This window comes from Taudactylus pleione, unplaced genomic scaffold (assembly GCF_031769625.1).
Source record: "Taudactylus pleione unplaced genomic scaffold, aTauple2 ptg000026l, whole genome shotgun sequence".
Taxonomy (NCBI): domain Eukaryota; kingdom Metazoa; phylum Chordata; class Amphibia; order Anura; family Myobatrachidae; genus Taudactylus; species Taudactylus pleione.
Genome location: NW_028284428.1, coordinates 1,507,152 through 1,651,330, shown reverse-complemented (window position 1 = coordinate 1,651,330; position 144,179 = coordinate 1,507,152).

Sequence of the window (144,179 nt, the reverse complement as noted above, 5' to 3'; positions counted from 1 at the left end):
ACCTGCTGAGAACCCCTAAGAGGCGGCCGAAGCGCCGACAAAAACTGAAACAGCAGAGGGTGACCTGCTGAGAACCCCTAAGAGGCGGCCGAAGTGCCGACAAAAACTGAAACAGCAGAGGGGGACCTGTTGAGAACCCCTAAGAGGCATTCGAAGCGCCGACAAAAACTGAAACAGCAGAGGGGGACCTCCTGAGAACCCCTAAGAGGCGGCCGAAGCGCCGACAAAAACCGAAACAGCAGAGGAGGACCTGCTGAGAACCCCTAAGAGGCGGCCGAAGCGCCGACAAAAACTGAAACAGCAGAGGGGGACCTGCTGAGAACCCCTAAGAGGCGGCCGAATTGCCAACAAAAACTGAAACAGCAGAGGGGGACCTGCTGAGAACCCCTAAGAGGCATTCGAAGCGCCGACAAAAACTGAAACAGCAGAGGGGGACCTGCTGAGAACCCCTAAGAGGCGGCCGAATTGCCGACAAAAACTGAAACAGCAGAGGGGGACCTGCTGAGAACCTCTAAGAGGCATTCGAAGCGCCGACAAAATCTGAAACAGCAGAGGGGGACCTACTGAGAACCCCTAAGAGGCGGCCGAAGCGCCGACAAAAACCGAAACAGCAGAGGGGGACCTGCTGAGAACCCCTAAGAGGCGGCCGAAGCGCTGACAAAAACTGAAACAGCAGAGGGGGACCTGCTGAGAACCCCTAAGATGCGGCCGGCGGGGGGACCTGCTGAGAACCCCTAAGAGGCGGCCGAAGCGCCAACAAAAACTGAAACAGCAGAGGGGGACCTGCTGAGAACCCCTAAGAGGCGGCCGAAGCGCCGACAAAAACTGAAACAGCAGAGGGGGACCTGCTGAGAACCCCTAAGAGGCGGCCAAAGCGCCGACAAAAACTGAAACAGCAGAGGGGGACCTGCTGAGAACCCCTAAGAGGCGGCCGAAGTGCCGACAAAAACTGAAACAGCAGAGGGGGACCTGCTGAGAACCCCTAAGAGGCGGCCGAAGTGCCGACAAAAACTGAAACAGCAGAGGGGGACCTGCTGAGAACCCCTAAGAGGCGGCCGAAGCGCCGACAAAAACTGAAACAGCAGAGGGGGACCTGCTGAGAACCCCTAAGAGGCGGCCGAAGTGCCGACAAAAACTGAAACAGCAGAGGGGGACCTGCTGAGAACCCCTAAGAGGCATTCGAAGCGCTGACAAAAACTGAAACAGCAGAGGGGGACCTGCTGAGAACCCCTAAGAGGCGGCCGAAGCGCCGACAAAAACTGAACCAGCAGAGGGGGACCTGCTGAGAACCCCTAAGAGGCTGCAGAAGCGCCGACAAAAACTGAAACAGCAGAGTGGGACCTGCTGAGAACCCCTAAGAGGCGGCTGAAGCACCGACAAAAACTGAACCAGCAGAGGGGGACCTGCTGAGAACCCCTAAGAGGCGGCCGAAGCGCCGACAAAAACTGAACCAGCAGAGGGGGACCTGCTGAGAACCCCTAAGTGGCGGCCGAAGCGCCGACAAAAACTGAAACAGCAGAGGGGGACCTGCTGAGAACCCCTAAGAGGCGGCCGAAGCGCCGACAAAAACTGAAACAGCAGAGGGGGACCTGCTGAGAACCCCTAATTGGCGACCGAAGCGCCGACAAAAACTGAAAAAGCAGAGGGGGTCCTGCTGAGAGCCCCTAAGAGGCGGCAGAAGCGCCGACAAAAACTGAACCAGCAGAGGGGGACCTGCTGAGAACTCCTAAGAGGCGGCCGAAGCGCCTATAAAAACTGAACCAGCAGAGGGGGACCTGCTGAGAACCCCTAAGAGGCGGCCGAAGCGCCGACAAAAACTGAAACTGCAGAGGGGGACCTGCTGAGAACCCCTAAGAGGCGGCCAAAGCGCCGACAAAAAGTGAACCAGCAGAGGGGGACCTGCTGAGAACCCCTAAGAGGCGGTCAAAAGCGCCGACAAAAACTGAAACAGCAGAGGGGGACCTGCTGAGAACCCCTAAGAGGCGGTCAAAAGCGCCGACAAAAACTGAAACAGCAGAGGGGGACCTGCTGAGAACCACTAAGAGGCGGCCGAAGCGCCGACAAAACCCGAAACAGCAGAGGGGGACCTGCTGAGAACCCCTAAGAGGCGGCCGAAGCGCCGACAAAACCCGAAACAGCAGAGGGGGACCTGCTGAGAACCCCTAAGAGGCGGCCGAAGCGCCGACAAAAACTGAAACAGCAGAGGGGGACCTGCTGAGAACCCCTAAGAGGCGGCCGAAGCGCCGACAAAAACTGAAACAGCAGAGGGTGACCTGCTGAGAACCCCTAAGAGGCGGCCGAAGCGCCGACAAAAACTGAAACAGCAGAGGGGGACCTGCTGAGAACCCCTAAGAGGCGGCCGAAGCGCCGACAAAAACTGAAACAGCAGAGGGGGACCTGCTGAGAACCCCTAAGAGGCGGCCGAAGTGCCGACAAAAACTGAAACAGCAGAGGGGGACCTGCTGAGAACCCCTAAGAGGCGGCCGAATTGCCGACAAAAACTGAAACAGCAGAGGGGGACCTGATGAGAACCCCTAAGAGGCGGCCGAAGCGCCGACAAAAACTGAAACAGCAGAGGGGGACCTGCTGAGAACCCCTAAGAGGCGGCCGAAGTGCCGACAAAAACTGAAACAGCAGAGGGGGACCTGCTGAGAACCCCTAAGAGGCGGCCGAAGCGCCGACAAAACCCGAAACAGCAGAGGAGGACCTGCTGAGAACCCCTAAGAGGCGGCCGAAGCGCCGACAAAAACCGAAACAGCAGAGGAGGACCTGCTGAGAACCCCTAAGAGGCGGCCGAAGCGCCGACAAAAACTGAAACAGCAGAGGGGGACCTGCTGAGAACCCCTAAGAGGCGGCCGAATTGCCAACAAAAACTGAAACAGCAGAGGGGGACCTGCTGAGAACCCCTAAGAGGCATTCGAAGCGCCGACAAAAACTGAAACAGCAGAGGGGGACCTGCTGAGAACCCCTAAGAGGCGGCCGAATTGCCAACAAAAACTGAAACAGCAGAGGGGGACCTGCTGAGAACCTCTAAGAGGCATTCGAAGCGCCGACAAAATCTGAAACAGCAGAGGGGGACCTGCTGAGAACCCCTAAGAGGCGGCCGAAGCGCCGACAAAAACCGAAACAGCAGAGGGGGACCTGCTGAGAACCCCTAAGAGGCGGCCGAAGCACCGACAAAAACTGAAACAGCAGAGGGGGACCTGCTGAGAACCCCTAAGATGCGGCCGGCGGGGGGACCTGCTGAGAACCCCTAAGAGGTGGCCGAAGCGCCAACAAAAACTGAAACAGCAGAGGGGGACCTGCTGAGAACCCCTAAGAGGCGGCCGAAGCGCCGACAAAAACTGAAACAGCAGAGGGGGACCTGCTGAGAACCCCTAAGAGGCGGCCGAAGCGCCGACAAAAACTGAAACAGCAGAGGGGGACCTGCTGAGAACCCCTAAGAGGCGGCCGAAGTGCCGACAAAAACTGAAACAGCAGAGGGGGACCTGCTGAGAACCCCTAAGAGGCGGCCGAAGTGCCGACAAAAACTGAAACAGCAGAGGGGGACCTGCTGAGAACCCCTAAGAGGCGGCCGAAGCGCCGACAAAAACTGAAACAGCAGAGGGGGACCTGCTGAGAACCCCTAAGAGGCGGCCGAAGTGCCGACAAAAACTGAAACAGCAGAGGGGGACCTGCTGAGAACCCCTAAGAGGCATTCGAAGCGCCGACAAAAACTGAAACAGCAGAGGGGGACCTGCTGAGAACCCCTAAGAGGCGGCCGAAGCGCCGACAAAAACCGAAACAGCAGAGGAGGACCTGCTGAGAACCCCTAAGAGGCGGCCGAAGCGCCGACAAAAACTGAAACAGCAGAGGGGGACCTGCTGAGAACCCCTAAGAGGCGGCCGACGCGCCGACAAAAACTGAAACAGCAGAGGGGGACCTGCGGAGAACCCCTAAGAGGCGGCCGAAGCGCCGACAAAAACTGAAACAGCAGAGGGGGACCTGCTGAGCACCGACAAAAACTGAAACAGCAGAGGGGGACCTGCTGAGAACCCCTAAGAGGCGGCCGAAGTGCCGATAAAAACTGAAACAGCAGAGGGGGACCTGCTGAGAACCCCTAAGAGGCGGCCGAAGTACGGACAAAAACTGAAACAGCAGAGGGGGACCTGCTGAGAACCCCTAAGTGGCGGCCGAAGCACCGCCAAAAACTGAAACAGCAGAGCGGGGCCTGCTGAGAACCCCTAAGTGGCGGCCGAAGCGCCGACAAAAACTGAATCAGCAGAGGGGGGCCTGCTGAGAACCCCTAAGAGGCGGCCGAAGCGCTGACAAAAACAGAAACAGCAGAGGGGGACCTGTTGAGAACCACTAAGAGGCGACCGAAGCGCCGACAAAAACTGAAACAGCAGAGGGGGCCCTGCTGAGAACCCCTAAGAGGCGGCCGAAGCGCAGACAAAAAATGAATCAGCAGAGGGGGACCTGCTGAGAACCCCTAAGAGGCGGCCGAAGCGCCGACAAAAACTGAAACAGCAGAGGGGGACCTGCAGAGAACCCCTAAGAGGCGGCCGAAGCGCCGACAAAAACTGAAACAGCAGAGGGGGACCTGCTGAGAACCCCTAAGTGGCGGCCAAAGCGCCAACAAAAACTGAACCAGCAGAGGGGGACCTACTGAGAACCCCTAAGTGGCGGCCGAAGCGCCGACAAAAACTGAAACAGCAGAGGGGGACCTGCTGAGAACCCCTAAGAGGCGGCCGAAGCGCCGACAAAAACTGAAACAGCAGAGGGGGACCTGCTGAGAACCCCTAAGTGGCGGCCGAAGTGCCGACAAAAACTGAAACAGCAGAGGGGGACCGGCTGAGAGCCCCTAGGAGGCGGCAGAAGTGCCGACAAAAACTGAACCAGCAGAGGGGAACATGCTGAGAACCCCTAAGAGGCGGCCGAAGCGCCGACAAAAACTGAACCAGCAGAGGGGGATCTGTTGAGAACCCATAAGAGGCGGCCGAAGCGCCGACAAAAACTGAACCAGCAGAGGGGGACCTGCTGAGAACCCCTAAGAGGCGGCCGAAGCGCCGACAAAAACTGAAACAGTAGAGGGGGACCTGCTGAGAACCCCTAAGAGGCGGCCGAAGCGCCGACAAAAACTGAACCAGCAGAGGGGGACCTGCTGAGAACCCCTAAGAGGCGGCCGAAGCGCCGACAAAAACTGAACCAGCAGAGGGGGACCTGCTGAGAACCCCTAAGAGGCGGCCGAAGCGCCGACAAAAACTGAACCAGCAGAGGGGGACCTGCTGAGAACCCCTAAGTGGCGGCCGAAGCGCCGACAAAAACTGAAACAGCAGAGGGGGACCTGCTGAGAACCCCTAAGAGGCGGCCGAAGCGCCGACAAAAACTGAAACAGCAGAGGGGGACCTGCTGAGAACCCCTAAGTGGCGACCGAAGCGCCGACAAAAACTGAAAAAGCAGAGGGGGACCTGCTGAGAGCCCCTAAGAGGCGGCAGAAGCGCCAACAAAAACTGAACCAGCAGAGGGTGACCTGCTGAGAACTCCTAAGAGGCGGCCGAAGCGCCGATAAAAACTGAACCAGCAGAGGGGGACCTGCTGAGAACCCCTAAGAGGCGGACGAAGCGCCGACAAAAACTGAACCAGCAGAGGGGGATCTGCTGAGAACCCTTAAGAGGCGGCCGAAGCGCCGACAAAAACTGAACCAGCAGAGGGGGACCTGCTGAGAACCCCTAAGAGGCTGCCGAAGCGCCGACAAAAACTGAACCAGCAGAGGGGGACCTGCTGAGAACCCCTAATAGGCAGCCGAAGCGCCGACAAAAACTGAAACTGCAGAGGGGGACCTGCTGAGAACCCCTAAGAGGCGGCCGAAGCGCCGACAAAAACTGAACCAGCAGAGGGGGACCTGCTGAGAACCCCTAAGAGGCGGCCGAAGCGCCGACAAAAACTGAAACAGCAGAGGGGGACCTGCTGAGAACCCCTAAGAGGCGGCCAAAGCGCCGACAAAAACTGAACCAGCAGAGGGGGACCTGCTGAGAACCCCTAAGAGGCGGTCAAAAGCGCCGACACAAACTGAAACAGCAGAGGGGGACCTGCTGAGAACCCCTAAGAGGCGGCCGAAGCGCCGACAAAAACTGAAACAGCAGAGGGGGACCTGCTGAGAACCCCTAAGAGGCGGCCGAAGCGCCGACAAAAACTGAAACAGCAGAGGGGGACCTGCTGAGAACCCCTAAGTGGCGGCCGAAGTGCCGACAAAAACTGAAACAGCAGAGGGGGACCGGCTGAGAGCCCCTAAGAGGAGGCAGAAGCGCCGACAAAAACTAAACCAGCAGAGGGGGACATGCTGAGAACCCCTAAGAGGCGGCCGAAGCGCCGACAAAAACTGAACCAGCAGAGGGGGATCTGTTGAGAACCCATAAGAGGCGGCCGAAGCGCCGACAAAAACTGAACCAGCAGAGGGGGACCTGCTGAGAACCCCTAAGAGGCGGCCGAAGCGCTGACAAAAACTGAAACAGCAGAGGGGGACCTGCTGAGAACCCCTAAGAGGCGGCCGAAGCGCCGACAAAAACTGAACCAGCAGAGGGGGACCTGCTGAGAACCCCTAAGAGGCGGCAGAAGCGCCGACAAAAACTGAAACAGCAGAGGGGGACCTGCTGAGAACCCCTAAGAGGCGGCCGAAGCACCGACAAAAACTGAACCAGCAGAGGGGGACCTGCTGAGAACCCCTAAGAGGCGGCCGAAGCGCCGACAAAAACTGAACCAGCAGAGGGGGACCTGCTGAGAACCCCTAAGTGGCGGCCGAAGCGCAGACAAAAACTGAAACAGCAGAGGGGGACCTGCTGAGAACCCCTAAGAGGCGGCCGAAGCGCCGACAAAAACTGAAACAGCAGAGGGGGACCTGCTGAGAACCCCTAAGTGGTGACCGAAGCGCCGACAAAAACTGAAAAAGCAGAGGGGGTCCTGCTGAGAGCCCCTAAGAGGCGGCAGAAGCGCCGACAAAAACTGAACCAACAGAGGGGGACCTGCTGAGAACTCCTAAGAGGCGGCCGAAGCGCCTATAAAAACTGAACCAGCAGAGGGGGACCTGCTGAGAACCCCTAAGAGGCGGCCGAAGCGCCGACAAAAACTGAAACTGCAGAGGGGGACCTGCTGAGAACCCCTAAGAGGCGGCCAAAGCGCCGACAAAAACTGAACCAGCAGAGGGGGACCTGCTGAGAACCCCTAAGAGGCGGTCAAAAGCGCCGACAAAAACTGAAACAGCAGAGGGGGACCTGCTGAGAACCCCTAAGAGGCGGCCGAAGCGCCGACAAAAACTGAAACAGCAGAGGGGGACCTGCTGAGAACCCCTAAGAGGCGGCCGAAGCGCCGACAAAACCCGAAACAGCAGAGGGGGACCTGCTGAGAACCCCTAAGAGGCGGCCGAAGCACCGGCAAAAACTGAAACAGCAGAGGGGGACCTGCTGAGAACCCCTAAGAGGCGGCCGAAGCGCCGACAAAAACTGAAACAGCAGAGGGTGACCTGCTGAGAACCCCTAAGAGGCGGCCGAAGCGCCGACAAAAACTGAAACAGCAGAGGGGGACCTGCTGAGAACCCCTAAGAGGCGGCCGAAGCGCCGACAAAAACTGAAACAGCAGAGGGGGACCTGCTGAGAACCCCTAAGAGGCGGCCGAAGTGCCGACAAAAACTGAAACAGCAGAGGGGGACCTGCTGAGAACGACTAAGAGGCGGCCGAATTGCCGACAAAAACTGAAACAGCAGAGGGGGACCTGATGAGAACCCCTAAGAGGCGGCCGAAGCGCCGACAAAAACTGAAACAGCAGAGGGGGACCTGCTGAGAACCCCTAAGAGGCGGCCGAAGTGCCGACAAAAACTGAAACAGCAGAGGGGGACCTGTTGAGAACCCCTAAGAGGCATTCGAAGCGCCGACAAAAACTGAAACAGCAGAGGGGGACCTGCTGAGAACCCCTAAGAGGCGGCCGAAGCGCCGACAAAAACCGAAACAGCAGAGGAGGACCTGCTGAGAACCCCTAAGAGGCGGCCGAAGCGCCGACAAAAACTGAAACAGCAGAGGGGGACCTGCTGAGAACCCCTAAGAGGCGGCCGAATTGCCAACAAAAACTGAAACAGCAGAGGGGGACCTGCTGAGAACCCCTAAGAGGCATTCGAAGCGCCGACAAAAACTGAAACAGCAGAGGGGGACCTGCTGAGAACCCCTAAGAGGCGGCCGAATTGCCGACAAAAACTGAAACAGCAGAGGGGGACCTGCTGAGAACCTCTAAGAGGCATTCGAAGCGCCGACAAAATCTGAAACAGCAGAGGGGGACCTGCTGAGAACCCCTAAGAGGCGGCCGAAGCGCCGACAAAAACCGAAACAGCAGAGGGGGACCTGCTGAGAACCCCTAAGAGGCGGCCGAAGCGCCGACAAAAACTGAAACAGCAGAGGGGGACCTGCTGAGAACCCCTAAGATGCGGCCGGCGGGGGGACCTGCTGAGAACCCCTAAGAGGCGGCCGAAGCGCCAACAAAAACTGAAACAGCAGAGGGGGACCTGCTGAGAACCCATAAGAGGCGGCCGAAGCGCCGACAAAAACTGAAACAGCAGAGGGGGACCTGCTGAGAACCCCTAAGAGGCGGCCGAAGCGCCAACAAAAACTGAAACAGCAGAGGGGGACCTGCTGAGAACCCCTAAGAGGCGGCCGAAGTGCCGACAAAAACTGAAACAGCAGAGGGGGACCTGCTGAGAACCCCTAAGAGGCGGCCGAAGTGCCGACAAAAACTGAAACAGCAGAGGGGGACCTGCTGAGAACCCCTAAGAGGAGGCCGAAGCGCCGACAAAAACTGAAACAGCAGAGGGGGACCTGCTGAGAACCCCTAAGAGGCGGCCGAAGTGCCGACAAAAACTGAAACAGCAGAGGGGGACCTGCTGAGAACCCCTAAGAGGCATTCGAAGCGCCGACAAAAACTGAAACAGCAGAGGGGGACCTGCTGAGAACCCCTAAGAGGCGGCCGAAGCGCCGACAAAAACTGAACCAGCAGAGGGGGACCTGCTGAGAACCCCTAAGAGGCGGCAGAAGCGCCGACAAAAACTGAAACAGCAGAGGGGGACCTGCTGAGAACCCCTAAGAGGCGGCCGAAGCGCCGACAAAAACTGAACCAGCAGAGGGGGACCTGCTGAGAACCCCTAAGAGGCGGCCGAAGCGCCGACAAAAACTGAACCAGCAGAGGGGGACCTCCTGAGAACCCCTAAGTGGCGGCCGAAGCGCCGACAAAAACTGAAACAGCAGAGGGGGACCTGCTGAGAACCCCTAAGAGGTGGCCGAAGCGCCGACAAAAACTGAAACAGCAGAGGGGGACCTGCTGAGAACCCCTAATTGGCGACCGAAGCGCCGACAAAAACTGAAAAAGCAGAGGGGGTCCTGCTGAGAGCCCCTAAGAGGCGGCAGAAGCGCCGACAAAAACTGAACCAGCAGAGGGGGACCTGCTGAGAACTCCTAAGAGGCGGCCGAAGCGCCTATAAAAACTGAACCAGCAGAGGGGGACCTGCTGAGAACCCCTAAGTGGCGTCCGAAGCGCCGACAAAAACTGAAACAGCAGAGGGGGAGCTGCTGAGAACCCCTAAGTGGCGGCCGAAGCGCTGACAAAAACTGAAACAGCAGAGGGGGACCTGCTGAGCACCGACAAAAACTGAAACAGCAGAGGGGGGCCTGCTAAAAACCCCTAAGTGGCGGCTGAAGCGCCGTCAAAAACTGAATCAGCAGAGGGGGACCTGCTGAGAACCCCTAATTGGCGACCGAAGCGCCGACAAAAACTGAAAAAGCAGAGGGGGACCGGCTGAGAGCCCCTTAGAGGCGGCAGAAGCGCCGACAAAAACTGAACCAGCAGAGGGGGACATGCTGAGAACCCCTAAGAGGCGGCCGAAGCGCCGACAAAAACTGAACCAGCAGAGGGGGATCTGTTGAGAACCCATAAGAGGCGGCCGAAGCGCCGACAAAAACTGAACCAGCAGAGGGGGACCTGCTGAGAACCCCTAAGAGGCGGCCGAAGCGCGGACAAAAACTGAAACAGCAGAGGGGTACCTGCTGAGAACCCCTAAGAGGCGGCCGAAGAGCCGACAAAAACTGAAACAGCAGAGGGGGACCTGCTGAGAACCCCTAAGTGGCGGCTGAAGTGCCGACAAAAACTGAAACAGCAGAGGGGGACCTGCTGAGAACCCCTAAGAGGCGGCCGAAGCGCCGACAAAAACTGAAACAGCAGAGGGGGACCTGCTGAGAACCCCTAAGAGGCGGCCGAAGCGCCGACAAAAACTGAACCAGCAGAGGGGGACCTGCTGAGAACCCCTGAGAGGCGGCCGAAGCGCAGACAAAAACTGAAACAGCAGAGGGGGACCTGCTGAGAACCCCGGAGAGGCGGCCGAAGCGCCGACAAAAACTGAAACAGCAGAGGGGGACCTGCTGAGAACCCCTAAGAGGCGGCCGAAGCGCTGACAAAAACTGAAACAGCAGAGGGGGACCTGCTGAGAACCCCTAAGAGGCGGCCGAAGCGCCGACAAAAACTGAAACAGCAGAGGGGGACCTGCTGAGAACCCCTGAGAGGCGGCCGAAGCGCCGACAAAAACTGAAACAGCAGAGGGGGACTTGCTGAGAACCCCTAAGTGGCGGCCGAAGCGCCGACAAAAACTGAAACAGCAGAGGGGGACTTGCTGAGAACCCCTAAGAGGCGGCCGAAGCGCCGACAAAAACTGAAACAGCAGAGGGGGACCTGCTGAGAACCACTATGAGGCGGCCGAAGCGCCGACAAAAACTGAAACAGCAGAGGGGGACCTGCTGAGAACCCCTCAGAGGCGGTCGAAGCGCCGACTAAAACTGAAACAGCAGAGGGGGACCTGCTGAGAACCCCTGAGAGGCGGCCGAAGCGCCGACAAAAACTGAAACAGCAGAGGGGGACTTGGTGAGAACCCCTAAGAGGCGGCCGAAGCGCCGACAAAAACTGAAACAGCAGAGGGGGACCTGCTGAGAACCCCTATGAGGCAGCCGAAGCGCCGACAAAAACTGAAACAGCAGAGGGGGACCTGCTGAGAACCCCTAAGAGGTGGCCGAAGCGCCGACAAAAACTGAAACAGCAGAGGGGGACCTGCTGAGAACCCCTGAGAGGCGGCCGAAGCGCCGACAAAAACTGAAACAGCAGAGGGGGACCTGCTGAGAACCCCTAAGAGGCGGCCGGAGCACCGACAAAAACTGAACTAGCAGAGGGGGACCTGCTGAGAACCCCTAAGAGGCGGCCGGAGCGCTGACAAAAACTGAAACAGCAGAGGGGGACCTGCTGAGAACCCCTAAGAGGCGGCCGAAGCGCCGACAAAAACTGAAACAGCAGAGGGGGACCTGCTGAGAACCCCTAAGAGGCGGCCGAAGTGCCGACAAAAACTGAAACAGCAGAGGGGGACCTGCTGAGAACCCCTGAGAGGCGGCCGAAGCTTTGACAAAAACTGAAACAGCAGAGGGGGACCTGCTGAGAACCCCTAAGTGGCGGCCGAAGCGCCGACAAAAACTGAAACAGCAGAGGGGGACCTCCTGAGAACCCCTAAGTGGCGGCCGAAGCGCCGACAAAAACTGAAACAGCAGAGGGGGACCTGCTGAGAACCCCTAAGAGGCGGCCGAAGCGCCGACAAAAACTGAAACAGCAGAGGGGGACCTGCTGAGAACCCCTAAGAGGCGGCCGAAGCGCCGACAAAAACTGAAACAGCAGAGGGGGACCTGCTGAGAACCCCTAAGAGGCGGCCGAAGCGCCGACAAAAACTGAAACAGCAGAGGGGGACCTGCTGAGAACCCCTAAGAGGCGGCCGAAGCACCGACAAAAACTGAAACAGCAGAGGGGGACCTGCTGAGAACCCCTAAGTGGCGGCCGAAGCGCCGACAAAAACTGAAACAGCAGAGGGGGACCTCCTGAGAACCCCTAAGTGGTGGCCGAAGCGCTGACAAAAACTGAAACAGCAGAGGGGGACCTGCTGAGAACCCCTAAGAGGCGGCCGAAGCACCGACAAAAACTGAAACAGCAGAGGGGGACCTGCTGAGAACCCCTAAGAGGCGGCCGAAGCGCCGAAAAAAACTGAAACAGCAGAGGGGAACCTGCTGAGAACCCCTAAGAGGCGGCCGAAGCACCGACAAAAACTGAAACAGCAGAGGGGGACCTGCTGAGAACCCCTAAGAGGCGGCCGAAGCGCCGACAAAAACTGAACCAGCAGAAGGGGACCTGCTGAGAACCCCTGAGAGGCGGCCGAAGCGCCGACAAAAACTGAACCAGCAGAGGGGGACCTGCTGAGAACCCCGGAGAGGCGGCCGAAGCGCCGACAAAAACTGAAACAGCAGAGGGGGACCTGCTGAGAACCCCTAAGAGGCGGCCGAAGCGCCGACAAAAACTGAAACAGCAGAGGGGGACCTGCTGAGAACCCCTAAGAGGCAGCCGAAGCGCCGACAAAAACTGAAACAGCAGAGGGGGACCTGCTGAGAACCCCTGAGAGGCGGCCGAAGCGCTGACAAAAACTGAAACAGCAGAGGGGGACTTGCTGAGAACCCCTAAGTGGCGGCCGAAGCGCCGACAAAAACTGAACCAGCAGAGGGGGACCTGCTGAGAACCCCTAAGAGGCTGCCAAAGCGCCGACAAAAACTGAACCAGCAGAGGGGGACCTGCTGAGAACCCCTAATAGGCAGCCGAAGTGCCGACAAAAACTGAAACTGCAGAGGGGGACCTGCTGAGAACCCCTAAGAGGCGGCCGAAGCGCCGACAAAAACTGAACCAGCAGAGGGGGACCTGCTGAGAACCCCTAAGAGGCGGCCGAAGCGCCGACAAAAACTGAAACAGCAGAGGGGGACCTGCTGAGAACCCCTAAGAGGCGGCCGAAGCGCCGACAAAAACTGAACCAGCAGAGGGGGACCTGCTGAGAACCCCTAAGAGGCGGTCAAAAGCGCCGACACAAACTGAAACAGCAGAGGGGGACCTGCTGAGAACCCCTAAGAGGCGGCCGAAGCGCCGACAAAAACTGAAACAGCAGAGGGGGACCTGCTGAGAACCCCTAAGAGGCGGCCGAAGCGCCGACAAAAACTGAAACAGCAGAGGGGGACCTGCTGAGAACCCCTAAGTGGCGGCCGAAGTGCCGACAAAAACTGAAACAGCAGAGGGGGACCGGCTGAGAGCCCCTAAGAGGAGGCAGAAGCGCCGACAAAAACTAAACCAGCAGAGGGGGACATGCTGAGAACCCCTAAGAGGCGGCCGAAGCGCCGACAAAAACTGAACCAGCAGAGGGGGATCTGTTGAGAACCCATAAGAGGCGGCCGAAGCGCCGACAAAAACTGAACCAGCAGAGGGGGACCTGCTGAGAACCCCTAAGAGGCGGCCGAAGCGCTGACAAAAACTGAAACAGCAGAGGGGGACCTGCTGAGAACCCCTAAGAGGCGGCCGAAGCGCCGACAAAAACTGAACCAGCAGAGGGGGACCTGCTGAGAACCCCTAAGAGGCGGCCGAAGCGCTGACAAAAACTGAAACAGCAGAGGGGGACCTGCTGAGAACCCCTAAGAGGCGGCCGAAGCGCCGACAAAAACTGAACCAGCAGAGGGGGACCTGCTGAGAACCCCTAAGAGGCGGCAGAAGCGCCGACAAAAACTGAAACAGCAGAGGGGGACCTGCTGAGAACCCCTAAGAGGCGGCCGAAGCACCGACAAAAACTGAACCAGCAGAGGGGGACCTGCTGAGAACCCCTAAGAGGCGGCCGAAGCGCCGACAAAAACTGAACCAGCAGAGGGGGACCTGCTGAGAACCCCTAAGTGGCGGCCGAAGCGCAGACAAAAACTGAAACAGCAGAGGGGGACCTGCTGAGAACCCCTAAGAGGCGGCCGAAGCGCCGACAAAAACTGAAACAGCAGAGGGGGACCTGCTGAGAACCCCTAAGTGGCGACCGAAGCGCCGACAAAAACTGAAAAAGCAGAGGGGGTCCTGCTGAGAGCCCCTAAGAGGCGGCAGAAGCGCCGACAAAAACTGAACCAGCAGAGGGGGACCTGCTGAGAACTCCTAAGAGGCGGCCGAAGCGCCTATAAAAACTGAACCAGCAGAGGGGGACCTGCTGAGAACCCCTAAGAGGCGGCCGAAGCGCCGACAAAAACTGAAACTGCAGAGGGGGACCTGCTGAGAACCCCTAAGAGGCGGCCAAAGCGCCGACAAAAACTGAACCAGCAGAGGGGGACCTGCTGAGAACCCCTAAGAGGCGGTCAAAAGCGCCGACAAAAACTGAAACAGCAGAGGGGGACCTGCTGAGAACCCCTAAGAGGCGGCCGAAGCGCTGACAAAAACTGAAACAGCAGAGGGGGACCTGCTGAGAACCCCTAAGAGGCGGCCGAAGCGCCGACAAAAACTGAACCAGCAGAGGGGGACCTGCTGAGAACCCCTAAGAGGCGGCAGAAGCGCCGACAAAAACTGAAACAGCAGAGGGGGACCTGCTGAGAACCCCTAAGAGGCGGCCGAAGCACCGACAAAAACTGAACCAGCAGAGGGGGACCTGCTGAGAACCCCTAAGAGGCGGCCGAAGCGCCGACAAAAACTGAACCAGCAGAGGGGGACCTGCTGAGAACCCCTAAGTGGCGGCCGAAGCGCAGACAAAAACTGAAACAGCAGAGGGGGACCTGCTGAGAACCCCTAAGAGGCGGCCGAAGCGCCGACAAAAACTGAAACAGCAGAGGGGGACCTGCTGAGAACCCCTAAGTGGCGACCGAAGCGCCGACAAAAACTGAAAAAGCAGAGGGGGTCCTGCTGAGAGCCCCTAAGAGGCGGCAGAAGCGCCGACAAAAACTGAACCAGCAGAGGGGGACCTGCTGAGAACTCCTAAGAGGCGGCCGAAGCGCCTATAAAAACTGAACCAGCAGAGGGGGACCTGCTGAGAACCCCTAAGAGGCGGCCGAAGCGCCGACAAAAACTGAAACTGCAGAGGGGGACCTGCTGAGAACCCCTAAGAGGCGGCCAAAGCGCCGACAAAAACTGAACCAGCAGAGGGGGACCTGCTGAGAACCCCTAAGAGGCGGTCAAAAGCGCCGACAAAAACTGAAACAGCAGAGGGGGACCTGCTGAGAACCCCTAAGAGGCGGCCGAAGCGCCGACAAAAACTGAAACAGCAGAGGGGGACCTGCTGAGAACCCCTAAGAGGCGGCCGAAGCGCCGACAAAACCCGAAACAGCAGAGGGGGACCTGCTGAGAACCCCTAAGAGGCGGCCGAAGCACCGGCAAAAACTGAAACAGCAGAGGGGGACCTGCTGAGAACCCCTAAGAGGCGGCCGAAGCGCCGACAAAAACTGAAACAGCAGAGGGTGACCTGCTGAGAACCCCTAAGAGGCGGCCGAAGCGCCGACAAAAACTGAAACAGCAGAGGGGGACCTGCTGAGAACCCCTAAGAGGCGGCCGAAGCGCCGACAAAAACTGAAACAGCAGAGGGGGACCTGCTGAGAACCCCTAAGAGGCGGCCGAAGTGCCGACAAAAACTGAAACAGCAGAGGGGGACCTGCTGAGAACCCCTAAGAGTCGGCCGAATTGCCGACAAAAACTGAAACAGCAGAGGGGGACCTGATGAGAACCCCTAAGAGGCGGCCGAAGCGCCGACAAAAACTGAAACAGCAGAGGGGGACCTGCTGAGAACCCCTAAGAGGCGGCCGAAGTGCCGACAAAAACTGAAACAGCAGAGGGGGACCTGTTGAGAACCCCTAAGAGGCATTCGAAGCGCCGACAAAAACTGAAACAGCAGAGGGGGACCTGCTGAGAACCCCTAAGAGGCGGCCGAAGCGCCGACAAAAACCGAAACAGCAGAGGAGGACCTGCTGAGAACCCCTAAGAGGCGGCCGAAGCGCCGACAAAAACTGAAACAGCAGAGGGGGACCTGCTGAGAACCCCTAAGAGGCGGCCGAATTGCCAACAAAAACTGAAACAGCAGAGGGGGACCTGCTGAGAACCCCTAAGAGGCATTCGAAGCGCCGACAATAACTGAAACAGCAGAGGGGGACCTGCTGAGAACCCCTAAGAGGCGGCCGAATTGCCGACAAAAACTGAAACAGCAGAGGGGGACCTGCTGAGAACCTCTAAGAGGCATTCGAAGCGCCGACAAAATCTGAAACAGCAGAGGGGGACCTGCTGAGAACCCCTAAGAGGCGGCCGAAGCGCCGACAAAAACCGAAACAGCAGAGGGGGACCTGCTGAGAACCCCTAAGAGGCGGCCGAAGCGCCGACAAAAACTGAAACAGCAGAGGGGGACCTGCTGAGAACCCCTAAGATGCGGCCGGCGGGGGGACCTGCTGAGAACCCCTAAGAGGCGGCCGAAGCGCCAACAAAAACTGAAACAGCAGAGGGGGACCTGCTGAGAACCCCTAAGAGGCGGCCGAAGCGCCGACAAAAACTGAAACAGCAGAGGGGGACCTGCTGAGAACCCCTAAGAGGCGGCCGAAGCGCCAACAAAAACTGAAACAGCAGAGGGGGACCTGCTGAGAACCCCTAAGAGGCGGCCGAAGTGCCGACAAAAACTGAAACAGCAGAGGGGGACCTGCTGAGAACCCCTAAGAGGCGGCCGAAGTGCCGACAAAAACTGAAACAGCAGAGGGGGACCTGCTGAGAACCCCTAAGAGGAGGCCGAAGCGCCGACAAAAACTGAAACAGCAGAGGGGGACCTGCTGAGAACCCCTAAGAGGCGGCCGAAGTGCCGACAAAAACTGAAACAGCAGAGGGGGACCTGCTGAGAACCCCTAAGAGGCATTCGAAGCGCCGACAAAAACTGAAACAGCAGAGGGGGACCTGCTGAGAACCCCTAAGAGGCGGCCGAAGCGCCGACAAAAACTGAACCAGCAGAGGGGGACCTGCTGAGAACCCCTAAGAGGCGGCAGAAGCGCCGACAAAAACTGAAACAGCAGAGGGGGACCTGCTGAGAACCCCTAAGAGGCGGCCGAAGCGCCGACAAAAACTGAACCAGCAGAGGGGGACCTGCTGAGAACCCCTAAGAGGCGGCCGAAGCGCCGACAAAAACTGAACCAGCAGAGGGGGACCTGCTGAGAACCCCTAAGTGGCGGCCGAAGCGCCGACAAAAACTGAAACAGCAGAGGGGGACCTGCTGAGAACCCCTAAGAGGCGGCCGAAGCGCCGACAAAAACTGAAACAGCAGAGGGGGACCTGCTGAGAACCCCTAATTGGCGACCGAAGCGCCGACAAAAACTGAAAAAGCAGAGGGGGTCCTGCTGAGAGCCCCTAAGAGGCGGCAGAAGCACCGACAAAAACTGAACCAGCAGAGGGGGACCTGCTGAGAACTCCTAAGAGGCGGCCGAAGCGCCTATAAAAACTGAACCAGCAGAGGGGGACCTGCTGAGAACCCCTAAGTGGCGTCCGAAGCGCCGACAAAAACTGAAACAGCAGAGGGGGAGCTGCTGAGAACCCCTAAGTGGCGGCCGAAGCGCTGACAAAAACTGAAACAGCAGAGGGGGACCTGCTGAGCACCGACAAAAACTGAAACAGCAGAGGGGGGCCTGCTAAAAACCCCTAAGTGGCGGCTGAAGCGCCGTCAAAAACTGAATCAGCAGAGGGGGACCTGCTGAGAACCCCTAATTGGCGACCGAAGCGCCGACAAAAACTGAAAAAGCAGAGGGGGACCGGCTGAGAGCCCCTAAGAGGCGGCAGAAGCGCCGACAAAAACTGAACCAGCAGAGGGGGACATGCTGAGAACCCCTAAGAGGCGGCCGAAGCACCGACAAAAACTGAACCAGCAGAGGGGGATCTGTTGAGAACCCATAAGAGGCGGCCGAAGCGCCGACAAAAACTGAACCAGCAGAGGGGTACCTGCTGAGAACCCCTAAGAGGCGGCCGAAGAGCCGACAAAAACTGAAACAGCAGAGGGGGACCTGCTGAGAACCCCTAAGTGGCGGCTGAAGTGCCGACAAAAACTGAAACAGCAGAGGGGGACCTGCTGAGAACCCCTAAGAGGCGGCCGAAGCGCCGACAAAAACTGAAACAGCAGAGGGGGACCTGCTGAGAACCCCTAAGAGGCGGCCGAAGCGCCGACAAAAACTGAACCAGCAGAGGGGGACCTGCTGAGAACCCCTGAGAGGCGGCCGAAGCGCAGACAAAAACTGAAACAGCAGAGGGGGACCTGCTGAGAACCCCAGAGAGGCGGCCGAAGCGCCGACAAAAACTGAAACAGCAGAGGGGGACCTGCTGAGAACCCCTAAGAGGCGGCCGAAGCGCTGACAAAAACTGAAACAGCAGAGGGGGACCTGCTGAGAACCCCTAAGAGGCGGCCGAAGCGCCGACAAAAACTGAAACAGCAGAGGGGGACCTGCTGAGAACCCCTGAGAGGCGGCCGAAGCGCCGACAAAAACTGAAACAGCAGAGGGGGACTTGCTGAGAACCCCTAAGTGGCGGCCGAAGCGCCGACAAAAACTGAAACAGCAGAGGGGGACTTGCTGAGAACCCCTAAGAGGCGGCCGAAGCGCCGACAAAAACTGAAACAGCAGAGGGGGACCTGCTGAGAACCACTATGAGGCGGCCGAAGCGCCGACAAAAACTGAAACAGCAGAGGGGGACCTGCTGAGAACCCCTCAGAGGCGGTCGAAGCGCCGACTAAAACTGAAACAGCAGAGGGGGACCTGCTGAGAACCCCTGAGAGGCGGCCGAAGCGCCGACAAAAACTGAAACAGCAGAGGGGGACTTGGTGAGAACCCCTAAGAGGCGGCCGAAGCGCCGACAAAAACTGAAACAGCAGAGGGGGACCTGCTGAGAACCCCTATGAGGCAGCCGAAGCGCCGACAAAAACTGAAACAGCAGAGGGGGACCTGCTGAGAACCCCTAAGAGGTGGCCGAAGCGCCGACAAAAACTGAAACAGCAGAGGGGGACCTGCTGAGAACCCCTGAGAGGCGGCCGAAGCGCCGACAAAAACTGAAACAGCAGAGGGGGACCTGCTGAGAACCCCTAAGAGGCGGCCGGAGCACCGACAAAAACTGAACTAGCAGAGGGGGACCTGCTGAGAACCCCTAAGAGGCGGCCGGAGCGCTGACAAAAACTGAAACAGCAGAGGGGGACCTGCTGAGAACCCCTAAGAGGCGGCCGAAGCGCCGACAAAAACTGAAACAGCAGAGGGGGACCTGCTGAGAACCCCTAAGAGGCGGCCGAAGTGCCGACAAAAACTGAAACAGCAGAGGGGGACCTGCTGAGAACCCCTGAGAGGCGGCCGAAGCTTTGACAAAAACTGAAACAGCAGAAGGGGACCTGCTGAGAACCCCTAAGTGGCGGCCGAAGCGCCGACAAAAACTGAAACAGCAGAGGGGGACCTCCTGAGAACCCCTAAGTGGCGGCCGAAGCGCCGACAAAAACTGAAACAGCAGAGGGGGACCTGCTGAGAACCCCTAAGAGGCGGCCGAAGCGCCGACAAAAACTGAAACAGCAGAGGGGGACCTGCTGAGAACCCCTAAGAGGCGGCCGAAGCGCCGACAAAAACTGAAACAGCAGAGGGGGACCTGCTGAGAACCCCTAAGAGGCGGCCGAAGCGCCGACAAAAACTGAAACAGTAGAGGGGGACCTGCTGAGAACCCCTAAGAGGCGGCCGAAGCACCGACAAAAACTGAAACAGCAGAGGGGGACCTGCTGAGAACCCCTAAGTGGCGGCCGAAGCGCCGACAAAAACTGAAACAGCAGAGGGGGACCTCCTGAGAACCCCTAAGTGGCGGCCGAAGCGCCGACAAAAACTGAAACAGCAGAGGGGGACCTGCTGAGAACCCCTAAGAGGCGGCCGAAGCGCCGACAAAAACTGAAACAGCAGAGGGGGACCTGCTGAGAACCCCTAAGAGGCGGCCGAAGCGCCGAAAAAAACTGAAACAGCAGAGGGGGACCTGCTGAGAACCCCTAAGAGGCGGCCGAAGCACCGACAAAAACTGAAACAGCAGAGGGGGACCTGCTGAGAACCCCTAAGAGGCGGCCGAAGCGCCGACAAAAACTGAACCAGCAGAGGGGGACCTGCTGAGAACCCCTGAGAGGCGGCCGAAGCGCCGACAAAAACTGAACCAGCAGAGGGGGACCTGCTGAGAACCCCGGAGAGGCGGCCGAAGCGCCGACAAAAACTGAAACAGCAGAGGGGGACCTGCTGAGAACCCCTAAGAGGCGGCCGAAGCGCCGACAAAAACTGAAACAGCAGAGGGGGACCTGCTGAGAACCCCTAAGAGGCAGCCGAAGCGCCGACAAAAACTGAAACAGCAGAGGGGGACCTGCTGAGAACCCCTGAGAGGCGGCCGAAGCGCCGACAAAAACTGAAACAGCAGAGGGGGACCTGCTGAGAACCCCTAAGTGGCGGCCGAAGCGCCGACAAAAACTGAAACAGCAGAGGGGGACCTGCTGAGAATCCCTAAGTGGCGGCCGAAGCGCCGACAAAAACTGAAACAGCAGAGGGGGACCTGCTGAGAACCCCTAAGTGGCGGCCGAAGTGCCGACAAAAAATGAAACAGCAGAGGGGGACCTGCTGAGAACCCCTAAGAGGCGGCTGAAGCGCCGACAAAAAATGAAACAGCAGAGGGGGACCTGCTGAGAACCCCTAAGAGGCGGCCGAAGCACTGACAAAAACTGAAACAGCAGAGGGGGACCTGCTGAGAACCCCTAAGTGGCGGCCGAAGCGTCGACAAAAACTGAAACAGCAGAGGGGGACCTGCTGAGAACCCCTAAGAGGCGGCCGAAGCGCCGACAAAAACTGAAACAGCAGAGGTGGACCGGCTGAGAACCCCTAAGAGGCGGCCGAAGCGCCGACAAAAACTGAAACAGCAGAGGGGGACCTGCTGAGAACCCCTAAGAGGCGGCCGAAGCGCCAACAAAAACTGAAACAGCAGAGGGGGACCTGCTGAGAACCCCTAAGAGGCGGCCGAAGCGCCGACAAAAACTGAAACAGCAGAGGGGGACCTGCTGAGAACCCCTAAGAGGCGGCCGAAGCGCCGACAAAAACTGAAACAGCAGAGGGGGACCTGCTGAGAACCCCTAAGAGGCGGCTGAAGCGCCGACAAAAACTGAAACAGCACAGGGGGACCTGCTTAGAACCCCTAAGAGGCGGCCGAAGCGCCGACAAAAACTGAAACAGCAGAGGGGGACCTGCTGAGAACCCCTAAGAGGTGGCCGAAGCGCCGACAAAAACTGAAACAGCAGAGGGGGACCTGCTGAGAACCCCTAAGAGGCGGCCGAGGCGCCGACAAAAACTGAAACAGCAGAGGGGGACCTGCTGAGAACCCCTAAGAGGCGGCCGAAGCGCGGACAAAAACTGAAACAGCAGAGGGGTACCTGCTGAGAACCCCTAAGAGGCGGCCGAAGCGCGGACAAAAACTGAAACAGCAGAGGGGGACCTGCTGAGAACCCCTAAGAGGCGGCCGAAGCGCGGACAAAAACTGAAACAGCAGAGGGGGACCTGCTGAGAACCCCTAAGAGGCGGCCGAAGCGCAGACAAAAACTGAAACAGCAGAGGGGGATCTGCTGAGAACCCCTAAGAGGCGGCCTAAGCGCCGACAAAAACTGAAACAGCAGAGGGGGACCTGCTGAGAACCCCTAAGAGGCATTCGAAGCGCCGTCAAAAACTGAAACAGCAGAGGGGGACCTGCTGAGAACCCCTAAGAGGCGGCCGATGCACCGACAAAACTGAAACAGCAGAGGGGGACCTGCTGAGCACCGACAAAAACTGAAACAGCAGAGGGGGACCTGCTGAGAACCCCTAAGAGGCGGCCGAAGCGCCGACAAAAACTGAAACAGCAGTGGGGGACCTGCTGAGAACCCCTAAGTGGCGGCCGAAGCGCCGACAAAAACTGAAACAGCAGAGGGGGACCTGCTGAGAACCCCTGAGAGGCGGCCGAAGCGCCGACAAAAACTGAAACAGCAGAGGGGGACTTGCTGAGAACCCCTAAGTGGCGGCCGAAGCGCCGACAAAAACTGAAACAGCAGAGGGGGACTTGCTGAGAACCCCTAAGAGGCGGCCGAAGCGCCGACAAAAACTGAAACAGCAGAGGGGGACCTGCTGAGAACCACTATGAGGCGGCCGAAGCGCCGACAAAAACTGAAACAGCAGAGGGGGACCTGCTGAGAACCCCTCAGAGGCGGTCGAAGCGCCGACTAAAACTGAAACAGCAGAGGGGGACCTGCTGAGAACCCCTGAGAGGCGGCCGAAGCGCCGACAAAAACTGAAACAGCAGAGGGGGACTTGGTGAGAACCCCTAAGAGGCGGCCGAAGCGCCGACAAAAACTGAAACAGCAGAGGGGGACCTGCTGAGAACCCCTATGAGGCAGCCGAAGCGCCGACAAAAACTGAAACAGCAGAGGGGGACCTGCTGAGAACCCCTAAGAGGTGGCCGAAGCGCCGACAAAAACTGAAACAGCAGAGGGGGACCTGCTGAGAACCCCTGAGAGGCGGCCGAAGCGCCGACAAAAACTGAAACAGCAGAGGGGGACCTGCTGAGAACCCCTAAGAGGCGGCCGGAGCACCGACAAAAACTGAACTAGCAGAGGGGGACCTGCTGAGAACCCCTAAGAGGCGGCCGGAGCGCTGACAAAAACTGAAACAGCAGAGGGGGACCTGCTGAGAACCCCTAAGAGGCGGCCGAAGCGCCGACAAAAACTGAAACAGCAGAGGGGGACCTGCTGAGAACCCCTAAGAGGCGGCCGAAGTGCCGACAAAAACTGAAACAGCAGAGGGGGACCTGCTGAGAACCCCTGAGAGGCGGCCGAAGCTTTGACAAAAACTGAAACAGCAGAAGGGGACCTGCTGAGAACCCCTAAGTGGCGGCCGAAGCGCCGACAAAAACTGAAACAGCAGAGGGGGACCTCCTGAGAACCCCTAAGTGGCGGCCGAAGCGCCGACAAAAACTGAAACAGCAGAGGGGGACCTGCTGAGAACCCCTAAGAGGCGGCCGAAGCGCCGACAAAAACTGAAACAGCAGAGGGGGACCTGCTGAGAACCCCTAAGAGGCGGACGAAGCGCCGACAAAAACTGAAACAGCAGAGGGGGACCTGCTGAGAACCCCTAAGAGGCGGCCGAAGCGCCGACAAAAACTGAAACAGTAGAGGGGGACCTGCTGAGAACCCCTAAGAGGCGGCCGAAGCACCGACAAAAACTGAAACAGCAGAGGGGGACCTGCTGAGAACCCCTAAGTGGCGGCCGAAGCGCCGACAAAAACTGAAACAGCAGAGGGGGACCTCCTGAGAACCCCTAAGTGGCGGCCGAAGCGCCGACAAAAACTGAAACAGCAGAGGGGGACCTGCTGAGAACCCCTAAGAGGCGGCCGAAGCGCCGACAAAAACTGAAACAGCAGAGGGGGACCTGCTGAGAACCCCTAAGAGGCGGCCGAAGCGCCGAAAAAAACTGAAACAGCAGAGGGGGACCTGCTGAGAACCCCTAAGAGGCGGCCGAAGCACCGACAAAAACTGAAACAGCAGAGGGGGACCTGCTGAGAACCCCTAAGAGGCGGCCGAAGCGCCGACAAAAACTGAACCAGCAGAGGGGGACCTGCTGAGAACCCCTGAGAGGCGGCCGAAGCGCCGACAAAAACTGAACCAGCAGAGGGGGACCTGCTGAGAACCCCGGAGAGGCGGCCGAAGCGCCGACAAAAACTGAAACAGCAGAGGGGGACCTGCTGAGAACCCCTAAGAAGCGGCCGAAGCGCCGACAAAAACTGAAACAGCAGAGGGGGACCTGCTGAGAACCCCTAAGAGGCAGCCGAAGCGCCGACAAAAACTGAAACAGCAGAGGGGGACCTGCTGAGAACCCCTGAGAGGCGGCCGAAGCGCCGACAAAAACTGAAACAGCAGAGGGGGACCTGCTGAGAACCCCTAAGTGGCGGCCGAAGCGCCGACAAAAACTGAAACAGCAGAGGGGGACCTGCTGAGAATCCCTAAGTGGCGGCCGAAGCGCCGACAAAAACTGAAACAGCAGAGGGGGACCTGCTGAGAACCCCTAAGTGGCGGCCGAAGTGCCGACAAAAAATGAAACAGCAGAGGGGGACCTGCTGAGAACCCCTAAGAGGCGGCTGAAGCGCCGACAAAAAATGAAACAGCAGAGGGGGACCTGCTGAGAACCCCTAAGAGGCGGCCGAAGCACTGACAAAAACTGAAACAGCAGAGGGGGACCTGCTGAGAACCCCTAAGTGGCGGCCGAAGCGTCGACAAAAACTGAAACAGCAGAGGGGGACCTGCTGAGAACCCCTAAGAGGCGGCCGAAGCGCCGACAAAAACTGAAACAGCAGAGGTGGACCGGCTGAGAACCCCTAAGAGGCGGCCGAAGCGCCGACAAAAACTGAAACAGCAGAGGGGGACCTGCTGAGAACCCCTAAGAGGCGGCCGAAGCGCCAACAAAAACTGAAACAGCAGAGGGGGACCTGCTGAGAACCCCTAAGAGGCGGCCGAAGCGCCGACAAAAACTGAAACAGCAGAGGGGGACCTGCTGAGAACCCCTAAGAGGCGGCCGAAGCGCCGACAAAAACTGAAACAGCAGAGGGGGACCTGCTGAGAACCCCTAAGAGGCGGCTGAAGCGCCGACAAAAACTGAAACAGCACAGGGGGACCTGCTTAGAACCCCTAAGAGGCGGCCGAAGCGCCGACAAAAACTGAAACAGCAGAGGGGGACCTGCTGAGAACCCCTAAGAGGCGGCCGAAGCGCCGACAAAAACTGAAACAGCAGAGGGGGACCTGCTGAGAACCCCTAAGAGGCGGCCGAGGCGCCGACAAAAACTGAAACAGCAGAGGGGGACCTGCTGAGAACCCCTAAGAGGCGGCCGAAGCGCGGACAAAAACTGAAACAGCAGAGGGGTACCTGCTGAGAACCCCTAAGAGGCGGCCGAAGCACGGACAAAAACTGAAACAGCAGAGGGGGACCTGCTGAGAACCCCTAAGAGGCGGCCGAAGCGCGGACAAAAACTGAAACAGCAGAGGGGGACCTGCTGAGAACCCCTAAGAGGCGGCCGAAGCGCAGACAAAAACTGAAACAGCAGAGGGGGATCTGCTGAGAACCCCTAAGAGGCGGCCTAAGCGCCGACAAAAACTGAAACAGCAGAGGGGGACCTGCTGAGAACCCCTAAGAGGCATTCGAAGCGCCGTCAAAAACTGAAACAGCAGAGGGGGACCTGCTGAGAACCCCTAAGAGGCGGCCGATGCACCGACAAAACTGAAACAGCAGAGGGGGACCTGCTGAGCACCGACAAAAACTGAAACAGCAGAGGGGGACCTGCTGAGAACCCCTAAGAGGCGGCCGAAGCGCCGACAAAAACTGAAACAGCAGTGGGGGACCTGCTGAGAACCCCTAAGTGGCGGCCGAAGCGCCGACAAAAACTGAAACAGCAGAGGGGGACCTGCTGAGAACCCCTAAGAGGCGGCCGAAGCGCCGACAAAAACGGAAACAGCAGAGGGGGACCTGCTGAGAACCCCTAAGAGGCGGCCAAAGCGCCGACAAAAACTGAAACAGCAGAGGGGGACCTGCTGAGAACCCCTAAGAGGCGGCCGAAGCGCCGACAAAAACTGAAACAGCAGAGGGGGACCTGCTGAGAACCCCTAAGTGGCGGCCGAAGCGCAGACAAAAAGTGAACCAGCAGAGGGGGACCTGCTGAGAACCCCTAAGAGGCGGCCGGAGCGCCGACAAAAACTGAAACAGCAGAGGGGGACCTGCTGAGAACCCCTAAGAGGCGGCCGAAGCGCAGACAAAAACTGAAACAGCAGAGGGGGATCTGCTGAGAACCCCTAAGAGGCGGCCTAAGCGCCGACAAAAACTGAAACAGCAGAGGGGGACCTGCTGAGAACCCCTAAGAGGCATTCGAAGCGCCGTCAAAAACTGAAACAGCAGAGGGGGACCTGCTGAGAACCCCTAAGAGGCGGCCGATGCACCGACAAAACTGAAACAGCAGAGGGGGACCTGCTGAGCACCGACAAAAACTGAAACAGCAGAGGGGGACCTGCTGAGAACCCCTAAGAGGCGGCCGAAGCGCCGACAAAAACTGAAACAGCAGTGGGGGACCTGCTGAGAACCCCTAAGTGGCGGCCGAAGCGCCGACAAAAACTGAAACAGCAGAGGGGGACCTGCTGAGAACCCCTAAGAGGCGGCCGAAGCGCCGACAAAAACGGAAACAGCAGAGGGGGACCTGCTGAGAACCCCTAAGAGGCGGCCAAAGCGCCGACAAAAACTGAAACAGCAGAGGGGGACCTGCTGAGAACCCCTAAGAGGCGGCCGAAGCGCCGACAAAAACTGAAACAGCAGTGGGGGACCTGCTGAGAACCCCTAAGTGGCGGCCGAAGCGCCGACAAAAACTGAAACAGCAGAGGGGGACCTGCTGAGAACCCCTAAGAGGCGGCCGAAGCGCCGACAAAAACTGAAACAGCAGAGGGGGACCTGCTGAGAACCCCTAAGAGGCGGCCAAAGGGCCGACAAAAACTGAAACAGCAGAGGGGGACCTGCTGAGAACCCCTAAGAGGCGGCCGAAGCGCCGACAAAAACTGAAACAGCAGAGGGGGACCTGCTGAGAACCCCTAAGTGGCGGCCGAAGCGCAGACAAAAAGTGAACCAGCAGAGGGGGACCTGCTGAGAACCCCTAAGAGGCGGCCGGAGCGCCGACAAAAACTGAAACAGCAGAGGGGGACCTGCTGAGAACCCCTAAGAGGCTGGCGGAGCGCCGAAAAAAACTGAAACAGAAGAGGGGGACCTGCTGAGAACCCCTAAGAGGCGGCCGAAGCGCCGACAAAAACTGAAACAGCAGAGAGGGACCTGCTGAGAACCCCTAAGAGGCGGCCGAAGCGCCGACAAAAACTGAAACAGCAGAGGGGGACCTGCTGAGAACCCCTGAGAGGCGGCCGAAGCGCCGACAAAAACTGAAACAGCAGTGGGGGACCTGCTGAGAACCCCTGAGAGGCGGCCGAAGCGCCGACAAAAACTGAAACAGCAGAGGGGGACCTGCTGAGAACCCCTGAGAGGCGGCCGAAGCGCCGACAAAAACTGAAACAGCAGAGGGGGACCTGCTGAGAACCCCTAAGTGGCGGCCGAAGGCCGACAAAAACTGAAACAGCAGAGGGGGACCTGCTGAGAACCCCTAAGAGGCGGCCGAAGCGCCGACAAAAACTGAAACAGCAGAGGGGGACATGCTTAGAACCCCTAAGAGGCGGCCGAAGCGCCGACAAAAACTGAAACAGCAGAGGGGGACCTGCTGAGAACCCCTAAGAGGCGGCCGAAGCGCTGACAAAAACTGAAACAGCAGAGGGGGACCTGCTGAGAACCCCTAAGAGGCGGCCGAGGCGCCGACAAAAACTGAAACAGCAGAGGGGGACCTGCTGAGAACCCCTAAGAGGCGGCCGAAGCGCGGACAAAAACTGAAACAGCAGAGGGGTACCTGCTGAGAACCCCTAAGAGGCGGCCGAAGCGCGGACAAAAACTGAAACAGCAGAGGGGGACCTGCTGAGAACCCCTAAGAGGCGGACGAAGCGCTGACAAAATCTGAAACAGCAGAGGGGGACCTGCTGAGAACCCCTAAGAGGCGGCCGAAGCGCCGACAAAAACTGAAACAGCAGAGGGGGAACTGCTGAGAACCCCTAAGAAGCGGCCTAAGCGCCGACAAAAACTGAAACAGCAGAGGGGGACCTGCTGAGAACCCCTAAGAGGCATTCGAAGCGCCATCAAAAACTGAAACAGCAGAGGGGGACCTGCTGAGAACCCCTAAGAGGCGGCCGATGCACCGACAAATCTGAAACAGCAGAGGGGGACCTGCTGAGCACCGACAAATACTGAAACAGCAGAGGGGGACCTGCTGAGAACCCCTAAGAGGCGGCCGAAGCGCCGACAAAAACTGAAACAGCAGAGGGGGACCTGCTGAGAACCCCTAAGAGGCGGCCGAAGCGCCGACAAAAACTGAAACAGCAGAGGGGGACCTGCTGAGAACCCCTGAGAGGCGGCCAAAGCGCAGACAAAAACTGAAACAGCAGAGGGGGACCTGCTGAGAACCCCTGAGAGGCGGCCGAAGCGCCGACAAAAACTGAAACAGCAGAGGGGGACCTGCTGAGAACCCCTGAGAGGCGGCCGAAGCGCAGACAAAAACTGAAACAGTAGAGGGGGACTTGCTGAGAACCCCTAAGAGGCGGCCGAAGCGCCGACAAAAACTGAAACAGCAGAGGGGGACCTGCTGAGAACCCCTATGAGGCAGCTGAAGCGCCGACAAAAACTGAAACAGCAGAGGGGGACCTGCTGAGAACCCCTAAGAGGCGGCCGAAGCGCTGACAAAAACTGAAACAGCAGAGGGGGACCTGCTGAGAACCCCTGAGAGGCGGCCGAAGCTCCGACAAAAACTGAAACAGCAGAGGGGGACCTTCTGAGAACCCCTGAGAGGCGGCCGAAGCGCCGACAAAAACTGAAACAGCAGAGGGGGACCTGCTGAGAACCCCTAAGAGGCGGCCGAAGCGCCGACAAAAACTGAAACAGCAGAGGGGGACCTGCTGAGAACCCCTGAGAGGCGGCCGAAGCGCCAACAAAAACTGAAACAGCAGAGGGGGACCTGCTGAGAACCCCTAAGAGGCGGCCGAAGCGCCGACAAAAACTGAAACAGCAGAGGGGGACCTGCTGAGAACCCCTAAGAGGCGGCCGAAGCGCCGACAAAAACTGAAACAGCAGAGGGGGACCTGCTGAGAACCCCTAAGAGGCGGCCGAAGCACCAACAAAAACTGAAACAGCAGAGGGGGACCTGCTGAGAACCCCTAGGTGGCGGCCGAAGCGCCGACAAAAACTGAAACAGCAGAGGGGGACCTGCTGAGAACCCCTAAGAGGCGGCCGAAGCGCCGACAAAAACTGAAACAGCAGAGGGGGACCTGCTGAGAACCCCTAAGAGGCGGCCGATGCACCGACAAATCTGAAACAGCAGAGGGGGACCTGCTGAGCACCGACAAATACTGAAACAGCAGAGGGGGACCTGCTGAGAACCCCTAAGAGGCGGCCGAAGCGCCGACAAAAACTGAAACAGCAGAGGGGGACCTGCTGAGAACCCATAAGAGGCGGCCGAAGCGCCGACAAAAACTGAAACAGCAGAGGGGGACCTGCTGAGAACCCCTAAGTGGCGGCCGAAGCGCAGACAAAAACTGAACCAGCAGAGGGGGACCTGCTGAGAACCCATAAGAGGCTGCCGGAGCGCCGACAAAAACTGAAACAGAAGAGGGGGACCTGCTGAGAACCCCTAAGAGGCGGCCGAAGCGCCGACAAAAACTGAAACAGCAGAGGGGGACCTGCTGAGAACCCCTAAGAGGCGGCCGAAGCGCCGACAAAAACTGAAACAGCAGAGGGGGACCTGCTGAGAACCCCTGAGAGGCGGCCAAAGCGCAGACAAAAACTGAAACAGCAGAGGGGGACCTGCTGAGAACCCCTGAGAGGCGGCCGAAGCGCCGACAAAAACTGAAACAGCAGAGGGGGACCTGCTGAGAACCCCTGAGAGGCGGCCGAAGCGCAGACAAAAACTGAAACAGTAGAGGGGGACTTGCTGAGAACCCCTAAGAGGCGGCCGAAGCGCCGACAAAAACTGAAACAGCAGAGGGGGACCTGCTGAGAACCCCTATGAGGCAGCTGAAGCGCCGACAAAAACTGAAACAGCAGAGGGGGACCTGCTGAGAACCCCTAAGAGGCGGCCGAAGCGCTGACAAAAACTGAAACAGCAGAGGGGGACCTGCTGAGAACCCCTGAGAGGCGGCCGAAGCTCCGACAAAAACTGAAACAGCAGAGGGGGACCTTCTGAGAACCCCTGAGAGGCGGCCGAAGCGCCGACAAAAACTGAAACAGCAGAGGGGGACCTGCTGAGAACCCCTAAGAGGCGGCCGAAGCGCCGACAAAAACTGAAACAGCAGAGGGGGACCTGCTGAGAACCCCTGAGAGGCGGCCGAAGCGCCAACAAAAACTGAAACAGCAGAGGGGGACCTGCTGAGAACCCCTAAGAGGCGGCCGAAGCGCCGACAAAAACTGAAACAGCAGAGGGGGACCTGCTGAGAACCCCTAAGAGGCGGCCGAAGCGCCGACAAAAACTGAAACAGCAGAGGGGGACCTGCTGAGAACCCCTGAGAGGCGGCCGAAGCACCAACAAAAACTGAAACAGCAGAGGGGGACCTGCTGAGAACCCCTAGGTGGCGGCCGAAGCGCCGACAAAAACTGAAACAGCAGAGGGGGACCTGCTGAGAACCCCTAAGAGGCGGCCGAAGCGCCGACAAAAACTGAAACAGCAGAGGGGGACCTGCTGAGAACCCCTAAGGTGCGGCCGAAGCGCCGACAAAAACTGAAACAGCAGAGGGGGACCTGCTGAGCACCGACAAAAACTGAAACAGCAGAGGGGGACCTGCTGAGAACCCCTAAGAGGCGGCCGAAGCGCCGACAAAAACTGAAACAGCAGAGGGGGACCTGCTGAGAACCCCTAAGTGGCGGCCGAAGCGCCGACAAAAACTGAAACAGCAGAGGGGGACCTGCTGAGAACCCCTGAGAGGCGGCCGAAGCGCCGACAAAAACTGAAACAGCAGAGGGGGACCTGCTGAGAACCCCTAAGTGGCGGCCGAAGGCCGACAAAAACTGAAACAGCAGAGGGGGACCTGCTGAGAACCCCTAAGAGGCGGCCGAAGCGCCGACAAAAACTGAAACAGCAGAGGGGGACATGCTTAGAACCCCTAAGAGGCGGCCGAAGCGCCGACAAAAACTGAAACAGCAGAGGGGGACCTGCTGAGAACCCCTAAGAGGCGGCCGAAGCGCTGACAAAAACTGAAACAGCAGAGGGGGACCTGCTGAGAACCCCTAAGAGGCGGCCGAGGCGCTGACAAAAACTGAAACAGCAGAGGGGGACCTGCTGAGAACCCCTAAGAGGCGGCCGAAGCGCGGACAAAAACTGAAACAGCAGAGGGGTACCTGCTGAGAACCCCTAAGAGGCGGCCGAAGCGCGGACAAAAACTGAAACAGCAGAGGGGGACCTGCTGAGAACCCCTAAGAGGCGGACGAAGCGCCGACAAAATCTGAAACAGCAGAGGGGGACCTGCTGAGAACCCCTAAGAGGTGGCCGAAGCGCCGACAAAAACTGAAACAGCAGAGGGGGAACTGCTGAGAACCCCTAAGAAGCGGCCTAAGCGCCGACAAAAACTGAAACAGCAGAGGGGGACCTGCTGAGAACCCCTAAGAGGCATTCGAAGCGCCATCAAAAACTGAAACAGCAGAGGGGGACCTGCTGAGAACCCCTAAGAGGCGGCCGATGCACCGACAAATCTGAAACAGCAGAGGGGGACCTGCTGAGCACCGACAAATACTGAAACAGCAGAGGGGGACCTGCTGAGAACCCCTAAGAGGCGGCCGAAGCGCCGACAAAAACTGAAACAGCAGAGGGGGACCTGCTGAGAACCCATAAGAGGCGGCCGAAGCGCCGACAAAAACTGAAACAGCAGAGGGGGACCTGCTGAGAACCCCTAAGTGGCGGCCGAAGCGCAGACAAAAACTGAACCAGCAGAGGGGGACCTGCTGAGAACCCATAAGAGGCTGCCGGAGCGCCGACAAAAACTGAAACAGAAGAGGGGGACCTGCTGAGAACCCCTAAGAGGCGGCCGAAGCGCCGACAAAAACTGAAACAGCAGAGGGGGACCTGCTGAGAACCCCTAAGAGGCGGCCGAAGCGCCGACAAAAACTGAAACAGCAGAGGGGGACCTGCTGAGAACCCCTGAGAGGCGGCCAAAGCGCAGACAAAAACTGAAACAGCAGAGGGGGACCTGCTGAGAACCCCTGAGAGGCGGCCGAAGCGCCGACAAAAACTGAAACAGCAGAGGGGGACCTGCTGAGAACCCCTGAGAGGCGGCCGAAGCGCTGACAAAAACTGAAACAGTAGAGGGGGACTTGCTGAGAACCCCTAAGAGGCGGCCGAAGCGCCGACAAAAACTGAAACAGCAGAGGGGGACCTGCTGAGAACCCCTATGAGGCAGCTGAAGCGCCGACAAAAACTGAAACAGCAGAGGGGGACCTGCTGAGAACCCCTAAGAGGCGGCCGAAGCGCTGACAAAAACTGAAACAGCAGAGGGGGACCTGCTGAGAACCCCTGAGAGGCGGCCGAAGCTCCGACAAAAACTGAAACAGCAGAGGGGGACCTTCTGAGAACCCCTGAGAGGCGGCCGAAGCGCCGACAAAAACTGAAACAGCAGAGGGGGACCTGCTGAGAACCCCTAAGAGGCGGCCGAAGCGCCGACAAAAACTGAAACAGCAGAGGGGGACCTGCTGAGAACCCCTGAGAGGCGGCCGAAGCGCCAACAAAAACTGAAACAGCAGAGGGGGACCTGCTGAGAACCCCTAAGAGGCGGCCGAAGCGCCGACAAAAACTGAAACAGCAGAGGGGGACCTGCTGAGAACCCCTAAGAGGCGGCCGAAGCGCCGACAAAAACTGAAACAGCAGAGGGGGACCTGCTGAGAACCCCTAAGAGGCGGCCGAAGCACCAACAAAAACTGAAACAGCAGAGGGGGACCTGCTGAGAACCCCTAGGTGGCGGCCGAAGCGCCGACAAAAACTGAAACAGCAGAGGGGGACCTGCTGAGAACCCCTAAGAGGCGGCCGAAGCGCCGACAAAAACTGAAACAGCAGAGGGGGACCTGCTGAGAACCCCTAAGGGGCGGCCGAAGCGCCGACAAAAACTGAAACAGCAGAGGGGGACCTGCTGAGCACCGACAAAAACTGAAACAGCAGAGGGGGACCTGCTGAGAACCCCTAAGAGGCGGCCGAAGCGCCGACAAAAACTGAAACAGCAGAGGGGGACCTGCTGAGAACCCCTAAGTGGCGGCCGAAGCGCCGACAAAAACTGAAACAGCAGAGGGGGACCTGCTGAGAACCACTAAGTGGCGGCCGAAGCGCCGACAAAAACTGAAACAGCAGAGGGGGACCTGCTGAGAACCCCTAAGAGGCGGCCGAAGCGCCGACAAAAACTGAAACAGCAGAGGGGGACCTGCTGAGAACCCCTAAGAGGCGGCCGAAGCGCCGACAAAAAGTGAAACAGCAGAGGGGGACCTGCTGAGAACCCCTAAGAGGCGGCCGAAGCGCCGACAAAAAGTGAAACAGCAGAAGGGGACCTGCTGAGAACCCCTAAGAGGCGGCCGAAGCGCCGACAAAAACTGAAACAGCAGAGGGGGACCTGCTGAGAACCCCTAAGAGGCGGCCAAAGCGCCGACAAAAACTGAAACAGCAGAGGGGGACCTGCTGAGAACCCCTAAGAGGCGGCCGAAGCGCCGACAAAAACTGAAACAGCAGAGGGGGACCTGCTGAGAACCCCTAAGTGGCGGCCGAAGCGCCGACAAAAACTGAAACAGCAGAGGGGGACCTGCTGAGAACTCCTAAGAGGCGGCCGAAGCGCCGACAAAAACTGAAACAGCAGAGGGGGAACTGCTGAGAACCCCTAAGAGGCGGCCGAAGCGCCGACAAAAAGTGAAACAGCAGAGGGGGACCTGCTGAGAACCCCTAAGAGGCGGCCGAAGCGCCGACAAAAACTGAAACAGCAGAGGGGGACCTGCTGAGAACCCCTAAGAGGCGGCCGAAGTGCCGACAAAAACTGAAACAGCAGAGGGGGACCTGTTGAGAACCCCTAAGAGGCGGCCGAAGCGCGTACAAAAACTGAAACAGCAGAGGGGGACCTGCTGAGAACCCCTGAGAGGCGGCCGAAGCGCCGACAAAAACTGAAACAGCAGAGGGGGACCTGCTGAGAACCCCTAAGAGGCGGTCGAAGCGCCGACAAAAACTGAAACAGCAGAGGGGGACCTGCTGAGAACCCCTAAGAGGCGGCCGAAGCGCCGACAAAAACTGAAACAGCAGAGGGGGACCTGCTGAGAACCCCTAAGAGGCGGCCGAAGCGCCGACAAAAACTGAAACAGCAGAGGGGGACCTGCAGAGAACCCCTGAGAGGCGGCCGAAGCACCGACAAAAACTAAAACAGCAGAGGGGGACTTGCTGAGAACCCCTAAGTGGCGGCCGAAGCGCCGACAAAAACTAAAACAGCAGAGGGGGACCTGCTAAGAACCCCTAAGAGGCGGCCACAGCGCCGACAAAAACTGAAACAGCAGAGGGGGACCTGCTGAGAACCCCTAAGAGGCGGCCGAAGCGCCAACAAAAACTGAAACAGCAGAGGGGGACCTGCTGAGAACCCCTAAGAGGCGGCCGAAGCGCCAACAAAAACTGAAACAGCAGAGGGGGACCTGCTGAGAACCCTTAAGAGGCGGCCAAAGCACCGACAAAAACTGAAACAGCAGAGGGGGACCTGCTGAGAACCCCTGAGAGGCGGCCGAAGCGCCGACAAAAACTGAAACAGCAGAGGGGGACCTGCTGAGAACCCCTAAGAGGCGGCCGAAGTGCCGTCAAAAACTGAAACAGCAGAGGGGGACCTGCTGAGAACCCCTAAGAGGCGGCCAAAGCGCCGACAAAAACTGAAACAGCAGAGGGGGACCTGCTGAGAACCCCTAAGAGGCGGCCGAAGCGCCATCAAAAACTGAAACAGCAGAGGGGGACCTGCTGAGAACCCCTAAGAGATGGCCAAAGCGCTGACAAAAACTGAAACAGCAGAGGGGGACCTGCTGAGCACTGACAAAAACTGAAACAGCAGAGGGGGACCTGCTGAGAACCCCTAAGAGGCGGCCGAAGCGCCGACAAAAACTGAAACAGCAGAGGGGGACCTGCTGAGAACCCCTGAGAGGCGGCCGAAGCGCCGACAAAAACTGAAACAGCAGAGGGGGACCTGCTGAGAACCCCTGAGAGGTGGACGAAGCGCCGACAAAAACTGAAACAGCAGAGGGGGACCTGCTGAGAACCCCTGAGAGGCGGCCGAAACGCCGAGAAAAACTGAAACAGCAGAGGGGGACCTGCTGAGAACCCCTAAGAGGCGGCCGAAGCGCCGACAAAAACTGAAACAGCAGAGGGGGACCTGCTGAGAACCCCTAAGAGGCGGCCGAAGCGCCGACAAAAACTGAAACAGCAGAGGGGGACCTGCAGAGAACCCCTGAGAGGCGGCCGAAGCGCCGACAAAAACTGAAACAGCAGAGGGGGACTTGCTGAGAACCCCTAAGTGGCGGCCGAAGCACCGACAAAAACTGAAACAGCAGAGGGGGACCTGCTGAGATCCCCTAAGAGGCGGCCGAAGCGCCGACAAAAACTGAACCAGCAGAGGGGGACCTGCTGAGAACCCCTAAGAGGCGGCCGAAGCGCCGACAAAAACTGAAACAGCAGAGGGGGACCTGCAGAGAACCCCTGAGAGGCGGCCGAAGCGCCGACAAAAACTGAAACAGCAGAGGGGGATCTGCTGAGAACCCCTAAGAGGCTGCCGAAGCGCCGACAAAACCTGAAATAGCAGAGGGGGACCTGCTGATAACCCCTAAGAGGCGGCCGAAGCGCCAACAAAAACTGAAACAGCAGAAGGGGACCTGCTGAGAACCCCTAAGAGGCTGCCGAAGCACCGACAAAAACTGAAACAGCAGAGGGGGACCTGCTGAGAACCCCTAAGAGGCGGCCGAAGCGCCGACAAAAACTGAAACAGCAGAGGGGGACCTGCTGAGCACTGACAAAAACTGAAACAGCAGAGGGGGACCTGCTGAGAACCCCTAAGAGGCGGCCGAAGTGCCGACAAAAACTGAAACAGCAGAGGGGGACCTGCTGAGAACCCCTAAGAAGCGGCCGAAGCACGGACAAAAACTGAAACAGCAGAGGGGGACCTGCTGAGAACCCCTAAGAGGCGGCCGAAGTGCCGACAAAAACTGAAACAGCAGAGGGGGACCTGTTGAGAACCCCTAAGAGGCGGCCGAAGCGCGTACAAAAACTGAAACAGCAGAGGGGGACCTGCTGAGAACCCCTGAGAGGCGGCCGAAGCGCCGACAAAAACTGAAACAGCAGAGGGGGACCTGCTGAGAACCCCTAAGAGGCGGTCGAAGCGCCGACAAAAACTGAAACAGCAGAGGGGGACCTGCTGAGAACCCCTAAGAGGCGGCCGAAGCGCCGACAAAAACTGAAACAGCAGAGGGGGACCTGCTGAGAACCCCTAAGAGGCGGCCGAAGCGCCGACAAAAACTGAAACAGCAGAGGGGGACCTGCAGAGAACCCCTGAGAGGCGGCCGAAGCACCGACAAAAACTAAAACAGCAGAGGGGGACTTGCTGAGAACCCCTAAGTGGCGGCCGAAGCGCCGACAAAAACTAAAACAGCAGAGGGGGACCTGCTAAGAACCCCTAAGAGGCGGCCACAGCGCCGACAAAAACTGAAACAGCAGAGGGGGACCTGCTGAGAACCCCTAAGAGGCGGCCGAAACGCCAACAAAAACTGAAACAGCAGAGGGGGACCTGCTGAGAACCCCTAAGAGGCGGCCGAAGCGCCAACAAAAACTGAAACAGCAGAGGGGGACCTGCTGAGAACCCTTAAGAGGCGGCCGAAGCACCGACAAAAACTGAAACAGCAGAGGGGGACCTGCTGAGAACCCCTGAGAGGCAGCCGAAGCGCCGACAAAAACTGAAACAGCAGAGGGGGACCTGCTGAGAACCCCTAAGAGGCGGCCGAAGTGCCGTCAAAAACTGAAACAGCAGAGGGGGACTTGCTGAGAACCCCTAAGAGGCGGCCAAAGCGCCGACAAAAACTGAAACAGCAGAGGGGGACCTGCTGAGAACCCCTAAGAGGCGGCCGAAGCGCCATCAAAAACTGAAACAGCAGAGGGGGACCTGCTGAGAACCCCTAAGAGACGGCCAAAGCGCTGACAAAAACTTAAACAGCAGAGGGGGACCTGCTGAGCACTGACAAAAACTGAAACAGCAGAGGGGGACCTGCTGAGAACCCCTAAGAGGCGGCCGAAGCGCCGACAAAAACTGAAACAGCAGAGGGGGACCTGCTGAGAACCCCTGAGAGGCGGCCGAAGCGCCGACAAAAACTGAAACAGCAGAGGGGGACCTGCTGAGAACCCCTGAGAGGTGGACGAAGCGCCGACAAAAACTGAAACAGCAGAGGGGGACCTGCTGAGAACCCCTGAGAGGCGGCCGAAACGCCGAGAAAAACTGAAACAGCAGAGGGGGACCTGCTGAGAACCCCTAAGAGGCGGCCGAAGCGCCGACAAAAACTGAAACAGCAGAGGGGGACCTGCTGAGAACCCCTAAGAGGCGGCCGAAGCGCCGACAAAAACTGAAACAGCAGAGGGGGACCTGCAGAGAACCCCTGAGAGGCGGCCGAAGCGCCGACAAAAACTGAAACAGCAGAGGGGGACTTGCTGAGAACCCCTAAGTGGCGGCCGAAGCACCGACAAAAACTGAAACAGCAGAGGGGGACCTGCTGAGATCCCCTAAGAGGCGGCCGAAGCGCCGACAAAAACTGAACCAGCAGAGGGGGACCTGCTGAGAACCCCTAAGAGGCGGCCGAAGCGCCGACAAAAACTGAAACAGCAGAGGGGGACCTGCAGAGAACCCCTGAGAGGCGGCCGAAGCGCCGACAAAAACTGAAACAGCAGAGGGGGATCTGCTGAGAACCCCTAAGAGGCTGCCGAAGCGCCGACAAAACCTGAAATAGCAGAGGGGGACCTGCTGAGAACCCCTAAGAGGCGGCCGAAGCGCCAACAAAAACTGAAACAGCAGAAGGGGACCTGCTGAGAACCCCTAAGAGGCTGCCGAAGCGCCGACAAAAACTGAAACAGCAGAGGGGGACCTGCTGAGAACCCCTAAGAGGCGGCCGAAGCGCCGACAAAAACTGAAACAGCAGAGGGGGACCTGCTGAGCACCGACAAAAACTGAAACAGCAGAGGGGGACCTGCTGAGAACCCCTAAGAGGCGGCCGAAGTGCCGACAAAAACTGAAACAGCAGAGGGGGACCTGCTGAGAACCCCTAAGAAGCGGCCGAAGCACGGACAAAAACTGAAACAGCAGAGGGGGACCAGCTGAGAACCCCAAAGAGGCGGCCGAAGCGCCGACAAAAACTGAAACAGCAGAGGGGGACCTGCTGAGAACTCTTAAGAGGCGGCCGAAGCACCGACAAAAACTGAAACAGCAGAGGGGGACCTGCTGAGAACCCCTGAAAGGCGGCCGAAGCGCCGACAAAAACTGAAACAGCAGAGGGGGACCTGCTGAGAACCCCTAAGAGGCGGCCGAAGTGCCGTCAAAAACTGAAACAGCAGAGGGGGACCTGCTGAGAACCCCTAAGAGGCGGCCGAAGCGCCGACAAAAACTGAAACAGCAGAGGGGGACCTGCTGAGAACCCCTGAGAGGCGGCCGAAGCGCCAACAAAAACTGAAACAGCAGAGGGGGACCTGCTGAGAACCCCTAAGAGGCGGCCGAAGCGCCGACAAAAACTGAAACAGCAGAGGGGGACCTGCTGAGAACCCCTAAGAGGCGGCCGAAGCGCCGACAAAAACTGAAACAGCAGAGGGGGACCTGCTGAGAACCCCTAAGAGGCGGCCGAAGCACCAACAAAAACTGAAACAGCAGAGGGGGACCTGCTGAGAACCCCTAGGTGGCGGCCGAAGCGCCGACAAAAACTGAAACAGCAGAGGGGGACCTGCTGAGAACCCCTAAGAGGCGGCCGAAGCGCCGACAAAAACTGAAACAGCAGAGGGGGACCTGCTGAGAACCCCTAAGGGGCGGCCGAAGCGCCGACAAAAACTGAAACAGCAGAGGGGGACCTGCTGAGCACCGACAAAAACTGAAACAGCAGAGGGGGACCTGCTGAGAACCCCTAAGAGGCGGCCGAAGCGCCGACAAAAACTGAAACAGCAGAGGGGGACCTGCTGAGAACCCCTAAGTGGCGGCCGAAGCGCCGACAAAAACTGAAACAGCAGAGGGGGACCTGCTGAGAACCACTAAGTGGCGGCCGAAGCGCCGACAAAAACTGAAACAGCAGAGGGGGACCTGCTGAGAACCCCTAAGAGGCGGCCGAAGCGCCGACAAAAACTGAAACAGCAGAGGGGGACCTGCTGAGAACCCCTAAGAGGCGGCCGAAGCGCCGACAAAAAGTGAAACAGCAGAGGGGGACCTGCTGAGAACCCCTAAGAGGCGGCCGAAGCGCCGACAAAAAGTGAAACAGCAGAAGGGGACCTGCTGAGAACCCCTAAGAGGCGGCCGAAGCGCCGACAAAAACTGAAACAGCAGAGGGGGACCTGCTGAGAACCCCTAAGAGGCGGCCAAAGCGCCGACAAAAACTGAAACAGCAGAGGGGGACCTGCTGAGAACCCCTAAGAGGCGGCCGAAGCGCCGACAAAAACTGAAACAGCAGAGGGGGACCTGCTGAGAACCCCTAAGTGGCGGCCGAAGCGCCGACAAAAACTGAAACAGCAGAGGGGGACCTGCTGAGAACTCCTAAGAGGCGGCCGAAGCGCCGACAAAAACTGAAACAGCAGAGGGGGAACTGCTGAGAACCCCTAAGAGGCGGCCGAAGCGCCGACAAAAAGTGAAACAGCAGAGGGGGACCTGCTGAGAACCCCTAAGAGGCGGCCGAAGCGCCGACAAAAACTGAAACAGCAGAGGGGGACCTGCTGAGAACCCCTAAGAGGCGGCCGAAGTGCCGACAAAAACTGAAACAGCAGAGGGGGACCTGTTGAGAACCCCTAAGAGGCGGCCGAAGCGCGTACAAAAACTGAAACAGCAGAGGGGGACCTGCTGAGAACCCCTGAGAGGCGGCCGAAGCGCCGACAAAAACTGAAACAGCAGAGGGGGACCTGCTGAGAACCCCTAAGAGGCGGTCGAAGCGCCGACAAAAACTGAAACAGCAGAGGGGGACCTGCTGAGAACCCCTAAGAGGCGGCCGAAGCGCCGACAAAAACTGAAACAGCAGAGGGGGACCTGCTGAGAACCCCTAAGAGGCGGCCGAAGCGCCGACAAAAACTGAAACAGCAGAGGGGGACCTGCAGAGAACCCCTGAGAGGCGGCCGAAGCACCGACAAAAACTAAAACAGCAGAGGGGGACTTGCTGAGAACCCCTAAGTGGCGGCCGAAGCGCCGACAAAAACTAAAACAGCAGAGGGGGACCTGCTAAGAACCCCTAAGAGGCGGCCACAGCGCCGACAAAAACTGAAACAGCAGAGGGGGACCTGCTGAGAACCCCTAAGAGGCGGCCGAAGCGCCAACAAAAACTGAAACAGCAGAGGGGGACCTGCTGAGAACCCCTAAGAGGCGGCCGAAGCGCCAACAAAAACTGAAACAGCAGAGGGGGACCTGCTGAGAACCCTTAAGAGGCGGCCAAAGCACCGACAAAAACTGAAACAGCAGAGGGGGACCTGCTGAGAACCCCTGAGAGGCGGCCGAAGCGCCGACAAAAACTGAAACAGCAGAGGGGGACCTGCTGAGAACCCCTAAGAGGCGGCCGAAGTGCCGTCAAAAACTGAAACAGCAGAGGGGGACCTGCTGAGAACCCCTAAGAGGCGGCCAAAGCGCCGACAAAAACTGAAACAGCAGAGGGGGACCTGCTGAGAACCCCTAAGAGGCGGCCGAAGCGCCATCAAAAACTGAAACAGCAGAGGGGGACCTGCTGAGAACCCCTAAGAGATGGCCAAAGCGCTGACAAAAACTGAAACAGCAGAGGGGGACCTGCTGAGCACTGACAAAAACTGAAACAGCAGAGGGGGACCTGCTGAGAACCCCTAAGAGGCGGCCGAAGCGCCGACAAAAACTGAAACAGCAGAGGGGGACCTGCTGAGAACCCCTGAGAGGCGGCCGAAGCGCCGACAAAAACTGAAACAGCAGAGGGGGACCTGCTGAGAACCCCTGAGAGGTGGACGAAGCGCCGACAAAAACTGAAACAGCAGAGGGGGACCTGCTGAGAACCCCTGAGAGGCGGCCGAAACGCCGAGAAAAACTGAAACAGCAGAGGGGGACCTGCTGAGAACCCCTAAGAGGCGGCCGAAGCGCCGACAAAAACTGAAACAGCAGAGGGGGACCTGCTGAGAACCCCTAAGAGGCGGCCGAAGCGCCGACAAAAACTGAAACAGCAGAGGGGGACCTGCAGAGAACCCCTGAGAGGCGGCCGAAGCGCCGACAAAAACTGAAACAGCAGAGGGGGACTTGCTGAGAACCCCTAAGTGGCGGCCGAAGCACCGACAAAAACTGAAACAGCAGAGGGGGACCTGCTGAGATCCCCTAAGAGGCGGCCGAAGCGCCGACAAAAACTGAACCAGCAGAGGGGGACCTGCTGAGAACCCCTAAGAGGCGGCCGAAGCGCCGACAAAAACTGAAACAGCAGAGGGGGACCTGCAGAGAACCCCTGAGAGGCGGCCGAAGCGCCGACAAAAACTGAAACAGCAGAGGGGGATCTGCTGAGAACCCCTAAGAGGCTGCCGAAGCGCCGACAAAACCTGAAATAGCAGAGGGGGACCTGCTGATAACCCCTAAGAGGCGGCCGAAGCGCCAACAAAAACTGAAACAGCAGAAGGGGACCTGCTGAGAACCCCTAAGAGGCTGCCGAAGCACCGACAAAAACTGAAACAGCAGAGGGGGACCTGCTGAGAACCCCTAAGAGGCGGCCGAAGCGCCGACAAAAACTGAAACAGCAGAGGGGGACCTGCTGAGCACTGACAAAAACTGAAACAGCAGAGGGGGACCTGCTGAGAACCCCTAAGAGGCGGCCGAAGTGCCGACAAAAACTGAAACAGCAGAGGGGGACCTGCTGAGAACCCCTAAGAAGCGGCCGAAGCACGGACAAAAACTGAAACAGCAGAGGGGGACCTGCTGAGAACCCCTAAGAGGCGGCCGAAGTGCCGACAAAAACTGAAACAGCAGAGGGGGACCTGTTGAGAACCCCTAAGAGGCGGCCGAAGCGCGTACAAAAACTGAAACAGCAGAGGGGGACCTGCTGAGAACCCCTGAGAGGCGGCCGAAGCGCCGACAAAAACTGAAACAGCAGAGGGGGACCTGCTGAGAACCCCTAAGAGGCGGTCGAAGCGCCGACAAAAACTGAAACAGCAGAGGGGGACCTGCTGAGAACCCCTAAGAGGCGGCCGAAGCGCCGACAAAAACTGAAACAGCAGAGGGGGACCTGCTGAGAACCCCTAAGAGGCGGCCGAAGCGCCGACAAAAACTGAAACAGCAGAGGGGGACCTGCAGAGAACCCCTGAGAGGCGGCCGAAGCACCGACAAAAACTAAAACAGCAGAGGGGGACTTGCTGAGAACCCCTAAGTGGCGGCCGAAGCGCCGACAAAAACTAAAACAGCAGAGGGGGACCTGCTAAGAACCCCTAAGAGGCGGCCACAGCGCCGACAAAAACTGAAACAGCAGAGGGGGACCTGCTGAGAACCCCTAAGAGGCGGCCGAAACGCCAACAAAAACTGAAACAGCAGAGGGGGACCTGCTGAGAACCCCTAAGAGGCGGCCGAAGCGCCAACAAAAACTGAAACAGCAGAGGGGGACCTGCTGAGAACCCTTAAGAGGCGGCCGAAGCACCGACAAAAACTGAAACAGCAGAGGGGGACCTGCTGAGAACCCCTGAGAGGCAGCCGAAGCGCCGACAAAAACTGAAACAGCAGAGGGGGACCTGCTGAGAACCCCTAAGAGGCGGCCGAAGTGCCGTCAAAAACTGAAACAGCAGAGGGGGACTTGCTGAGAACCCCTAAGAGGCGGCCAAAGCGCCGACAAAAACTGAAACAGCAGAGGGGGACCTGCTGAGAACCCCTAAGAGGCGGCCGAAGCGCCATCAAAAACTGAAACAGCAGAGGGGGACCTGCTGAGAACCCCTAAGAGACGGCCAAAGCGCTGACAAAAACTTAAACAGCAGAGGGGGACCTGCTGAGCACTGACAAAAACTGAAACAGCAGAGGGGGACCTGCTGAGAACCCCTAAGAGGCGGCCGAAGCGCCGACAAAAACTGAAACAGCAGAGGGGGACCTGCTGAGAACCCCTGAGAGGCGGCCGAAGCGCCGACAAAAACTGAAACAGCAGAGGGGGACCTGCTGAGAACCCCTGAGAGGTGGACGAAGCGCCGACAAAAACTGAAACAGCAGAGGGGGACCTGCTGAGAACCCCTGAGAGGCGGCCGAAACGCCGAGAAAAACTGAAACAGCAGAGGGGGACCTGCTGAGAACCCCTAAGAGGCGGCCGAAGCGCCGACAAAAACTGAAACAGCAGAGGGGGACCTGCTGAGAACCCCTAAGAGGCGGCCGAAGCGCCGACAAAAACTGAAACAGCAGAGGGGGACCTGCAGAGAACCCCTGAGAGGCGGCCGAAGCGCCGACAAAAACTGAAACAGCAGAGGGGGACTTGCTGAGAACCCCTAAGTGGCGGCCGAAGCACCGACAAAAACTGAAACAGCAGAGGGGGACCTGCTGAGATCCCCTAAGAGGCGGCCGAAGCGCCGACAAAAACTGAACCAGCAGAGGGGGACCTGCTGAGAACCCCTAAGAGGCGGCCGAAGCGCCGACAAAAACTGAAACAGCAGAGGGGGACCTGCAGAGAACCCCTGAGAGGCGGCCGAAGCGCCGACAAAAACTGAAACAGCAGAGGGGGATCTGCTGAGAACCCCTAAGAGGCTGCCGAAGCGCCGACAAAACCTGAAATAGCAGAGGGGGACCTGCTGAGAACCCCTAAGAGGCGGCCGAAGCGCCAACAAAAACTGAAACAGCAGAAGGGGACCTGCTGAGAACCCCTAAGAGGCTGCCGAAGCGCCGACAAAAACTGAAACAGCAGAGGGGGACCTGCTGAGAACCCCTAAGAGGCGGCCGAAGCGCCGACAAAAACTGAAACAGCAGAGGGGGACCTGCTGAGCACCGACAAAAACTGAAACAGCAGAGGGGGACCTGCTGAGAACCCCTAAGAGGCGGCCGAAGTGCCGACAAAAACTGAAACAGCAGAGGGGGACCTGCTGAGAACCCCTAAGAAGCGGCCGAAGCACGGACAAAAACTGAAACAGCAGAGGGGGACCAGCTGAGAACCCCAAAGAGGCGGCCGAAGCGCCGACAAAAACTGAAACAGCAGAGGGGGACCTGCTGAGAACTCTTAAGAGGCGGCCGAAGCACCGACAAAAACTGAAACAGCAGAGGGGGACCTGCTGAGAACCCCTGAAAGGCGGCCGAAGCGCCGACAAAAACTGAAACAGCAGAGGGGGACCTGCTGAGAACCCCTAAGAGGCGGCCGAAGTGCCGTCAAAAACTGAAACAGCAGAGGGGGACCTGCTGAGAACCCCTAAGAGGCGGCCAAAGCGCCGACAAAAACTGAAACAGCAGAGGGGGACCTGCTGAGAACCCCTAAGAGGCGGCCGAAGCGCTATCAAAAACTGAAACAGCAGAGGGGGACCTGCTGAGAACCCCTAAGAGGCGGCCAAAGCGCTGACAAAAACTGAAACAGCAGAGGGGGACCTGCTGAGCACTGACAAAAACTGAAACAGCAGAGGGGGACCTGCTGAGAACCCCTAAGAGGCGGCCGAAGCGCCGACAAAAACTGAAACAGCAGAGGGGGACCTGCTGAGAACCCCTGAGAGGCGGCCGAAGCGCCGACAAAAACTGAAACAGCAGAGGGGGACCTGCTGAGAACCCCTGAGAGGTGGACGAAGCGCCGACAAAAACTGAAACAGCAGAGGGGAACCTGCTGAGAACCCCTGAGAGGCGGCCGAAACGCCGAGAAAAACTGAAACAGCAGAGGGGGACCTGCTGAGAACCCCTAAGAGGCGGCCGAAGCGCCGACAAAAACTGAAACAGCAGAGGGGGACCTGCTGAGAACCCCTAAGAGGCGGCCGAAGCGCCGACAAAAACTGAAACAGCAGAGGGGGACCTGCAGAGAACCCCTGAGAGGCGGCCGAAGCGCCGACAAAAACTGAAACAGCAGAGGGGGACTTGCTGAGAACCCCTTAGTGGCGGCCGAAGCACCGACAAAAACTGAAACAGCAGAGGGGGACCTGCTGAGAACCACTAAGTGGCGGCCGAAGCGCCGACAAAAACTGAAACAGCAGAGGGGGACCTGCTGAGAACCCCTAAGAGGCGGCCGAAGCGCCGACAAAAACTGAAACAGCAGAGGGGGACCTGCTGAGAACCCCTAAGAGGCGGCCGAAGCGCAGACAAAAAGTGAAACAGCAGAGGGGGACCTGCTGAGAACCCCTAAGAGGCGGCCGAAGCGCCGACAAAAAGTGAAACAGCAGAAGGGGACCTGCTGAGAACCCCTAAGAGGCGGCCGAATCGCCGACAAAAACTGAAACAGCAGAGGGGGACCTGCTGAGAACCCCTAAGAGGCGGCCGAAGCGCCGACAAAAACTGAAACAGCAGAGGGGGACCTGCTGAGAACCCCTAAGAGGCGGCCGAAGCGCCGACAAAAACTGAAACAGCAGAGGGGGACCTGCTGAGAACCCCTAAGTGGCGGCCGAAGCGCCGACAAAAACTGAAACAGCAGAGGGGGACCTGCTGAGAACCCCTAAGAGGCGGCCGAAGCGCCGACAAAAACTGAAACAGCAGAGGGGGAACTGCTGAGAACCCCTAAGAGGCGGCCGAAGCGCCGACAAAAAGTGAAACAGCAGAGGGGGACCTGCTGAGAACCCCTAAGAGGCGGCCGAAGCGCCGACAAAAAGTGAAACAGCAGAAGGGGACCTGCTGAGAACCCCTAAGAGGCTGCCGAAGCGCCGACAAAAACTGAAACAGCAGAGGGGGACCTGCTGAGAACCCCTAAGTGGCGGCCGAAGCGCCGACAAAAACTGAAACAGCAGAGGGGGACCTGCTGAGAACCCCTAAGAGGCGGCCGAAGCGCCGACAAAAACTGAAACAGCAGAGGGGGACCTGCTGAGAACCCCTAAGAGGCGGCCGAAGCGCCGACAAAAACTGAAACAGCAGAGGGGGACCTGCTGAGAACCCCTAAGAGGCGGCCGAAGTGCCGACAAAAACTGAAACAGCAGAGGGGGACCTGTTGAGAACCCCTAAGAGGCGGCCGAAGCGCGTACAAAAACTGAAACAGCAGAGGGGGACCTGCTGAGAACCCCTGAGAGGCGGCCGAAGCGCCGACAAAAACTGAAACAGCAGAGGGGGACCTGCTGAGAACCCCTAAGAGGCGGTCGAAGCGCCGACAAAAACTGAAACAGCAGAGGGGGACCTGCTGAGAACCCCTAAGAGGCGGCCGAAGCGCCGACAAAAACTGAAACAGCAGAGGGTGACCTGCTGAGAACCCCTAAGAGGCGGCCGAAGCGCCGACAAAAACTGAAACAGCAGAGGGGGACCTGCAGAGAACCCCTGAGAGGCGGCCGAAGCACCGACAAAAACTAAAACAGCAGAGGGGGACTTGCTGAGAACCCCTAAGTGGCGGCCGAAGCGCCGACAAAAACTAAAACAGCAGAGGGAGACCTGCTAAGAACCCCTAAGAGGCGGCCAAAGCGCCGACAAAAACTGAAACAGCAGAGGGGGACCTGCTGAGAACCCCTAAGAGGCGGCCGAAGCGCCAACAAAAACTGAAACAGCAGAGGGGGACCTGCTGAGAACCCCTGAGAGGCGGCCGAAGCGCCGACAAAAACTGAAACAGCAGAGGGGGACCTGCTGAGAACCCCTAAGAGGCGGCCGAAGTGCCGTCAAAAACTGAAACAGCAGAGGGGGACCTGCTGAGAACCCCTAAGAGGCGGCCAAAGCGCCGACAAAAACTGAAACAGCAGAGGGGGACCTGCTGAGAACCCCTAAGAGGCGGCCGAAGCGCCATCAAAAACTGAAACAGCAGAGGGGGACCTGCTGAGAACCCCTAAGAGGCGGCCAAAGCGCTGACAAAAACTGAAACAGCAGAGGGGGACCTGCTGAGCACTGACAAAAACTGAAACAGCAGAGGGGGACCTGCTGAGAACCCCTAAGAGGCGGCCGAAGCGCCGACAAAAACTGAAACAGCAGAGGGGGACCTGCTGAGAACCCCTGAGAGGCGGCCGAAGCGCCGACAAAAACTGAAACAGCAGAGGGGGACCTGCTGAGAACCCCTGAGAGGTGGACGAAGCGCCGACAAAAACTGAAACAGCAGAGGGGGACCTGCTGAGAACCCCTGAGAGGCGGCCGAAACGCCGAGAAAAACTGAAACAGCAGAGGGGGACCTGCTGAGAACCCCTAAGAGGCGGCCGAAGCACCGACAAAAACTGAAACAGCAGAGGGGGACCTGCTGAGAACCCCTAAGAGGCGGCCGAAGCGCCGACAAAAACTGAAACAGCAGAGGGGGACCTGCAGAGAACCCCTGAGAGGCGGCCGAAGCGCCGACAAAAACTGAAACAGCAGAGGGGGACTTGCTGAGAACCCCTAAGTGGCGGCCGAAGCACCGACAAAAACTGAAACAGCAGAGGGGGACCTGCTGAGAACCCCTAAGAGGCGGCCGAAGCGCCGACAAAAACTGAACCAGCAGAGGGGGACCTGCTGAGAACCCCTAAGAGGCGGCCGAAGCGCCGACAAAAACTGAAACAGCAGAGGGGGACCTGCAGAGAACCCCTGAGAGGCGGCCGAAGCGCCGACAAAAACTGAAACAGCAGAGGGGGATCTGCTGAGAACCCCTAAGAGGCTGCCGAAGCGCCGACAAAACCTGAAATAGCAGAGGGGGACCTGCTGAGAACCCCTAAGAGGCGGCCGAAGCGCCAACAAAAACTGAAACAGCAGAAGGGGACCTGCTGAGAACCCCTAAGAGGCTGCCGAAGCGCCGACAAAAACTGAAACAGCAGAGGGGGACCTGCTGAGAACCCCTAAGAGGCGGCCGAAGCGCCGACAAAAACTGAAACAGCAGAGGGGGACCTGCTGAGCACCGACAAAAACTGAAACAGCAGAGGGGGACCTGCTGAGAACCCCTAAGAGGCGGCCGAAGTGCCGACAAAAACTGAAACAGCAGAGGGAGACCTGCTGAGAACCCCTAAGAAGCGGCCGAAGCACGGACAAAAACTGAAACAGCAGAGGGGGACCAGCTGAGAACCCCAAAGAGGCGGCCGAAGCGCCGACAAAAACTGAAACAGCAGAGGGGGACCTGCTGAGAACTCTTAAGAGGCGGCCGAAGCACCGACAAAAACTGAAACAGCAGAGGGGGACCTGCTGAGAACCCCTGAGAGGCGGCCGAAGCGCCGACAAAAACTGAAACAGCAGAGGGGGACCTGCTGAGAACCCCTAAGAGGCGGCCGAAGTGCCGTCAAAAACTGAAACAGCAGAGGGGGACCTGCTGAGAACCCCTAAGAGGCGGCCAAAGCGCCGACAAAAACTGAAACAGCAGAGGGGGACCTGCTGAGAACCCCTAAGAGGCGGCCGAAGCGCCATCAAAAACTGAAACAGCAGAGGGGGACCTGCTGAGAACCCCTAAGAGGCGGCCAAAGCGCTGACAAAAACTGAAACAGCAGAGGGGGACCTGCTGAGCACTGACAAAAACTGAAACAGCAGAGGGGGACCTGCTGAGAACCCCTAAGAGCGGCCGAAGCGCCGACAAAAACTGAAACAGCAGAGGGGGACCTGCTGAGAACCCCTGAGAGGCGGCCGAAGCGCCGACAAAAACTGAAACAGCAGAGGGGGACCTGCTGAGAACCCCTGAGAGGTGGACGAAGCGCCGACAAAAACTGAAACAGCAGAGGGGGACCTGCTGAGAACCCCTAAGAGGCGGCCGAAACGCCGAGAAAAACTGAAACAGCAGAGGGGGACCTGCTGAGAACCCCTAAGAGGCGGCCGAAGCGCCGACAAAAACTGAAACAGCAGAGGGGGACCTGCTGAGAACCCCTAAGAGGCGGCCGAAGCGCCGACAAAAACTGAAACAGCAGAGGGGGACCTGCAGAGAACCCCTGAGAGGCGGCCGAAGCGCCGACAAAAACTGAAACAGCAGAGGGGGACTTGCTGAGAACCCCTAAGTGGCGGCCGAAGCACCGACAAAAACTGAAACAGCAGAGGGGGACCTGCTGAGAACCCCTAAGAGGTGGCCGAAGCGCCGACAAAAACTGAACCAGCAGAGGGGGACCTGCTGAGAACCCCTAAGAGGCGGCCGAAGCGCCGACAAAAACTGAAACAGCAGAGGGGGACCTGCAGAGAACCCCTGAGAGGCGGCCGAAGCGCCGACAAAAACTGAAACAGCAGAGGGGGATCTGCTGAGAACCCCTAAGAGGCTGCCGAAGCGCCGACAAAACCTGAAATAGCAGAGGGGGACCTGCTGAGAACCCCTAAGAGGCGGCCGAAGCGCCAACAAAAACTGAAACAGCAGAAGGGGACCTGCTGAGAACCCCTAAGAGGCTGCCGAAGCGCCGACAAAAACTGAAACAGCAGAGGGGGACCTGCTGAGAACCCCTAAGAGGCGGCCGAAGCGCCGACAAAAACTGAAACAGCAGAGGGGGACCTGCTGAGCACCGACAAAAACTGAAACAGCAGAGGGGGACCTGCTGAGAACCCCTAAGAGGCGGCCGAAGTGCCGACAAAAACTGAAACAGCAGAGGGGGACCTGCTGAGAACCCCTAAGAAGCGGCCGAAGCACGGACAAAAACTGAAACAGCAGAGGGGGACCTGCTGAGAACCCCAAAGTGGTGGCCGAAGTGCCGACAAAAACTGAAACAGCAGAGGGGGGCCTGCTGAGAACCCCTAAGAGGCGGCCAAAGCGCCGACAAAAACTGAATCAGCAGAGTGGGACCTGCTGAGAACCACTAAGAAGCGGCCGAAGCGCCGACAAAAACTGAAATAGCAGAGGGGGACCTGTTGAGAACCACTAAGAGGCGGCCGAAGCGCGTACAAAAACTGAAACAGCAGAGGGGGACCTGCTGAGAACCCCTGAGAGGCGGCCGAAGCGCCGACAAAAACTGAAACAGCAGAGGGGGACCTGCTGAGAACCCCTAAGAGGCGGTCGAAGCGCCGACAAAAACTGAACCAGCAGAGGGGGACCTGCTGAGAACCCCTAAGAGGCTGCCGAAGCGCCGACAAAAACTGAAACAGCAGAGGGGGACCTGCTGAGAACCCCTAAGAGGCGGCCGAAGCGCCGACAAAAACTGAAACAGCAGAGGGGGACCTGCAGAGAACCCCTGAGAGGCGGCCGAAGCGCCGACAAAAACTAAAACAGCAGAGGGGGACTTGCTGAGAACCCCTAAGTGGCGGCCGAAGCGCCGACAAAAACTGAAACAGCAGAGGGGGACCTGCTAAGAACTCCTAAGAGGCGGCCAAAGCGCCGACAAAAACTGAAACAGCAGAGGGGGACCTGCTGAGAACCCCTAAGAGGCGGCCGAAGCGCCAACAAAAACTGAAACAGCAGAGGGGGACCTGCTGAGAACCCCTAAGAGGCGGCCGAAGCGCCGACAAAAACTGAAACAGCAGAGGGGGACCTGCTGAGAACCCTTAAGAGGCGGCCGAAGCACCAACAAAAACTGAAACAGCAGAGGGGGACCTGCTGAGAACCCCTGAGAGGCGGCCGAAGCGCCGACAAAAACTGAAACAGCAGAGGGGGACCTGCTGAGAACCCCTAAGAGGCGGCCGAAGCGCCGTCAAAAACTGAAACAGCAGAGGGGGACCTGCTGAGAACCCCTAAGAGGCGGCCAAAGCGCCGACAAAAACTGAAACAGCAGAGGGGGACCTGCTGAGAACCCCTAAGAGGCGGCCGAAGCGCCATCAAAAACTGAAACAGCAGAGGGGGACCTGCTGAGAACCCCTAAGAGGCGGCCGAAGCGCTGACAAAAACTGAAACAGCAGAGGGGGACCTGCTGAGCACTGACAAAAACTGAAACAGCAGAGGGGGACCTGCTGAGAACCCCTAAGAGGCGGCCGAAGCGCCGACAAAAACTGAAACAGCAGAGGGGGACCTGCTGAGAACCCCTGAGAGGCGGCCGAAGCGCCGACAAAAACTGAAACAGCAGAGGGGGACCTGCTGAGAACCCCTAAGAGGCGGCCGAAGCGCCGACAAAAACCAAACAGCAGAGGAGGACCTGCTGAGAACCCCTAAGAGGCGGCCGAAGCGCCGACAAAAACTGAAAAAGCAGAGGGGGACCTGCTGAGAACCCCTAAGAGGCAGCCGAATTGCCGACAAAAACTGAAACAGCAGAGGGGAACCTGCTGAGAACCCCTAAGAGGCATTCGAAGCGCCAACAAAAACTGAAACAGCAGAGGGGGACCTGCTGAGAACCCCTAAGAGGCGGCCGAAGCGCCGACAAAAACCGAAACAGCAGAGGGGGACCTGCTGAGAACCCCTAAGAGGCGGCCGAAGCGCCAACAAAAACTGAAACAGCCGAGGGGGACCTGCTGAGAACCCCTAAGAGGCGGCCGAAGCGCCGACAAAAACTGAAACAGCAGAGGGGGACCTGCTGAGAACCCCAAAGAGGCGGCCGAAGCGCCGACAAAAACTGAAACAGCAGAGGGGGACCTGCTGAGAACCCCTAAGAGGCGGCCGAAGCGCCGACAAAAACTGAAACAGCAGAGGGGGACCTGCTGAGAACCCCTAAGAGGCGGCCGAAGCGCTGACAAAAACTGAAACAGCAGAGGGGGACCTGCTGAGAACCCCTAAGAGGCGGCCGAAGCGCCGACAAAAACTGAAACAGCAGAGGGGGACCTGCTGAGAACCCCTAAGAGGCGGCCGAAGCGCAGACAAAAACTGAAACTGCAGAGGGGGACCTGCTGAGAACCCCTAAGAGGCGGCAGAAGCGCCGACAAAAACTGAAACAGCAGAGGGGGACCTGCTGAGAACCCCTAAGAGGCAGCCGAAGCGCCAACAAAAACTGAAACAGCAGAGGGGGACCTGCTGAGAACCCCTAAGAGGCGGCCGAAGCGCCGACAAAAACTGAAACAGCAGAGGGGGACCTGCTGAGAACCCCTAAGAGGCGGCTGAAGCGCCGACAAAAACTAAAACAGCAGAGGGGGACCTGCTGAGAACCCCTAAGAGGCGGCCGAAGTGCCGACAAAAACTGAAACAGCAGAGGGGGTCCTGCTGAGAACCCCTAAGAGGCATTCGAAGCACCGACAAAAACTGAAACAGCAGAGGGGGACCTGCTGAGAACCCCTAAGAGGCGGCCGAAGCGCCGACAAAAACCGAACAGCAGAGGAGGACCTGCTGAGAACCCCTAAGAGGCGGCCGAAGCGCCGACAAAAACTGAAACAGCAGAGGGGGACCTGCTGAGAACCCCTAAGAGGCGGCCGAATTGCCGACAAAAACTGAAACAGCAGAGGGGGACCTGCTGAGAACCCCTAAGAGGCATTCGAAGCGCCGACAAAAACTGAAACAGCAGAGGGGGACCTGCTGAGAACCGCTAAGAGGCGGCCGAATTGCCGACAAAAACTGAAACAGCAGAGGGGGACCTGCTGAGAACCCCTAAGAGGCGGCCGAAGCGCCGATAAAAACTGAAACAGCAGAGGGGGACCTGCTGAGAACCCCTAAGAGGCGGCCGAAGCGCCGACAAAAACTGAAACAGCAGAGGGGGACCTGCTGAGAACCCCTAAGAGGCAGCCGAAGCGCCGACAAAAACTGAAACAGCAGAGGGGGACCTGCTGAGAACCCCTAAGAGGCGGCCGAAGCGCCGAGAAAAACTGAAACAGCAGAGGGGGACCTGCTGAGAACCCCTAAGAGGCGGCCGAAGCGCCGACGAAAACTGCAACAGCAGAGGAGGACATGCTGAGAATCCCTAAGAGGCAGCCGAAGCACCGACGAAAACTGAAACAGCAGAGGGGGACCTGCTGAGAACCCCTAAGAGGCGGCCGAAGCGCCGACAAAAACTGCAACAGCAGAGGGGGACCTGCTGAGAACCCCTAAGAGGCGGCCGAAGCGCCGACGAAAACTGAAACAGCAGAGGGGGACCTGCTGAGAGCCCCTAAGAGGCGGCCGAAGCACCGGCAAAAACTGAAACAGCAGAGGGGGACCTGCTGAGAACCCCTAAGAGGCGGCCGAAGCGCCGACAAAAACTGCAACAGCAGAGGGGGATCTGCTGAGAACCCCTAAGAGGCGGCCGAAGCGCCGACGAAAACCGAAACAGCAGAGGGGGACCTGCTGAGAACCCCTAAGAGGCGGCCGAAGCGCCGAAAAAAACTGCAACAGCAGAGGGGGACCTGCTGAGAACCCCAAAGAGGTGGCCGAAGCACCGACAAAAACTGAAACAGCAGAGGGGGACCTGCTGAGAACCCCTAAGAGGCGTTCGATGCGCTGACAAAAACTGAAACAGCAGAGGGGGACCTGCTGAGAACCCCTAAGAGGCGGCCGAAGCGCCGACAAAATCTGAAACAGCAGAGGGGGGCCTGCTGAGAACCCCTAAGAGGTGGCCGAAGCGCCGACAAAAACTGAAACAGCAGAGGGAGACCTGCTGTGAACCCCTAAGAGGCGGCCGAAGCGCCGACAATAACTGAAACTGCAGAGGGGGACCTGCTGAGAACCCCTAAGTGGCGGCCGAAGCGCCGACAAAAACTGAAACTGCAGAGGGGGACCTGCTGAGAACTTCATAGAAGCGGCCGAAGCGCCGACAAAAACTGAAACAGCAGAGGGGGACCTGCTGAGAACCCCTAGGAGGCAGCCAAAGCGCCGACAAAAACTGATACAGCAGAGTGGGACCTGCTGAGAACCCCTAAGAGGCGGCCGAAGCGCCGACAAAAACTGAACCAGCAGAGGGGGACCAGCTGAGAACCCCTAAGAGGCGGCCGAAGCGCCGACAAAAACTGAAACAGCAGAGGGGGACCTGCTGAGAACCCCTAAGAGGCGGCCGAAGCGCCGATAAAAACTGAAACAGCAGAGGGGGACCTGCTGAGAACCCCTAAGAGGCGGCCGAAGCGCCGACAAAAACTGAAACAGCAGAGGGGGACCTGCTGCGAACCCCTAAGAGGCGGCCGAAGCACCGAGAAAAACTGAAACAGCAGAGGGGGACCTGCTGAGAGCCCCTAAGAGGCGGCCGAAGCACCGGCAAAAACTGAAACAGCAGAGGGGGACCTGCTGAGAACCTCTAAGAGGCGGCTGAAGCGCCGACAAAAACTGCAACAGCAGAGGGGGACATGCTGAGAATCCCTAAGAGGCAGCCGAAGCACCGACGAAAACTGAAACAGCAGAGGGGAACCTGCTGAGAACCTCTAAGAGGCGGCCGAAGCGCCGACGAAAACTGCAACAGCAGAGGGGGACATGCTGAGAATCCCTAAGAGGCAGCCGAAGCACCGACGAAAACTGCAACAGCAGAGTGGGACCTGCTGAGAACCCCTAAGAGGCGGCTGACGTGCTGACGAAAACTGAAACAGCAGAGGGGTACCTGCTGAGAACCCCTAAGAGGCGGCCGAAGTGCCGGCGAAAACTGAAACAGCAGAGGGGGACCTGCTGAGAGCCCCTAAGAGGCGGCCGAAGCGCCGACAAAAACTGAAACAGCAGAGGGGGACCTGCTGAGAGCACCTAAGAGGTGGCCGAAGTGCTGGCAAAAACTGAAACAGCAGAGGGGGACCTGCTGAGAGCCCCTAAATGGTGGCGGAAGCGCCGACAAAAACTGAAACAGCAGAGGGGGACCTGCTGAGAGCCCCTAAGAGGCGGCCAAAGCGCCGACGAAAACTGAAACAGCACAGGGGGACCTGCTGAGAACCCCTAAGAGGCGGCCGAAGCGCCGACGAAAACTGAAACAGCAGAGGGGGACCTGCTGAGAACCCCTAAGAGGCGGCCGAAGTGCCGACAAAAACTGCAACAGCAGAGGGGGACCTGCTGAGAACCCCTAAGAGGCGGCCGAAGCGCCGACGAAAACTGAAACAGCAGAGGGGGACCTGCTGAGAACCCCTAAGAGGCGGCCGAAGCACCGACAAAAACTGAAACAGCAGAGGGGGACCTGCTGAGAACCCCTAAGAGGCGGCCGAAGCGCCGACAAAAACTGAAAGAGCAGAGGGGGACCTGCTGAGAACCCCTAAGACGCAGCCGAAGCGCTGACAAAAACTGATAGAGCAGAGGGGGACCTGCTGAGAACCCCTAAGAGGCGGCCGAAGCGCCGACAAAAACTGAATCAGCAGAAGGGGACCTGCTGAGAACCCCTAAGAGGCGGCCGAAGCGCCGACATAAACTGAAACAGCAGAGGGGGACCTGCTGAGAACCCCTAAGAGGCGGCCGAAGCGCCGACAAAAACTGAAACAGCAGAGGGGGACCTGCTGAGAACCCCTAAGAGGCGGCCAACGCGCCGACAAAAACTGAAACAGCAGAGGGGGACCTGCTGAGAACCCCTAAGAGGCGACCGAAGCACCGACAAAAACTGAAACAGCAGAGGGGGACCTGCTGAGAACCCCTAAGAGGCGGCCGAAGCGCCGACAAAAACTGAAACAGCAGAGGGGGACCTGCTGAGAACCCCTAAGAGGCGGCCGAAGCGCCGACAAAAACTGAATCAGCAGAGGGGGACCTGCTGAGAACCCCTAAGAGGCGGCCGAAGCGCTGACAAAAACTGAAACAGCAGAGGGGGACCTGCTGAGAACCCCTAAGAGGCGGCCGAAGCGCCGACGAAAACTGAAACAGCAGGGGGGACCTGCTGAGAGCCCCTAAGAGGCGGCCGAAGTGCCGGCAAAAACTGAAACAGCAGAGGGGGACCTGCTGAGAGCACCTAAGAGGCAGCCGAAGCGCCGGCAAAAACAGAAACAGCAGAGGGGGACCTGCTGAGAGCCCCTAAGTGGCGGCCGAAGCGCCAACAAAAACTGAAACAGCAGAGGGGGACCTGCTGAGAGCCCCTAAGAGGCGGCCGAAGCGCCGACAAAAACTGAAACAGGAGAGGGGGACCTGCTGAGAGCCCCTAATAGGCGGCCGAAGCGCAGACAAAATCTGAAAGAGCAGAGGGGGACCTGCTGAGAACCCCTAAGAGGCAGCCGACATGCCGACAAAAACTGAAACAGCAGAGGGGGGCCTGCTGAGAACTCCTATTAGGCGGCCGATGTGCCGACAAAAACTGAATCAGCAGAGGGAGGCCTGCTGAAAACCCCTAAGAGTTGGCCGATGCACCGACAAAAACTGAAACAGCAGAGGGGGGCCTGCTGAGAACCCCTAAGAGGCGGCCGATGCACTGACAAAATCTGAAACAGCAGAGGGGGGCCTGCTGAGAACCCCTAATAGGTTCATCATCGCCACTGGAGAGACCAGCTGAAGTATGAAGACCCCGGGAAGCCCTGGAGGGGTGGCAGCCAAGCAAAAGAGCTTAATGGCTGCACGCTCCAGGTGAAGATGCTGTAGAAATCCTGGGGGAGCGCCAGCCATGTAAAAGAGCTTAAAGGCTGCTTCCCCCTAGGTGAAGGTGCTGCATAATAAAATACTTTTAAAAATGGTGTCTGTTTGTTTTGTTTTAATATTTCTTTTGCAGTGATACTATAGGTGCCAGCAGACCCTTAATGCCCTGCCTGTTGGTACTTGTGGTTCTCCAAGTACTAGTATGCAGGGATGCCTGCTGGGACCTGTAGTACTACTGCAAAAGACAATATTTATATTTTCATATGGACCACACAACACAATCAACCCAGCACCAGGGGTGCTGGGGATAGCCCTGGGCTATCAGCCTTGGGTACCCTGGTGATGAGGAACCCTTTATTGTGGGGGTACCCAACTCCCCCAGAATCCCTGGCCTGGGCTGACTAGTGGTCAGGGGTGATGCTGCGGCTGGGGTGCCTGGTGAAAGGGCTCCCCTGGCTGTGGCATCACCCCCCTGCTAGAAGGAGTGCATTGCTGGTTCTAGAAAATACAGGGGGACCCTACACATTCCCCCTGTATTTCCTGAACCAGGACTGGTTCAGAGCTCTGTGCTGGATGTGCTAAATATGGGGGACCCCTATGTCATTTGTCCTGCATATTTTGGCAACCAGGACTGGTTCTGAAAAGCCTGGTGCTGGTTGTGCTTAATACGGGGGACACCTATGTAGTTTGTCCCCTGTATTTAGCACAACCAGTACTGGGGCTCCAAAGCCCAGGGCTGGTTGTTTTCTGGGGGGGTGGGGCCATGCTATTTATTTTTTAAACACAGGCAACCAGTCCTGGTTGTGCTTAAATGCAGGGAACAAATGACATAGGGTTCCCTCATATTTAAGCACAACCAACATCGGGCTAGTCAGAACCAGCCCTGGTTGCCAAAATACAGGGGACAAATGACATAGTGGTATCCCTTTAGTTGTGCCACCAGCACTGGGCTCTGATCTGGTCCTGGAAATACAGGGGGAAAAAATGAGTAGGGTTCCCCTGTATTCTCCAGGACCAGCACCAGACTGTTTCTAACGGGTTGCTGATGCCACAGTCAGGGGAGCCCTTTCACCAGGCCCCCCAGCCACAGCATAAACCCTGACCACTAGTCAGTCCAGGCTGGGTATCCCTGAGGAGCAGGGTACCCCCCAAAATAGGGGTCTCCCTCCTCAGGGCACCCCAGGCCTAGGCTGATAGCCCGGGGCTATCCCCGGCACCCCTGGGCGGTGGGTGCTGGGTTGATTGTGTTGTGTGGTGCATTTTAAAGAATATTTTCTTTTGCAGGTAAACTATAGGTCCCAGCGCACCTCCCTGCATGCTGGTACTTGTAAAACCACAATTACCAGCATGCTGGGCATTAGGGTCCACTTCCACCTGTAGTCCACCTGTAAAAAAAAAAATTAAAATAGCACAACTCACTTTTATATTGTTATATTTTATTTTACAGGTCTTCACCTGGGGACGGCGGCCTTTAAGCTCTTTTGCATGACCGCCGCCACCCCAGGGTTTAGACATCTTTGCCTGGCAGGTGCCATCCCGCCAGGGGTTTGGTGTTTTCTCCTGGCGGGCGCCAACCTGCCAGGGCTTCGGCATCTTTGCCTGGTGGGCGCCAACCCACCAGGGCTTCGGCGTCTTCACCTAGTTGGCAACAGCCTGTGTCAGCTCTTTTTTATGGTTGCCACCCACTAGGACCTATAGGGTCTTCACCTGGCAGGCACCAACCCGCTAGGGCTTCGGCGTCTTCGCCTGGTAGGCACCAACATGCCAGGGCTTCGATGTCTTCACCTAGTGGGCGGCAGCCTGTGATAGCTCTTTTTCATGGCTGCCACCCACTAGGACTTCCGGCTTCTTCGACCGGCGGGTGCCAACCCGCCAGGGCTTCAGTGTTTAGCCTGGCAGGCACCAACCCATCAGGGCTTCGGTGTCTTCTCCTAGTGGGCGGTAGCCTGTGTCAGCTTTTTTACATGGCCGCCACCCACTAGGACTCCCGGTATCTTCTCCAGGCGGGCGCCAACCTGCCAGGGCTTCAGCGTTTTTGCCTGGCGGGCGCCAACCTGCCAGGGCTTCGGTGTCTACACCCATTGTGGGCGACAGCCTGTATCAGCTCTTTTCCATGGCTGTTTCCCACTAGTACTTCTGGTGTCTTCGCCCACAGAGCGCCAACCCACCAGGGCTTCGGTGTCTTCACCTGGTGGGCGCCAACCTGCCAGGGCTTCGGTGTCTTCGCCTGGCAGTCACCAACACGCCAGGGCTTCTGGCGTCTTCACCTGGGGGTGGCTGCCACCTCTCCAGGGCTTCTATGGTCCTCTTCAGGTACTGCCACCTCCAATGACATCACGAGTCGTGATTGGCTCGCGGTGGTCATTTTGAAAATCAAAGATGGCCACCTTGAGCCAATCACAGATCGTGACATCATCATTGGTGGCAGCTGTGGGACCGGTGCCTGTTCAGGTGTCGGCGGCGGGCCTGGATCCGAGAGGATCTAGTCCCCGACAGCCATTCTGCTGAGTACGGCAGCAGCGCCCATTTTAAAATTCAAAGATGGCCACCATGAGCCGTGATTGGCTAGCGGCAGCCATCTTTGAATTTCGAAAATATCACTGAGGCGCCATTTTTGAAATGGGCGCCGCTGCCGTATTCGGCATAATGGCTAGCGGGGTCTGAATCCTCTCGGGTCCAGGACCACCGACAATGCCCTCACTGCCACCAGACCCTCCCTCGCCACCAACACCCGTGCCCCCCACACCGCCGCCAACTCCCATGCCCCCAGCCGACAACCACAACCCGTCGCCGCTGATGTCCCCACCGCCGCATCTGTGTCCTCGCCGCTTCTTTGCCTGCTACCGCCCACAAACGACGGCCATCTTTGTGCACCCAAGTGATGCCATTATGACTATACCTGCTGGAAGCTCCTACTGCGGCTGCGCAACAAGTTAAAAAGTCCTATCTTTATAATGGCGCATTCTTGAGGTAATAGTTTAAAAACTAACTTTCTAATTTACCTGAACCCCAAAAGCACTTACCCTGGCACAATAGCTACCTAATAAAACAAACCCCAAGTCTAAATTCGCCCCCTACCCTGAGTTTTGCCTTCCCAAAAATCCCCATAGACTACTGCAGAAACGGGTTCCTAATTGATGTCAGAAAAATGTGACAGTTGGAGATTTAGATTACTCCCATGTCCTCATTTTTTATGTTTTTGCCCTGAAATTTGGCATGACGCACCCAGTAACAGTTCTACCCGGCCATGCCAAATTTCAGATCTGTACCTCCTATAGCTTTTGAGGTGTAGCCCCTTGAACACCCTGCCCCCCCTTCAGAATTCTCTATGGAGAAATCTGTTTTTTTAGATGCACTCTTAATATAAGGGCACGACTTTGCCCTTATAATATAAATTGTAAGATATAGGTGGCACTCCACGGCTTCCAACAAAAACACTCCTACAGCTAGACTTAATGGGGGGTATCCACTAAGCGATTTATACAAGCGATTGCGATTGTCGTTATTGTGCAATCGTTTGTAAATCGCGCATGCATCATGCATACATCAGGGATGTTTTGGACGGAAGCGACCCGCAATGCGCGTGCCCGTGGGTCGCTTCCGACATCCAACATCGCCCATACATGCAGGTCAACCTGACGATCTCGTCAGGTTCTGCATGTGCAGGGATGAGGGATGTGCCGGGACTGAATGAGTGAACGTTCAGTCCTAGCACATCACTAGCTATTAAAAACAACAGCACAATTGCAGTGTCGCAATCGTGCTGTCGTTTGTATATCGCTAAGTAGATACCCTGCTTAACACTACTAAGTGTAGGAGTGTTTTTGTAGGAAGCCGTGAAATGCCGCCTATATCTTCCATGTACTATTAGGAATCATCAATTCCTTGGGAGGGCACCCAGGTAACCAAATTATCAAGTGGAGTGCCAGCCGTATGTTATTTATTTGTGTGTGTGTGTGTGGGGGGGGGGGTGTTGGCGGTTTATATATACATATATGGAAAACCCCCCCTTCCAAATCCTGTGTTTGCCCTTGACACTTCATTTTATTTAAAAAATCACTTATAGCAGAAATATAGCGCTGTCCAATGTGAAAACAGTGTGAAAATGGACTGACAAATGAATAAGACTAGACTGTAATGAACATTTATTGTGTTACATTAATGATAACACAACAATAAAACATTTAATATCAATTTAGTGTACAACAATAATTCTGAACATTAGTTTTCACATTGTAGAAGCACCATATTCCCCTAGCCATCATGCCACACAACAGGGCCCCTATTCATAGTAAGCCACACAGCATGGTCCCCAACTTTTAATATGCCATACCTTAGTGCTGCCATCATAATATATCATACCGTAGTGCCACCATCATAATGTGCCACCAGTTCATAATAGGCTATATAGTTGTGCCTCTAAGTTCTTTTAAAGGGATATGTTAGGCATCCAGGTGATCGGGATGTCGACATTTAAATTACCAGTGCCAAAATCCCGATGCCGGCATCCTGACCACTGGGAAACTGAAGGTAAGTAGCTGGGTTTGGGGGAGGGTTAGGGTTAGAGGTTAGGGTTAGGCACTAGGGGGGAGGTTAGGGTCAGGCACCAGGGTGGGAGGGTTACAGTTAGGGTAGGGAGAGGGGGAGGGTTTGCATACCAACCAACAGGTGTCGGTATGTTAACCCTGTCAAGATGCTGGCATCAGGATTCTGACTGCCGGGATCCCGAGCACCGGCATCTCGTACCCAACCTTTTTTAAATGGTGCAATTTATAGTATTGTGTGAATAAGTACTTTCCCACCCAGATCCTACACAGTAAAACATTTTCTGTGCTGTGATCAGGATACAGTATGTTTTCTGATGCAGCCATCCTGCCCCCAGAAGCATACACAATCTTAAGAGGGAATCAGTATGTAATACCACCAACCGCATGCCGGCGGTTCTAATCCTGAAAGCGGAAACCTGGCAGGGGTGAAGATCCTGATTGATAATTTGGGTAAATACCCCTAACCTTACCCCCTAGCCTAAACCTTACCCTCCTTTAGGGGTGCCTAACCCTAACCTCCCCCCCTAGTGCCTAACCCTAACCCCACTTTAAGAGCCTAAACCTAATCCCCCCTTCCCTGCAGCCTAACCCTAACCTCCCTCTGGGGGAGCCTAACCCCCCCTTCCCCTAGAATAAACCTAACCCTCCCGGGGGGAGCCTAACCCTAAGCCTCCCGGGAGCCCTAAAACCTATCCCTCCCCCCCATGGCTGTCCACGCCCAGCTGACCTTCGTTCGGTATGCAGGGCGTCGGTCTCACAGCATAGGGCTAATGATAGGCATCAGTATTTCGACGCCTGTCATTAGTACCTTGCTGGGATTTGACAGTCGGGAAGCCGACAGTCGACATTTTGACTGTTGGCTTCCTGACTGCATCCCCTTAAGAAGGATTCAAGTTTCTTTGACATCCTCCTAGTCCACCCCCCTCCATTATTAACCTCATTCTTCTTTACGTCCTGAGCCCTGTGTGTACCTCAGTCCAGGCGGACAGAGGCTGTACATTCATGCTGAGTCCTGCTACTGACTGCGAAGATAATAAATAATGTACATGGAACTTAGGGCCTGATTCAGAGCTGCTCGCAAAAAGCGAGTGCTCGCTCTGAATCAGGGCGGCCACTTGTTTTTTTAGTTGCGGCCACCTGGCCGTCTGCATAGCTGTGGGTGACCACCCACAGCTTATGCGAGCGGCCAGGTGATGACCTGCGACCATCGGGCCAGGTGAAGACCATCGCGACCATCGGGCTTGCAACGAGACCCTTGCGGTAGGATCTCATTGCCGCAAGCCCCAGTGGACTTCCTGCTCTAATAGAGCAAGAAGTCCACCTACTGACATCACGAGTGATGTTAGTAGGGCCGCCCACAAACAGCAGGCGTTCCTGCAGGAACACCTCCATTTGCCCAGCCACCCCCCCTCCCCGCCTACAAAACAGGGCGAGCTGTCGATCAACATCGACAGCTGCCCATTTGTTGTGAGCATCGGAGAGAGTGCTTTTTGCGCTCGCTCCGGGGCTCGCGCACGTGCACTGGCCCACAATTGACCCGCTTGCGAGCACAATGTACTTGCGAGCGGGTCTGAATCAGGCCCTTAGATCAAAGAGGGCAGAGGCATCTAAGGCCAATCCTCTGTCTCTCCCCATAGTACAAGGCGGTGCGGCACATAATTCCTGCTAAAGCATGTTAGCCCACTGGCTGCAGTACAACGCCCACTAATCAAACAACTCAAATCATTGGCTGATTTCTACTCAGTGAAAATTTATGTCATTGGAGATAGCTATAATGACAAAAATTTATAGAACTTGTTCTAAACATTTAGAGCCGTATTCAATTAGCGGCGAAAATGGACGTTTTTTTCCGTCAATGGCGAAAAAGGACGTTTTCTTCTAAAAAATGGCGAAATTTTTTTCGTGAAAAACAGGCGGAAACAGCAACAGGTGAAAAAAAAACTGGAGAAAAGTTTTCTCCTTCCCAGACCAGGTGAGAAAAGATGCAAAATCCCAATTTTTGCTAAAAACTGGGTATTTCTTTCAGAACCCTTTGGACACCCCCCCTAATGATAAATTACCAGAAAAAATATCATAAGTTGCGTACTTTGGCGAAAAACGACCGCGCACATTTTGTACAACTTCTCCACACTATTCACTGTTTGATAAATAGACCCCTTTATGAGAGGTTGATAATGCTGTTTGGGAAGCCATAGAAGTGAGGGTTGCAATTTTGCACAGTTAGAGCAGCTCTCACAGCCTCTATATTCTAATCAAATCTTACAGTAAGAGAAGGAATGCAATTGAAAATATTTAGGAAGCTGATATGCAATATATACAGTATCATCTCTTCGCTTTCCTTCCTCAGAGGATCTCTGTATAATCTTCTTTCTGACTCTCTGGCCTCCTTGAGATTTGAGAAGTTTATAGGTGCAGTATGGGGATGAATACGTAAGAAGGGAATGAAAGTGATAAAACAATGCAGGCAAGATATTAATCTTACCCATTTAAATTGTCCTCACTGCGATATTAATAGCTTATTCCATGTGTTATGCATTTTTTTTAATTATTGGATATAATGGTCATATTGTTGGTCTGGTATAATTCATGACAATGCTTTGAAATGCCTAATATTTTGTATTTTGCCATTTAAAGTTATTCTGCTAGATAAATAATTTGTATCTAGATTGATAGCTAAAACCCATCAGCCTTGTCTGATTTAACTGTTGCTGGAGCCTTTACAGAGTTTGAGCTGCTCTTTTGAAGAAGATTGTTGTTCAATTGAACTTTACACTTGGGGGTCCATTCATTATCTTGAATAGTCCCCGATAATTAGTTATCCAACTCGCTACAAGCAGTAGCGGTGGATACAAATTCCCCTGAGCATTCCAACATTGCACCGGTGCAGAGACAACTAATCTGAAAATCAGCTGTCTCTGCAATCTCTTTTTCGTTGCATCTTCCACAGCAGTGATAGTTAGCATTGCAGAGTCTAACACGGCAGTGCTAGTGTGCCTGCGTGAACTGGGCTTCACGCATGTGCACAAAGTCCTGGCATCCGGCTGAAGGAGACAGAGAGGGGAGGAAGGATCCAAAAGGATCCCTCTTCACAACCTGGGACTCTTTCCCATAGAGAAGGAGTGGGGGGGGGGGAGTAAACGCCATCTGAAGATGGCGAATGCTCCTGCAGTCAAGCTCTGAAAATATTGTATTTTCGGAGCTTGATGAAGTTTGGACCCCACACTAGTGTATGGGGACAGTGGGACAGATCAGGGCTGAAAGATAAGCAGGAGAATCAATTATATCTCCTGCATTACCTTCATAATGAATGTCCCCAATACTTAATCTCTGCAAAAGTAGGTGAAATTGTTAATTTTCACCTGCTTTTGTAAAAATTAAGTGATGATGAATGGAACCCTTGGTAATTTCCGAAGACAAAGAGTCTAGTGCTTTCTAAGAGGATACAAGTTGAAATAAAATGTAATAAGCAGTTTTTTTTCTTTGAAGAGAGACTAAAAAACGTACCACGGATAGTGGCCTTATGCACTTCCCACCATGACAAAACTGATTTTAAAAAGATTCAAAGGTTTGAAGGAGCACATGTACTTGGCAGCTGCTGGTTTGCAGGTGCCAGATAAAGAACTTTTTTAGGGTGGTTAGGATTCGCAGCCAATTTGGCCCTGCTTTGTAAGTCTCAATAGGAGGTAGGTACAGTTGTAAAGGGTACATTGGAATTTTATTTTAATGAACGAGTGGCCCTAAACTGTTAGTTTTAAATACATTAAATTCTAAGCTTGTTTACATCTAATATCTGGACAGAACAGAATTACCCTAGCTGCAAGTATCAAATAAATTACTGATGCTCAAAAACAACTTGCTAATCTATTCTTACACTCTCTGTGGTGTGAATGTATTTTGACAGATTTAAGTATTTCACTGACAACTGTGGAAAATGTCTGATATCTGAGAAGAAAAATACTTGTCTTACGTCACTGAGGCCAAGGTCAGGTAAAAAAAAAAGAAGAAAATTCCCATTCAAATTTAGTACATGTGTATATGGCATTATGTTCTAATAAACTGATAGCATTGGTTATCTCATATGCATTTATTATTATTATTATTATTATTATTATTATTATTATTATAAATAATAATTATTATTATTAATTATTATTATTATTTTTATCTATAAATCACTGACATAATACATTGAGGAGTTCACAAGACAATCAAATTCCATATGATGACATGAGACAAAAGGTAAAGCTGGTGGCCCTGCCCAAGGGGCCCATTCAATATTATCAAGGATTGCCCCATGCAAATTAAGTATCTGACTCACCACAAGTTGTGGCGACAGATACAATACTGCTACTATGCAGGGGCAACTGCTCCCCAAGTTGTGGCGACAGATACAATACTGCTATTATGCAGGGGCAACTGCTCCCCAAAAAAAAGCCTTTACAGTGAAGATTAGTAGTGGCAGAATTTTACAGTGCTGGAGTCTGAATCGGCAGTGTTACTGAGCATGCACGAATAGAGTACTACTGGAGGGGGTGCAGGGCTGAAGGGAGTGGAGGGATATTTGCAAACCAGACCTACTTCCCATAAGAAGGAGCAAGTCTCCAGGAAATAAAACCAAGATATAGGTTCCTGCAGTCAAACACCAAAAACTGAAAGTTTGATGAATGTAGGTCTCCATGCTACAGTATAGGGATAACGGATTGTGGGCCTGATTCAGAGACGGACGCAACTGGACGTTCGCTCGTTCGGCGTACGAGCGAGAAAATGTAAATTCAAGCGCTTGCTCGTACGTTCGCCCCAAAGTCTCCCAATCCCTCCTCTAGCTAAGGAACGATCAAAATAGCGACCGTCCATCTCCTATTTTGGTTGCAGGGAACGCTCGCACAAGACCAATCCGGAAGTGGGCCTGTCATTTATCGTTTGCTTGCTATTTCATTCTGCCCACATACTGGAATCGATTCCTAGCAATCAGTATATTAATTAGCGTAATTGTTATTCACATCTTTGCAATCCTTTTTTTTTTACAATGTCAATAAACTTTATTATTGTTCGTGTGTGTCATTCCTTCCGCTGAATACGTTTGTTTGTACCAAGGGGATGGTTTTTCAAAATTCAAAGTTGTTTTGAATGCTACTATTGATTTGCGTAAGTTGATATGCAGATTTTGCATCTTTATTAATAATATTTAAATTAGCTAACGCATGTCACTGCCTCAAGCCTATAATAATTCACATTATATTTGTGAGGGTGTAGGTCACATGTCTCATACAATAACCAATCCAATGCGTTCTGTTATATTTCAAAGTACATTAGCCAATCATAATTTTTCTGGGCCCTTTATTAAAACTGTTTTTTGGGAAAAAAATCATTGCCATCATGAGAGCCGCAGCCTTTACAAGACGAGAACTCCTGGTCCTCACAGATGTGATGGACCGGAGGATCACAGTGCTTCAGGGCCCCATCACAAACCAACGCAAGCGGCTTGCCTATGTGGAGGTGATGCGCCGCCTGCGATCTTTGGGCTACCGCCGCAATATCGGGCAGCTGGAAAGGCGGTGGTCTGATCTCCACCGCAGGTCCCCCCACCTTTTAGCGAATTTGCGTGTTGAAATTCGCGACCATAAGTTTTTTTTTAAATGTAAGCCTCCCTGCGTGTGCATGTTTTCCATCTATCCCTGTTTGTTTATTTTGTACATCCCTGCATGTGCATGTTTTCCATCTATCCCTGTTTGTTTATTTTGTACATCCCTGCGTGTGCATGTCTTCCATCTATCCCTGTTTGTTTATTTTGTACATACCTGCGTGTGCATGTTTTTTTATTTTGCTATTTAAATTTTGGACTGTGTAAATTGTTAACAAAACCCCAAAAAAACCAAACAGTAACATTTTTTAACCATCATTTAGGGGCTGAGAGCAGAGTACGACGTAGAAGAAGACAACGTCGTCGCCCTCGTCCCCAATCCCCCACTCCCACCCAATCCTCCTCTCCCCAACCTTCACCAAATTCCCCCTCCACCCTAGACAGCCCAGTGCCTGAGGCCCATCCCTGTCCTATTATTCCCATCCCTCCCAATTCACCCTCCCCTCCCCCTCTCTTTTCCTCACCCTCCCCTCCCCCCCTCTCTTTTCATCACCCTCCCTCCCCCCCTCTCTTTTCCGCCCAGCACTGGCCCACCTCTGAGGAGGACGATGTGGTGCCTACAGGACCTGGCATCAATCTGACCGTTATGTTTGCCTTTTTAACTTTGTTTTTTTTTTGGGCTTTTTGGTTGATTTTGTCCTTTTGCCTGTGCATTTCCAATTTGTTAAGTATTTCGAATGTTTAGGATATATATCTTGGCAAAACAATGTCTAGGATGTTTTCCCCTTACACATATCACACATGTCCAAACACTCATACTTGTGTCTATCTATTTTACGGTACCAACAAATGTATTGTTTTTACCTACTTCGGCTTTTTAATTTTTGGTTTTTTATGTCTAATTTTTAAAGTTAGTATTTAAATAATATTTGTGTTTGCCTTTATTTTTTTGTTTTTGACAAATTTAGATCTTTGTTGAAACTATAGTCTGATTTGTAAATTGTTTGGTAACATATAAATTAAGGTGTCAGTTTAGTAATCCCTTTTTTAAAAAAAAAAAACCACAGAGGACCAGAGGCGTTTGCAAACAATGCTGGACGGTTTGCAAACCTTGAGGGCCCATCTCGTCGGGATGCTGGTGGTCGTTGATCACATGGTGGTGGTTCTGCGGCACTAATTTTTTGTTTTTTTGGAACCCCCTTAAAATGTTGTGAGCAATAAAATATTTTTGTATTTATTAAAGTCTCATTCCTTGTCTGTAAATATTAGATTCTTTAACCTTACATAAGTCGACTATTGGAGCATGTTTTTTTAAGTAATGTAAATGTGTTTGTAGAAAGCTCAAGTAAGTATGTAAGCTGGCACATTAAACACCTAACAATACCAATAGCTTTGTTGAATTACCAGAGTTTTTTTATATTTTGGGGTGGGTAATGTAAATATTCTCTAAAACCTGCTTAGCCCTAGATTAGAAAACATACTGATTCACCATAATACCTTTGGTGTTTGTTTTTAGCCACAAAGCATGGTAAAATACTTTACAATTTAACACATTACAGGACTAGCCATTAAGCAAGTTTGCTTTTTTTGGACCAGGTTACACTTGCTTGTAATTTACCAAGGAAAAGTCTTTAAAAGGTTATTCAAAATTTTAATCCACACAAAAAAAATAAACAAAGTGAATTTTGACAAGCAATTAACACAGTGAAAACACACTCCAAAAAACAACCAACACCAAAAATAACAAAACAACAATCAAGAACTGTTTGAAGAAGTAGCAGGCCAACATGAATCCCCAAATGAGGCGAAGAAATAATTGTTCCAGAAGTTATAGCCAATGTGGACACATGAAGAAATTTTTTGGGATCAGGTAGTAGGCATCGTTTGTTCGGGAAATTTAATGTAATAAAAGACACCCAAAAAAAAAAGAAAAACAAATTACAGTTGGTCATTGAAATCTTACATATCTACATTGTGTAAATTAACTACATTATTAACAAAAATGACCTAAAATATCTGGCCACCACATCATCGCGTATGGCCCCCCCACATCCTGACCTCCGACCAACCTTGGGGGGGCCATCCTCAGGCAAGGCATCCTCTGGCTGCATTGGGACACCACTCCTTATGGCGATGTTGTGAAATATCCCACACAGGACCACAATTTTCGAAACCATATCCGGCAAATACATGAGCTCGCCACCAGAGCGGTGGAGGCATCTGAATCGGCCTTTTAAAAGGCCGATACAGTGCTCCACCACCTGCCTGGTGGCTGTAAGTGTGGAATTATACTCACTTTGTGGCCCTGGTGTGGGTGCCAAATAAGGAGTGAACAGCCAGGGCGTGCAAGGGTAACCACTGTCTCCTGTGAAAATAAAAAAAAAATATCAGGACCATTGTGTAACAAGCTTTGCATTGGTTGCCACAGAAGGTGTCAACTTACCCAGAAGCCACACATCACCAGCTTGTAGGTTGTCTAATTTGTGCCAAATCCCTGATTGCCAGATGACGAAGGAATCATGTGCACTTCCGGGGAATTTGGCATTCAGGGACAGGATCTGGAGGGAGGCATCACATACCACCATTACATTCAGTGAATGAAAGTGTTTTCAGTTCCTAAAAATAGCCTCCAGCCTTGCTGGAGGCTGAAGTGGTATGTGAGTGCCATCCACAACCCCTAGGATGTGTGGGAAGCCAGCTATTTGGTAAAAATTGGCGTTCGCCACACTAAGGGAACCCATATCCAATGGCATTGTAATAAAATGATGGAGGTGTTTAAAACTGGCCTCCATCACTGCCCTCAGGATCCTTGAAAAGGAGGATTGGGAGATTCCGGCAACTATTCCCACCGTGGTTTGAAAGGATCCTGAGGCACAGAAATGTAACACTGCCATTAATTGCGTAAGTGGTGGTATTGCTGTAGGACTGACAATTTGCCGTTCAAGATCACTCTCTATTAAAGAGAGAGTGTCGAGGATGATTTGTGGAGGAAGACGGTATCGTCGTAATACCTCATCATATGGCATTCCAAAAAGAGTGACACATGTTCTATATATCTGGGGCCTTGCACGCCTACGAGGCCTATGCCTGGGATGAAGTTGAGGTTGGTCGGGTTCTGGGACCAGGGCCAAGATAATTCGACCAACATCAACCTGAAATGGTAAGCCAGGTAGTTATATTTTTAGACAAATGTGTACAGAAAAATATACTTATCTTTTCTAAGAATTCCAAAGATGCTTATAGGCCTGGGACGGGTCATGTGCTGAACCACCTACATTTAAAAAGTAGAAATTATATTTAAGATTAATTTAATAAACTATGATTGTAAACACATTTCTGGGGTGAAAAATAGAAAAGGGAGGACACATTATTTAGGAAAATATTACACCACATTTCCAGGGCTATTCTATATGGGAGCGTTAACATTTTTTGGGCATTACTTTTGGATGTAAGACGTCATTATGCCCGTTTTTACTTTTACACCATATTCAATATCAAAGACTTTTCGCAGTTTGGAAAAGTGTTTGTTAAAAAAGGGGATAACTTGTCACCATTGAATAGGTGTCGTAAAAAAGTGTAGAATTGGTGTTTAGGGGTGCATGCTTAAAAAAATTAGCCTGCACCCCTGGGACTGACATTTAACCCCAAAATGTGTGCCAAAAAGTTTAACAAACAAAAGAGTGACACCCATCAAAATTTAGGAATATTGTGGCTTGATAACAATAAAAAAGGGACGAAATTATTACACAGTATGGAAGTAGGTTCAGGGCTATTCTGCAAGTATGTGGCAGGTGTTTTGAAACTTCGAATTATAGCGGCAGGTGCCCAAATGTTGATGTTTACACAAATTAATTGAGGGACATCAAAATATGGTAATCCCCATTTTTAGTTTCTCCATATTTGATGGGCCCACTTAAAAAAAGTGCAAAATAAACCGAAGTGCTCTTCTGCATCACTTCTTCAATGTTGCTAACAAAACACATGCTGCGTCTCTTTAAACCCCCACTTTCAAATAAAGGCTAAAACTGGGTTAACCATAGTGTTCAACCATGTTTGTCCAAATTTAGGGGTGCTCTTACCTTTTTAAATTGGAAAAACGAGAAACTTACGCAAATCCCAAATCAAAGTTTCCAGTTTGTGTTTTTTTTCAATTGAATATGGGGAAAAGCGGGAGGGTGCACCAGACTTAACGCTGATAAATACTCCAATATTAAACGTTAACTTCGACAGTGAAGTTAACGTGTCCTATTGGTTTATTTTTCAGCGTTAAGTCTTGTGCGCCCTCCTGCTTTTCCCTGTATTCAATTGAAATATTTCTAAAAATGGAAACTTGGATTTGGGATTGGCATAAAGTTTCACGTTTTGCCAATTTAAAAAGGTAAGAGCACCCCTAAAGTTTGTAAAACATGGTTGAACACTATGGGTACCCCCGTTTTAGCCTTTATTTGAAAGTGGGGGGTTAAAAGAGACGCAGCATGTGTTTTGTTACCAACATTGAAGAAGTGATGCAGAAGAGCACTTAGGTTATTTTTGCACATTTTTAAAGTGGGCCCATCAAATTTGGAGAAACTAAAAATGGGGATTACCATATTTTGATGTCCCTCAATTAATTTGTGTTAACATCAACATTTGGGCACCTGCCACTATAATTATATTCTAAAAAACACCTGCCGCATACTTGCAGAATAGCCCTGAACCTATTTCCCTATTGTTAAGAAATTGTATTTATAAATTATTTTTGAATCACCATTTTTTTTTTTTTGGTTTTGGCCTGTCCATTTTTGCTGAACCAAAAAAAAGAGGGACACAGTTCTTTTTTCACTGACATTCTCAGGGGCGAAGGCTATTTTATAAAAGCCTGCACCCCTAAACCCCAATTCTGCTCTTTTTTTGTGCACCTATTCAATGGAAACAACTTATCACCGTATTGGATGAAAGACTTTTTAAAAATGCGATGTCTTTGAGATTGAAGAGGGAGTAAAAGTAAAACCTGCGAAAATGACATCAGAATGTCTAAATTAACGCCAAAACTAAGTTAAGGCACCCATATTGAATTGTCATGTTAGTGTTAAGACAAGATTTTAAATTAAAACAAACAAAAAAATATTTTGCAAAATAGTACACTCCTTTTACTGTTCTAACAAGACACATTAGTTCGCAAAATAGTACACTCCTTTTTACTGTTCAAACAAGACACATTAGTTCGCAAAATAGTACGCTCCTTTTACTGTTCTAACAAGACACATTAGTTCGCAAAATAGTACGCTCCTTTTTACTGTTCTAACAAGACACATTAGTTCGCAAAATAGTACGCTCCTTTTTACTGTTCTAACAAGACACATTAGTTTGCAAAATAGTACGCTACTTTTACTGTTCTAACAAGACACATTAGTTCGCAAAATACTACGCTACTTTTCTTGGTTACACATGATTGGGCAAAGAAAATAAACAACATTACTTTGGGAAACAGATGCAAAGACCAACACATCGATTTTGAGAAATAATTAAACAAACACTTACCAAAAAAAGACAAATAAACCAAAGTACGAAAACGTCACTGGGGCAAGGCCAAAAAAAACTGTAAAAAAATAAAATAAAAATGAGAACACATTTTAAAAAAATTACTACGAATTTTTAAGGGGGGAGTTTAAACTACTTACTGAAAAATGCAAAATCCAAAAATTTCAATACAAAACCGACCAGAAAAAAAATAAGTAAGCAAAATTCCCAAAAAAATCACAACCAACAAATACGCCTTCTACTACCAAAACAGCCAACAAACCACGTCAACGCCAAGCCTCCAACAATCAACATGCCACCTCGACTGGAGTCACACCAAGCCATAAATAGTCTTTATTTTCCCGCACAAATTAAGGACGGACAATAGGAGCGCACAATTAATGATGCGGCCGAATAATGAGAATAGGAGCGCACAATCAATGATGCGGCCGAATAATGCTGACGCATGTGTAAAAACGTCACTGAAATCCCAAATCGGTCTGCTGTAGTTGAGTCCAAAATGACTACCGAGCAGCAAGGTACTGGCCAAGAGGCGTCAGGAAAGTATTATTGTTTTTAGAATGAAAATGATGGTTTATCATTAATTTTAAAAAAAATATAAATTATACCAAAAAATTTCTGTTTTCCAAAAGGTGTGGAGGATGATATGGAAGAGGCTGCTGGGCCTAGTAGGCCTACAAAACCTGGCAAAAACAAAAGGCAGCCACAATTCACAAGGAAGGAGATGGAGGTTTTGGTACAAATGTGCACTGACACCCTGCCCCAGGCCCCAAGGAATATGGGTGCAAGCCAGAAGTGGAAATGTGGGAGGACATAACCAGTGCTGTCAATGGGGTGAGTGAGTTGGAACGTGCAACCCGGGATGTTAAATGCCGGTAAGTACAAACTACATTTGATTAAAAAGTGTTTACAGGACAAAATACTGCAGTAATAATGCCAACTTTTTATACAACAGATGGACCGACTTCAAATATCGGCTGAAACAAAAACTTGCAGATAGGGCTAGGCATGCGAGGGGGACAGGTGGGGGTCCCACCCCTGTGTCACTTGAGCTCACTGATTTGGAGGAGCTGGCACAGGGGTGTGTGCAGGATGAGGAGGTGTTTGCCGTGTCGAACATGGATACCGACATGCCAGACTTTGCGGCTCCTCATGTTGACCCAGGTAAATGTTGGAATGTTAACAACTCTGAAATGTTTTTGGGTTCATATCTAGATTCTAATTTGACTGTTTTCTCTTTTTTCTCACAGAGACACAGGCGGATGAGTCTGCTCCAGAGGTGAGCGTTGGCCGCAGAATTTCTTCTGGCTCTGCAGGGGAGGAAGCAGTAGATCCGGCTGGGGACCCTGTGGAAGACAGTCCAAGGCCTTCCCCCTCGCAGGCAGTAGTCCTCCTCACTGATCTCAATTTCAAAACGGATCAACAGACCGAGATTATGCTGAGGCAGGACGCCAATCTGTTACGGGTGGCGGACGCCCTGGAGGCAAATTCTGCGACCAACGTGCGAATTGCTAATGCCCTGGAGCAGCTCGTTCGCCACCACATGTTGGAGCCGGCCTCCCTTCCTGCCGGAACATCAGGAACCTCCACCTCTGGCACAACAACAGCCATCCCTCCAAATGTGCCTAGCCCTATGCCTAGTCCAGAGGCCACAACATCTGCCTCTGGACAGGCCAGGCGAAGGACATCCCGGACCCGTACCAGTTCACTCCCCACCCCGGCCAAACACCCTAAAAGGCGATGACAGCACAGGCTAATTTCCCCACAATCCATTTCTGTGTTTGCCCCATATTCCTTAATGGCCAAAACCTCCCTCTCCTTTCTTGTGAATTGTTTTTAATAATTTTATTGGTTTGTGTATGAAATGCCACTTTGTTTATTTTTGTGGGCAAAAAAACAATTTATGTTTTTTTACGTTTTTTACATTATTTCTGTGAGAAAAAAAAAAAATACAAACTGATCAATTCTCTTGTTTATTTCTTTCCAAAATGGTTTAAAGGTAATCCAGACAACAAAATGACAAACAAGACAACGGAAAGAAAAGCATTTTTTAAATTCTAAACAATCAAGGGTTTTTTTTTAAAAAAAAAGAGTTTTAAAAAACCAAAACAAAATACGAAACCAAAAAATGGTTTCTTTGGCCATAAAATATTCGCTTATCAAAAAAACATGTGTACAATATTGTTGAACTACAAACCCCCACAAAAATAAATAAAACTAAAAAAAAAAAAGTCTGCTAATTGATTGTATTAGGCCGCAATTAGCAGCTGAGTAGTTCACCTGCGTTCGGATTTTAGCAACTAAAAAAAGGCTATTAACGAAACACCTTACAAGCAGATTAACAATTACAAGATGATTGTTTATGTGGCCGCAAATGATACATCGCCACACCATCGATGAGCCCGGAGAAGGCCCAAGAGACCATCGTCATTGCGGTAGACTATACCAGACCACAAGCTGAGCGAGCAGTCTTACTGAAAATTGGCTCAGCCAGTGACGTATGACTTGTTCCATTCACATTGGCCGCTCGCATCAGATAATTTATGTACGCCCAATAAACGCCTCGACACGCCTGCGTTTTCCCATCTCCACCCCCGTCACCGCCCCCAAAACGGACAGTTCTGTCAATCACATTTGACATGTCACTTCCTGTTCGCTGTTCGACGAACGACTGAAAAATGATCGCAATCAGCCGTACGCACATGCGCACTGTTACACCGATGCATGCGTGGTTGTACAACATCGGATCGCTACGAGCGAACGTCCGCTTACGAGCGGCCCTGAATGAGGGCCTGTATCAGGAGTGAAAGGTAAGCAGGTGACATATATTTTCTTTTACCTTATTTAATGATGAGTGAGCCCCCAAATGAGCTTACAATCTTATGCTGGGTACACACGGTACGATATCTATGAACGATATGAACGATAACGATATCGTTCAACGATATATCGTTCATTCTTATGCAGTGAACGACCAATGATGCACGTTCCCGCATGAATGATAAAAATATCTATGATAGTTCGTACATGCAGGCCAATCTGGACGATATCGTCAACTTTGCCTTTTCAGAGATGTGGCAGGATGACTTCACTGAAATATATCTTTCAAGTCATTGGTGGTACAGATCGTTCCTCGTGTACCCAGCATAAGAGGTATAACAATAACAATTTTAGCAACTAACATTACTGGATGTTATGATTTCAGCATGTTCAAAAACCCAATTCCAGATTCCAGAAACAGTTGCAGGTGCACAAAAGGTTTATTATATAAAGCAACGTGGAGGCAGGGTTATGCATGGCCCTTGAAGGATGGATAGTATGCAAACAAATACAATATACAGTCAATGGCGTGCAAGCAGAGACATCCATAAAAAATATACACATATGACTCAATAGTGGACAGGCAGATGAACACAGTCCAAATTTAAAGCATATATCATGGATAATGGCATGCAGGCAGATAAATCCAGAAATAATATACAGATGTGACACAGCAGTGGACAGGCAGATGAACAAGAGTATTAAACCACAACAGATTGTACTTTGTTAATGAAGGTAAACAGGATACTGGGAGCATGGCAGAATTTCCTAGCAATGCAGATAAACAAGATACTGGAAGAATGGAGCTAGCAGCAGCATACTCAGAAACATCAGACATTAAACAGGGAACTTCACAGGAATTTTACATGAGCTGCTATGACCAGCAACTCACTGTCTCAGAGAGAGGAGTCAAATACCTGCACAACAGCTGCAACTAATCAGGTAGAATTAACTCCCCACAGGCAGATCCTCATAAGTCCACACAGAATAGTGGGCCTGATTCAGACCCGTTCGCTAGATGCGTGCGCTCGCAAGCGGCCCGATGTTCTGCATACGCACATGCACACGCTTCTTTCTACGCATCTGCGAACTACTCACTGCGATCGCATAATGCTTGCTCGCCCTGCAAAGACAGCCTAGTGAAATGATTGACAGGAGAGGTCGTTTGTGGGTGGTAACACGGGCAGGACACTATTAACGGGGGAGTGAAGGTGCGAACGGGAGTGCCAGAGTGTTTCAACACCGTTTTTAAGGCGTGCAAAATTAACAGGCAGCGTCATAGTACACGTCACATGCCTGTTTTTTACACTTAAGTGCTCGCAGTGCTTGCGGCAGGGTAAGGCTGCCGCAAGTGCTGCGTTCACTACCGATGGTGCTCGATGTACCAATGTTTTAATACACTTCCTGGAGATGACGTGCGCTAGTGGGCGTCTCTACATACGCTAGTGGGTGTCTGCATACACAGAGCGATCGCTCGCACAGCTAAAGTGGGTATGCTTATGCCTTAGCGAGCGCTCGCTTCCCATGACGTCACTTTGAAAAATTTGCATACGCTGGATGCGAGCGATTGCATCTAGAGAATGGGTCTGAATCAGGTCCAGTGTCTAGACAGCAGCCCCAGTGGGGAACCTACAGCTCTGCACAGTGGCGGGCTTGGCCGGGGGGCAGGGTGCCATGTGCCCCCCGGGCCGCAGCGTCATGCGGGCTGCGGGCCGGTGCAGTCTGTGTCACTGTGATACAGACTGCACCGCGTGTGTAGCGCTGACCGGACCGGACTGTAATCAGCAGCCGCTGAGAGTCTGTCAGACTCTCATCGCCTGCCGCTGCTCCCACTGCGGGAGCCATCTTCTGTCTCCTGCAGGGGGTAATGGGAGAGCCGTCGCCATGACGACGTCTCTCCCATAATGCAAAGCGGCCAGAGGAGCCGGTGGAAGCGTCGGGACCAGGAGCGGGAGTTTCAGGTAAGTGTTTTTTATTTTTTATTTTTTATTAAGTCTCTCTCTACTGGGGGGGGGATTACTATGGGGGCACTACCAGGGGGGGATTTCTATGGTGGCACTACCAGGGGGGGATTACTACTGGGGCACTACCAGGGGGGTGGATTACTACTGGGGGCACTACAAGGGGGGGGACTACTACTATTGGGGGCACTACAAGGGGGGGACTACTACTACTGGGGGAACTACAAGGGGGGACTACTACTACTACTGGGGGCACTACAAGGGGAGGGGACTACTACTAGGGGCACTGCATAGGGGGGAGGGGACTACTACTAGGGGCACTACATAGGGGGAGGGGACTACCACTGGGGGCACTGCGAGGGACCACTGCTGGGCAATACTGGGGGTACTCCATAGGGGGGAGACTACAACTGGGGCCACTATTTAAGGGACATTGCATAAGGGTTACCACTATTGGGGGCACTGCATGGGGGGGTGAACTGCTACTGGGGGCACTGCATATGGGGTACCACTATTGGGGGCACTATATAAGGGGCTTACTACTGGGGGCACAAGGGGCACTGAACAGGGGGGACCACTACTGGGGGCACAAGGGGCACTGCATAGGGGGGGATCACTACTGGGGGCACTACTGGAGGCCTGCATAAGGGTGTTATCTCCTGTGGCACACGGGGCACTGCATATGGGCACTACGACAGGGGGTTGCCCCTAATCTTTATTTTTACCTTACATTAATCCCGAATGGACCCGCCTCCTCCCTGAAACACTTGAGGGGGGCGGCACCGTAGCACGCACGTTCTTCAGGCACCCTGGCTACACGCTACTCCTCTGCCAGGGCCTCCTGCATGCATTTGCCCTCCAGGCTAAAAGTTGCCAGCCAGCCCCTGGCTCTGCACAATTCAAGTATATAGAGTCCTAATACTGTGCAGCTACTGTGCTACTGTTTGTGCATCTCTGTTGAATTGAGGAGCGACAGTTCAAAGTGGAGACACAAAACATAAACCATATTTAAAACTTAAAACTGTCCTTCACTATTAATCCAAACTGAATCTCCTTCCATGATACAATCCCACTCAATGGTTAGTATTGTAGTTATCCACCAGTTTAAAGTAGCTGCGACTTTGGTGTTTTTTGTTACTATCATTCTCACTGCTGGTTCCCAATGATGCTCGTTAGCAGCTATTGTCAACATTGGAGATCACCAAAGAAGTACCAAATATGGTATCAGCTATGACAGTTGACAGCAATGACCACTGAGGTTCATCTTCCAAATTGAGTCTGCACTCACACAGATCCTCCAAACCATTTCCCTGGTGTGATGACTCTGCACAACCATCTAATTTCTTGCTTTCTTTGAAAACCTTCAAGTGTCCCATATCTATGAGAAGATGTGGGAGTCATGGCATGAGCCTGTATGCATATGATAATTATCTGCATCCATTTATGATGAGGGTGGCTTTCAGCCCAGGGCTGCTAGTTACTCGGGTGGGGGGGGTCCATTTTATTTTGGGTCTCCACTCTCTGAGGAATTTCAGCCCTGGGCTCTTCAGTTTGGGGCTGGTTGATGGTATGGCAGGGGGACCATACGCTGTGTGGTCCCCCTTACTTTGATGTCTTTATCCAAATCCATCCAGTGGAAGACTCAGAACAGGTTCCCCCTGGATCAAAGTTCACCAACGGGATGCATGACCGGGACCCTAACCCCCCTAAAACCTGGCCAGGATCCAACTGGACCCCCTCACATTGGTTTTATCACAATCGGTGCAGGGGTGTTCGAATGCCTAATCAGACAAACAAACAAACAGATCAATGATTTTTAAGCTGCCATCCAGTCTGCCACTGCTGTGCCACTATGTTTCATAGATTTGCTATACTCTTTTAAACTGCCCTGTGCTTGTAGCTCTGCTCTGTTGCTTAAATTGAAAATTATTAATTTATTATTAATAATTACCAATTTCTTGTACTAGCCTGTTACCCTGCTGTTATTCTGGCTTGAATCGCCTGTATTGAGACCTGTGATTTTTGACTTGCTGGTTGGAGAAGTGTGTTGATAAAATATATTATTTTGACTACTCGGCTTTTACATTTAAACTATTAGTTCTTGATTAATGAAATTATTCTATAGGGTCATATAGTTTATTAAATTGCCATCCTGTCTGCCACTGCTTCATAAATGTGCTATATACTTTTAAACTGCCATGTGTTTGTGCTGCTGCTCTGTCGCTTAGTTTAGCCAATCATCTCGCGGCAGCTTTTGATCAATATTGGTGAAAGCAATACTTTGAGGTGGTCAAAATCGACTAAAAATGACTGGAAATTAATGTTATTGGTGTTAATAATACTGTAGGAGCAAAAATACATGATTTTACTTGATTTTATAATTTTTTAAAGATATCCAAAGTCAAAACCAAAACATTTCAGTGTGGTTTTGCCAAAACCAAAACACGATGAAGATTTAGAACCAAAACCTCTCATTTAAAGGGGCCACACTGCTGTGACTGAAAATACATCACATAATCCAAGATGCAGTTTAAAGAAATCCAAAGACAAAACCAAAACATTTGAGGGTGGTTTTGCCAAAACCAAAACACTTCAAAGATTTAGAACCAAAACTTCTAATTTATAAGGGCCACACTGCTGTGACTGAATATACATTACATAATCCAAGATGCAGTTGCACACTTTTGACACTTAGGGCCAGATTCAGAAATGCATGGTATTGCACAGCCGCATATTTTATATATATATATATATATATATATATATATATATTTATTTATTTATTAACAGTTTCTTATATAGTGCAGCAAATTCCGTTGCGCTTTACAATTTGAATCAAGATTAACATTATACTGGGTTATAAAAGACATACATACATGACATACATTAGGGTAAGAGGGCCCTGCTCACAAGCTTACAATCTATAGGGAAATAGGTGTTGATACACAAGGAGAGGTGCTATTGCAAATTGGTCCAGCCCAATTGCAGATATTCTTGGTGGGCTGTATAATCCAATCACACTGGAAAGTTGGCCTAGGGTTAGGAGGATGTTCAATTGAAGAAAGTGAAGATGTGATAGGTGTTTACTATAAGAAGAGAGTTAGATAGGGAGCTATAAAAGGTTAGGTGGGCGGTCCTGGAATCTGATAAGCTTGTCTAAAGAGGTGAGTTTTCAGAGAACGCTTGAATGTTTGGAAACTAGTGGAAAGTCTTATTGTGCATGGGAGGGCATTCCACAGGGTGGGTGCAGCCCGAAAAAAGTCCTGTAACCGTGCATGGGAACAAGTAATGCGCAGGGATGAGAGACGCAGATCTTGTGCAGAACGGAGATGTCGGGTTGGAAGATATTTTGAGATAAGTGAAGAGATGTATGTTGGTGTGGTTTGGTTAATAGCTTTATGTGTGAGTGTAAGTATTTTAAATTGAATACGGTAGAAGACCGGCAGCCAATGGAGGGACTGACAGAGTGGATCAGCAGACACTGAACGTTTGGTGAGAAAGATCAACCTCGCAGCTGCATTCAAAATGGATTGTAGTGGGGAGAGCCTGTTTTTGGGAAGACCAATAAGGAGACTATTGCAATAGTCAATGCGGGAAATTATGAGTGCGTGTATAAGAGTTTTTGCAGTGTCTTGCGTAAGATATGATCGAATTTTGGCTATGTTTCTTAGATGTATGTAACAGGATTTAGAGACAGATTGAATGTGGGGAACAAAAGACAGTTCAGAGTCAAGGATGACACCTAGGCAGCGAGCTTGTGGGGTGGGGTAGATTGTCGAGTTGTCAACAGTAATAGAGATATCAGGTTATATATATATATGTGTTGTAGCCACCCAACGAGAATGGCTGAGGCGGCACTCTGGGACTTACAGAAGAAGATTTAGGGCCTGATTCAGACCCACTCGTGAGCGGCTGTCCGCTCGCAAGTGGGTCGATGGTGTGCACTGCGCATGCGCATGAAGGAGGGAGCTACGTCGTGCGCATGCGCGAGGCGCGATGAGCAAAGGACTTTCCTTCGCTCGTTGTGTCTGATCAAAGGGGGCATGCTGTCGATGTTGATTGACAGCACGCCCCCTTTGGTGCACGTGCCGGGGGCGTGCCTCCCAGATGGTGGCATTCCCAAGGGAACGCCTACCGTCAGAAGCCGGCCCCACTGACATCACTAGTGATGTCAGTGGGAGTGATTTTGGCTCTGATAGAGCCAAAATCACTCTGGGCCTTGCGGTTGAGAAACTCAACTGCAGGCTCCGGCTCGCAGTGGCGATGGTCGCGATGGTCAAGACCATCGCGACCATCAACCTGCACGCTCGTATAGGCTGTGGGTGGTGACCCACAGCTATACGAGCGTCCAAGAGGACGCACCATAATTATGGAGGTGGGCCCTGATTCAGAGCGAGTGCTCTGGTCAGAGCGTCCGGCTCTGAATCAGGGCCATACTTAGAAGACACCGTTTCAGAGCCCTAATTAACAGTTGCCATGGTGATGGTATTCACAGTATTGACATGACACATCAGTGCGACTTGCGTGATGTTGTCAGTGGAAGGCGTCCACGAGCGGGTGAGCGGTCCACGGAGGGTGAGTAACACATGTATAGAAGTATGTCTCTTGTTTTTGTCTTGTTGTAACCTGAAGACAGTTGAAAATACTGAAACGTTTTTGACGTTATCCAGCCTATGCATTACTTATTTAGTGTTTTGAGTGCCGCACAGTCTACCTACTTGTACAAATAGTTTGTGAGGGCACCGACCACAGCTATTTGTCATTGATGGAAGTGCCGGACCGGTGGTAACTATATATATATATATATATATATATATATAATGTAGCCACCCAACGAGAATGACTGAGGCGACACTGCAGGACTTGCAGAAGAAGATTTACTTAGAAGACACCAACGTTTCAGAGCCCTTACGCTCTTTTGTCATGGTATAGCGTAAAGGCTGCATAGCGTCATACATGATTTTAATAGGATTGTTTACGGGGGGCTCTTTTAGAACTTTCTATATCAGAGCCTACGTAACCCCAATTATTTTTAAGGAAAAATAATAAAAGTTATATTTTAATATGAATTAATTATCCATTTACATATACATAAAGAGTGCCCCACAAAAGAATCTCTTGCTGATAATTGGCGGAACCAACTATTGTTAATCTGGAGTACTAGATATTCGATTCCAGGGAGCACCTCCAGCGCAATATATATTTTTAAAGAAACTTATGCCAAATTGATGGTATTAGATTGCTGGTTACATATGTGTTTCTGTTATATGATTAAGATCCTGTGCAAGATATTACATCTTTCGTGTTAAATCCTTCTCCCCTTTATCTGGAGAGGAAGTCATGGCCCTCAACTGATCCTTCCCCCTTCCAATTCCCCCCTTGACCCTATCCCTTCCCGCCTCCTCCACTACCTCTCTCCTTCTGCCTGTTCCCATCTTGCCCACCTCCTCAATCTCTCCCTCTCATCTGACACTGTCACTTCTGCATTCAACCATGCACTTGTCTCCCCATTCTTAAAACTTACCCTTGATCCTAAGTAACACACTCTCCAACTATCGACCCATCTGTCTCCTCCCTTTTACTTTCAAACTCCTTGAGCATATTGTTTACAACCGCCTTACCACCTTTCTTTCCTCCCACTCCCTCCTTGACTCATTTCAATCTGGCTTCCGTTCTCTCCACTCCATTGAAACTGCCCTCGCGAAAGTCAGCAATGACCTCCTTGCTGCAAAATCCAAGGGCCACTACTCTCTACTCATTCTCCTTGACCTCTATGCTGCTTTTGACACTGTAGACCACCCTCTCCTCCTGCAAATCCTTCACTCCCTTGGTCTACGTGACACTGCCCTCTCCTAGCTGTTCTCTTACCTATCTGAATGTTCCTTCTCTGTCTCCTTTCATGGCTCCTCACCCCCCCCCCACTTCCAGTAGGCATTCCCCAAGGTTCTGTTCTTGGACATGTCCTATTCTCCCTCTATACGTCCTCTTTAGGTGAACTCATCAACTCTTTTGACCTCCAATATCATCTCTACCTTTCCTCCCCTGACCTCCACCCCACTCTCCTCACCCGCATCTCCAACTGTCTCTCTGCTGTCTCTTCCTGGATGTCCCAGCACTTTCTGAAACTTAACATGTCTAAGACTACTGGAACCTCCTCCTATCTGGCCTCCCTGACTCCCACCTCTCTCCACTCCAATCTGTCCTCAATGGTGCTGCTCGGCTCATTTTCCTCTCCAAATGTTCTGTATCTGCCTCCCCTCTCCATTAAGCCCTACCCATTTCAAGGTTCCTGCACTAACCTACAAAGCCCTGACCCAATCCTCTCCCATTTACATCTCTGACCTCATCTCCCTTCACACTCCTGCCCATCCACTTTGCTCAACAAATTAACACCGTCTCTCTTGCCAACTGATTATTTCCTCCCACTCCCACCTCCAAGATTTTGCCTGTGCTGCTTCCTACCTTTGGAACTCTCTCCTTCTCCATATCACACTCTCCACCTCTCTACAAATCTTCAAACAGGAGACCCACTACTTCATCAAGGCCTTCCAGCTCTCATCCTAACCCGCTGCTACATACTCCTTTCTCCCTGTCTACCCCATCTGTATAACACCTGTTTGTCTGCCCTTGCCCTTTAGAATGTAACCTCTCACAAGCAAAGCCTTCTTCCCTCATGTGCTTCTCATTATACTTTCTTCTACTCCTTACGCCCCACATGTACACTTGATTGCTGACTCCCTGCTGCTTATTTTGAGTGTTATTATCGCTAATTCAGCAATGTGTACAAACCATGTCCTTGTTCAGTATTGTATTGTACTGTAAGTCACTAGTTTCTTGTTCACTAATTTGTTTATGTACTTTGTAAGGCGCTGCGGAACACTTGTTTCGCCATATAAATAAAGGATAATAATAATCAGGGAGGGGAGGCATAAAGGAGAGGGGGCACAGAGGAGGTTGGGTGCAGGGGCATTGAGTCAGGGGCACAGAGGAGAGGTGACATTCTATCTTTCACATTTGCTATAAATTAATGAGAAATGCATGGTTTGGGATTTCCTGGGACAGAGTTTTCTCGCAAGTTCTTTCCCATGATGCAATTTTGAATACATTCTTGCAATATTATCAAATATATCAGTCAACAGTTTTGCATCACAACCGCAATTTAATTACGGATTATGACAAATATGCCTGTTGATCAGATATTACCACTATATAATCGGGATCAGCTCAGTTGGCACCAGCAGGAGCTTCAGCAGCTGTAGCAAGCATGTTTACAAGTAATGTCTAATGATGTGTACCCAGCCGATGTCTCGTGCGGCGGGTCCCTGCGCGTACACACTTGCTGATGCTGGGAGCAACGGCATGAGAGCGGGGGCCCCACTGACGATATCATGCTGGCATATTCATGCAGGTCCGATGGGCGATGTCGCTAACGACATGAGGGAGCGTGCATCGTCAGCGACATGGCGGGAACACACTGCCTGGATTGGATGACATATTGTCTAGTGTGTGCCCGGCTTTAGCCTCTGTGGGTGGCCTGACCAAGAGGTCAGCTGGTATCTCTGAAGATTGTACAATGAATTTGAGCCATACTTGCTTACACTCACGTAAATTGTGGGAAGCTCACGATTTTTTGGGTAGCCCCCCACACCCCAGAAGCGTAGGCAGATCTCCCGCTTCCAGCCAACTTCCTAGTGAAGCAGATAGGATGGGAAGATTTAAAGGGGGATTTTGTGGGTCCATAGGGGGGGTGGGGCTAAATGCCGCAAATTGCGTCGCATAGCCTCGCCTTCTCCTCACGGACCCACGAATCTTGGACTTTCCTGGGAAAGGGGTGGGCCTAATTATGTCTACAGCCCTGCCCCGCACCGCCCCCTGAACCGGCCAGAAACATCTGCTCTCCTTTCCAGGGAGTAAGCAGAACACATTCATAATGAGGCTATCAGTAATGGCAAACATTATCAAAGTGACTATGGCAGGTATTCAATTAGCCATGGGGTTTACCGGCCAAAATCCCAGTGGTGCAGGGAAAAGCTCCTCAATAAAATAGCCTTTTTCCCATGCTGAAAAATCGGGACTCACGCGCGGAAGGAATGCAGTCAGGAAGCCGATGGTCGCAATGCCGACCGTTGGCTTCCCGACTGTCTAATCCCAACAGGGGGGTTAGGTTAAGGCACTTACAGGGGGGATTAAGGTAAGGCACTAGGGGTGGAGGTTAGGTTTAGGCAACCCTAAGGGAGGGTTAGGGTTAGGGGGGGTTAGGGATAGGTTAAATTCTTACCTTGTCAGGATCTCCAACGTCGGGTATCCACTGTCAGTATTTGAAACGCTGGCCATAGGTCTGGCGGTCATTCATACCGATTCCTCGCGGAAATACGGAATCAATGGGTTTTTTGCCCGCGCACGAGCCCAATTTGGTGGTTTTTACACTGATTTTACCTCACACCTCTATGAGCTGCGAGGTAAAGTGCAACTGCGGGGACTCGCGTGTGGGGTCTCGGGGACTCTTGCGTGAGAAATCCCGGCTAATTGAATATGTCCGGCGAGGCAATTAGCTGCATTGAATATACCCCTGAGTGGCTATTAGGTAATTGTGTGTTATGTACTATATTAATTCATACAGTTTATGTTGTCTCTATGATGCTAATTAGAAGGGCCAGTGGCCAAATGGGCCGGTCCAGCCCTGCCAATTTCACGGTGGGGCCCGGGTGGCAGGAGATTTGAACTTGTTACCGCATGGCCGACTAGCCGTCAACAGCAGCAAGTTGTAAATGACAGTGCTGCTCTCATTCTGATCTAGCGCAGGATGCGAGCCAGTGAGAGGTTGTGGACCGGCAGCCGCTGCTGATTGACTGCCGGTCTGCAAGCTCCGATTGGCTTGTGTCCGGTGCCTATTTTAATGACAGGAGTGCCTGACGAGCCAGATAAAGGGGTGGGGGGGGCACATAGGCAGTACCCCCTCTCTAAGGAGGCACCCCGGCCAGAGGTGCTCCGACCCAGCTCTGGCTCAAGGACACATGACTCATACAATAACCAATACAATGGTTCCTGTTAATTACCAAAGTACATTAGCCAATCAAATTTTTTCTATGGCCTTTTTTAAAACTGTTTGTTCTTAAAAAAATCATTGCCATCATGAGAGTCTCCGCATTTACCACACGGGAGCTGTTGGTCCTCACCGAGGTCATGGACCGGAGGATCACCAGCCAGCCTCCCCCCCATCACCAACCGGGCCAAGCGATCGGCCTATGCGGAGGTTCGCCACCACCTGCGCTCCTTTGGCTCACGCCGTAATATCAGCCAATTAGAGCGCAGGTGGTCGGATCTGCGGTGCCGTACCCCCCGCTTGCTGGCATGTTTTCGGCAGCGGATCGCTGCAAGTAAGTCTTTTTTTTTTATTGTAGGATTTGTTTTTGCCCCTATCTGCGTGTGCTTGTTTCCAGTATAACCCTGTTTGTTTGTTGCGGCCCTATCTGCGTGTGCATGTTTGTTTGCAGTATAGCCCTGTTTGTTTGTTGCGGCCCTATCTGCGTGTGCATGTTTGTTTCCAGTATAGCCCTGTTTGTTTGTTGCGGCCCTATCTGCGTGTGCATGTTTGTTTCCAGTATAGCCCTGTTTGTTTGTTGCGGCCCTATCTGCGTGTGCATGTTTGTTTCCAGTATAGCCCTGTTTGTTTGTTGCGGCCCTATCTGCGTGTGCATGTTTGTTTCCAGTATAGCCCTGTTTGTTTGTTGCGGCCCTATCTGCGTGTGCATGTTTGTTTGCAGTATATCCCTGTTTGTTTGTTGCGGCCCTATCTGTGTGTGCATGTTTGTTTCCAATATAGCCCTGTTTGTTTGTTGCGGCCCTATCTGTGTGTGCATGTTTGTTTCCAGTATAGCCCTGTTTTTTATTTTTTGACATGTCTGTGTGTGCATGTTTGTTTCCAGTATAGCCCTGTTTTTTATTTTTTGACATGTCTGTGTGTGCATGTTTGTTTCCAGTATAGCCCTGTTTTTTATTTTTTGACATGTCTGTGTGTGCATGTTTGTTTCCAGTATAGCCCTGTTTTTTATTTTTTGACATGTCTGTGTGTGCATGTTTGTTTCCAGTATAGCCCTGTTTTTTATTTTTTGACATGTCTGTGTGTGCATGTTTGTTTCCAGTATAGCCCTGTTTTTTATTTTTTGACATGTCTGTGTGTGCATGTTTGTTTACAGTATAGCCCTGTTTTTTATTTTTTGACATGTCTGTGTGTGCATGTTTTCCTTTTTTAGAATGTTTTTTTTTTTTGTGTTGTAAATTTGGGTTACACCCAATATCACACATGTGAAAACACTCATTCTTGGGTTTTTTTGATTTACCCTAACAAGGGTACTTCGTCCTTTTTGTGTCGCCTTTTTGTGTGTTCATTTTTAATTTAGTATTGATACCATCTTAGCATTTGCCAGTACTTGTTTTTTACCATCAAAACTGGATCTTGTTTTCAACTAGATTTATTTGTTTAGTTTGGTTTTTCAACTTATAATGTAAGGTGTCATTTCATTAAGGATCCCTTTTTTTTTATACCAACAGAGGACCAGAGGCAGATGCATGGTATGCAGGAGGGCTTGGCCGCCTTGCGTGGCCACGTCATTGCCATGCTAGTGGTCCTGGACCACATGGCGGCGCTCTTTCGGAGCTGATTTTTATTTTTTGTGTAATTTGGTTTTGTATATTTTTTGCAATAAAATAGCGTTGTATGTTAATGAGTCTCATTTCATGACTGAAAATAATACATTGTTTAACCTTCCATAAGTCCACAATTTGGTCATGTTCTTTAAAGTAATGTAAATTAGATTGTACAAAGCGGTAGAAAGTATGTAAGCTGACACATTAAACACCTCACCATACCAATAGGTTTGTTTAAAAACCAACAGTTTGTGGTTTTTCTTGTGGTGGGTAATGTAATTAGAAACTGAAACCTGCTTAGGCCTATTTTGAACAAACTACTGATTCACCCTAATACCTTTGTTGTTTTTTCTAAGCCACAAAGCATGTTCAAAGACTTAACAATTTCACACATTACAGGATTCGGCATAATGAAAGGTGGCATTTTTTGTGCCAGGTTACACGTGATTGTAATGTGTAAATAAACAGTCTTTTTAACGGAAAAGAAAACTTTAATACACACCAAACACAAACAGAAAGTGAATTGTGACAAGCAATTCACAGAGTGAAAACACACTACAAAAAACAACCTACACCAAACGCAAAAAAAACAAACAACACTCAAGAACTGTTGAAATAAGTAGCAGGCCAACATGAATCCACAAATGAGGTGATGAAATAATTGATCCACAAGTTAGTTCCAATGTGGCCACATTTAGACAATTTAGTGGGTCAGGTAGTAGGCATCGTTTTTACATGGTTTGAAAAGGAAGACAAGAATAAAAAATGAAAAACAAGATTAAAAAGGCACATTACAATCGTACATGTACACATTGGGACAATTAAGTAAATGTTTGTCAATAATTACCTGAAAAAACAGGCCACCACATCATCGTGTATGGCCCCCCCACATACTGACCTCTGACCAACCTCGGGGGGGCCATCCTCAGGTAAGGCATCCTCTGGCTGCATTGGGACACCACTCCTTATGGCGATGTTGTGAAAGATCCCACACAGGACCACAATTTTCTAAACCAAAGCCGGCAAATACATGAGTTCGCCACTAGAGCGGTGGAGGCATCTGAATCGGCCTTTTAAAAGGCCGATACAGTGCTCCACCACCTGCCTGGTGGCTGTAAGTGTGGAATTATACTCACTTTGTGGCCCTGGTATGGGAGCCAAATAAGGAGTGAGCAGCCAAGGCGTGCAAGGGTAGCCACTGTCTCCTGTGCAAAAACAAAAACAACAATCAGGATCACTGTGTATCAAACTTTGCATTGGTTTCAACTAAAGGGCTCCACTTACCCAGAAGCCACACATCACCAGCTTGAAGGTTGTTTAAGTTATGCCAAATCCCTGATTGCCGGATGACGAATGAGTCATGTGCACTCCCGGGTAATTTTGCATTCAGGGACAGGATCTGGAGAGAGGCATCACATACCACCATTACATTCAGTGAGTGATAGTGCTTTTGGTTCCTAAAAATGGCCTCCAGCCTTGCTGGAGGCTGAAGTGGTATGTGAGTACCATCCACAACCCCTATGATGTGTGGGAAGCCAGCTATTTGGTAAAAATTGGCCTTTGCCACACTAAGGGAACCCATATCCAATGGCATGTTAATAAAATGATGGAGGTGCTTGAAAAGGGCCTCCATCACTGCCCTCAGGATCCTTGAAAATGAGGATTGGGAGATTCAGGCAACTATTCCCACCGTGGTTTGAAAGGATCCTGAGGCACAGAAATGTAACACCACCATTAATTGCGTAAGTGGTGGTATTGCTGTAGGACTGTCAATTTGCCGCTCCAGATCACTCTCTATTAAAGAGAGAGTGTCTATGATGATTTGTGGAGGAAGACGGTATCATCTTAAAACCTCATCATCGGGCATTCCAAAAAGGGTGACACGTGTTCTATATATCTTGGGCCTTGCACGCCTACGATGCCTACGCCTGGGAGGTTGAGGTTGGTCGGGTTCCGGGAGCATGGCCAAAACAATACGACCAACATCAACCTGAAATGGAAAGCCAGGTAGTTAATGTTTGTTGAAAATGTAAAATCAAAAATATACTTATCTTTTGCGAAAAATTCAAAGATGCTTACATGCCGGGGTGCACCAACCTACATTTCCAAATTTGAAATTCAGGTTAGATTTTTTGGGGGCCATATTTGATTCTTAAAAATTACCAAAAATGCATTAAAAGATAGGGGGGAGCACACATTATTTAGAAAAATGCACCCTACATTGAGTGGACAAACAAGAATGGCCAAATTTATACCAAAAAAAACATTAGTGCGCTAAATAGTTTGCATTTTTACATGGAAAATAAGGAAACATTAGTGCGCTAAATAGTTCGCATTTTTACATGGAAAATAAGGAAACATTAGTGCGCTAAATAGTTCGCATTTTTACATGGAAAAACCAAGGAAATATATTTGCCAAAACCTTACGCTATATTTAGTGTTAATACATGATAGATAAAAATATAAATAAGACATTAATGGTCAAAATATATGCGAAGACCAACACATCAAATTCTGAAAATAATGAAAAAATACAAACTTACCAAAAGTCGAACAATAAGTCACAGTCCAAAAACTTCAATGGGGCCCAGCCAAAATAACTGTTAAAAAAAAAAAAAAAACAATTAAAAAATTAATAAATTAGGTTTGTAGATCCCTTATTTTTTAAAGGACTTGTAAAAAATACTTACTCAAAAAAAAACCAACAAACAAAATAACCGCAAGAAAAAAAAGCGAACGGAAAATACCAAAAAAAAAACAATCACCAACTCCTCCTCCAACAATCCGCCTCAAGCCACTAATCCCGCCAACAATCCACTACTACACATGATACCTCCAACAATCAACACCCGCCACCTCGACTCGAGTCGCCCACAGCCATAAATAGTCTTTATTTTCCCGCTCAAATTAAGGACGGATCATAGGAGCGCACAATCAATGATGCGTACCAAAAATAAGGACGCATGTATAAATACGTCACAGAAAATCTAAAACGGTCTGGTGTAGTTCAAGTTGTTTTGCTCAAAATGGCTACAGACCAGCAAAACGATGGCCAAGAGGCGCCCGGTAAGTACTTGTCTCTTTAGGATTAAAGGATTATTTAGAACCCGAATTTAGAGAAAGTTGGACATCTAAATGTAAAAAATGTTTTTTACAAAAGGTGTGGAGGATGCCATGGAAGAGGCTGCTGGGCTGAGTAGGCCAACAAAAGAAACCAAAAAAAAAAGGCAGCCACAATTCACAAGAAAAGAGATGGAGGTTTTGGTACAAATGTGTGTTGACACCCTGCCACAGGCAGATCGGAATATGGGTGCAAGCCAGAAGTGGAAAATGTGGTCAGAGATAGCCAGTGCTGTCAATAGGGTGGGTGAGTTTGAACGTCTACCCCGGGATGTCAAACGCCGGTACGTAAAAACTAAATTTTTAATAAAAGTGGTTACAGTCCCAAATACTGCAGGAATAATGCAAATTTTTTCAACCACAGATGGACTGATTATAAATATCGGCTGAAACAAAAACTGGCAGAGAGGGCTAGGCATGCAAGGGGGACAGGTGGGGGTCCGACCCCTGTGTCATTGGAGCTAAATGACTTGGAAGAGCTAGCACAGGGGTGTGTGCAGTATGAGGAGGTGTTTGGCGTGTCCAACATGGATACGGACATGCCAGACTTTGCGGCTCCTCATGTTGTCCCAGGTAAATGTTATTATGTTAACAACTCAGAAATGTGTTTGAGACAATATGTAGATTGTAATGTTCCTCTTTTCTAATTTTTCTCACAGAGACACAGGCGGATGAGTCTGCTCCAGAGGGGAGCCTTGGCCACAGAATTTGTGCTGGCTCTGCAGGGGAGGAAGCAGTAGATCCGGTTGGGGACCCTGCAGAAGCCAGTCCAGGGCAATCCCCCTCGCAGGCAGTGGCCCTCCTCACGGATCTCAATTTTAAATCGGATCACCACACGGAGATTCTGCAGATGATGGACGCCAGTCTGCTACGGGTGGCGGAGGCCATGGAGCAAAATGCAGCGGCCAACGTGACCATTGGTCAGGCCCTGGCGGAAAATACCAGGGCCAACATCCGAATTGCCAATGCCCTGGAGCAGCTCGTTCGCCAGCACATGGTGGAGCCGGCCTCCCTTCCTGCCGGAACATCAGATCCTCCACCTCTGGCACAACAACAGCCATCCCTCCAAATGTGCCTAGCCCTCTGCCTAGTCCAGAGGCCACAACATCTGCCTCTGGACAGGCCAGCCAAAGGACATCAAAGACCCAGTCAGGCTCCCACCCTACCCCAGCCAAACGGGGCAAAAAGCGATGACAGCACTGGCTAATTTTCCCACAATCCTTCTGTGCTTGCCCCATATTCCTTAAGGGCCAAAACTTCCCTCTCCTTTCTTGTGAATTGTTTTTAATGTGTGTTATTTTATTTTGGCCAAATGCCACTATTGTTTTTTTACAATTTTTGACAATTTTTTTGACGTTAGCCAGACCTGCAAACTGGCAAATGCACATGAAAATCTAAAAATGTGTGTAAAAAATAAAAACAATTCAAAATCTTATCCATTGTATTGTGACATTATTCTAAAAATGTTTTTTAGGTAATCCCGTCCCCAAAAAACAAAAAAAAAAATAATTTTAATTCAGATTCCAAAGGGTTAAAAACCATTTTGGAGTTTAAAGGAACACTTTTCCATAACAAAATGGATGAGAAATTTCCGGGAACATTAAAAATGTGGCAAAAACACAAACATGATGACAATATTGTTGCAATAACAGAAAACCAAAATTAAAAATCCAAAAAAAAAAAAAAAAAAATGGTACGCTAATTGATTGTCTAATCCAGAAATTAGCAGCTGAGTATTTCACCTGCGTACGGTTTTGTGCTGCAAAAAAAAAACTAGTTGCTAAACACATTACAAGCAAGTTTTCTAATCAAAGTTGATTGCTTTTCTGGCTAAAATTGATAAATCGATGAAACATCGAAGAGGCACGGGGAGGAGGACGAGACCATCGACATTGTGGTAGAGTATACCAGACCACAAGCTGTGCGAGCAGTTTGAACAGAAAGTGGATCAGACAGTGACGTATGACTCGTTCCGATCACATTTGCCGTTCGCATGAGATAATTTAGGGACGCCCACAAAATGCCTCGACACGCCTGCGTTTTCCCATCTCCACCCCCATCACCGCCCAAAAATGGCCTGTTCTGTCTATCACATTTTACATGTCACTTCCTGTTCGCTATTCGACGAACGACTTAAAAAAAGATCGCAATCAGCCGTACGCACATGCGCTGTGTAACACCGGCGCATGCGTGGTTTCACAACATCGGAACACTACGAGCGTACTGCTGCTTACGAGCGGCTCTGAATGAGGGCCAAAATCTTTATTGGGAGATCAATTCTAAAAAAAAACCTATTACCTCTACGATAATGACATATATATTAATTTGCTCAGTAGAGTTTTCAGTATATATATATATATATATATATATATATATATAGATCAGGTTACATCATTATGTTACCAGAAAAATACCCCAAGCGCTAGTAATATGTAAGAAAGAATGTATATAATGAAAAATGTATATAATGAATACAATATATATATATATATATATATATATATATATATATGAATACATTTTAAATGCAGCAGCATAAAAGTACAGTATGCTTGTGATAGCACACCCAACTAAGCACCTGTAAAACAGGTGCAACACTGACTTCCAATTTATTCTCTGCGCTAAATAAAATGAATGTAAAATATGGCTAAAAATAAAAATAATTTATTAAAAATAATTTAATTACAAACAGACATTAATACAATATATCAGTTTGACCGGTCAAAATAAAACAAAAAAATCTATCTACATTACAATGGCATAGTTTAAAAATAAAAAATAAATAAATGAAAAAATAAATGAAAATAAATCACAGATAATAGCTTTAGTATATCTAAAGGAGGTGGATCCTACAAAAGAACTGGTATATACCAGTAATCAAGAGTTTGTAATCCGCACCTGCAGTATGACCAGAGTCTCATTCAAATAGTAGTGTACTTGATAGTATGTCTCTATATGTCATACATAATAATTGGATGGATAGGCTTCCAGACCAAATCACATGAAGTCATGCACTCAGGAGAAATAGAGAAGAAATAAATTGAACACTGTCACTTCTCCAGTGGGAGGTATCCGGCAACAATAGTAGATGTTGCTAGTGGTAACCACTCAGGCTGGACATAGGTACATGTGAGGGAGGCAATATCTCCAATGGGAGGATCAGGGGCCGCGATTACCTTGCATATGTGAAGAGTCCTGTAGATCGTGTCTGCATCCCCGCCTCGACCTCAGTGCTGAGTGAGCGTCCAATTAAGCTGTGTGGTATAAGTCTCTCCGGATCTCCTGGGGTTATGGCAGATGACTGCAGATAACAAATATCCAGCTCTGACTAGTTTCGCACCGCTATTTGAGAGCTTTTCAAAGAAACTGGTCAGAGCTGGGACACTGGACCCAGTGGCGGGCTGGGCCAGGGGGCAGGGTGCCATGTGCCCCCCGGGCCACAGCGTCATGCGGGCTGCGGGCCGGTGCAGGCTGTGTCACTGTGACACAGCTGCACCGCGTGTGTAGCGCTGACTGGACGGAGTTTGGTCAGCGCTACACTGACAAACACACAGCCGCCGGCTCCGGCAGCTGTGTGTTTGTTGTAAGCAGCAGGTAATGAGAGTCTGTCAGACTCTCATTAGCTGCTGCTGCACCCACTGCGGGAGCCGCTCCATCTTCCAGCTCCCGCAGTGGGCAATGGGAGAGACGTCATGATGTCATATGACGTCTCTCCCATAGTGCAGAGCGGCCCAGCCAGGGAGGACAGATGGAGGAGCAGATGGTGACGGCGGGAGCGGGGATTCAGGTAAGTGGTTTTTTTATTTAGTTTTTTATATTATGTGTGTCTGGGAGGGTGGGTCTGGCACTACTGGGGGCACTACAAAGGGGGGACTACTACTACTGGGGGCATTACAAGGGGGGTGGGGGACTACAACTACTGGGGGCACTACAAGGGGGGGACTACTACTACTGGGGGCACTACAAGTGGGGACTACTACTGGAGGCACTACAAGAGGGAGGGGACTACTACTACTGGGGGCACTATAAGGGGACTACTACTACTGGGGGCACTACAAGGGGGGTGGGGGACTACTACTACTGGGGACTACTACTACTGGGGAAACTACAAGGGGGGGTATACTACTACTACTACTGGGGGCACTACAAGGGGGGTGGGGGACTACTACTACTGGGGACACTACAAGGGGGAGGACTACTACTACTGGGGGCACTACAAGGGGGAGGGGACTACTACTACTGGGGACTACTACTGGGGGCACTATAAGGGGACTACTACTACTACTACTGGGGGCACTACAAGGGGGGTGGGGGACTACTAATACTGGGGACTACTACTACTGGGGACACTACAAGGGGGGGGACTACTACTACTGGGGGCACTAAAAGGGGGAGGGGACTACTACTACTGGGGACACTACAAGGGGGGGGACTACTACTACTGGGTGCACTATGAGGGGACTACTACTACTACTACTGGGGAAACTACAAGGGGGGTATATTACTACTATTGGGGGCACTACAAGGGGGGTGGGGGACTACTACTACTGGGGACACTACAAGGGGGGGGACTACTACTGGGGGCACTACAAGGGGGAGGGGACTACTACTACTGGAGACTACTACTGGGGGCACTATAACGGGACTACTACTGCTACTACTGGGGGCACTACAAGGGGGGTGGGGACTACTACTACTGGGGACTACTACTACTGGGGACACTACAAGGGGGAGGACAACTACTGGGGGCACTACAAGGGGGGGACTACTACTAATGGGGGCACTACAAAGGGGGGGACTACTACTACTGGGGGCACTGCAAAGGGGGGGACTACTACTACTGGGGGCACTACAAAAGGGGGGGACTACTACTACTGGGGGCACTACAAGGGGGGGACTACTACTGGGGGCACTACTGGAGGCCTGCATAAGGGTGTTCTCTCCTGTGGTACACGGGGTCACTGCATATGGGCACTACGACAGGGGGCTGCCCTAATCTTTATGTTTACCTTACATTAATCCCATATGGACCCGCCTCCTCCCTGGAACACTTGAGGGGGGGGCCGTAGCACACATATTCCACGGACACCCTGGCTACACGCTACTCCTCTGCCAGGGCCGCCTGCATGCATTTGCCCCCCAGGCTAAAAGTTGCCAGCCAGCCCCTGACTGGACCCATATTTGTTATCTGCAGTCACCTGCCATTACCCCAGGAGATCCGGAGAGATGTATGAAGCCCAGAAGCAGTATCAGAGCACATTATGTGTGCTGATACCACTTCTCCCCGATGTATGATCGGGGGTCTGGGCGGTAAATGACAGGGGTGCTATCTTGTAGATAGCAGCGCCGATAGCCTGGGCCATGTACGAACGGTCATATCGCCTGACCGTTCAGCCCTCTGTAGCTGTCGTTATCAACAGCTACAGCCTGGCGCTAACCTATCCCCACAGCAGGGACAGCGCTGTCCCTGCTGCAGCGGTTGCCGGCTCCAGGCTGCACGCGGGGATCTCGCAATGCTTGCGAGATCCCGCGCATGCTCAGTGGAGCCAGCCAGGACTGACACACAGCACTTCAGGACTAGGCTGACGCGCTGTGGTCTCTAGCATTTAGCGCCCGAGGGGGGAGTTAACGCTCCCCTCTCCAGCCGATGAGAAGTTTATACATCTCATCGGTAGTGCTTCCTGCTTCGCCTCGGTAAAGAGGTGAAGCAGGAAGTGTTATAGCGGCACGTTAAGTGCCGCTATCATACATCTACCCCAATGTGAGGGCACAGGGCTAGGGTACAGCAGCTCATGGCTTACTTACCATAAGGGACAATGGGGGAGATGTATGAAGCCCAGAAGCAGTATCAGCGCACGTTATGTGCGCTGATACCGCTTCTCCCCGATGTATGATCGGGGGTCTGGGTGGTAAATGGGAGGGGCGCTATGCGCCCCTGTCATTATAGGCGCTGCTATCTAGAAGATAGCAGCGCTGATAGCCTGGGCCATGTACGAACGGTCATATCACCTGACCGTTCGGCCCGCTGTAGCTGTCGTTATTGACAGCTACAGCCTGGCGCTGCCCGATCTCCACAGCAGGGACAGCGCTGTCCCTGCTGCCGGCTCCAGGCTGCACGCGGGGATCTCGCAATACTTGTGAGATCCCGTGCATGCTCAGTGGAGCCGGCCGGGACAGAGACACAGGGCATCAGCACTAGGCTGATGTGCTGTGGTCTCTAGCGGGTAGCGCCGGAGGGGGGAGTTAACCCTCCCCCTCTCCGGCCGATGAGATGTTCTTACATCTCATCGGTAGTGCTTCCTGCTTCGCCTCGGTAAAGAGGCGAAGCAGGAAGCATTATAGCGGCAAGGTAAGTACCGCTATCATACATCTACCCCATACTATCAAGTACACTACTATTTGAATGAGACTCTGGTCATATAAACTCTTGATTACTGGTATATACAGTACCAATTCTTTTGTAGGATCCACCTCCTTTAGATATACTAAAGCTATTATCTGTGATTTATTTTCATTTTATTTTTTATTTTTAAACTATTCCATTGTAATGTATATATATATTTTTGTTTTATTTTGACTGGTCAAACTGATATATTGTATTAATGTCTGTCTGATATTAAATTATTTTTTATAAATTATTTTTATTTTTAGCCATATTTTCTATTCATTTTAATTAGTGCAGAGAATAAATTGGAAGTCTACATTATTATGTTGCCTTGCAATGTTTAGAATGTACATTGCATTTGTGACACCCCCAAAGAGGGGCATCACTTGACCCAAGGAGGCTCAGAAGGAGCACATGTCGCTATATAACAGTCATGGGAATATATATTGTGAAACTATTTTGGATGACTCTTGTGATTTCCAATGTGGAGGTGGAGTGATACAGATCTGGGTGATTTGCCCAGTCAGAAGAAGAGGAGCAGGGTGAGACACAGGAAGAAGGGGGTGCTGTGACTGTCCTTGCTGTGTGAAGGAGAGCAGTGTCTGAGTGGGAGAGCCATGCCTGTGAGGAGAGGGCTGTGCAGCAGCCAGAGGTAGTAGGCTGTGCAGGGAAACCAGTGCAGAGAGACTGGGATGTGACAGCACAGAGAAAAGAGACAGACAAGAGCACCTAAGACTCTCCACTTTGATCTGATGCTGATGTGAAGCCATCTAGAGAGGTCTGTACGTGTAACAGTGAATAGTCAGACACAAATCAGACAGGAAAAATAGAATTTCACCACTGCTACAGCCAATACTGACTACCAACTAATAATCCCCCTCAGTATCCTTGGGAGTATGGTGACTATGCCTTAGTAATTTACCTCAGGAGAGGTGATTGAGTTCTGCTCCACTGACTAAATGGCACCTGCACCCTAAACTTAGCAGAGAACTCTGCCTACATAAACTACAGTGCCAGCTTTGCCAACAGATTAGTATTCTGTGGGGATGATACCAAATACAGTATTACAGCTACAAACCTAATTAGCAGCTATAGCTGAGGATTACATCTGGCCCAGAAAGTTATTATCTGCATGGAAATGTCTATATTTATCCATATATATTTGTAAATTTGCAGCGCACCAAGAACTACCTTTTAAGACTGTTATTTACAAGTGAACTCAAAACAGGAGTATAATCTGTTATGGATCCGGGGGCAGATTCACAGGAACAATTCATGAGCGCCACCAATATTGAAACAACTAGGTTTAAGTCAGGACATGTGAGTCCTACAGTATCTAAGGCAGAGTGAAATTAATATATATTGATTTGCTTAAGTGTTATTAGTATAAAAGGAATGCTTATTTAAGGATTCGCAATTACATGGATATTGTTATATGTAAATTATCTTAACTACCTATGGAAATGCTATAGTACCATGGATGTTACTCATTTTACTGTTTAAAATGGACTAACTTTTCCATTATCTAAAGTCAGAACCATGGCCTGTTAAATAAACTGAGATTTTCTAACCCTGTATGATTCTTGGGTCTGGGGTTGGTTTGTCTTCACCTGTCTGCCAAGGAAGAAAGAGAAAACATCCTTGTTGCAGTGTACCTGATTCTCAGAACCTACCCAATCCACCGGATATCGTTGGTGAGTGTCACCCTATAGCGGGGAAGGGTGTTACACATTTACCTTTTAGCTTGCCTCTGTGCTTTTCAGCAATAACTTTATATTGCCAAACAGATGTTTTTATTTTCATTGCCTATGCTGCCTCTATCCAATGCAGTATGCACAGTAGAGACGTGTTGCATCCCAGAGCTTTGAAAATAGACAATGCTACTGTACCTGATGACACAACTATGTGGCTGATAAATAGGCACATTTGCTTTTTTCTGGTTTGTAAAAGAATGAGGGCTTTAAGGCACTGTAATTCTCAAGGGGTGCTGCGGATGGCTGGGCGTTCTGCAACAAGTTCAAAGCTGCTGTCACCCGGGCCCCCCTTCAGGAACCGATTGGTTGCTGGAGCCACTGAGGCACAAGGAGAGAGGGTGAAGTGGGGAGGGGTAATGAGGGGCATTACTGTGTGCGGCGTAATGTGTTATAAGGGGCATTACTGTGTGTGGTATCATGTAATATAAGGGACATTACTGTGTGTGGCATAATGTACTATAAGGGGCATTACTGTGTGTGGCATAATGTATTAAAAGGGGCATTACTGTGTGGCATAATGAGTTGTAAGGAGCATAATGTATAAGGGACACTACTACTGCGTGGCATAATGTGTTATAAGGGGCACTACTACTGTGTGGCATAATGTGTATAATGAGTATTACTGTGAGGCATAACGTGAATGAGTTCAGTGTAGTGTAACGTGAATGGGCACTAGTATGTGATGTAATGTGACTAAGGGATACCTCTGTGTGACGTAATGTGAAAAAGGGGCATTAATGTGCGGTGTAATGTGACTTAGGGACACTACATTGTGGTGTAATGTGACGAAGGGACACTACTGTGTAGCATAATTTGAATTGGTAGTACTAGTGTGTGTTGACGCGCGAACACACCTGATTTTTTCAGCGCGTGCCTTAGGCGCGCTTTGCCTGCTTCACTTCTGGATGGTGGCACCAGTGCTCTTTATGTACACAGGACACCACAATGTGTAGTTATGGCTCTGCTTTGGTGTGCACAGAAATATCCTCTGTATTCAGTACCCCTGCCCTAAAAACTTACTACAGTGAACGCACTCTAATCTTCTACAGCTGCTAAGATAGGGCTTGGTCAATTGGGAAAATGCCTTTCCTTTTGTTTGTGTGTGACCTACAGTACACCTATGTAGTGCCAGCTTTACCTAACAGAACCAACCAAATACCAAATGTCTGACTATGGCACATGTGTAAATCCCCTGCAGGTTGAGCTCTGTTATGTGTAGTTTAATACAGAGAATGATGTACACTTATATGTTGCTCTAATATTAATTATGTTTGTAAGAGCACAGACTAAGAAGTGGGAGGAGTCAGGAATAGTAAGGGGAGGAGTCTAAGCCCAGAGTCAGATGCTGATGTGAGGTGGGCCTGTGTGCTTTAAATGCCAGGGTCTATTTTTAGTCCCAGTCCAGCCCTGCTAATTGCTCTAAGTAGGAGTCGGAAATTTAAGACCATAAAGCTCAATGTATGGAGTTGAACCTTTACGTTCTGACAATTGTGCTGCATTATGAGCGATGATGATGTGGACAAAGAAATCACAATGTAGTTATCTCATCAGTAGCCCCATCACATGGAAGCACATAGAGCAGAACAATGTATTTGTTCAACATACTGTACAGTGGTTCTGCCAGTTGTGAGAAACTTCAGTGTGACAAGGAAAGACTGTATGCTTTTACATACTTCATACAAATACTGTGATGTGAATATGTGGGTTTAAAAGAATGTAATATATAAGAACTCAATAATGTTTTTTTTATATCACCAATATTATCTAACACCTTACATTGCGAAATTAGAGTATATAACTCCAAAATTAGATAATTAAAACATACAACAAACACAGGAAGCAGAATGCTGACTATTCATGATGTGTAAAGGCCACAACCATAAGTGGTTAATCATTCATAATACATATAATGTAATTTCATATTATTCAAAAGCCACTACATATTGTGGTACTATGGAGCTCATTCAGACCCGCTCGCTAAGATGCATACTCTCGCTGCTGCTGATGGTATGTATTGTGCGTATGCGCATACCTTAGCGAAAGTTCACAATGCATTCGCTCGCTGCACATAGACAGCCCAGCAGAGTGAGTGACAGGAGAAGCCGTTTGTAGGTGGTAACAGGGCTGGTCATTAAAAATGGGAGACTGGAGGCACAAACGCAGGCCTGCCTGAGCATCTCAACGGCCTTTTAGAGGTGTGCATATAGTGTTCACTCTAGCTCCGGCGGCAGGCAGGGTGCTGGAGATAGAGAGTGCAACCTTGTGCGCGCGCGCCCGAAAAGGGGGCGTGGTCATGAAAAGGGGGCATGTCTATAAGACGCGTCCCCTTTTCGTCATACTTGGCGTGCCCGGCGCTTACGGACATGTCAGGCAGCCCCCAAGCGCTGCAGAAAGGGAGAATAGATGCCGGGCGCATGCGCCCGGCGTCTATTCTCCAGCGGTGACCGGGTCACCGCATGTTTCTCCACCCGCGGGACACTGCGACCCGCGGGTGAGAACGGTACCCGCAGGCTGTGAGGGCAGGGCGCTTTTTGCCCTCCTCCTGGAGGGCAGGGTGCTTTTTGCCCTCCAGAAGGAGGGCAGGGCGCTGCGCCCCGCTAAAACAGCCTAGCGGGAACGCTATGCATAATTATAAGACAGCATCATAGTACACGTCACCTGGCTTGTTTTTACACTGAAGGGCTCGCAGTGCTTGAGGCAGGGTATGGTCAATCTCGAGCGCTGTGATAGCATCCGATGTACTGATGGTTGCATACACTTCCTGGACATGACGTGCACAAGTGGGCGTCTTAAAACAGGCTTGGTGGGTGTCTGCATACACTATATGATCGCTCTTTAAGAGATTCTGGGCGTGCTAATGCATTGCTGTGTAGTAGCACTGCCTACGCAATTTGCATTCACATCGTGTGAGCGATCGTATCTAGCGAGTGGCTCTGAATCAGGCCCTACTTCCCATGTGCATAATTTTTTTAAATATTATAAGGTGCCAGTTTACATGTAATAGATGAAGCATATTATATAACAGGCATGAGTCATAATACCATACTTACCTACTTTTGTTGATGCTTCTCCAGGAGAAAGCCCAGAGAGGACATTTAAGTGGGGGAAATCTTGCAAAGTTGAATAAGGGGCGGGGCCAAATGACACGATTATCAAATAATTGCCTCTTTAGGCCCCTGTCCCTCAGCAAGGACCCCAGATTGCTGGTAACTTTTCCTGTGGTATGGGGGCTACCCGAGGAATCGTGAGTCTCCAGCAGGTATCGGTAGAGTAGGCATATATGCATAATACTAAGATGCACTATGCAAGCCTGGCCAATCTGTGGCTCCCCAGCTGATGTGGAACTACAAGTCCCAGCTTAACCTACCACCGATCAGCTGGTAAAGCATGCATGGATTTGTAGCTTCACAACAGCTGGAGAGACACAGGTTGGCCAGGGCTGCACTAGTGGATGAGGTGGTAGTTAAAAAGTAAAAACTCAGGGACGGATCATAGGAACCGTCGCCCAGGGTGCCCCACATATTGCCCCCCCTCCCACACTGTTACAATCATTGCTCCATGGCTAGCTCCTGGTGTTATAGGTGCAGTCTTTGCTGTCTCTGTTTACCTGCAAAAGCCAGCAGCTGTAAATTCTCAGACCTGCATCTTCTGTGCATGCGTCTTTCCTTCTCCTCTGTCCACAACATCGGAGAGACATGCCTCTGCGTTCTCCTCCACCATGGAGGATATACAGTATATACCTATAATGGTCCCCAAGTCCACTATACCACCACCGCTTATTACCTATATAAATTTCCTGTGGATATGATGTAATACACTGTGACACTGCCAGTTTAATTGCCCTCCACAAGCTTTAATCTGGCCCTGCCCATTCCACCCACTCCTTCAATTTGCTGGGGATAAATGCTGACCAAGGCTGTCAACACCACGGGTGTCAAGACCAGCAGGCTAATAGGCCCCCACTTGCCCCACTGGAATATATTTGGTGATCTTATAATTTGTCCTTCATTCTTGCACAGATGTTTCAAAACTCTTTATTCAATAGAAATCTCTTTATTCAAGAAAATATATAGACAGGTGACTTTCTGCAGGACACGAATCAGCAATTCTAGGTGGAGGGGATACCTATAGGCAGCTGCGGGCACTTACCATATGAGAAGGAGGATTAAAAAAAATATGTAAAACATTCTTTAACTATTACTGTGATTTAAAAAAAAAAATATTTGAACCAAAAAAACTTATTGAGTTTCATTCTTGCACAGATGTGTCAAACAAAGATCTCAGGGCCTGATTCAGAGCCGGACGCTCTGACCAGAGCGCTCGCTCGGAATCAGGGCCCTCCTACCTTAAAGTGGAGCGGCCTCCTGCTATAGCGAGCGGCCATGATGATGGTCGCGATGGTCAAGACCATCGCGACCATCGGGCTTGTGACGAGACCCTTGTGGTAGGGTCTCGCTGCCGCAAGCCCTGGAGTGATTTTGGCTCTATCAGAGCCAAAATCACTCCCACTGACATCACTACTGATGTCAGTGGGGCCAGACTCAGACGGTAGGCGTTCCCATGGGAACGCCTCCATCTGGCAGCCACGCCCCGGCACGCCCACCAAAGGGGGCGTGCTGTCACTCACCATCGACAGCACGCCCCCTTTGGTGCGAGACCCATAACGACAGCTTGGCTGTCGTTATGCGGTTCTCGTGCATGCGCACGACGGAGCTCCCTCCGTCATGCGCATTAGGGCACCATCGACCCGCTTGCGAGCGTCCTGCACTCGCGAGCGGGTCTGAATTAGGCCCTCTGTTTTATTTATTACTGCTTTCAATAAAAGACCGACATACATCTTATCTGACATACCTGAACCCACCAGATATCATGGCCATACACTGGGCCATACAGGGCTGCCAAGAGAAATTCTGGGCTCCGGTGCAGCAACTAGCCAGGGTCCCCCGGAGGGGGTAGGGATGGCCGTCGGTGGTGTTACAATCGATGTCAAAATAGCAAGTAGCCATCGATGGCTACAAACGATTCAATAGATGACCATCGATGTTATCACCAACCGATGGTCATCCCTGTTTTTTTGAATGACTGGCCAATGGGGCCAATCAGAATATGGGGGTGGGGCTATGCTCAGAGTCCCGATGCCTTGGAAAAAAAAAATTTGGTTATGCTCAGACATGCTGGTTCTCCCCCACTGATGTCAAAAGCAGTTGACATCGGCCATAAACTATCGATGATTCTTAATCACCGATGGTCGATGGCCATCCCTAGGAGGGGGTGTGGCCACAGCATTTTGGGGGTACGGCACGTGTTAAGCAGCCTTATTCACAGCAATGAGTGCCAGACCTTGCACATATTTATATATATATATATATATATATGACACACACATGATATATATATATGTGTGTATATATGTATATATATATAGATATATATATATATATATATATACATAACTGATACACTAATGTTGATCGATGTATTTATTATATTTATAAATTATATACAAGTTATATATTTACAACTTTCAGCAGCTGGAGGCTGCAGCACCACAGAGTCACTCACAGTGTTTTATAGCTGTCAGTGGTGGTTGGCGGTCGGCTGTTCCCTCAGTCACACACACCACTCCGAGTCCAAGCTTCTTATTCTGATTGCACCGCGGCCACACACAAGAGCACACAAGCCCAAGATAACTCAGCCTACCCTTTTGTTGTCTTGTCCCTCCTAGTCCCCTCCTGCTGCCCTGAGTCCAGAGCCTGGAGCAGAGAGGGAATGCCTCGCGAGATGATGACATCATCATCTCGTGAGATCACACTAGCTCCGCAGCCCGCAGTGGCGGATGTGAGTGAGTTTAGGTCTGTGGGTGCAGTGATCAAGGCAGCCAAACCACACCCACCCCCCCCCCACGGACTGCCGCCGCCCGCCACCAGCGGAAGTTTTAATAAAGGTGAATTGAAAAGGAAAAAAAAAAGGTTGGAAAAAAAAAAAGGCTAATGGTTTGCTGCTGCGGCCTGGGCCCCCTGGCATAGCCGGGCCCGGGTAATCAGTACCCGCTCCTCCCCCCCCCTCTCGGCGCCCCTGGGGCCATACGCTGTGAGATATCTCACACTGGGCTCTATTCATTATCACAATTAATTTCTACAAAAGCTTTTGTAGAAATTAAGTTTTTGGGCCATTCATCAAAAAGGTAATGCAGGAGATATCACAGATATCTCCAGCTTCCCCCTTCTCTCCCGAAATGGCCTGCTGTCCCGCAACCCCTGCGCCTTTCATATGGGAAGGAGTCCCGGGTTGCAAGAGGGATTCTAGGTCACACTCTAGGTCACGCAGTGAAAAGATTTGGGAAGACAGTTGATTTGAAATGTTAATTATCGGGGTCCACTCGGTTCCCGATAATTAACATAATGAATAGAGCCCCCTGTGAGATATCTAACAGTGTATGGCCCTTAATATCTGCTTTCCTCCCCTGGGGAGGAGACATTTCCCCATTTCTCCCCTATGAAGCAACAGGGGAAATTATTATTATTATTACCAGTTATTTATATAGCGCTCACATATTCCGCAGCGCTTGACAGAGAATATTTGTCCATTCACATCAGTCCCTGCCCCAGTGGAGCTTACAATCTATGGCCCTCATTCAGACCCACTCGCGAGCGGCTGTCCGCTCGCAAGTGGGTCGATGGTCTGCACTGCGCATGCACACGACGGAGGGAGCTCCGTCGTGCGCATGCGCGAGACGCGACGAGCGAAGGACTTTCCTTCGCTCGGAGTGTCTCATCAAAGGGGGCGTGCTGTCGATGTTGACTGACAGCACGCCCCCTTTGGTGGGCGTGCCGGGGGCGTGCCTGCCAGACGGAGGCGTTCCCAAGGGAACGCCTACCGTCTGAAGCCGGCCCCACTGACATCACTAGTGATGTCAGTGGGAGTGATTTTGGCTCTGATAGAGCCAAAATCACTCCTGGCCTTGCGGTTGAAAAACTCAACCGCAGGCTTTTGCTCGCAGTTTCGATGGGCGCGATGGTCTTGACCATCGCGACCATCATCCTGCACGCTCGTATATGCTGTGGGTGGTGACCCACAGCTATACGAGCGTCCAGGAGGACGCTCCATATTAATGGAGGTGGACCCTGATTCAGAGCGACCGCTCTGGTCAGAGCGTCCGGCTCTGAATCAGGGCCAATGTTCTCTATCACATGCTCACACACATACACACTAGGGTTAATTTTTGTTGGGAGCCAATTAACCTACCAGTATATTTTTGGAGTGTGGGAGGAAACCGGAGTACCCGGAGGAAACCCACGCAAGCAAAGGGAGAATATACAAACTCCACACAGTTAGGGCCGTGGTGGGAATTGAACCCACAACCTCAGTGCTGTGATGCAGTAATGTTACCATTACACCATCTGTTGGTTGATCGGCAGTGGCAGTGCATACACTGCCCGATGTGGTCAACCGATGATCAAATCAGTTGGGCACATTGGAAGATTTTTCATGCCCGACAGTCCGATCATTGATGATCAGCCACAGCCATACACTATGCAATTATTGGCCCAATCTGCTGATAATCTGCGGATCAGGCCGATAATTGCATAATGTATGGCTGGCTTTAGTCTTCAAAGTTTAACTTTTTCTTTATCATTCTCAGTTGTCTGTGTAATACAAATATGGATTTATTGAACATGTTATAAACTTTTAGACTGACCAGTCACTACTGTAAATCAAAGCATAATGTGACAAGGCATTTTCAATAAAATTCTATATTAGTACAAATCATCATCAATAGACCTTATTAAACAGTTACAGTAATTGATATATGTTAGTAAGGAACTGAAATTAAAATGTACATATTCAAACATCTCTGACCGGAAAGACGGCTCAGTATGTATGTTAAATACCTGCTGTCACAAGGCAAGCACCGTTTTGATTTGTAATAGTCACTAAGTGAACAGTATGACCATGTTTGTAAATAAATCAATATCTGACATAATCATCGACATATTGAGTAATATTTTCCAAGAAAAACACAGGGCCTGATTCAGACCTGGTCGCAAGCGCTGAGCGCTCGCAACCGTGTCGATGTTTGCCCACTGGGCATGCGTACGACGGAGCCGGCTCCGCCGTGCGCATTCGCGAGACCCGGCTAGCGATGGGTGCTTCGTCGCTCCTGGTCTCGAACCAAAGGTGGCGAGCTGTCGATGGTGATTGACAGCTCGCCCCGTTTGGTAGGCGTGGCCTGGGGGTGGCTTCACAAACAGTCGTTCCCAAGCAAACGCCTGCCGTTTGTGGGTGGCCCCACTGACATCACCAGTGATGTCAGTGGGATCGCTTCCGGTTCTATTAGAGCCAGAAGCTCTCTGGGGCTTGCGGCCACGAGACCCTACCACAAGGGTCTAGTCGCAAGCCCGATGGTCGCGATGGTCTTGACCATCATGACCATCAACCTGGCCGCTCGCTATAGCTGTGGGTGGCCACCCACAGCTATGCGAGCGGCCAGGAGGCTGCTCATAAAAAAAAAGGCCCTGAATCAGGTCCACAGTCCACAAAATACTGTAAAACATTAGTGCTAATGTATAGCTTGCATACCTTATAGTTGCATATTTTAAAGTGAAACTAAACCAAACCAACAAGAACAAACAATGTTAATTTTCAGAACCTGCTGGAACAGGAGTATTTATAATAGGTGCATGGTCTGTGGTGGATATGAACCCCTAGATCCTGGGAGGACCCCTCACTGCACACCCTGCACCCACAGTGTACTTACTGTACATTGGCCCGGCAAGCAGGTCCCTCCTCCTCCTCTTGAGATACAGAGCCAGATTAAGGGCCACATGGGTCTGGAGCTGCAAATATTCAAGGGCCTTTACTGAGAAGGAGAGGAGCTGTGACAAGCGCTGTGTAGGTGGCCAGAGCCATGTGGGTGTGTACACTACCTACACTATCAACCCCACTGTCTCCCTAAATACAGCCCCACTGTCTCCCTAAATATGTAAATTTAAGAAAATTGCAGAATTTTTAATAAAAAACTAGAAATATAGTTTTAATACTATGGGTTTATGGATGACTGTGTGGCCAACTAGACAGCTGATAATCATGCTGTTATGATAGTGTGCCTATTTTTATTGGAGGTCTGGAGCTGTAGCTCCATCTTCCCCATAGTTAAACTGGCCCTGGCAGGGGTACTAACTGCTACAGTCTCCCTCACTAGGCTTCAGTGTCATTCTGAGTATTGCGGGTGGGGGTGGTATAGGTCCTAACACAGTATATATATATATATATATAATGTACAGAATTGCTTACGAATACAACTTGATTATTTAATAGTCTGTGGAGTGCCACCCCAACCTTTATTGGATTTCTACATTATACACCATTCCAAGAAGGTACCCTGGCCAACTTACTCTAGCGTGCCAAACTTCACTACACTATATAATATATATATGCTCGCGGCATCCACTCAGTGCTGTGAGAGGGCTGGGGGAAGTTAGTGAGGCTCCCCCCAGCCTGACGTTATTTGGAGGTGTGCCATGCGGGCACACCCCTCAGATAACGTAACGTAAGGAGGTGTGGCCTATGGTAATTAGGTCACGCCCCCATTTCAGTCACGCGCGGCACAGAGCACTCGGCCGGCACAGGGCACTATTAGCGCTGGAGCCGGCCCTGATATATATCCCCTCCACCCCTCTCATCCTCCCTCACTGCATTTGACTTTGCCTCCTTCTTCTCTTCCAAAACTGAGGCAATTCATCACAGTATTTCCTTCAATCTCTTTGCTGCAACCCCACCTCCCCCACCATTCCGTTCCTCCCGGCCACCCCACCTTGTGCTCCTTCAGCCCCACCACGGGCGACAAGGTCCACTCCCTCATCTTGTCCTCTCCCCCCTCCACCTGCACCCTTGACCCCCTCCCTTCTTGCCTTCTACGCTCCCTCTGCTCCACCGCCTGCTCCCACCTTGCTCACCTTTTCAACTTGAAAAAAGTATCTGGGCGCTTGGTGAGTGGATAACACACCTTGATATGTCACAGCTGATTGGGTTAGTCAATCCCAATAATTAAATAAACATAAAAAGAGAAAGCAGCTGGAAAATCAAGTAGTGCATACAATGTAACAAGGTTCGATAGTTTTAAACAATATTTTATTAGCAAATGTATAAAATGTATCAGAATAGTAATTCTTATAACTCTGAGTATACATATATTATAAAATAAACATTGTAGTAAGATTGTTGCAGAATTTTAAACGTTTAGTCCTGTATCTCACACAGAATCCTCAATTGTTTTTAGTGGATAGAATTAAAAACAAGTTCAATGTGTAAAGATATACTTGCCAACCAAATAGAATATTGGAGGGACAAAATCCTGGAATGGTGTGAGGTAGCGCTACCAGCTGAAGTCCTGACAATGGAGGAAATTGCAGTGGAGATCATGGTGTCACTATGAAGGCTCAGACCTTATTGAAGGGAGCCTGGATCTCCGTGGATCTTTTGCAGCTGCAGCAGTTGTCCTGACTGCGGAGACTGGACTCCTCGTTCAGCAGCAAACCCCAGTGAATTCAGGGGGAATGAAGCGCTGTTAGGCGATGTCTTCTGGTATTAAGCAGTGGGATTGACGGTGTCACTAGGAAGGCTCAGACTTTGTTACCGGGAGCCTGGATCTCCGTATACCATCTGCGGCAGTGGCAGTGTTACTGTCTGTTGGGGTATACTGCTCATCTAGCAGCAAACCCCTTTTCAACTTGTCTTTCTCCACCGGCATCTTTCCCTCATCATTCAAACATGCTCTTGTCACACCTATTCTTATAAAACCCAACCTCAAACCGTTCTCACCCGCCAATTACCGCCTCATTTCTCTTCTCCCTTTTGTCTGCAAACTACTTGAACGGCTTATCTACAGCCGCATCACCAGCTTTCTCTCTGACAACTCCATCCTTGATCCTCTTCAATCTGGCTTTCGCCCACTTCACTCCACTGAAACTGCCCTGGTCAAAGTCGCCAATGACCTGCTTGCAGCCAAATCCAGGGACCACTTCTCTCTGCTCATCCTCCTGGACCTCTCTGCAGCCTTCGACACCATGGATCATACTCTCCTCCTCCGCACCCTTCAGACCTTTGGCATCTCTAACACTGTTCATGCCTGGTTCACTTCTTACCTCACCAACTGCTCCTTCTCTGTGTCTGCCTCTGGTTCCACCTTCCCCCCTTCCACCCTTCCCATTGGAGTCTCGCAGGGTTTTCCTGGGCCCGCTGCTCTTCTCCCTGTACACTTCTATACTAGGAGAACTCATCAGCTCCTTTGGAGTCCAATACCACCTCTATGCCGATGACATGCACCTCTCCTCTCCTGTACTCTCCCCTTCTATCCTCTCTCAGGTATCCTGCTGCCTCTCCGCCATCTCTTCCTAGATGTCCGAGTGCTCTCTAAAGCTCAAACATGGACGAAACCGAACTCATAATTTTTCCCCCTAATAGAGTTTCCACTCCAACCAATCTCGCTATCACTGTTGACAACACCATCATCTCCCCTGTCCCCCAACCTCGCTGTTTGGGTGTCACCTTTGACTCCACCCTCTTCTTTACCACCCACATTCAATCTCTGGCTCAATCCTATCGATTCCAGCTATGCAACCTTACTCGCATTAGGCCTTTCCTCTCCCAGAATGCTACCAAACTGATTATTCATTCACTAATCATTTCTTGGCTTGACTACTGCAACCTTCTCCTTACTGGCCTCCCACATTGCCATCTTGCCCCCCTCCAGTCTGTTCTCAATGCTGCAGCTAGACTTATCTTCCTCTCCCGCCATTCCACTTCTGCTGCCCCCCTCTGCCAAAATCTACACTGGCTCCCATTCCCCTACAGAATCCTCTTCAAACTCCTCACCTTCACATACACGGCCCTCTTTAACTCTACTGCTCCCTACATCCCCAACCTCTGTTACCTCTCCTCCACCCTGGTTACTTCATCTCATGCTCGTATCCAAGATTTTGCCCATGCAGTCCCCCTCCACTGGAATGAGCTCCCTCACTCGATCAGGTTCTCCCCGACCTAGCAGAGCTTCAGAAGTGCACTGAAAACCCACCTGTTCATCAAAGCATACCCTTCCCCCACATAACCATGTTACCAGGTCTCTGTCCATCCCGCCTCAGCCATCTCTACCATGCTTACTTCCTGCACTCAGTTCCCCCTCTACACACTCATGCCTCATGCCATCTGCATGCCATCTGTCCGTCTCCTCTCTCCCCTAGATTGTAAGCTCCTAGAAGCAGGGCCCTCCTCCCCACTGTCTCACAGCCTTCTTCTATTGCACTTCTATGGCAGCCTTCACCTTAAGAGCTGTACTGTGTATGGAGAATTGTGTTGCTATTGTTACTTGTGTTCTGTTTATATTTTGGTTACTGTATTGTAATGTAATACTTCTGTGTACCCTTTACTGTATGTACGGTGCTGCGGACCACTTGTGGCGCCATATAAATAAAATGTAATAATAATATATACGGAGTATAGAATAGTGCAAGTAAGGGAAAGGAGAAGCACATGAGGGAAGAGGCCACATGCATTTGTGGAGCAAAGTGGGTGGACGGGAGTGTGAAGAAAGATAGTCAGAGATGTAAATGGGATAGTATTGGGTGAGGACTTTGTAGGTGAGTGCGAGAAGCTTGAATTGGGTACTGAAGGAGAAGGGGAGCCAGTGTAGGGCTTTGTTAGATCCAGCAGTATAATTTCACCGGATGTCCTGAGTAACCTGTGGTGTACTCACATGTCCGATGTCCGATGTTAGCATCACTCGTGATGTCAGTAGGGCCGCCCACAAACGGCAGGCGTTCCTTCAGGAACGCCTCTGTTTGTCAAGCCACCCTCCCCACCCCTGCCTACAAAACGGAGTGAGCTGTCGATCAACATCGATAGCCGCCCCGTTTGTAGCGAGCCCCGGAGCAAGAGAATTTCGCATGCCGCACTTCTAAACAAAACATAATAATTGTATTTGTTTCGTTTGGCCTGGGTGGAGGTGGTAAAGGAAAAAAAGACTAAAACTGAAAATTTTTTCGAGATGTGGGAAAGTTTTATTGCAACTCTTTCCACGAGTATTCAAAACCAAATTCGAAACTCCTTGTGCTATACGTCCTGGTATCATTTGCGAGAGATTGAAGGTGTCCCAACGATTTCTGGCCTGAGATGAGCGTGGGAGGGAGGGAGGAGCGAGCAAGTTTCCGTTTCTTTTATTTTAATTTTCTTAAATCTCTATTACTATTTGTTATAGTTTATTTTCTTCAGTTGAGAAACTGATCATTTACTATCTATGTATTTTACTATTTCAGTAAACCTATTTGTTGTAAGATGTATTTTCAAAATGATGGCACATTGCTTAATTGTCACTATCACCGATTCTAACATTTAAGGTGCATACACACACAACGATTATTTGAACGATTATCGTTAAACGATATCGTTTAACGATAATCGTTTGAAAAAATCGTTCACTTTCTGAGTCAAACGATGAACGATTATTGTTCATGCGCGTTCACGTTTGCAGTTTGTAGTTCAGTCAGACTTGTCAACTCAACGATTTTCATTAAGTTAATATGCAAAAATCGTTTGTAGTTCATAATAATCGTTCATTACATTTAAATGAACATAGTAAATGAACAACTTTAGTAAATGATTTTAGTTCATTTTTTCAAGGTAGAAAATCATTTACTAAAATCGTTCATTAACTCGATCGTTGTGTGTGTATGCAGCATAAGCCTTATGTAATATCTGTTTTACTGGTCATAACTGCCTCTGATCTCATACATGTAATTTTGCATTGTAATTTATGTTCAAGATTTTTGTGCATTGCTTCAATAAATTATATATATATATATATATATATATACATATATATATATATATATATATATATATATATATATGTATATATAAAAAGAAACGTTTTATTGGACACAATTGTACTCTCCAATACACCACTAGGTGGAGATGTAACAATGCAGTTAAATTACTCAATATAAATAGATCAGCGCAAGGTGAAAAATATTATCTTGCAATTTTATTTAATCTTTGTGCTTGAGTCATTCAATGGATTCAAGTAATTTAAAAATAAAAAACTAAAATCTAACTGAGGTAAGCTGAAAGGTCAGGTCTACATCTGGGAGGCTGTATTTTTGTATTTTTAAAGGTTTTTATACCCAAATGGAAAAAATTAATAATCAAACATTGTTTATTTTCTATATTCCCCTAATGAATAAAGCAAATAGAGCCTCATGTCTTGGAAATGCTTTATTCAAAATGAATTAAAATAAAAAATAGAAACTTAATTTGAGGTGTGTTTTACATCACACACTTTCTACATCAGTGTGACAAGAGCCTAGCATTACTACTTTGTCATATTGGAAATGAGTGGCGTATCTATACTGGCTGCAGGGCACACTTGCCTACTTTTTTATCTCCTCTCTGGGAGAAGCAGCTGGCTACTTCAGGGGGTGGGGTTGGCCTTTCTCATCATTAGGCCCTGCCCACAGGTCTCTATGGAAGGGCTAAAATGACACTATCAATGCCATCTTGTTAGTCATGTATTCAGAAAGATGGCGCAGTACAGGAGCTAGCAAAGACTCTGGCACTGTACCAGTTTCTTGGCTCTCTTGCAGATGCACCATCTTTCCTAATTTATCACTGGAAAGATGGAGCCATGGAAGAAGCATAGGAAGCCACAGCATGGTACGGGAGGCTCCTTTAATCAAGTACGGGGTGATAGGGCTGTTGAGCTGGCCTCCCCAGTTCTGAATACGCTCCTGTTGGGGACCCTGCTCCTCCAAGTATCTGACTTTCGTTATGTGACTTCCTGCTTGTCTTCATTCCCCACCTCACTAGACAACATGGCCGGTGTCACGTGCAGACCTGTCCTCACTATCCTAAGCACACATTCAACAGACCACTGTCTCAATATCAGTATACTCACCAGAATACTGAGCTGCCAATGACCAAACATATGCACAGAAATGCAAATTTTCATGTGCACATGAAATGCTTACAGCTCTGCATAAGCCCCATAGTGTTGAAATCAGGCATTTAGATGTCCGCTGCAAAGCCCACTTGGCCACAATGCCCAAAAGTGGGTAAAAATACTCTTCAACAGTTGGCTAATATTTTTGCATACAGCATTTATCGACATAAAGTAATGAAATGGGGTGATCATTTACACATCTTAAACTGTTATAGGAGCACTCTGCGCTGCCTCTATTCCTAGCCGCAGAGCTGACAGGCACAAGGCACTGGTGCGGCTCTCTCTAGAGGTCTGACCTCTGACGTGCTACTGAGCGGCTCCACTGTGTGTCTTTCTCCAGTGGGATCCTGCATGTTAGGATGCTTCCAGACTCCCCAGTGTTACAGAGCCATACAAGACCCCCACAGGTTCCCTGTTACACTGTGCTGCCACCACTTACATAGAGGAGAATATCTCTATATAACTGACGAATGTATGTGTCATTACAACTTGGCACATTACAACACCCAGCATACACAATCTCTCCAGGTTGCATCTAGAATCCAATGAACCTGTACCTGTTTAACAATGTGTCCACAGCCACTTGTATGTCTTCCTGGTTAATAAACCAACACCCTGGTTAAGTCAATCTGCTGTGTGGACTCACCTCATACTTGCCAACATATAGCGGGGGGCCAGGCAATGACTCCGTATTGTGGGCGGGACCATGGGCCTGACCACACGATCGCATCATCCAGTTTTCCTCTTCACAATGCTGAAAATAAAGGCATTGTGAAGCAGGGGGCGGAGCCACGATGACGTGATTCAGCATAAAACACGAGGCATGGCCACACTGCACAGGGGCGTGTCCATGGGAAAGGCGTCCTGTTTCTCAGCACTCTGGAGGACAAATTGGGCATATGTACAAACTGCATTATGTCCTTATAACATTCACAACAGGCTGTTTGCATAGTACTAGTGAAAATAGAATTACACATACTACATGTAGCAGAGCAATGAGCTTCAACACAAAAGATGTCATCTGTGGAATTGCTCTTCCACATCTTTTGTTTTGCAGATCTATGGACTATCTCTATACAATTCCTAAACCCCAGTACATGTAATATATGAAATTTTACACAGCCACAGCCCAGAGCAGGTATACAGTCCCTATGCAATTATTGGTCTGGACTGGAACTTACTTACATAAAGCAGGTCAAGCTGCAGCATAAAAGCTGAACAGACTGACTGATCTGTAGACAGAGAGTCTGAGTGAGAGACTCTCTGTAGTCTACAGTTAGTCTCTGAGATGCCTCTGTATGTGCACAGCAGATGGCTCAGCTCCTCTTCGCGACAGGGCATGGAGCGTGATATCAATGTCGCACTCCTGGCGGCTCTGACTGCAGCCATGCAAAAATAGAAACTGTGACTTGCTCGGCGGCCAGGGCCAGTTCTAGTCCAAGTAGAGTCCAGGGTGAAAAGTCACTTTGTTGCTTCCTTCCCTCTGTATTACTTAGAGTCTTGTGCTCCCTGTGTAATACCAGCCTCGTGTCCCATGTGCCTTTCTAGCCACATCACCCTGTGTCTCTCCAGCCTCCTGTTCCATGTGTCCCATCCAGCCTCCTACCCCGTGTCACTTCAGCCTCATGCCATTTGTCACCTCCTGCCTTGTCTCTTTCCAGTCACATGTCCATTGTGTCACTTCAGCTCCCCATTTTTCACTCCAGCTCCCCTGTGGGGTTTGGTATGGGGTGTCGGTGCTCAGGATCCCGCAGTTAGAATCCCAGTGTCAGCATCCAAACAGGGTTAGGATACCGACATCTCATGGTTGGTATCCTAACCCTCTCCCTACCCCTAACCCTCCCTTCCTTGAGCCTAAACCTAACCTCCCCCTAGTGCTTAAACTTAACCTCCTCCTCCACGCACCCTAAACCTAACCCTCTCCCCTTAGTACCCAACCCTAACACTCCCCTAGTGCTAACCTTCCCCCTAACCCCGTTACTTACCTTCGGGATGTCCGCAACTGGGATTCTGACAGGTGTTGGGATTCCGGTGCCAGCATTCTGAGTGCCAGAATCCCCTTGGTCGGTATTATGACTGCATCCTCCTGCATCACTCCAGGCCCCCTTCAGTTAGAGTCCAATTGCCTCTGTGTCACTTTAGCTCCAGTCCCAACTCCAAGCCACTCCAGCCCTCCATGTGTCACTCCAGTTTCCAAATATCACTCCATCTATGTGTTACTCCAGCTTATCCTTGTGTCACTCCAGTTCCCCCATACCACTCCTGCCATCCATGTTTCACTCCAGCTGTACCGTCTCACTCCAGCTCTTCCATGTCACTCCAGCTCCCATGTGACACTCCAGTCTCATCCGCCTTTCACTCCAGCTGCCTTGTGTGTCACTCCAGGATCCACCCAAAACTTACTTTATTGGGTTTCTACCTTCTGTAGAACTGTTCCTCTTCTCTTTGCAGCTCCTCAGCTTTGCTCTGCCGCCCTCAACCGGAACATAACCGAGTTGAAAGGGCTATACCTCCCCTAAATGCCTGTGCCCTGCTAATTTCTGCAGCGGTGCAGTCCATAGACAGCACAGGACAGAACACCTCCATGTCGCTGGGCCTGGGAGGTAGTGCCGCAGCAGTAAGTTGGTCGGATGGTACGGTGTACTAGCTACTAATTTCTTAATGGTATGCTGTACTGGCCCGTATCAAGTTACTTTCACTACTTAATCTACTGAAGTTAGAGGTACAAATATTAAGATATTGTGGTGCATGGTCAAAGATGGTGAAAATACCTATATCTACTGTGTTGACACAGTGACGTTGATGGCGTTACTGGTATGGCTGATTGATCAAGGGCCTATTATGGAGGAACTGTGACCAATGCTGTGTGGGTTTGGGGAGTTCTATGGGGGCCTATAGAGCACCAACACTATTAGCCACAATGTCTCCCTAAATATGTAAGAATAGTAAAAAATGCACTATTTTGTATGGAAAATAGAAATAAAAACATCATACGGTACCAACAATCAGACACGGTGGTGGTAATGTGATGGTGTGGGGATGTATTGCTGTTTCAGGACCTGGACAACTTGCCATAATTAATGAAATCATGAATTCAGCTCTCTACCAGAAAATTCTGAGGGAGAATGTCCGGTCATCAGTCCATGATCTGAAGCTCAAGCGCAATTGGTTATGCAGCAGACAATGGCCCTCATTCAGAGGCGCCCGCAAAATGCGAGCGGTTGCTCTGAATGAGGGCGACCGCTTGGTTTTTGAAGTGTGGCCTCCTGGTCGCTAGCTAAGCTGTGGGTTACCACCCACAGCTTTAGCGACCAACCAGGTTGATGGTCGCGATGGTCAAGACCATCGCGACCATCGGGGCTTGCGACGAGACCCTAAGGTTGGGTCTCGGCTACCGCAAGCCCCAGGGAACTTCCTGCTCTGATCGAGCAGGAAGCTCCCCACTGACATCACTGCTGATGTCAGTGCGGCCGCCCACAAAACGGCAGGCGTTCCTTAAGGAACTCCTCCGTTTGTGAAACCACCCCCCTGCCACGCCTACAAAACTGGTCGAGCTGTCTGTCAAAATCGACAGCCGCCCCTTTTGTAGTGAGCTCCGGAGCGTTCCTTAAGGAACGCCTCCGTTTGTGAAACCACCCCCCTGCCATGCCTACAAAATGGGTCGAGCTGTCGATCAACATCGAGGGCTTGCGACGAGACCCTAAAGTTGGGTCTCGGCAACCGCAACCCCCAGGGAGCTTCCTGCTCTGATCGAGCAGGAAGCTCCCCACTGACATCACTCCTTAAGGAACTCCTATGTTTGTGAAACCACCCCCCTGCCACGCCTACAAAACTGGTCGAGCTGCCTGTCAACATCGACAGCCGCCCCTTTTGTAGTGAGCTCCGGAGCGAGAGAATTTCTCTCTTGCTCCGGGGCTTGCGCGTGCGCAGGGCTTAAACATCGACCTGCTTGCGAGCGCTCAGCGTTTGCGAGCGGGTCTGAATGAGGTCCTATGATCTGAAGCACAGGAGCAAGTCAACCTCTGAATGGCTCAAAAGAAACAATGATGGCTTTGGAGTGGCCTAGTCAAAGTCCTGACTTAAATTCAATGTAATTAATTTTTAAGTTATATAGGTACAGTATATAAATGTTGGATAACTTGTTTCCTTCAATAAATGAAAGGATCAATTAAAAACTGTATTTTTTGTTTACTGAGGTTGTTTTTGTCATATATACAGTTGTGTTTGAATATATGAAACAAATAAGTGTGACAAAAACACAGCTTTTATACCACTGTGTTATAATGTTGTTTCTATTTCCCCTCATATCCTTATCATGCAATCTTATGCAATTTCGGAATAGCGTGCAGGTGCAGTCTTGCAGTACAGTGCAGGGAAACAGTAGTGTCTGGTATATCTGCTGCCTGCCCCTAATCCATATAATTTTGGTGAGTGAAATAATATTTGATAGTTATTTGTGTTGTAACATATTCTGTGATCTGTGGGGGTCATTCAGACCCGCTCGCGAGCGAAGGTCGCTCGCTAGAGGGTCGATGTTGGGCGAATGCGCATGCGCACAATGGAGGGAGCTCCGTCGTGCGCATGCGTGAGACCCGGCGAGCGACGAGGAATACGACACCCAGGGTCTCGCACCAAAGGGGGCATGCTGTCGATGGTGAGTGACAGCACGCCCCCTTTGGTAGGTGTGCCGGGGGCGTGGCGGCCAGACGGAGGCGTTCCCATGGGAATGCCTACCGTCTGAGTCCGGCCCCACTGACATCACTAGTGATGTCAGTGGGAGTGATTTTGGCTCTGATAGAGCCAAAATCACTCCTGGGCTTGCGGCAGCGAGACCCTACCACAAGGGTCTCGTCGCAAGCCCGATGGTTGCGATGGTCTTGACCATCGCGACCATCATCATGGACGCTCGCATAAGCTGTGGGTGGTAACCCACAGCTATGCGAGCGTCCAAAAGGCCGCTCCACATTTAAATAGGACGGCCCTGATTCAGAGCGAGCGCTCTGGTCAGAACGTTCAGCTCTGAATCAGGCCCTGTGTCACAAATGATTGAAAGTTAGGTTTGCATGGCAAGATTTTTATTTTAGGAATATCTCTCGTAATGTTTGACAATCTTCTTGGTAAAACACTTTATTATACTGAATCCTTGTTACTAAGGGCCTGATTCAGAGATGTACTCTAACCCGATGGCTAGCGCACAACTCCGATTATTAGTGGATTGGGCAAGCGCAGGATGTGTACTGCGCATGTGCAGCCTTCCTTCCGCGAGACCGCTCACAGTGCCTCCAAGCCTTTGGGGCGTTCCTGGGTAGCGTTCCCAGAAATGGGGGCGTGTCACCAGGGCTGTCTTAACAGTAGTGTGGGCCCTGGGCAAAGCAATGCACTGGGGCCCCTACCCACCCATTCACGGGAAAAAATATTTAGTGTGTCTGGGTAATTGATAGGCTACAGCTACCCGAATTGACTTACAGTATATATAAAACACAGGTGCTGGAGCGCTGGTGGTTGCTCCTGGTAACCAGAGGAGTGGAGTTGCAGTCAAATCATGTGCTGTACCTGAAATTTTCCCCACATGTAAGGCTTGCCGACATTTAGCTCCCTCCTTCTGGGAGGGAGCTGTCGGGCATACAGGGCTCGGGGCGTGACGCGGCCAAAAGGGGCGGGGCCCAGCATCTGACGCAGCGTTGGGGGCAGAGCATGGGGCATGACAGCGCGATTGTGTCATTGTGGCTCCGCCCCCTCTTCACAATGCCGTGATTAATGGCATTGTGCAGCCGGGGGCGGAGCAACGATGACGCGATTCAGCGCGAATCGCGTCACCAGCCCCCCTGCTGCCGGGGTTTTTACTTAAAAGCGCGGGAGGGTGCGGACACATCGCCGGGGCCGGGAGGATTACCTGCCTTCCCGGGAGGTCGGGAGCGGCACCCGATTTTCGGGAGGCTCCCGACCAAATCAGGAGGGTAGGCAAGTATGAAATACATTTTCCACAGCAGCTGCAGCACTGGAGATAGGCTGCCATGTATGAGCAGTCCCTGTCTCTCGCACTGCCCTGGGGCTTACTGCTGCAGTAATATCAAATAACTGCACAATCCTATAATTATAAATAACATGACAAAATCTCACTATGATGACGGGGCTTATTGCTGCAATAATACCATATCATACTATGATATGGTATTATTGCAGCAATAAGCCACGTTATACTGAGATTTTGTCATGTTATTATAATTATAGGATTGCGCAGTGATTTGATTCATGCTGTGCAGCTGAGCTCAGCCCTTACCTTTGCGGTGCGGTGGGTCAGGAGTTGCCGGGGCAGTGGCTGGCAGAGGAGTCTCTTGAGGAGGCTGAGACCGGGCGGGACAACAGATCCTCCAGTCTGGGACACCACACAGCAGGGGCAGATTGGGAATGGAAACCAGCCCGGGAAAGAGGGGACGAAAAAAAAATGTTGGGGTACAAAGTTAATAACTAGCGAACTTGACTCTGGGGAGGTCCCGAAGTATGCCCCAAGTATTTTTTTGATTTCAGGTGTTTGCGGCAGATGGATTTTTCACGATTTTTTAAACTTCACTTTTTCAACTTTAAATATGCTGACCCCAGAGGCGTCACTAGGGTTGGTGTCACCCGGTGTGGTAGCTCATGGTGTCACCCCCCCCCCCCAAAAAAAAAAAAAAATTACCTCCTCCTGTATCACACCATATGGAGCACCTCATTCAGAGTCGGTTGTTGCGGCCGCACGGTCGTACGGGAAAAGGGGCCGGATATGCGAATGATGCACTCGCATGTTGCTTCCCTAAGTTCGGATCGTTAGCTGTCCGACCAAGGGGAGGAAGCGGTCGGAAGACAAAAAATACGCCCCCTTCTCGTACGCATTACACGTCATCTCCGGCCATATAAGGATTAATCGAGACCATCGGGAGCCATCGGAACTGGTCGTAGAGCTTAAGGTTGACCATACCCTCTCTTAAGCTCTACGATCATGTCAGTGTAAAACCTCCCATGTCACATGTGCCATGACACTACTTTGTTAATTATGCACTCCCATAAAACGCCGTTCGCATAATCAGGCACTCCTGCGTTCGGATCTCCACTCCCCGTTTTCAAGCACCTTCACCTGTTACCACCCACTAACGCCTCATTCTGTCACTCAAACTACCAACCTGGCTGTGTTCAAGGAGAGAGAAATTTCTGATCGCAGCAGCTAGTTTGCGCACGCGCATTGCGAACTTTACGCATGCGCAGTTTAGCGAACATCAGTGGCGTACGACCGTGCGGCCGCAACGACCGACTCTGAATGAGTTTCGGAATCCTTAATGTTTTGTACTATTTTCACATCATAATTCCTGTATATCACTAAATGCAATACAATATCACATGCACAGGAAGAATGAAATACCATTTACATAAGAGTTATGCAAAGTAAACTCAACGCCTACATCATTTTTGCACACTTGCAAGGCATTACGGATGTGAGTAAAGGGAAGTGGGCGTCTTTATACTGTGCTGCGGCGAAATTGCGATCGCACACATTTGCATAAATTCGCAGCACTGCATGAGTGATTGCTGCCGCATTAGTAATCCGTGCTGAATCAGTCCCCAGTAAGGTTTCCTCACTTTTTAAATCACTTCTCGCAGGTCACATCTTGTATAAAATTCAATGTTTGCTCTGAGCTAAATAAAAAGTGGACTCCTCACTTTAAAAAGTTGGGCTCCTACTAGACAGTTTCTGAGTCCCATCACAATTTATGCCTCACTGTCTGTAGCACATAAAAACACCCCACAGGGCATATTTTGCACTGAGGATGAAATGGGTAGAAGGGGCACAGGGGTGGGAGGGCAGAGTGCACAGGAGAGCAGAAGGGGAGAGGGGAACTGGAGACACAGGGGTGGGAAAGGAGACTACATAGGAGAGCAGAAGGGGTACAGACATTGGGGAATGGGGGTGGGAGGGCAGAGTGTAAAGGGGAGAGGGGAACAGGGGTCACAGGTAGGAGGGCAGGGTACACAGGAGAGCACATGGGGTATAGACATGGGGAGAGGGGAACAGGGGTCGCACATAGGTGGGAGGACAGGGTACACAGGAGAGCAGAAGGGGTACAGACATGGGGAGAGGGGAACAGGGAGCACAGGTGGGAGGGCAGAGTACACAGGAGAGCAGAAGGGGTACAGACATGGGGAATGGGGAACAGGGGTCACAGGTGGGAGGGCAGAGTACACGGGAGAGCAGAAGGGGTACAGACATGGGGACAGGGTACACAGGAGAGCACATGGGGTACAGACCTGGGGAGAGGGGGACAGGGGGCACAGGTGGGAGGGCTGAGTACACCGGAGAGCAGAAGGGGTACAGACATGGGGAGAGGGGAACATGGGTCACAGGTGGGAGGGCAGAGTACACGGGAGAGCAGAAGGGGTACAGACATGGGGACAGGGGGCACGGGTGGGAGGGCAGAGTACACAGGAGAGCACATGGGGTACAGACCTGGGGAGAGGGAACAGGGGGCACAGGTGGGAGGGCAGAGTACACGGGAGAGCAGAAGGGGTACAGACAGGGGCACAGGTAGGAGGGCAGGGTACACAGGAGAGCAGATGGGGTACAGACCTGGGGAGAGGGAACAGGAGGCACAGGAGAGCAGAAGGGGTACAGACATGGGGAGAGGGGAACAGGGGGCACAGGTGGGAGGGCAGAGTACACGGGAGAGCAGAAGGGGTACAGACATGGGGAGAGGGGAACAGGGGTCGCACAGAGGTGGGAGGACAGGGTACACAGGAGAGCAGAAGGGGTACAGACATGGGGAGAGGGGAACAGGGAGCACAGGTGGGAGGGCAGAGTACACAGGAGAGCAGAAGGGGTACAGACATGGGGAATGGGGAACAGAGGTCACAGGTGGGAGGGCAGAGTACACGGGAGAGCAGAAGGGGTACAGACATGGGGACAGGGTACACAGGAGAGCACATGGGGTACAGACCTGGGGAGAGGGGGACAGGGGGCACAGGTGGGAGGGCCGAGTACACCGGAGAGCAGAAGGGGTACAGACATGGGGAGAGGGGAACAACGGTCGCAGGTGGGAGGGCAGAGTACACGGGAGAGCAGAAGGGGTACAGACATGGGGACAGGGGGCACAGGTGGGAGGGCAGAGTACACAGGAGAGCACATGGGGTACAGACCTGGGGAGAGGGAACAGGGGGCACAGGTGGGAGGGCAGAGTACACAGGAGCGCAGAAGGGGTACAGACATGGGGAGAGGGGAACAGGGGTCACAGGTGGGAGGGCAGAGTACACGGGAGAGCAGAAGGGGTACAGACAGGGGCACAGGTAGGAGGGCAGGGTACACAGGAGAGCACATGGGGTACAGACATGGGGACAGGGGGCACAGGTAGGTGGGCAGGGTACACAGGAGAGCACATGGGGTACAGACATGGGGAGAGGGGAACAGGGGGCACAGGTGGGAGGGCAGAGTACACAGGAAAGCAGAAGGGGCACAGACATGGGGAGAGGGGGACAGGGACAACAACGTCTGAAATACTATTGGATTAATATTGAAATTAACTATTTCTTGTTACAAACACATGTAACTTCAATCCACTTTTACTTCAGCAAAAAAAACAACAACTTTATAATATATATATATTCCACTAAAAGACATACAGTATAGTGTATATGTGATAATTGGTAAATAAACTGGTCTCTAAAGAACATACTATTAGTAACTTGCGATGTGTACTGGCAGGCAGCTGAGCCAGCCAGGACTGAGCCTGCACTGGGTTGGTGCGCACTTGAATGCAGGTCAGGTTCTCCTCCCTCTTGGCACAGCACTCAGTCTCCTCTCCTCCTCCTTCTCCCTCCCAGAATGACCAGCACCCCGGGGAGCTAGTGTGCCACGTGCTTGATGACGTCATCGCAGCGTGACGTCACAGCGACCGGCGTCCACAGACACAGTATGTACGGACCCAGCAGCGGCAGGCACAGGCAGTCAGTGTTGGGTTGTCATTGCAGAGTAGACTCCAGTTCACGGAGTCGGCGGCGGTGATTGATTGTGGCCGCGGCACTTGGAGATTGTGAAAGGGGATGCGGGCGCGTCTGTGGATGGGGGTGCGGGTGTGAGAGCATCTCTTTTGGTGTCACCCCTTGAAGTGTGACACCCGGGTGCGGTCCGCACCCCCCGCACCCACCTAGTGACGCCACTGGCTGACCCCCATTTTCAAGTACCCCAAATTTGCTGGTATAACTTATTTTCTTGAAAAAATACTCCTAAATACTATCCTGCATCAGGTATAGAAAAATGCTATTTAGCAGCTATTGAGCCCATTTAAAAACACCAAATACCTTCAGCGAGCCAAATCAGGGGGTACCATAGTGAACCCCCATGTCAGAGCATCATTTGGGGGGTGACAGGGTAATTTCCCCTAAAATACAGTACTTTGCGCTTGTTACAGTATCGCCGGGTGCCGTTTACGCGTACTTTGAAATTGAATACGGGGTAAAGTCTGGACGGCCGCGACACTTTAACGCCTACAAAACAGGCAAAGTCGGTGTTAAGTCCAGGCCGCGTTAACTTAACGCGGCTCGGCTCAAATTGAATACGGCTCTAAGTGTCTACAGATGCTGCAATCATGCTTTGTGCTTCTGTACATGCCAATCATCAATCGCACAATAAAAACTTGCACTAGCCCTATGCTAGGTGCAGATCATCCGTCTGAGTATGGCCTCCAGTGTAAGCAACTGAACGCAGCCACTTTCATCACCACGCCTGTGTCACTCCAATAACACGCCATACTGCGCTACATCTGCGTCTGATTAGCCAACCTCTTGTAGCCGCCCAGGATCGCCCAAAACATTTCTAATACCCCTCAATATGTTCCTCCCCTAATATCCCTCAGTACACACAGCACCCCCATAATACCTTTCAGTATACAGTGTCCTCCACCACTCTAGTCCTCAGTAAACACAGCGCTTTTGTATTACCCCAGTACACATAGTACCCCCAAAATAACCCCAGTACACACAGCACCCCCATTTAACCTCCAGTTCACACAACAGCTCCATATTAACCCCCATACACAAAGTGCCCCTAAGTTACCCTCCAATACACAGTGTCCCCATGGTACCTGTTTTTTCTTTTCTCCTGTAATAAAGGCAGTGACTCAGGCAAGGAACGGGTAATCAGGAAGGGGAGGGCTGATTTGTGCAGTCCACTTTGGTAGTGGTAGGTTCAGCCCCGATAAGTGTAGTGTTCTGTGCTGGCTGGGTCATTGTTTTAGTTTGTGGGCGCCGCAGTACAGGATCACCCCCGCGTGGCCGCCATGCAGTAGGAGCAGGGGTCCCGCAGCATTTCAGCTGCAAGCCACCATAAGTGAAAATGGGAGGGGGCGGGGCCATGCACGGTGGCTATAGAGGCTGCGCCAGTACCGTCAGTCACAGTGACCAGACTGACATCTCCAGCCCTTGCCTCCGCTGCTACTCGCAGAGAGAGCCGTGCCTTAAGCACTGCTGTAAGTGTATGACAGGGGCCACTGGAGAGAGCAGGCCGGCCCAGTGGCAAGTGGCCCGGCTTCCCAATCCGCCCCTGCCACACAGACTACGTGGCAGGTGGGGGGGGAATGGTACTCATCATGGAGGGGGGGTAGGTACTCGTCACCGGGGGGCAGGGGGGCTGCGATCGGAATGCAGTACTTTTAGAAATTTCCAAAATATACCAACTGGCTGCGGCTGCAAGGCCCGGGTTGGCGGGCCCCTTGAAGCTTTGGGCCCTTGGGCAACTGCCCAACAAGCCCAATGGAAGAGACTGCCCTGCGTGTCACCCCTGTTTTCTGGAAGGAACGAGGGCAGGGTCTAAGTGGATGGAATTACACAGCCGTTTGTGTGTGGCTCTATATTTCTGTCCATCTCTGAATCAGGCCCAAAGCCTCTTTCCATGCATGGCCATCATAAGCCATCATGGCCTTCTTCACTATAGGAGAGATTTCCTGGATTAAATAATCTTCTAACATCTGCAGCAGTTTTATTATTTTACTACCATTCTTTGTTATTTTTCTACCATTAAAATTAAATTTACATTTTTATTTTTCCTCTATGTTATTATTATTATTATTATTATTATTATTACTATCCTTTATTAATTAATTTATACTTATTTATAAAAACTGAAAAAAGAAACTGCCATGCCAGAGAAATTGCTCCAAACTCAATCACAGTTCACTCACATTGTTCGATGATATTGCTGATGAGGATGTTACATATGCAAATGTTATGCTCTAAGTGCACTTTTTTGATTTTGGAATTTAAATTTCAGGTCAGTTCACTTTCTTTTTCAGTTTTTACAATGAGGTAAAATAAAAATGTAAAATTAAATTTTAGGATTCTCTTAGTTATTGAATTGTTGTAAATTCTTTATGGGGCCTATTCATCATCACTTATTTTTCACAACAGCATGTGAAAATTAACAACTTTTGTAAAAAATAAGTGTCAGGGCCATTCATCAAGTTCCAAAAAAACTTTTGTTTCGGAACTTGATGGTGTTAGTGAACGCCACCCTGAGATGGCGTTCAGCCCCCGATAATCTTCACAGGCTGCTGTTTACACAGCAGCCTGTAAAGATTTACATGACAGCCACAGCAGAGGGATCAATTGAGATCCCTTCATGCTGTGTCTGCACTGCCAACCTCCGGAGCTGAGAGCACCAGGGCACCGCAGACATCTGGCCCAGCTCACCGAAAGAAGACAGGTGAGCCAGGAGAAGGGAAGGGTATGCAGCAGCGGGGGTGATCAGACACCTGTTGGGGGGGAGGGGGGGAGTTGGGGGTACACTCTGGACTGGCTGCGGGTAGTTGAGTGCAGGGAGAGGGAACACCGGGGGTGAGTATAAAGGGCAGACTGTGGGCTGGGAGCTACAGCTCCCTCCCTCCTCCCCTCCACAGCACCAGCAGCCCCTCTGGGGGCTTGTCACTACTCCTGCCTCCATCTACAACACTGCAGATGGCTCTCCACTGACATCAGAGACAGGCCCTGGCGTTGGCAGGGGGACGGAGAGAGCATGGACACTAGAACAGGATGCGGGAAGGGGAGCTCAGGGATAGTAGAAGATAGAGGAGAGGATAGAGGCTGTGGGTAGGGAGAAGCTAGACATGAGGCAGAGGATGCGGGTAGGAAGAGGGGTAGACACGGGCCAAAGGCTGCGGGCTAGGAGGGAGACAGCATAGATAAAGGGGAAAAGTATCACAAGTCCGAAAAGAGCAGCTTTTCGGACGTGATACTTTATTTAATGAGGCATGATGAATGCCTCCTAACTGTACTTTGAACTCGCAGTGAGTTCAAAACATAATGATCACTAATGATAATTATGTAATGATGAATAGGCCCCTATGCATTTTACCTTGCACAGCACCATATTTTCCCTATCTGCAGATTTTTGTTCCACTGAATCCTTCTCCCCAGGAATTCCACCTATTGACAAATGGAACTAAAGAAGATATCGCTTTAGCAACACAATATAAGTTATATTGGGTTGCTACAACGCTCTCTACTCAAGTTCCATTTATTCTTAAGTTTATGTACAACGACAGCAGTACAACCTGATGTAATTCATTACATTTTCCTGAATAGATTAATAATTACTTTTTATTGAACTGCACTTTGGATGCACTTTAGTAAAAACTTTTGCGCCAAAGTGGATTTTCCCTTTTCTCCATATTCCACCTATTAGAGATACAGACATCTTAGAATAGAGAAACTTTTATTATGGATTCAAACTTCTCAGTTACAGTTTTACACATTATAAGGTAAGATCCTGTAATACCCCTTTTACACCATAGCAAAAACCTGGGTTTTCGCTTGGTCTACCTGGGTCGCAGCTCAGTGTAAAAGGATGCCTGAAAAATAACCCAGGTCGAGTGACCCAGCAATCCAACCCAGGTAGCTACCAGGGTTGGACCCAGGATGGACCCGGGTAATGGTGCAGTGTAAACGATGCAACCCGGGTTATCTGACCTGGGTCATATCTATAATGAGCTGATTGGTGGTTGTGGAGCATTCACCTCCCACTTTTTATGACCACACAGGTTTAGCAGGGCAGACCTGAGTTCAGTGTGAACAGGGCTGACCTGGGAGTAACCCAGATCGAAGGTGCAGTGTAAATGGGTCTGACCTGTGTCTAACCAGGGTTGGAACCATGTCCAAAAACCCAGGTCGGACCTGGGTTTTTGGTGGAAAAGAGGTATAAGTGATTGTGTTCTAGTGACAAAATATACCTTACTTGGTCTAGCTGTATGAAAGAACTGGATACTCCCTCTACATTTGTTTGTCATTGCAGGACAACTGTAATAATAAGTGACTGAATGTTAAGCGGAGTTTAGGTTTAATACTTTTTCCCCTTTGATATATTAATTTTATATTATTATTAAATGTAGTATTATTGTCATTCTGTTTTAATTCTCTATCTGCCCATCTTTCATATATTAAGCCCATTTTTCAGACATCTGCTCATTTGAAGTCAGGACAAAGTGCAAAGGAAAGACAGTAATTAAGATCATCACGCTAATGAAATTTTAATTTGAAAATCCATTCATACTTCTTCCTAAAAGCTCTTTGGCTCTAAGAATCTTTAAGTCTCTGGATGGCTCATTCAGAGCGAGTGCTCGCTTTTTGCGAGTGGCTCTGAATGAGGTCCTGTGTCCCTACTTCCTGGCTGCTACTCAGCATCAGGGCAATGAGCATCAGGTGTGTGAGAGTTTTAAACCCTTCCTGTGCTCCAGTGATTATTCCAGCTAGGTCTGTGTAAAATTTGCACAGACCTAGCTGGAATAATCACTGGAGCACAGGAAGGGTCTAAAACTCTCACACACCTGATGCTCGTTGCCCTGATGCTGAGTAGCAGCCAGGAAGTAGGGACACAGTGTTGTAGTGCCAGGGTACAAGGGCTATGCTGGGAGAGCATGCTCAAATTTTGGCTGCAAGCCACTGCTGAATGATTAGCACAAGGAGTGCTGAGACTTATGTCAAAGTCAAATAATTGGGTACGATCGCTTTACAATTATTATCTGATGATATAGTCGTCTATAGTCTGATGACGTGTTACTTGGACGCTACTTTGCATCGGTGCAATCCAATGCGCACAAATGCGAATTCACAACGAACACATATACATACATACATACATACACAGACGCATATGTATAAAATTGTTCCCACACATTATAGTTAATAACCAGAGTTAGTAAAGGTATTGTTAGCCATTAATTATGATGTAAGATGTACTTAAAAGAGATCTAAGGTTCAGATTACAGTGGACATGTCATGTTTGCATCATGCGTCCGCTAGTTAAGGATGATTGGGATTTATTAAGTAGAATGTTATTACTTGTATGCAGTGTTGTAGCCAGTTTTAACCAGTTCTTCGGCGGGAAGCTACACAATGTGACTGTTGGAGGACTGATCAATACCCCTGATGACACCGTATGAACTGACAAATGACCAGATTGACCAGAAGCAAGAACCAATGAAAACCTGTCAATTTGTCCCTTTGTTAACTCTGAAACCTGTAAGGTATATAGGCTTGGGTCCTGACCCCAGTGTACAGACATCTTCTTTGCGACCGCAGACTTCTGGACTGAATGAATGTATACTGGGACCAGTGCGCACACGTATGTATAGGCTGTACTATTGTTTATTTTATTGCTTTTTACTCTAATTGTTAAACAAACATCGTGTTACCCCTTTTTACATAAATAACATTTTGTGCTTTGGAACCACATGATTAGACTGGAAAGCAATTCTTTCTTAAGTGACTTGCAGCACAAAATAGCAACTGAACGGCATTCATAGATGGGAGCTCGCAACTGATATCACACTACCGGAGATTAGGCAAAGCGTACGGATTTCAGTTCCTCAACAAATGGTGGATGCGTCATATACGGGTAAGAACAATCTGTTCAAAGCCTGTTTATCACTTTATGTTGTGAAACCGAATGTACGTTTTTGTGTAAGTTAAGGAGCGCTGATTAGAATCTAGGGACAAGAGAGAAAAGTCAGTTTCTTTTGTTGTCATTTTTGCTCTGCAATAGGCGATTCGCACATAGCGTATGCGTCTTCCCTGTATTGCTGCCACATGTTTAAGCAATCGTTTTGATAGATGGTCTTGTTGTATTTATAGCGTAATCACTTATAAAAACCTCTGAATAGTTATTGTCACTTGAGAAAGCAACTTTTCTGCGCAGAAAACAATGGTGGATATGAATGTGAATGGGTGCTTGTGATGTGAAAATTTACTGTTGAAATGATACATATATAAATTATTTTCTCTGGGCAATGCGATCGGACCGCATGGTGTAAACCATGATTGTGACTTGGGGTGTTGTGGGAGGAAATCGCTGGCAAGGTTAAGTGTTAATGGAATACTTAATTCTACGAGGCAGACACGGTACTCAAAGTAGGAAGCAGCGGACGAAGCTTGTGAATTTGTCCGGCAAGCAGAATAATTGCATAGGCTATATTTTGCTCCTCATTGTGTAAGCTGACAATCATGCCTAAGCGGTCGGTTTTGCACTTTGGGAGGAAGTGAGTGAACGCCGATTGTGAATTCGTCCACCGGTCGAAGTCCCTAGTGAAAGGAGCGAAAGCGTTGTCCCATATGGGTGCTAAGCAGTTGCTAGGGATGGTCGATGAAATGCTGCTCATGGATGGGCCGATTGGATCGGCAATTTATATAATGCATGTGAAGTATGGTGCGTACGCTACGGCGTACTGTGACATATGGGTCTAGGTGACCACAGGATGTATGAGACCATTTCCCAAAGTTGGTAGTTTCGATTCAGAGGTATTAAGTACTGTTAGAGATAACATATGTTTAGTCAACTCGTTGAAGAAAAGAGTAAAATACAATGATTGTTTGAAGTTGTGACAACACAAGGGGAAAACGTGGCAAGGTGGTGTATGCACGCCGCAAAGCAGCGTACTCACACCGCTAGGCAGCGTGCACATGCCGCAAAGCAGCATACACATGCGGCAAAGTAGCACACAGCAAAACAGCGTACTCATGCCGCAAAGCAGCATGCCACCAGGTAGCATACCCACGCTGCAAGGTAGCGTTACTGCGCATAAAGAAGAGAGCGCATGCGGCCACAGGTGAAAGTACAGCTGATACCAAAAATAAAAAGTAACTTACATCCTGTATTAAGTCACCTTAAGGAAAATATTGTTGTAGAAGATGATGAACCCACTGTAATTTCAGCCATTGCCCATGCTGTTCATATGCTAGATGTTCCAATGAGACAAGGAAAGGGAGCGATCCAATCAGCAGGGACAGCAGCTGAAATTGGTGAGAGTAGTGGAGAGCATAGTAGAAGAGGGAACATCTCTGGTACCAAAACAGTAAGTCCAGAAATTAATCCTGAACGTAGTGATGTGGTAGGTATACATCCTGTCCGTACAATAACAGTTCCCAATGGGAAACCGGACAAAGATGGTATAGTTCCCATCAGGAATGTAGCAATGCATTGTTCATGGACAAGAGCAGAATTACATTCAATTATGTCAGACTTCCCAGACCCCAGGAAAGAATTAGCCAAATGCCAGAAATTTGTTAAAAGATTTAGGTAATGCTCATGAGCCAACTAATAAAGATTGGCGAGTGGTGTTAAGGGCCTGTCTTCCTTCCAATACTGATGTACAAAAGTTTATTGCGGATTGTATATTGGTGGAGGATGAATCCTTAACAGATGAGGATAACCAGGTAAATATAAAGCGAATAATCACACAGCTGACCATATATTTTCCAGTGGTAGTGAACTGGAGCAAAATCTTCACTATTAAACAAAAAGATACTGAATCTGCAGCAGAGTATTTTACCAGAGCGCTGCTAACGATAACCCAGTACACAGGGATAGCAGATATAAAAGATGATGTACACCACAGGGAGGTAGATGTTACGGTACTAATGGATGGTCTCAAAGATAATCTAAAGACCAGGGTGCAAACCTCTCTACCTAACTGGAGAGGAATTACTGTAGATGCACTTAGAGAATCTGCTATAGAACATGATAAGAACATTTCCAGGAAGAAAGAGGCACAGAGTGAGAAGTTAATGACAGTGAGCATTCAGGCTCTAGAGGGATTACCTACACAGTCACAAACTTACAACACATACCAACAACGAAGTTATACAGTAAGGTGTTTTCATTGCAACAAAGAGGGACACATAAAAAGGCACTGTAAAGAGGGAAACTGGGGGCCACCTAAGAAGGGAACACATAGATATACACAGAGAGGGCACCCACAAGATTCAGGAAATTTCCAACAGTTACCCGCTCACATAGTGACAGCAAATGCTCTGTAGTCTACAGCCAGTCAGGTTAACTGAGAATACTAGGGAAGAACCTACAATGACATTTGATATATCTGGTACTAAACACATTTTTCTTGTAGATAAAGGGGCGACCAGATCCGTGATAAATTCTCCATTTCATTTACAGATTACCAACAAGACCATACCAACAAGACCATGGGAGTAACGGGGAGAACACAGCATTACCCTTTAACTAAACCTACAGAGGTTACTATTGGCCCGCTGCACAGCAAGCATTCCTTTCTCCTGGCAGCGGCGGCTCCTACTAACCTGCTGGGAAGGGATTTGCTGTGTAAAATGGGATGTGTCATATACTGTACCCCTGATGGTATATTCCTAGATATACCAGAGAAGGTTGCGCATGAGGTACAGGATATATTGGATACACCCCAAAGGTCAAGGTTGCACTCTACTATTCTAGAACAAAGTCCATCTCATGTAAAAGAGATGTTATTGCAAATACCGGGTTCCCTCTGGACCAAAGATGGACAGGACACTGGATTGATGGCAAACGTAGCTCCTGTAATGGTTAACTTGAAGAGTGGTAGGCAGGCTCCAAAAATCCCTCAGTACCCATTAAAGCGTGAGGTGGAGCTAGGGGTGTATCCCATAATTGAGAGGTTATTGCAACAAGGGATTTTAATTCGTACAGCAAGTTCAGCCAATATTCCCATTTTTCCAGTGAAGAAGACTGGGGGGAGGGGCTACAGATTAGTATAGGACCTTAGGGGAATTAACAAAGTTGTTGAAAGCCAATTCCCCATAGTGCCCAATCCAGCTGTCATCCTCCTGCAGATTACACCGTCTACTACTCATTTCACTGTCATTGATTTATGTTCTGCTTTCTTCTCTGTTCCTCTTCACCCTGACTGTCAATATCTATTTGCATTCTCCTACAGAGGGGTACAATTTACATGGACACGGTTGCCCTAGGTCTTCATAGACAGCCCCAGTATTTTCTCCCAGGCCTTACATGACTGTTTGCAATCTTTTCAACCAAGCATGTCCTCATTCAATACGTAGATGATTTGTTGTTGTGCTCTGATTCATTCATGTCATGTTTAAATGATACTAAACTGTTGTTGCTTCATCTTTCACAAGCAGGGCACAAGGTTGCAAAGGACAAATTACAGCCATGACAGACTTGGGACACTGTCTAACCCAGGGGCTAAGACACTTGACAACAGACAGAATTCAGGCCATACAGACCATGACACTGCCGCAAAACCAGCAGCAGATCCGTACCTTCTTGGGGATGTGTGGATATTGCAGAACATGGATCCCAGGTTTTTCTATTTTGGTATTACCATTGCAGGACTTAGTTTCATCCTCAAAACCCGACCGTGTTGCACACACTGAGGAAACAGAGCAGGCTTTTTTTGACCTTAAGTATAGTCTCACAAAAGCACCTGCCTTGGGAATACCAGATTATTAAAATCCCTTTGAATTATATTGTACGGAAGCTGATGGCTGTGCAGCAGGTGTCCTCACACAGAAACATGGTGTCGCTAGCAGAACTGTAGCATACTACAGTGCACAATTGTACACTGTGGCAAGATCACTCCCGATGTGTATAAGAAGTGTATCTGCAACTGCTCTTCTGGTAAATAATAGCGAGGACATAGTGTTAGGGCATGATACAACTGTCTATACACCACATGTTGTATCTGCTTTGCTGAATTCCCACCAAATCAGACAAGTCTCTTCAGCAAGGTTCACGAAATGGGAACTAGCTCTGATGGCACCTGCAAATATTACCAGTAAACGGTGCAATACGTTAAATCCAGCAATGTACTTACCATATATGCATCAAGATACACAAAAGGGTGGATTGAGGTGAGTCTCTGGTTGAAGGTGAGTTTTGCAGCTATGCTGATACACATGATTGTATGGAATACAATCATGTGTATCAGCATACACATAATAATACACATAATACAGACCTTTACTGCAAGACCAGACATATGTGACACACCATTAGAAGATGTAGATTTTACATTTTACATGGATGGGAATTGTCATAGACAGACAGACACAGGAGAATTATGCACAGGTTAAGCTGTTGTAGATGGCGAGGATGTCATAGAAGCTGAACCACGTGGTCCACCTCACTCAGCCCAGGTAGCTGAACTTGTGGCATTAAGGAGAGCGTGTGAGTTAGCAGAAGTTAAATCAGCTAATATATACACTGACTCTAGGTATGCCTTCGGGGTAGTACATGATTTTGGGGCTCTTTGGCGCCTTAGGAACTTTATGACAGTAGCAGGCACACCAGTAGCACATTCACAACACATAAAAGGACTTCTGACAGCAATACAGTTACCAAAGGCAGTAGCTGTCATCAAATGCAAAGCCCACACATGCAAAGAAGACCCAGTGTCGATAGGCAATAACAGAGCAGATGAAGCTGCCCAATGGGCAGCAGGGTCAAGTGTAAAAATACCAACTAACGAAGTGATGGTCTTCCAGACAGTAGACACACAGAAATTAATTGAAATGCAAGATTTGTGTTCCCTACAGGAAAAGGCAGTCTGGAGATCGAATGGATGTGGTCAAGAGTCTTCAGGATTCTGGAGAGATGGACAAGGTGGGCCTGTTGCTCCCAGGGCATACTACCCAAGCCTGGCTGAGGCAGCGCATGGTCTGACTCACCTGGGAAAAGAAGGTATGTGCAAGTTGGTCAAAGCATATTGGTGTGCACCAGGCTTTTCTTCTCAAGCTGGAAAGAGGGCAATGTCCTGTCTGACCTGTTTTGAGGAAAAATGTCGGGAAGACAATACCAACCGAGCCATCCCATATCCCTCCGACAGATGGACCTTTTCAGGTAATACAAATTTACTTCATCCAATTACCACCTTGCAGGAATCTCAAGTATGTATTAGTTTGTACTGATGTATTTTCTAATTGTGTAGAGGCATATCCAGCTGCCACTATTACTGCTGCTTTTACTGCTAATAAGATTGTTCAGGAGTTTGTATGCAGATACGGTATCCCTAGAATCATAGAAAGTGATAGGGGTACTCATTTCACTGGTGATGTTTTCCAGAACATGTGTAAACTTATGGGAATCAATAGTAGACTTCACACCCCCTACCGACCACAAGCCAGTGCCAAGGTGGAGAGGGTAAACGGTACTATTAAGAATAAACTGAGTAAGATCATGGCTGAAACTGGATTAGGATGGCCAGAAGCCTTACCGCTTGTCCTCCATAGCATCAGAACCACTCCTAGACCTCCTCTTAATCTGTCCCCCTTTGAGATACTGGGTCTCATTCAGACCCGGTCGCAAGCTCTGAGCACTTGCAACCGGGTCGATGTTAAGGCCCTGCGCATGCGCAGCAGCCGCACTGCACGTGCGCAAGCCCCGGAGTGAGAGAGAATTTCTCTCGCTCCGGAGCTCACTACAAAAGGGACGGCTGTCGAGGTTGATCGACAGCTCGCCCGGTTTTGTAGGCGGGGCTGGGGGGGGTTTCACAAACGGAGGCATTCCTTAAGGAACGCCTGCCATTTTGTGGGCGGCTGCACTGACATCAGCAGTGATGTCAGCGGGGAGCTTCCTGCTCGATCAGAGCAGGAAGCTCCCTGGGGATTGCGGTTGCTGAAACCCAACCTTAGGGTCTTGTCGCAAGCCCCGATGGTCACGATGGTCTTGACCATCGCGACCATCACCCTGGTTGGTCGCTGAAGCTGTGGTTGGTAACCCACAGCTTAGCTAGCGACCAGGAGGCCGCACTAAAAAAAACAAGCCGCCGCCCTCATTCAGAACGAGCGCTTGCTTCTTGCGAGCGCCTCTGAATGAGGGCCACTGTTTGGAAGGCAACCTCATTTGATTAGAAGTCCACAGGATGATTTGAAGAGTAATAATGAGGTTACTGTGCAATATCTTATAAAGATGAATAGACAATTGAAACAACAGCAACAGAAACTGAAAATGTTGTTACCTGATATGCCAGAAACAAACTGTCATGATGTTGAACCTGAAGAATACGTTATGATCTGAAATTTCTTATGCTCTGGTTGTTTGACAGACCGGTGGGTAGGTCCTTACCAGGTGTTGGTGACAAGTACCACATCTTTGAAGGTAGCAGAAAGAGATAACTGGGTCCATTCCACTCACTACAGAAAGGTCAACCACCCGAAGGAGGTACAAGGCGAAGTCGAGACAGACAACGTGGACCTGTCGATTGAGAACCTGTTCCGGGTGAACTAGAGACTGCAGTGAAAACACCTGAGCCAGAGACGTATACAGACTACTATCCCAGCAATGGAGTGGCGATTTGTTTCTCTTTCTTGTTCCAGGGTTCTTCTAATTTTTATTTGTTTCAGGATGTCTTATTTCTGTTACGGAGGACAGATGACGGAGAGGGAGGTCGATAGTGCTGTCGATAGAGTGAAGTCGGAGGAGAGAGTGATAGAACGATCAGGGCAACATATAGTCAAACTCAGTTCAGGGATTGTTAAGAGATCTGTTAGCCATGGAACTCGGAGACAGTGTGAGGGGCTATTGTCTGAGGAATATTGTATCTGTGAGTACTGTGGATCCCTAGTTGATGAGAAATGCATCCAACTATGCCAGTCCAAGAGTAATCTGTATTTGGGCGGGCATCCTTTAGAGCACAGGTTCTCAAACTCGGTCCTCAGGACCCCAAACAGTGCATGTTTTGCAGGTCTCTTCACATAATTACTAGTGAAACTCTTAGCTGCACCTGTGGATATTTTAAAACGTGTCAGTGACTAATGAATACACCTGTGCACCTGCTGGGTGATCTGCAAAAAGTGAACTGTGTGGGGTCCTGAGGACCGAGTTTGAGAACCACTGCTTTAGAGGATTACCATTCCTTAGTGGGGAAGGTCTTAAACCAGACTGAATGTTGGGTGTGCACTCACGTTCCTCAGGGACAGCATAATGTAGGATTAGTACCATTCCCATTAAATTTCGTTGAGGTCCTTGAATTGCGGGGAGGGAGGTCAATAGACGGGAAATATAACATCACCAGGTCCCCTACTTTAAAGCTCCGCCAAACTTTTTACAGATTGTCATTATGGGGTATTGTGAGTAGAATTTTGAGGACAAAACTTAATTTATTCCATTTTGGAATAAAGCTGTAACATAACAAAATGTGGAAAAATTGAAGCGTTGTGAATACTTTCCAGTTGCACTGTATATAGGGCTCTGTTACAACGTGAAGCATTTTAGATTTACGAACTGGATGTGATTTCACCACGGGGCTTGAATGAAAACTTACCATTATCATGTTTTTTATGAATTAATATACGGGATTGCATTTTAAGTATAGTTAGATCAGAGTTCCCTTTGAGTAACTATTATTGAGATACTAGACACGTTCTATTAACTGTGGTTACCTCGTTTAATTTTAGACTCAGATCAGCTTATGTCCTCGTTCCATTTTGTATGGCGAAATAGGATCATATTAATTCAAATTATTTATTTAATAGAACTACAGTATTGCAAAAGGAATTATGTTTGCCGGATCAATATAAGGTCATATATGGTCAAATTATCTATGGAGTAGTTTTAATATTAGCTCATAAGGTGTCTAGGATAGCTTCAAGTAAGGATTATATACATAGCTGTTTTCTTGCTTAAAGATATTCCATTTTTTTTTTAAATCTTATTTTGATCTTTACAGTGACACATAGGTTTTAGTTGCTTGGTGACGGTTTTGCTTATAAATAATCACGTGGTGTGCGCGATTCCTGGGCAACATGATGACATCAGCACTGAATGCCGGATACGTCATCCATGGGCGCCGTACCCAGGACGCCGGGTGGATGGGCGTTCACGTGGTGACGGGTGGCGGTATATATAAGGTAAGATGTTTTATATATTTTGTACATCTTGAGAAAAGTTTGTTGGATAAACTGAAACCTTGACATCATATGCCACGACCCTCGCCTGTTATTGCTATGTACCCTGAGTGCCTCACCTCTGGAGGAAAATATATATATATTAGGGGTGTGCACCGGCCACTTTTCTTGTTTTGTGTTTTGGTTTTGGATCTGGATCTTTCTTCGTGTTTTGGATCTGGATTGGTTTTGCCAAAACCACCCTTTCGTGTTTTGGGTTCTGGGTTTTGTGTTTTGGATCTGTATTTTTTTGAAAAAAAGCATAAAAACAGCTAAAATCACAGAATGTGTGGTTTTTCTGCTCCTATGCTATTATTAACCTCAATAACCTTAATTTCCATTCATTTCCAGTCTATTCTGAACACCTCACACCTCACAGTAGTGTTTTTATGTCCAAAAGGTTGCACCGAGGTAGCTGGATGATTACGCTAAGCGACACGAGTGGGCTGCACAAACACGTGGCCCATCTAGGAGTGACACTGCAGAGGATGGCAGTTTGAAAAACTAGGCCCCCAAACAGTACATAATGCAAAGAAAAAAAAGAGGTGCAAGATGGAATTGTCCTTGGGCCTTCCCACCCACCCTTATGTTGTATAAACAGGACATGCACACTTTAACAAACCAATCATTTCAGCGCCAGGGTCTGCCACATGACTGTGGCTGAAATGATTAGTTCGTTTGGGCCCCCACAAAACAAGCTGCCAATTAATCTGTCCCTGCACACACTGGCTCTACGGAGGCAAGATGTCGTCCTCATCCTCCTCATCCACCGATTCCTCACCCTCTTCAGTGTTGTGTACATCCTCATCCTCACAGAGTATTAATTCGTCCCCGCTGGAATCCAACACCACAGGTCCCTCTGTACGTTCTGGAGGCTGGTCTCCCTGGAAGAGTTGATAATTCATTTTTATGAACATCATCTTCTCCACATTTTGTGGAAGCAACCTCCTATGCCTTTCGCTGACAAGTTTCCCGGCTGCACTAAACACTCTTTTGGAGTACACACTGGAGGGGGGCAACACAGGTAAAATAGAGCAGGTTTGTACAGGGGCCTCCAAATTGCCTCTTTTTCCTGCCAGTACAGATACGGACTGTCTGACATGCCTACTTGGATGCTGTCACTGATGTAATCCTCCACCATTCTGTCAATGGTGACAGTATCATATGCAGTGACAGTAGACTTGTAAATACCACCCTTTAACAGATGAGCCAGCTGGCCTTTAACTTATGACACAGGCGCACGCTTGGCACTACTTGTTGATGCACGTGCAGCCACAGTGCACACAATTCACAAACACAGAAAATAATTTTTTATTTTGTTTGGAGTGCACTTTGGGGGTTACAGCACCCTTTAATGGTCAAGGTAGCCGGCCCTTTACTTATGACACAGGCGCATGCTTGGCGTTACTTTGTTGATGCACGTGCGGCTACTGCGCACACAATTCACAAACACAGAAAAAAAAAATTATTTTTTTTGGAGTGCACTTTGGGGGAGCACCCCTGATGCACAGATCACCCCCTGGACAACACTACAGCACCCCTCTAGGACTACAGCCTTTGTGGGACACTGCACAACACAGTCCAGCCAGCCCCTATAGACTTTGGAGTGGACACAGCCCCTATGGACAACTGACTGCACAACACAGCCCAGCCAGCCCCTATGACAGCAGCACAACACAGCTCAGCCAGCCCCTATGGACAACAGCAGCACAACACAGCCCAGCCAGCCCTAGCTCCCACCCTCCCTCTTCACTGTCCACAGCCGGAGTGAGAAATGGCCCCGGATCGGGGACCTTTTATAGAATCCAAAACCCGCGAGATCCGGAAGGCGGGATGATGACGTTTTGCCTCGATTTCAGTTCCGAGTCAGGCGGGAAAAGTCGAGTCTGACTCGGATACGACTCGGATCGGGGGGGGCTCTGGGGTTTCGGATTTCAGAAATCCGAACCTGCTCATCCCTAATATATATATATATATAAAATATAAAAAGCACTAATCCACGGCACTCACCATTCCTAGATTTGTTGTGCAACATGGTATGTGACCACATTGTTTAAATAGAAATCACAGGGGCTCTGCACTCACCATAATAACTAACAATAATAATAATAATAATAATAAACATAATAAACAGTGGGGTTTTGGTTCATGAATTGATCAATGCATTTAAGCTTGCAGCCCCCGTCACGGGACCCCACTTTACTGCAAGTCCCTACTCTATTGCTCAGAATTATAACATGGACATAGCCATCACATTAGTTTTAAACTCAGGGTATGCTATCAAGGTTTAAAGCTCACAGCAACTTTGCTTTTAAATGTGAGACAGTTACCAAGCACACCTGTTGCAAAGCACCTAGGAAAACAGCTGACACAAGTTAGATAACTAGTTAAAAGGGGTGCATGAGAAAATGTGATCACAAAAATGATTAATTATAAAAATGAATCATAATAAACAAAAAGTACTAATCCACGGCACTCACCATTCCTAGATTTGGGGTGCAACATGGTACGTGACCACATCGTTTAAATAGAAATCACAGGGGCTCTGCACTCACCATAATAACTAACAATAATAATAATAATAATAAACATAATAAACAGCGGGGTTTTGGTTCATGAATTGATCAATGCATTTAAGCTTGCAGCCCCCGTCACGGGACCCCACTTTACTGCAAGTCCTTACTCTGTTGATCAGAATTATAACATGGTCATGGCCATAACATTAGTGTTAAACTCAGGGTATGCTATCAAGGTTTAAAGCTCACAGCAACTTTGCTTTTAAATGTGAGACAGTTACCAAGCACACCTGTTGCAAAGCACCTAGGAAAACAGCTGACACAAGTTAGATAACTAGTTAAAAGGGGTGCATGAGAAAATGTGATCACAAAAATGATTAATTATAAAAATTAATCATAATAAACAAAAAGCACTAATCCACGGCACTCACCATTCCTAGATTTGGGATGCAACATGGTTATCTAACTTGTGTCAGCTGTTTTCCTAGGTGCTTTGCAACAGGTGTGCTTGGTAACTGTCTCACATTTAAAAGCAAAGTTGCTGTGAGCTTTAAACCTTGATAGCATACCCTGAGTTTAACACTAATGTGATGGCTATGTCCATGTTATAATTCTGAGCAATAGAGTACGGGGGCTGCAAGCTTAAATGCATTGATCAATTCATGAACCAAAACCCCACTGTTTATTATGTTTATTACTATTATTGTTAGTTATTATGGTGAGTGCAGAGCCCCTGTGATATATATATATATATATATATATATATATATATATATATGTATATATGTATCGAAATAACGGCGGCACTCACAGGACTTTGATAAAGAAGACTCATGACTCAGGAAGGTCAAAGTTCAACGTTTCAGTCTGGCGACTTCTATCAGATCTTGATAAAAGTCGCCAGACTGAAAAGTTGAACTTTGACCTTCCTGAGTCGTGAGTCTTCTTTATCAATGTCCTGTGAGTGCCGCCGTTATTTCGATACATATTTGGCAGTTTCTCCATTGGAGGGCACCCGGGCAAGTACCATTTATTTTGTGGAGTGCCGGACATTTTTTGTATTATATATATATATGTATATATATATATATATATATATATGTGTATATATATATACATATATATATATATACTGTGTATATATGTATATATATATATATATATTAATATGCTACAAAAGACACTCCATATTTCTTTTCTTGCTCCTATAACCATGAAAGTATCTGTCTTAAATCATATCTACACCTTAATAAGAGTTAGGCAGAACCAGAGCTATCTGCACATGCCTCAGTAAAAACCTTCCAGTACAGAGCTCCATTCAACAAGCAGCAAGCGGGGAAGACACAGGGCCTGATTCAGAGCCGCCTCTCTCTGACAGAGCGCTCGCTCTGAATCAGGGCCGGGCTTTTTTATTTTTGGAGCGGCCTCTCGGATTCAGAGATGGAAGCATATCACACAGCTGCTGTGTCTTTGTACACAGCGCCAATGCTAAAATATGCTCGACAGCCATCGAAGTATATATGTAAACCATTCAGTTTGTGCACATTTCTAAATTAGGCCTACTGCAAACACTTACATTATGAGTAAATATAATAAAACTGTTCAAAATCTTTGAGTCAATTCCAAAAAATTATAGTTATATAATATAGCGAACCATATGCTGAAACATACATATATAAATCATAACAATATATTATGCCTAGTAAAATACGTAGTACCATAAACAATGTTAAGCTTTAAAGAAAGTTAAGCTATATATGCTGGAAAATATAATGTATTACTATATCGTGCCACATTTGGTGGCAATCCATATCTGATATGTAGAGACATATCTGGTACTTAGGGCTCTTTTTAGTGAATTTAAAAATGTCTTTTCTCTAGCACCTGTGCTCTGGCTCATCGCTCTCCCATTGGCTGTTGCACGTGTGGTTCTCAAACTCGGTCCTCAGGACCCGACACAGTTCACATTTTCCAGGTCTCCTGGCAGGTGCACAGGTGTATTCATTACTCACTGACAATTTTAAAATATCCACATGTGGAGCTAATTATTTCACTTGTGATTCTGTGAGGAGACCTGGAAAACATGCACTGTTTGGGGTCCTGAGGACTGAGGGGCTGATTCAGCATTGCACATATGTGCAATGCTGATCGCAGATTCACGATTATTGAGAATCTGGGCGTGCGCAGGACCCGTTCTGTGATTGTGTAGAATGGGTCCTGCATGATCGCATGCAGCCCCTTCTATGCCTCTGCCTGATTGACAGGCAGAGGCATTTAAGGGGTGGTGCGGGGACGGTGATGACCGGCGTTCCTGGAAACGGGAGCGTGTCTGCCAGGTTTCCCGGGAGTAGCTAGACCAGGGGCTAATCCACGGATGCAGTTTCCTGGCCTTTCAAGCCGTCCAGCCTGAGTAAGCTGCGATGGTCATGATGGTGATCCCAGCCTGTGACCTTGGTTGCAGTGCTGGGATCGCAAATGCAGCAGGGGGTGTCATACACCTCCTGCTGCATTTGCATATTAGCAAGGACGGAATTGCAAAGCTGCCTGCGTGCATCTTTGCTTCCGTCCTAAGATGAATTATCTCCCGAGTTTGAGAACCTGTGTGATAATCTATTGCAAAGGACACCCCGCCAGTCTGGTGAATGTTTGCCAGGACTACATATTACGCTTCTTCTGACTTTGCAGTGTCAATAATATAAATAAGGCCAAACTGCTGCAATGAAGTGCCATGTAAAACGGAGAAAAGGGATTAGGTTTATAGCCTATTTCTATAAATAGAGCCTTGTGTGTTATATACAGAAACATATGTTGTGTCAAACAATAAAAAAATTGCCTGGACCCCCGTTGTTTTAGTTTGGGTTTTGGTAAAACCACCCTCAAATGTTATAGTTTTGGCAAAACCACCTCAAGTGTTTTGGTTCAGATTCTGGTTTGATTTTGGATTTCTTTAAAATCAATAAAAGGTAAAAACAGCTACATCAAGTAATTTGGAATTGCAATCCAAAACCTGAGATTCGGTTATTAAATCTGAGTTCCGAACTTACAGCAGACCTGAGCCAGTACTCTGTTCAACTTGGAACTCAAAAAGTGATCCGAGCCTGGAGTCGCTTGGATTTTGAACCCCAATGTTCGGGTGTGTTTGTTTTTAAGGAAAACCAAACTGCGCATCTCTATTAAAAATGTATAAACCACAATAAATATGCTAAGTACAAATCACATAAAACTACAATCAAAGACAATAAAAAACTCGATGTGGGAAATTTTTGACTGTTGTCAATTGGCTATCCAACAATGGCCCTAAAGCAGCATGGTACACTATGCCGATATTTAAATAGTTGAACTATATTTTTATTACAGCGTCATGGTGCCTCAGTGATGGTGTTTGCAGTGAGTGATTGACAGTTATGGGCCATTTGTGAGTAGGGATGTCGGCCGACCCCCGTGTTTTGGTTTTGGATCTGTATCTCCTTCAAGGATCTGGATTTGGTCTTGCAAAACCACCCTCAAGTGTTTTAGGTTTTGGTTTTGGATCTGGATTTAAAATAAAAAAAGTAGATAAAAAGCTTTAAAAACAGCTAAAATCATGTAATTTGTGCAATTCAAAACTCAAAATTCAGATTTAAAATCCAAACTCTGAACCGCAAAAAGATCGGAACCGCACCACGGATTTACCCGGAGCTCCTCAGGAGATCAGAACCGTGACTCGGATTTACCCGGATTCATGAAATTCGGGTGGATTTGGATTTCTGGAGAACCGAACCGCACATCTTTATTTGCGAGTGGTAACAAAGGGATGTTTAGAAAATGCAACTTCATTGGTGCCTGCGTCTTAGTTTCATCGTCCATTATGAGTAGCCATAGGGTTACTCAGAAGGCTGATGTTCAACTGATCGGTGACCGATGCTTCAACATTTAACACAATTGCTTGGATTTGCAAAGCCGCAGGCGGGCGTCTCAATACATCTCCCGGTGGCTGCGAGATATTTTTGCATAGCAGCTGCGTAAAAAGCCACAGTTGCGACTCACGATGGGATTAGTGCACAACTCTGAATCAGGCCCAATAATGTAAGATGTGGTATAAACCTAGGAGAAGTGGGACTTACCATAAATTCCAGTCTGTACAAAGCTCTGGATT